Source organism: Amblyraja radiata, chromosome 34 (assembly GCF_010909765.2).
Source record: "Amblyraja radiata isolate CabotCenter1 chromosome 34, sAmbRad1.1.pri, whole genome shotgun sequence".
NCBI classification, from domain to species: Eukaryota; Metazoa; Chordata; class Chondrichthyes; order Rajiformes; family Rajidae; genus Amblyraja; species Amblyraja radiata.
The window spans coordinates 12,851,947-12,961,448 of record NC_045989.1 but is presented as its reverse complement, the minus strand read 5'-3'; the positions used below and the strand labels follow the sequence as shown (position 1 = coordinate 12,961,448).

At 41.2% G+C, this 109,502-nt stretch overlaps 1 protein-coding gene across 5 annotated transcripts; it reads left to right on the top strand.

The window, feature by feature from the left end:
- Nucleotides 1-15,929: 15,929 nt before the first annotated feature.
- Nucleotides 15,930-90,573, top strand: golm2 (golgi membrane protein 2). 5 transcript variants are annotated; one of them, XM_033050355.1, is made up of 12 exons: nt 15,956-16,458; nt 30,815-30,985; nt 46,178-46,232; nt 51,211-51,313; nt 55,457-55,574; nt 56,921-57,092; nt 62,090-62,170; nt 66,304-66,561; nt 67,606-67,789; nt 76,996-77,165; nt 78,818-78,881; nt 88,544-88,677. In XM_033050355.1, the coding sequence occupies exons 1-11, from the start codon at nt 16,309-16,311 to the stop codon at nt 78,850-78,852; spliced, it is 1,497 nt and encodes a 498-aa protein (XP_032906246.1). In that variant the 5' UTR covers nt 15,956-16,308; the 3' UTR covers nt 78,853-78,881; nt 88,544-88,677. The 5 variants fall into 5 exon arrangements, with proteins under 5 accessions (XP_032906247.1, XP_032906246.1, XP_032906245.1 ...); XM_033050354.1 differs by lacking the exon at nt 78,818-78,881 and adding an exon at nt 81,527-81,626 and having other exon boundaries at nt 88,544-88,664; XM_033050353.1 differs by lacking the exon at nt 78,818-78,881 and having other exon boundaries at nt 67,606-67,788; nt 76,998-77,165; nt 88,544-90,573.
- Nucleotides 90,574-109,502: the final 18,929 nt, after the last annotated feature.

Sequence of the window (109,502 nt, the reverse complement as noted above, 5' to 3'; positions counted from 1 at the left end):
ACCAAAGTGGTAAAAAAAATCACATTGCGAGTGCTTGCTTTAGTTCAAACAGAAAATGTTTCTGCTCAAAGGCATAATGTTTTGCTGTGAATCGATTTTGCTCAGATTTTACCTTTGAAAGAGTCAAACCAGTTCCCAGAGAGGCAGCGATCAGTCGCTGCAATTAGAGTTAAAGTGGGAAACGCTGCCCCCTCCTGGAGCCGACAAACACTCCGTCCAATACGTCCTTGAAAGGGAACAAATCCAATGGGAGACTTTGCTCTGGAGTAAATATTAAACACTTTCTATTAACAGGTACTAAAGTTAATAATTGCAAGAAATGTTTTTTCAGAATATTGAAGATGTTGAAACTCCTATTTGCAGAGGTGCGTATAAAACCAGGAAGAAATCGTTAGCCCATTCTGCAAGCCAGTATTTATGTAGAGATTTAGTTTAGAAACACAGCATGGAAACAAACAGGCCCTTCAAACCACCGAGTCCTAGCTCACCATTAATCACCTATATATATAATAATAATAATAATAATAAATTTTATTTTTGGGCGCCTTTCAGAAATCTCAAGGACACCTTACATAGATTAACAGGAATAGAAAACATATAATCAGAATAAAATAAATAATAAAGACATCACAGAAACACAAATTAAAAACAGAATTCAGTCCAAAAACAAAAAATCAAAAACACAATGTGAAGAGAGAGCAGCGGCGGCTAAAGCGCGCCAGCGTCCACTCTCCCTTCCGACAGCCATCTTGGACAAAGACTAACAGGATTACTTACAGACAAAAAAAATCATCCCCCTACAATGGATACCACTGTGGGGGAAGGCACAAAGTCCAGTCCCCAACCCCAAGTTCACCCAAAGTCAGGCCTATTGAGGCCATCGCAATTGCCTCTACGGAGGCCCGATGTTCCTGGCCGTTCTCACCGGGTGGTGTTGCCCCGGCGTCGGGAGAGTCCTCTCAGCGGCTGGGCCACCTGGAACGGCCGCTTCCTAGCTGGAGACCGCGACTTCCGAAGCCGACAAGGCCGCGCCGGGTTGGAGCTCCCAGGCTCCCGATGTTGAAGTCGGCGCCGCCTGCTCCGCTCCGCAGCCCGCAGCCCGGAGGTGTTGAACTCGGCGGTCACAGCTCACCGGAGCTCCAGCGCGTCGACCCAGGCAAGGCATCGCCCGCTCCGCTCTGCGACAGCGCTCCAGCGCTGTGCCGCCACCGAGGCCGAGGTGCTGGGCGGTCCCCGCCAGGAAACGGCGCTCCAAGCCCGCTGGTAGGCCACGAGGACGGGTCGACGGGCAACCCAGAGAAAAAGCTGCCTCACCGACCAGGTAGGGACCTAGAAGTAAAATTGCCCCCTAACCCTCACATTAAAAAGTCAATTTCTCCAACGGACGAAACACAGGACTTACTAAAAACTTTTTAAAAAAGCGAATTAAACGGACTCCCCAAGATGGCTCCTCCTCCTGATTATCTCTATGCGAGGCCACTTTCGTGGCACTTCCTACACATTAGTGATACTTTACAGAAGCTAATTAACCTACAAACCTGCACATCTTTAACGCGTGGGAGGAAACCGGAGCATCCGGAGAAAACCCACGCGGCCGCAGGGAGAACGTACAAAATACTCCGGCCCTGGGACTCTGCCACAGGGGCTCTACCGCTGCGCCATCGTGCCACTCTTATTTATTGTCCACCCCTAATTGTCCTTGACAGGGTGTGGTGTGCTGCCATGAATCGCTGAGGTCCTTCTGCTGCGTGTTCTCGCTGCTGCTGGGGAGTGAGTTCCACTCAGCATCGGTGAAAGAACAACGACGTATTTCCAGGTCAGGTTAATGCAGTGTTTGGAGGGAGCCTTTGGGTGGTGGTGTTCCACTGCACCGCTTGTCCCTTCTATTCCTGGCTCCAGAGGTCCGGGTTTGGAAACATAGAAAATAGGTGCCGGAGTAGGCCATTCGGCCCTTCGAGCCTGCACCGCCATTCAATATGATCATGGCTGACCATCCAACTCAGTATCCCATCCCTGCCTTCTCTCCATACCCCCTGATCCCTTTAGCCACAAGGGCCACATCTAACTCCCTCTTAAATATAGCCAATGAACTGGCCTCAACTACATTCTGTGGCAGAGAATTCCACAGATTCACCACTCTCTGTGTAAAAAATGATTTTCTCATCTCGGTCCTAAAAGACTTCCCTCTTATCCTTAAACTGTGACCCCTAGTTCTGGACTTCCCCAACATCGGGAATAATCTTCCTGCATCTAGCCTGTCCAACCCCTTAAGAATTTTGTAAGTTTCTATAAGATCCCCCCTCAATCTTCTAAATTCTAGCGTGTACAAGCCGAGTCAATCCAGTCTTTCTTCATATGAAAGTCCTGCCATCCCAGGAATCAGTCTGGTGAACCTTCTCTGTACTCCCTCTATGGCAAGAATGTCTTTCCTCAGATTAGGAGACCAAAACTGTACGCAATAGGTGTGGTCTCACCAAGACCCTGTACAACTGCAGTAGAACCTCCCTGCTCTTATACTCAAATCCTTTTGCTATGAATGCTAACATACCATTTGCTTTCTTCACTGCCTGCTGCACCTGCATGCCTACTTTCAATGACAGGTGTACCATGACACCCAGGTCTCGTTGCATCTCCCCTTTTCCTAATCGGCCACCATTCAGATAATAGTCTACCTTCCTGTTTTTGCCACCAAAGTGGATAACCTCACATTTATCCACATTATACTGCACCTGCCATGCATTTGCCCACTCACCCAACCTATCCAAGTCACCTTGCAGCCTCCTAGCATCCTCCTCACAGCTAACACTGCCCCCCAGCTTCGTGTCATCCGCAAACTTGGAGATGTTGCATTCAATTCCCTCATCCAGATCATTAATATATATTGTAAATAGCTGGGGTCCCAGCACTGAGCCTTGCGGTACCCCATTAGTCACTGCCTGCCATTCTGAAAAGGACCCGTTTACTTCTTCTCTTTGCACTGTTGATCACTGTGATCACTGTTGGAAATGGACTGGAGGAGCAAAGGGATCCTGAGCCCAGAGACACAAGTTACTAAAACTACCTGCACATTTTAATATGGGGGTGGAAATATAAGGAGATCAATCTGGATTGTTATTCGGAGGAATAAATTCAAACAGCAGTGAAACTAGTATAGAACTTTGGTTAGATCGCACAATGTAACAGGTACATTTCTGGTCTCTGTAATTGTAAGTCTTATCCAGTAAAATTCAATTTTACCAGTAGGCTGTGGAGTAATGGCTTTGTGATTTGGGCTTACAGAATCCCCCTTGAAATTTCCACGGCCTCAGTGAGCTCCTGAGCATTGAAGGGATATTGCATTGCACTTCCAGGAATCTCTGCAAGTCTAATCGATAAGCATGTGTCAGGTGGTGTTAAAATTCTCCGCTGCCACCACTGCTGGCTGTGGGCAGTCAGAATCACAAGGCACTCTCATTCTGATCTCCTTCACTCAAAGTGCCATCCAGTGGCCGCAAAAGAAAAAGTGGAAGAACAGGGGATTTGGTAGCAGGCAATTCTCAGAAACAGTGAAGGGGAGGGAAAGTCAAACAAAACCTCTCACAGCAGCGAATAGTGGAAACCGATCACTGCATAGGAAATTGATATTCAACCACATCATGTTGAAACATTGGGCAATAGCACAGTATAATGTGCAAATCTCCATGCAAAAAAAATGTATTTCTATATCAACTTTCATATCCTCTCAGCGTGTCCCAGTGTGTTACTGAGATCGAATGCGATATAATCTCTAAGTAACAGTGGATCAAGGATCATGGAAAATGTTCAACATGGAAACACTGGCCCAGCCGGTAATGTCAGTGTTGACATTTCACCCAGTAACCTTAATTCATATGGCATTCTTTAATGTAGCAAGACTGTCCAAGTTGTTTCAAAAGAGATTTAGCAATAAGGGTAAATGTCAAAGCACAGATTGGCTCCTTTGATCAAAAGCTAGGATGAAAAGGTGAGAATAAAGGAGAATGGTAATGCTCATTGAGAGGGGAAAAAAGAGTTTAGAAGGGAATTTAAGAGATCGGAGAACTGGTAAAGGCCATTTCAGCCCTTTTCTTGTATTTTCATCTCTGCCCTTTCTCGCCATCTTAAAATTTCCCTCTCCAATGTTTCCCAATTATGATGAAGGGTTATTGACCTGATATGTAATTCTGTTTTTCTCTCAATTGAAGCTGCCTGATGTGTTTGCAGCATTTTCTGTTTTTTTGCAAAGCAGATAATAATAGCTACAAAACAAGAATTAAATGAAAATGGCAAGAATATCAAAATCAATTCAAACAAGTCCTTCAATAATGCATGGAGAAAGCAGGAGCAGTGGGTCCCTAACCAGATAACTGTGGTTTGTAAAATAGAGCAAGGGTTTGTTAGATTAGTTGAATAACCAACATTGTATTTAAATTGTAGGATGGACTAAAAATTGCGGCTGAGCTGTGGACAACAAGACAGATAAATCTGCAAAAGATTAATATTTACTTTGTTTGATTGTGCTATATGTATTCAGTTCTCGGGGGATGAATTGCTTAAACTGGTTAGTAGGTTAATTGGTCTCTACAAAAATTGCTCCTAGTGTGCAAGGAGTGGATGTGAAATAAGATAAAGCTAGTGTGAATGGGTGATCGATGGTCGGCATGGACTCGGTGGACCGAAGGGCCTGTTTCCATGCTGTTAATTTCTAAACTAAATAAGTTAACTGAACTAAACTAAACTACATAAACATTATGTATACTTTTCAACGGAGTTCTGCCATATTAACAAAGCATGCTTGTGGAATATTTTATTTCTGTTTGGAAGAGAGGTCGGGATTAGTTAGTTCAGTTTATTGTCACATGTACCGAGGTACAGTGAAAAGCTTTTGTTGCACGCAATCCAGTCAGTGGAAAGCCAATACATGATTTTAATTGAGCCATCTACAGTGTATACATACATGATAAGATTCCTGAGCAGGGGTAATTCAGGTCATAGTGAGGACCTGACAGTGAAGATTCACAAGGATGTTACCAGGATGGGAGACTATTAGCTACAGGGAGAGGCTGGGTGGGCTGGTGCGGTTTTCCCTGGTATCATTGTGCTGCTTTACCAAGGTACAGGACAGCAGACTGAAAGACGCCTGCCCCGACATCGTAACCAAGTAAAGCTGAAGAATATTTATCCTGGTTTCAGTTATCCATTATTCCATGACCAGATGGCCTCCTGAAACAAAGTCCTTTATTGACCAATGCTGCTCTGACAGCCAGAATATTTATCCTGATTTCTGTTCTCCATTATTCCTTGACCAGATGGCAAGGAATATTTAATCAGAAACGTCTTTGTTGACGGATTACTGTGCTTTTCCCATACTCTTCTAATCATTCTGTGGGTCACAGAAATAATTGCTTTTGCTGGGGCTCCCCTTTTCTGAAAGGGAAGGAGGAAGTCACTTGTTTCTTGCTTGAAGTGGCAAAATAACCTGGCTTTAACATGACAATAATTGCAAGTACTACTTTGGGAGTGGCAGTCGCATTTCTGGAATGTAACTACAGCAGTATTTAGGTTTAGGTTTAGGTTTATTATTATCACCTGTACAGATGTACAATGAAAAGCTTTGTTTTGTATGCTATCAAATGAAATCAGATGATAATATACATAAAAACAATCAAACCAAACTCAAGTAGAGCAAAGGGAAAGATACAGAGAGCAGAATATAGTTCTCAGCATTAGATTGCAAATGTCCCAGAGACAGTTCAATGTAAGCAGCGAGCTGGAGGAGAAGCGCATTCTGCCCTAGGTTATGGAAGGATTGTTCAGAAGCCTGATAACTGGGGGGAAGAAGCTGTCCCTTAGTCTGGTGATGCATGCTTTCAAGCTTCTGTACCTTCTGCCCGATGGAAGCTGGAAAAAGAAGGAATGACTGGGATGGGAAAGGTCTTTGATTATGAACAAGCAAATATGAGATTAGATGGGCAGTGCTATTGAAGGAAGCTAGAGTTACTCACAACTACAGGTCGACCAATTGTCCAAGAGCCAGTTTCAGTTGCTAGGTCATGACAGGGGGGGTGGAAGAGGCTTGTCGATATACCAAAAGTCACCGTGGACTCTGAATTGATCGATTGTCTTTTAGACAGATAGATATTTATAAATCTCTGATTAAATAGGTGGGACTAGCTCTGTGATACCATGTGCAGAAAGTAGTGATTGTGTAAATCAAGCAACCTTGCCGTGCTTGAGTTGATAGGGATGTAAAGGTGGGAATTGTGTTATGAGCCCCGTAATTTTCTCTGAATCAACCTTTGCGTCATTACCTAAAAGCCAAGCATAATCTTAAATTGTTTTAATTTCTGCAACTTTGTGATTTATATGGCGAATAAGAAACAACTATTTAGTTGGTGTTAAGAATTGGAGATGGTACAATACCGGGTTTACATTTAATAATAATAATAATAATAATAATAATAATAATAATAATAATAATAATAATAATAATAATAATAATAATAATAATATCTTTTACTGTCATTGCACAGAGGTAATTTTACATTGTAAGTACTACTTTGGGAGTGGCAGCCGCATTTCTGGAATGTAACCTTTTTTTTTTTTTTTTTTGTTTATTTTATTAGAAGTTAATACAATACAAAACAATACAGTGGCACCTAATTTTAGGTGCCAACTATGTCATACCGTAATCCATTCTATGTACAACCTCTAGTTTTATGTTATGAGTAGGCAAGACAAGAAAAAGAAAACAATAGAAAGGGGAAAGAGTAGAAAAATAGATGGTAGAGAGTAGAAAAATGTGAAGTGTGGATATAAAAAATAAAAATAAAAAAATAAAATAAAAAAGAAAAGGTGGAAAGTAGAAATAGAAGAAAAGGCCCCTTAAAAGAGAATTTTTCAAATCTATATTCGGAGATGTAGATCTATCCACGTCATGAACTGAAATCAGCAATCCTTATGGTACCGCTGCATCACATGATTCCAAAAAGTCGATGAAAGGAGACCAACTCCTTAAGAATTGGTCATATTTATCTATTAGTCGGAGTCTCATTTCTTCAAGGCGTGCTATGTCCATCATATTCCTAATCCACATTTTAACAGTTGGTATGGTTGTATTTTTCCAAAATTTAAGTATCAATTTCTTTCCAATTATTAACCCATAATTAAAAAAAACATTTTGGTCTTTATTTAAATTGGTATCTTCTCCTATTATTCCAAATATAATCCATTCCATTTTGGGTTCTATTCTTGACTTGAAGAGCTTTGTAAATATATCAAATATATCACTCCACTGGAATGTAATGTAATGTAACCTTTACATCCCTATCAACTCAAGCACGGCAAGGTTGCTTGATTTACACAATCACTACTTTCTGCACATGGTACATTCCCAGCAACATTTCAAATGAGATCCAAGGTGAAGACTTTGGTGCAGATTCTGCTCCTCTCCATTTATCTTGAAGGAGACAGTGATCATTCAACTCAAACCATTATTTCCACGTGGGGTGATGGTTGAATCAATCGACTGCCTCACTAGGCCACCTTGGAGGCCAAGTAGGAATCAGTCATCTCATCTAGACGAGTCACATAGATGACATTGAATTCTCACAATTCTGTTAGCCCTTGCTGTCTCCTCCCTTTCCCAGCTCTCCCTCAGCCCTCGGGCTTCTCCTCCTCCTTTTTCCTTTCTTCTCCCCACCCCCCCCCACCCCCCAAAAAAAAAGCTGAAGAAGGGTTTCTGCCCGAAACGTTGCCTATCTCCTTCGCTCAATAGATGCTGCTGCACCCGCTGAATTTCTCCAGCATTTTTGTGTACCTTAGATGACAATCAAGTTTCCTTCCCAAAAGCACATGAGCCAAATATATTTTGGGATATTAAGATAGTTGAGGGATGTGGTATTAATGCAGGAAATGGGACTGAGGCAAAAGATCGGCCATGTTAGATTTGTGGTCACTTTCAAATACTTTAATTTCACGTTTTTAGGTTTCTACAACCTGATTGAATTCTCAGGCAGCCCCATGGTGGAACTGAAACCAATCATTAGCTCACTCACACAAGCACCAAGTATAGAGAGGTATTGCAGATGCTGTAATCTGCAGCAAAAAAAAAACTGCTGGAGGAACTCAGCGCGTCAACCAAAATATGGAGTTAAGAGAAAGGAATAGTGAAAGTTATGCATCCAGATGCAGGGTCTTGACCTGAAACATTGACAATTCCTATCATTCCACAGATACTGCTTATCTCTCTGAGTTCCTTCTTCTGTTTTTTACACCTAGTACAGTGAAGTGAAGATGTATTTCTATTATCGATAGGCACAGGTGAAGTGCCAGAAGACGGGAGGGTGGCCAACATTGTATCTCTATTTAAAAAAGGCCATAAGGAAAAGTCTGGGATCTACAGACCGGTGAGCTAAACATTAGTGGTGGGTAAGTTACTGGAGGGGATTCTGTATATCAGTACACATGACAATAATAAACCAATACCAAAACTGAAACTAGTGGAAATACTCAGCAGATCTGACAATAACTGTGGACAGAGCAACAATTAACATTTCAGGTCTGGAATCATTTGTCAGAACTGGGAAATAAAGAAACCAAGTTAGTTTTTTAGCAGAAGAGAAAGTGGGAGAGGAATGGGTAGAACAAACAGAATGTCTCTGGTAGGATGAGATCAAATGATAATGTAGCATTTAATAGCAGATGGTCAAATAATTGGGCTTTATTGTGTGTTCGAGAGAGAGAGAGAGAGAGAGAGAGAGAGAGAGGAAATATTTTGAGGAAAGCAGCAATACACAAGAGGACAACATTTGTCAAGCCCACATATGTGGGGAGATGGGGAATTGAAAACGGTGAAAATACACCGACAAGGAAGGAGGAGACCATGGAAGGATATATGCACAAGAGAATATATTAACATTTATAGAAACATTTATTAACATTTATAGAAAGATTGAAAAAAACATGGGGCGTTCAAAGTAGCATCATAGAGTTATACAGCAGGGAATAGGCCCAACTCATCCATGCCAACCAAGTTACTTAACTGAACCAGTCCCACTTGCCTGCATCTGGCCCATGGCCTAAATCTCCCTATCCATGTACCTGCCCGTGCCTTTTAAATGTTGTAGTTGTATCTGCCTTTACCACCTCTCAGCTTGCTTCATATATATTCATATATGCATATGTATATGCGTGTGACAAAATTGCCCCTCAGGTCCTTTTTGAATATTTTTCATTTTACTTTACTCCTATGCCATCTAGTTTCTGACTCCACTACCCCAAGGAAGATATGCAGGTGAAAATGTTGATTCTCCTTCCTTCATCTGCCTCATAAAAATATACCAGAGAACAATAGGTGTGGACACAAGCAATATATTAATATGTAATAAAAAAAACACAAAGTGCTGGAGTAACTCAGCAGGTCACGCAACATCTCTGGAGAACATGGATAGCTGATACGGTGGTCTGAAGAAGGGTCCAGACCCGAAACATCACCTATCCACATTTACCAGAGATGCTGCCTGACCTGCTGAGTTACTCCAGCACTCTCGTTTTGTAAACCGGCATTTGCAATTCCTTGTTCCTATTTTCATATATCATCCTGACATGTAATTCACCCACATAAAATATTATCTGTACAAAGAATGCACAAAATGGAATGAATACAATGGTCAGGGGATAGTGTTCTCCTGATCCCAGTTCCAGATTCTGGATCATCCTTTGGTGCTGGTCCTTGCAGTGAGCAATGCTAGACTTTTATGATCAGGTGCGCTCTGTATGTGGTGCATTATTTTCTGTATCGTCTGTGTTTAAATTAAACGAAGCAACAGGGTATCTTTGATTGGATGTTAGGACTTTTCTCAGTGTTTCTTCAGTCGTAGAGCATCAGATCTGATTATACCCTGGTAAAAAAGGATAATCCCAAATATTCAGACTGCTTTAATGAAGAAAATGGAGGTTAACTGTTTTAATCAAGACTCAGTTGCTTCAATTAGCTCATCGGTCTGCTCATGTCAAATCAATCATTCAGTCTGGTTTTACTTGGTCTCATTAATCTGGCTTTGAAACATGTCAAGGCCAAAGAGGGCTGATATTCATTGCATAAACAACAGCTTTCATTTATACAACGTCTTTAAAAAGCAAAATATGCTAAACCTCTTCACGGGAGCCTCATCAACCTCTGTTGTAGATTGGCTGCATATAATGATACCAGAATGGGTGACTGTGAGTTTGGACAAGGGATTAAGTTCTAGCCAGCATCTTTAAAAATGAAAGAGAGACAGAGGGACAAAGAGATTTATGGATGGAATTCCAGAGCTGAGGTCCCCAGCAGCTGAAGGAATGGCCAGGAAGGATGAAATAGCAGATGAACATTTTGCATCAGTTTTCATCACTGCAAATACAAGAAATAATTCTGAATTAGAAGGAAAATTGCAATCACCAGGGAAGTGACACTGAGCAAATTGTTGGGGCAGATGGCGGACAAGTCACAGGGTCCTGAAGGATTTCATCCAAGGGTCCAAAAAAAAAGACCAGTGAGATAACCGATGCATTTACTTTAGTTTTCTAACTTCCCTAGATTTGCTGAACGTTCCATTCCAAGAGAGCGAGAGATACAAAAAAGGGAATCATGGGTCAATCAGCTTTCTCAGGGAGAATGTTAAGAGCTTTTACTGAAGATGTAATCACAAAACATTTAGGAAAATTCAAAGTGATCAGTTTAAATCAACATGATTTAGGTGAAGGGGAATTATCTTTGACTAATTGATTGAAGCTCTTTGAAGAAGTAATTTGCTCTGTGTATAAAGGAGTACCAGCGACAATGATAAGTGTTGCATCAGAGGTCAAAATGAAAGCTCACGAAGAAATATAACATTGATGTGGACATAGGTTATCTGGAGCGCAGTGCCAATGATACTAAAATAGTAATTATTAAGCTGGCAGAGGAGGCTACAAGGGGTATCAAGTAGTTGAGAATGGAGGAAAATCTGACCAAATGGAGTATAATTGAAGAAAATGTGAAATTATCCACTTCATCTGGGAAAGTAACAGCGAAGTATATTATCTATGGTACACAAAAATGCTGGAGAAACTCAGCGGGTGCAGCAGCATCTATGGAGCGAAGGAAATAGGCAACGTTTCGGGCCGAAACCCTTCTTCAGACTGAAGGAAGTATATTATCTAAATTGACAGACTGCAGAGCCCTGAGATTGAGAAGGAAGGGTATATCCTGTTGCGTGATATAAGGATGGTATACAGATACAAAAGGCAGCTAGTAAAGATAACAGAATGTTATTTGTTAATCCAGGCAAATTAAATACAGAAGTAGAAGGTCATGCTTCAATTATATGCAGCATTGGTGAGACTATATTTGGAACCGGCCCCCTTATTTGAAGGAGGATTTTAATTTGTTAGATGTAGTTCAAAGAATGAATTAGACTGATACCTATTGTTTGAAGAGGTTATATTGGGTAGGTTCAGCTTGTATCCACTGGAATTTAGACGTGATTTAAACATGTAAGAGCCCTGAGTTTCTTGACAGTGTGAATATGAGGGAGATGTTTCCTCTTGTGGGAAAATGTGAACGAGGATTCATTATTCAAAAATAAAGGGTTCCATTATTTAAAACAAAGAGTGAAGATTTTTTGCTCAATGGTCACTTGCCTTTGGGACTCTCTTCCTCAAAAGGCAGAGAAAGACTCTGAATATGTTTAAGAGAAACAGCTGGATCTTTGATAAGGAAATGGGATGATAAGGTGTCCTGGGTGGTCAAGAATGAAGTTAAGCGAGTCACTGTGACATGGAATGGCGGACCAGGCTAGTGGAGCCCGGTGACCTACTTCTTATCCCAATTTTTATGAGATTCATTTCAAGGAAATCAAGATGCCAGAAATAGAAGAACACTGAGATCTCAGAATTTCACAGGGTTGGAGAAGATTACAAAGATGTGAAGGGAGGGCGAGTGAAGAGAAAGATGAGAACTTTGAAATCGATCACATTGCTTAATTGACCACTCGTTTAATAATTAAAAACTGCAAAGCACTTCTTGTGGTGCTCCCCCCTCCACACTCAGAGAGGAAACTAAAGCCTGAGGGAAACTGGAGGCTCTGACCCTGTTACTGGCCCGAAATGGACCAGAATTAATTAAATGTAGAATTGACATTGTTATAATGTGGGAAATGAGCAGTTTACATACAGCAAACTCTGACATAAAGCAGCATATTCATAACCATACCTTTTAATTATGGTGGTGGGACCAATTTTGGACTGACTGGAGCTCCACAGACCTTCTTTAAAATGTGCCATAGAATCAAAAAACTTTCCACTTCCAGTTATCTTTCAATTCAAAACGGACCAGATGGAAACTGGAGTAAAAGTCCAAGGTTATTAGCCCTAGACTTCCACCAGCCACCTTGTCAATTCATTTGGATAGGAAATTAATGCAGCTACTTTAATGTTTTCATATCTTAATTTCCTATCAAGAAATTATTGAATAATTGAGCAGAATTTCCTAAGAAGGGGAGCTTCTCCGTTCTCACCTACGACTAATGCATTAAATCCGGATTTACTTGTAAGTCAACCCCAGACGTCACCTTGCGACCACAAGCTGATCCAACGGGGAAACCACTGTCTGGCAGCAGAATCATGGAGTGAGTGAACCAAAATGAGGCCCGCCAGCTAAGTCATGCGCCATTAACCAGCTGTTAAGGCTTTGAACTACCGAATATTTCTCATATCCGTTCAAAATAATTACAAACCTTCAAATTATTTTTTTTAAATGAAATTATTTAGTTTTACAAAATAAAAGTGCAAACATTTATATTAATTTTAAAAACACATCAATAATCTAAAATACTAACTGAATATGTACATTAACTGAAAGCTTCCTGGGTCAACGCAGCTGTTATTTGCAGAACCACTGTTACTATGGTAGACCTGAATTTGTTTAGATGAGGCCTGAAGCATGATCTGGTGTAATCTTCACACTCTTGCATTTGGCTGCAGGGCTCTAAATTATTATTGAGAAATAACTATTGGCAGCTCAGGGCTTCTGCACTTGCAAGGGTACTCAGAAGTTGCTATCACATGCAACAATTGGCAGTCACATAATTAACGTGATTTCTCCAGACAAAATCAGGGGGTTGTTGCTAAAACATTCATTATTGATCTGGAGATCACGAGGACGCACATTTTATTTCCCCCCAACAATACCTTATCTTCACAATATGTACAGTGAATGCAATTGGGACACAACATTTTAAAAAATTCAAGCAATTCAACACATTTCCTTAAAAAAAATGTCATAATCTCCAATGTTTCACTGTTGAATGATGCATCCTTGAAGCATTTGAGAAGCTGTACCTGGGACTCAGGCCTGCCATGTCCAGTGACGCATGACCCTAGATTGTAGCTTCATCAGGCTTCAGTGCATTCCTCAGCACACACTCCCGCACTATAGAATGTGCAATCAGTTGTGGACATCTCTTTGCTTTGGAGACAAATATGTTACGAGCAGGCCAAAGTTCATCTTTCACTGAGTTGATGATTTTCTTGCAGCATTCAATATTTGTCTCACTATGTTTCTGTGCAAAAGGCAAAACATGTAAAACTGCTCTGAGTACTGCATTACAAAGCTGCTTGGGACAAACCTTGCTAAAGATCATTGCATTCCTTTTCACTCCTTCATGATAAACGTACACAGGGACTTGGACAGAATCTTGTAATCCATACTCAATATTGATATTGATTTATTATTGTCACATGGACCCAAATACAGTGAACCTGCACTCCCTTACACGTTTACTAATTGTGCTTTGCACGAAAATCTTGTTTTTACACAGACCTTTTCTTTACACTTGTAGAACATGTGTAATTTATGTATAATTCACATTTTTGTGTGCTCTCTGAATCTATGTATCTGTCATGTTGCTGCAGAGGCAACATTTTCATTGCACCTGTACCTCATCGTATTTGAGCATATGACAACAAACCCGACTGGACTACATTTATTGAAGTCCTGAAATTCAAAGTTAATGATGCCCAGCTGCTGAGAAAATCTTTAATTTGAACCCATTCTTAAGGCCACTGTTTCATTCAGTGGAAAGGTGAAGATATTTTTACAGAAGAAAGGTGAAGAAATGCTGAACACTGCCCAGTCCATCACGGGTACTGACCTCCCACCATCGAAGGGATCTATGATAGTTGCTGCCTCAAAAAGACAGCCAGCATTGTCAGAGACCCACAGCTCTGAACTACATAGACTTGGGGGCATTACTGGTTTTTTTTTAATGTATTTATACACTGAACGTTTTTTGTTTATTATGATGTATACAGAGTACAATGTTTACAAATCTGTTACACTTGCACTATTACAAGTAAGAATTTAATTGCTCCATTTCGGGACATATGGCAATAATACACTTGGCTCTTGGAGGTACACAAAAATGCTGGAGAAACTCAGCGGGTGCAGCAGCATCTATGGAGCGAAGGAGATAGGCAATGTTTCGGGCCGAAACCCTTCTTGATTTCCTAATGAACTTTAACAAGAATACATACAAGGGTGATTTTTTAATATTAATTAAAATGTGTTCCAAAACAGCTGAAGTTAAATGTATTTAAATTAGTTTTAAAAAGTTAGAATAAAAAACTTCTTATTGTAATGCTGATATTGAAACTAATGAATGTAGTGAAAATACACTTGGTTCATTCACTAATGTGCTTTAGAGAAGGAAATATATGCCTACGTGTTACTCCAGATATGCAGCAGTGTATTAGAATCTGAATTTCTCTCTGAAATGGTATAGCAAGTGCTCAGTCTAGGTAGATCAGGGCCATTATGTAAAAACACAGTAAGAATTAAGTAATGCAGAGCCAATAATGCAGACTGAAGACTCTTCAGGTCTGATGAAATGTCTTTGACCTGGGATGTTAACCAGCATCTGCAGGTCCTTATTTCTCAATTAGCTAAATGGGATAGACTCAGAATACATATCGAAGCATTAGGTTGATCTATTTCTTACTGTACCAGCATTGAAGAGACAAATACATCACCCGATTGATAACATTGGAGTCACACATAGACCAGATTGGGGATGGATGGCAGGTTATTTTCCTGGGGCTCACTGGGTGATGTCACCAGATTCCAAGACACAGATCATCCTGATTTGATAATATATATTTATTAATCATCATAAACCCCGGAATTCCCTCCCCAATTGAACTGTGGGAGCACCTGCGATTCGAGAATGTAGTTCACTCTGGCTTCTCAAGGGCAATTAGAAAAGGGGTAATTAATACAGTCTATACCAGAGACAATCACATTCTGTAAATTAACAGAAACACATCAAGATTAAATAAATAATATCATGGAACTGGAAATAAATGAAATGGGAAGTAGCTAATTGTTCGTCCAAGACTCAACATCTTTTAAAACGGGCAGCCTGAAGAAAGGTCCCGACCCGAGATGCCGCCTGTCCATTCCCTCGGCAGAAGCTACCTGACCCGCCAGCACGCCAGAATTCCTCCAGCACTTTGTGTGTGTTTTCCTAACAATGTAATATTGTTTACAAAGAGAACATTGTAAAATGCAAGTCAAGGGGGAAGCAGGTGGTAGAAATATATTGGTTTACGGAAGGTAAATATCAATGTTGTTGTTGATACTTTATCCTCCATCACACCAATTCATTTCCCCAAGTTCAACGAATGCGGAAGCAGCAACTCATTGTTTGCACGGTCCAACTAACTTGCTGCCGCATAGCGCCCGCCCACCCCGCACTTCCATCAGAGCGGCATGGAACCAATGAAGAGGGAGAATGCGGCTAAGCGGGAATTTGAATGGTCGAATTGGCACCTGAAGCCCGCCTTCTTTCATTATCCTCCAATGAGCGTCCAATAGCGTCACAATGCCGGGAGCCAGCAGGCTAGGTGGCGCTGCATTTATAAAGGGCTGTCAGAAGGGGGGCGGGCAGTCGGTCGGTCAGGAGGTGGGCGTCGTGTTAGCAGCGCAGCTATCATTTGTATGAAGGTCGATTCTCAGTTTAAAAAGTCAGGCGATAAGGATATTGTGAAGGCAGGGGCGCGATGAGCGAGCGGTCTCGGCCTGCGGCCCACCCGTCATGGTTAAACTGGGTGCCGGCGGGATGAGGTAATCGAGCGCCGGGTTGGCGTCGCCCGAGGATAGCCGGTGCCCAGGCTCCGCACCGCTACTCTTCCAGCCTTTCATTCGGTCGCCTTCCGCCCGGAGTTTCGGGCCTTGTCTATTGCCCGGGCCTCGCTTGTACCGCAGGAGTCGCTCCTGCTCCCGGCCCGAGGATGTTCGGCAACAGCCGGCGTGCAGGCCGCCTGCCCTCGCTGCTGCTTCTCGGCCTCCTGGTGCTGGCAGCCGTCGTGGCCTTCAACTACTGGATGGTGTCGACGCGGAACGGCAGGCTGCAGCTCGAAATGGCCGAGCTCCAGGTGCAGGTAGGCCGGTGCTCGGGCAGGGGGTGCGACCGGTTACAGACACTCGCCCAGAGACTTGCTCACGACCGGGGGCTGATGCTTCACCCTCTCCACCGTCCACACATCTAGGTGCTGATTCGGATGCTCTGCACTCCCCCAAAAGCTGGAGCACTTGCACAAACACAAGCTCTGTCACAGCCCAGCCGACACCCAGGAGGAGAGGTGGCGGACACCTACACCCGGAGACCACCCCCTCACATCTGGGGTGCTGACCGCGCGCCTTTACACCTGTAGCCCGTGTGATTCCTATGAGGATCCTGTACATGCACACCATCCTCTTACCGGTGGGTGGGTAGAGTGGGTGAGACACTCAAACTTGATTAGTGAGTCTGGGGTTATGGGGAGAACCAGATAGGGTTAAGAGGGACGGATAGATCAGCCACGATTAAATTGCAGAGTAAACTTGATGGGCTGAATGGCCTAATCCTGCTAGAACCATGAACATGGTGGGTACATTGGTGTGAGACACCCAGACAAGGTGGGTAGAGTGGTGACAGGAAGCATGTACAATCAGAAGGGTTTCGGCCCGAAACGTCGCCTATTTCCTTCGCTCCATAGATGCTGCTGCACCCGCTGAGTTCCTCCAGCAATTTTGTGTACCTACAATCATACACATCGTTTGTCATGCATGCACCTAGTTAGCTTAACCCACAAATACCCTAATATTGGTGTGGACCCATTCATCAAATGCAAGGGGCGGGTGATTGTTAGCCGTGCCCAAATCTATATAGGCTTAGGCATACGGGTACAAACTATAGGTGTACACCCACTTATGAACCCATCTGAGACCAACTGTCTGATGAAGGATCTTGACCCGAAACGTCACCAATTCCTTTTCTCCAGCGATGCTGCCTGACCTGTTGAGTTACTCCAGCATTTTGTGTCCATCTTCTGAGACCAACGGAATTGAACCTGTGAACCCAGGGTTGAAAAAAGGCACGTTGGAACTGGCTTACTGTGTCTCCCACATGAAATGCACTCACCTGTGGCTTTACTTTGTATATTTATGATTCATTTTACTCAAATTATTACAGGAAATGTTTGGTGCTCATACTTTTACATGCACTGAAAGCACAGCAGGTTTTTTGTAAAACATAGAAATGTACAGTAGAAGAACTGGCCCTTCAGACCACAATGTTTGTACAGACCATGATACCAAGATAAACTAATCTTATCAACCTACGTATGATTCATGTCCCTCTGTTCCGAGCATATCCATGTGCTGATCTTTGACCCAAATGTGTCTAATTGGAGGCAATGACATTAATTTAGTTTGTTGGTGTTTGAAGGCATGGGTGGTGACACACATTCAGTTGTAGAATTAATAACTGTGGATAATGTCTCTGCTATTGGTATTTGAAATGGGAAAGGACTCTGAAATTTTGAGTGTGGGAAGGTGGTGATGCCCATAAGAATAGAATGATTGTGTGAATGAAGGGAAATCGTCAGAGACGGCATTATCTTATTATCTGTCCTTGGAAAAACCACTACAAATAGAATGTTACACGGATGGGTTTAAACTAGATTGACGGGGTGGGATCTTGTGCAGGACAGAGGCAAGTGAGAGGCTAGAAGTTTAGAGATACAGCGCAGAAATAGACCCTTCGGCCCACCGAGTCTGCATTGACCAGCAATCCCTGCACATTAACACTATCTACACACACTAGGGCCAATTTACATTTATACCAAGCCAATTAACCTACGAACCTGTGCGTCTTTGGAGTGTGGGAGGAAACAGAAGATCTCAGAGAAAACCTACGTGGTCATGGGGAGAATGTGCAAACGGCTGTGTTCAGAGGTGACATTACGGATGCTTCATCTAGTGAGGCTATATGGGTGGAACTGAGGAACAAGAAAGGGATGATCACCTTGTTGGGGGTGTACTACAGATCCCCGAATAGTCAACGGGAGTTAGAAGAACAAATGCGCCGGGAGATTGCAGACGGCTGCAGGTCAAATAGTGGTTTATAACTTTCCCAATATAGACTGGGAAAATCATAGCACGAGGGGCTCAGATGGAGTGGAATTCCTCAAGTGTTCAGGAGAGTTTTAAGCAGTATATGGAGGCCCCCACATGTGAGGCCAGCGCTGGATCTAGTATTGGGAAATTGGGAAGGGCAAGTTAATGAAGTGTGTGTGGAGGTGCCTTTTGGGACCAGTGGACCACAGTTCAATTAGGTTTAAGATAGTTATGGATAGGGACAGAGGATCCACGTGTTGAAATGCTCAACTGGGCGGGGTAAGGCCAACTTTGAGGGTATGAGAGAAGGTCTCCTCAAGTTGACTGGAGTATGTTATTAGAGGGGAAAGGAACATTGACCAAGTGGAATGTTTTTAAAAGTGTACTGAAGAGAGCTCAAGATGTGTACATCCTCTTTAGAGTGACGGGCAAAACAGGCAAACGTAAGGGAGCTTGACTGACGAGGGAAATTGAGACGTTAGTCAAAAACAAGAAGGATGCATGTGACAGGTATAGGCAGCTGGGATCAAGTGCATCCCTATAGGAGTTTCGGGAAATAAGGAGTAAACTAAAAAAGAAAATCAGAAGGGCAAAAGGGGGCCAGGAGATATCTCTGGCAGGTAGTATTAAGGACAATCCCAAAATATTTTATAAGTACATAAGGGTAACTAGAGAGAGAGTGGGACCTCGTGGGAATCAAAGCGGTCACCTCTGTCTGGAGCCACAAGCGATGGGCAAGGTCCTAAATGTGTATTTATTCTCTGTATTTACCGAGGAGAAAGATCATAGGATAGAGGAAATTGGAGCTGTCACTGGTAGTGTCTTGAGAGCAGTCGGGGTTACTGCCGAAAAAGTACTGAAGCTACTGTCATGTTTGAAGGTAGACAAATCTCCAGGGCCTGTTCTGATATATCCAAGGACATTGTGGGAAACTAGAGAGGAAATTGTGGGAGCCCTGGTTGAAATTTACGAGTCGTCCTTAAGTACAGGAGAGGTGCCGGAAGGCTGAAAGGTGGCAAATGTTGTACCTCTTTTCAATAAGGACTGCAGGGAAAATGTTGGGAACTGTAGGCCAGTGAGCTTAACATCGGTAGTTGGTAAGTTACTGGAGAGTATTCTGAGGGATAGGATTTACAGGCATTTGGATGGGCAAGGGCTGACTAGGGAGAGTCGGCATGGTTTTGTACGTGGGAGGTCGTGTCTCACAAATCTGATTGATTTTTTTTTGAAGACGTGACCAAAAAAGGTTGAGGGCAGAGCTGTAGATGTTGTGCATATGGACTTCAGTAAGGTGTTCGACAAGGTTCTGCATGGTAGGCTGCTCTGGAAGGTTAGATTGCATGGGATCCAAGAAAAGATAACTGATTGAATAGCAAATTGGCTCCATGGAAAGAAGCAGAGGGTAATGGTGGAAGGTTGCTTCGCAGACTGGATGCCTGTGACTAGTGTGCCTCAGGGTTTGGTGCTACGCCCATGACATTACTGTTTGTCATCTACATCAATGATTTGGATGAGAACATACAGGGCAAGATTAGCAAGTTTGCTGATGATACAAAAGTTAGTGGTTTTCCAGATAGTGAAGATGGTTGTGAACAATTGGGGCAGGATCTGGATTGATTGGCCAGGTGGGCAGAGTAATGGTTGATGGAGTTTAATACAGAGAAGTGTGAGGTGTTGCACTTTGGAATGTCGAACAAGGGCATGACCTACACAGTAAATGGTAGGCTTCTGGGTAGTGTTGCAGAGCAGAGGGATCTAGGCACACAGGTGCATGGTTCCTTGAAGGTCGAGTTGCAGGTAGATAAGGTGGTCAAAAAGGCTTATGGCTCTTTGGCCATCATCAGTCATTGAGTATAGAAGTTGGGAGGTCGTGTTGCAGTTGTATAAGACATTGGTGAGACTGTATTTAGAATATTGTGTTCAGTTCTGGGCACCATGTTATAGGAAAGATATTGTCAAGCTTGAAAAGGTTCAGAAAAGATTTATGAGGATGTTGCCAGGACAAGAGGGTGTGAGCTATAGGGAGAGGTTGAATAGGCTGGGTCTCTATTCCATGGAGCGCAGGAGGATGAGGGGAGATCTTATAGAGGTATACAAAATCATGAGAGAAATAGATGAGAAAGCAAAGAAAATATAACTTTAGGATAGGCTTTATGAAAGGTAATCCACCTGTTGGAAAATGTAGTTGCCACATCTAAATACCAAATGACTTGTATATTTCCTTGTTCCACAAACTGAATTTCTTCCTGTGCTCTGCTACCATAAAATGAACAGTCAAAGATTGTAACATGTCAGCACCAGCTGCAGGTGATAGATAGGTTATAAAATAAATGCAAAGAGTACACACCTATTTATACCCAGCAGTGTATAACATTACATCAATAGTTCACTTCTGCCTGATGTCTGATCAATGACAATTTTGATTTGTTGGAGTAGCTTGATAACACAATAAACCTGAACATATCATGAAATGAAGAAATAGGAGCAAGAGTAGGCCATTCATCCTCTCAAACCTGCTCTGCCATTCCACATGATGACAGCTTCTATCTTAACATAATTTTCCTGCCTATTCCCATATTTTACTGTAAACCAATAAATGACCTGACGCTAAATAAGGGTTGTAGGCACGTAATTCTAACTAGTTTCCGCAGAGATGTTGCATTCTAAACAAATCCTCTATGCCAAGAATGTGATTAAAAATTGACATTTTGATTTGTATGTGGAACATTAGCAAAGTTTTATTCTCCTAGAATTGCTTTAACAGCTTGAAAATAGTGTGGGACATGAAGTCAGTGATAAAGAAATTTAATTTTAATAACTTGGTTATATTCAATCGCATAAATGATTCAAAGCAATTAAAGGAAGTTCGGGGAATATTTGATGCATTTCTCTTATCAGTTAAGTGTTTTCATTTATTTAGGAAGTATAGTTCAGGAAGTGGCAATAAGTAGTTGGATCATTTTGTGCTTGTTGGTTGATTATGGAAACAACACCTGTGTATTTTGGGTTTATTCAAATGATCATCAGTTTAGTCTGCTCTTTTGAAATTGTAAATCTAAAAAATACATTTTAAAGTGATGAGAAACATTTTATGTTAAAGGTGAAGATGGTGATTCTGAGCATGAACAAAAAAGGGAATGGCTTTTGTAGTCTGACAAAATGACCCCCTCCATGCTGAGGTTAGGTGTCAGTTCTCGGACACTTCCTCATTACCACCGCTTGACCATGACCTCGCTGACGAACACTGGGTCACCATCTCCAGATCTTATCTCCCCTCACAGCCTCCAACTCTCTGGTTCTCCACCCTTGCGCAGCTTATTTCTATCTCCTTTGCCGGAGTGAGGTCACATGCAAACCAGAGGAACAGCACCTTGCATTCCCCTTGGATGGCTTACAACCCAATGGCATAAGCATTGAATTATCCAATTTCAAAGAATACTCCCCTTACCTCTCCTCTCGTGCACACATTTCTCGCACACCCAAGTCACCTTGCTCTGTTCCACTCTTCCATGCATTCACCTCCTAACCTGAGTCCCATATTTCGCTTTTATCCAATCTCTGTACCCGCCACCCTCTTCCCCTCAACCCTGGTCTTTTCACCTCCAGCCTTTGTAACTATCTTCACCCATCTGCCAATCACCCCCCCCCCCCCCCTCCATCATATGTATTCACATATCACTGGTCAGGATTTGCCCCACCTCGACCTCTTCCAGCTTTATCTACTACAGCTTTTTCTAGTACAAACCCACTGACTCCCATGGCTATCTGGACTACACTTCTTCCCACCCTGCTTCCGGTAAGGACTCTATCCCCTAGTCCCAACTCCTCCGTCTGCACCTGCAATTGCACCCAGGATGAGGTGTTCCAAACCAGGGCAATGGAGATGTCCTCATTCTTTAGGGAACGGGGGTTCCCCTCTTCGACTATAGATGAGACACTCACCAGGGTGTCTTCTACATCCCGTAGCTCCGTTCTCACTCCCCATCTCTCCCCCCCCCCCCCACTCGTAACAAGGACTCGTAAAACATCCCACCCCCCCTTGTCCTCGCCTTCCACCCTACCAGCTGTCACGTACAACAGATAATCCTCTGACATTTTCGCCATCTCCAATGGGATCCCGCCACTGGCCACATCTTCCCATCTCCTCCCCTTTCGGTTTTCCGCAGAGATCGCTCCCTCCATAACTCCCTGGTCAATTCATCCCTTTCCGCCTAAACTACCCCCTCTCCTGGTACTTTCCCTTGCAACCACAGGAAATGCTGCACTTGCTGCTTTACCTCCCCCCCTCGACTCCATCCAAGGATCCAAGCAGTCTTTCCAGGCGAGGCAGAGGTCCACCTGCACCTCATCTATTGCATCCGCTGCTCTAGGTGTCAACTACTCATCGGTGAGACCAAGCGCAGGCTTGGCGATCGCTTCGCCCAACACCTCCGCACAGTTTGCCTTAACCAACCCAATCTCCCAGTGGCTCAGCACTTCTACTCCTCCCATTCTGTATCCAACCTTTCTGTCCTGGGCCTCCTCCATGGCCAGAGTGAGTCCCACTGCAAATTGGAGGAGGAGCACCTCATATTTTGCTTGGTTTACACCCCAGCGGTATGAACATTGACTTCTCCAATTTCAGGTAGTCCTTGCTTTCTCCCTCCTTCCCCTCCCCTTCCCAGCTCTCCTACAACCTACTGTCTCTGCCTCTTCCTTTCTTCTTCCCACCCCCCCCCCCCCCACCCCTTCATCAGTCTGAAGAAGGGTCACGACCCGAAACATCACCTATTCCTTCGCTCTATAGATGCTGCCTCACCCGCTGAGTTTCTCCAGCATTTTTGTCTACCTTCAGCTTTATCACCCCTTCTCCAAGCAGAAGGATCTTGACCCAAAATGTTGTCTGCCCATTCTCTCCACAAATGCTGCCTGACCCACTGAGTTCCTCCAGCTTTTTGTCAATTATAAAAGATGAAATTATAAAATTATAAAAGATGAAATAGTGGCACATTTGGATAGCAGTAAAAGGATCGGGCCGAGTCAGCATGGATTTATGAAGGGTAAATCATGCTTGACTAATCTTCTGGAATTTTTTGAGGATGTAACTAGGAAAATGGACAAGGGAGAGCCGGTGGATGTAGTGTACCTGGACTTTCAGAAAGCATTTGATAAGGTCCCACATAGGAGATTAGTGGGCAAAATTAGGGCACATGGTATTGGGGGTAGAGTGCTGACATGGATAGAAAATTGGTTGGCAGACAGGAAACAAAGAGTAGGGATTAACTGGTCCCTTTCAGAATGGCAGGGAGTGACTAGTGAGGTACCACAAGGCTCGGTGCTGGGACCACAGCTATTTACAATATACATCAATGATTTAGATGAAGGGATTCAAAGAAACATTAGCAAATTTGCAGATGACACAAAGCTGGGTGTCTATTGTTTATTGTTTTTTGACTAACAAAACCTTCCTTGTCTTGACCTAGATTGAACAAAAATTGAAGGGAACATATGCTTGATTTCTGAGAGTGCAATGGAGGGTCACCCACAGTAGTCGCAAACTTTAGGGGATTAAAAACTAATTCCTCATCTCTTGTTGCCTTTTCATTCACTGTATTTGGAGGTCAAGGGACAGACTATTCCCTTGTCATTTATTTGTAATTGACCTGGTAGAAATATTTTTTTCCACATGGAATTTCCTCTTGCTTGAGTTCCTGACTTTAATGAATTACTCATTTGTTTTTTTAATATTTGATTCTAAGTGTGCAAAATAGAAATATAGCACCATTTATATTCTATATTGGACTTTGTATAGATTATAATTTCCGAGAGTTAATCATTCACTGACAATCCCATATCTGGGACTGAGCCAATAATATATCTGCCTGGGATTATTGCTAGATGATATGGGTGTGCATGTTCACACTCCGACTGATATTTGTTTTACGTATAGTTTATCTACTTAAGACTCAGTAATTGAACTGTAGAAACTTTTTATTCCTGAACGCGAGGTCTCAATTTGGTAACTTTTTTTCCTGTTGAATATGATGGACTACGTATTAGCTGCCAGGGCCAATGTGGTTGTTACCCTGGGACTTGAATGGAGCTGGATATTTGCAATATATGAAGGCCAAATATTATTCCATGGGGAAGGCCATGCATTAATCAGTGAAGGAGGGCACTAGTACCTTTAATTTGCTCTTGTGCTAACTGTAACAAAGACAAAACTCTCACCTCTTTTATCAGCTTAATTATTCAGCATTCTAAGGGGGTATTGTTCTTTTGGAGTAACTTTTTTTTTTAAACTCGGAATTTAAAACGTGTTTTATTCTGTACCTTGCTCTTCCAGAATATGTAATGGACTTTTGAGAGGAATGAATGTTGGTAGAATAACCTGCATCATAAATTGGTCTCACTTGAACATTCATAGAAAAGGAGCAAGTCAAACTAATCCCACTGCCCTTCCCCCGCAGCCCTGTATTTTAGTGTAATCCAAAGGTTTGTAATTAATTTTCCCAGGTGATGTAATGCTTTTAAATCAGCTACGTACTGGAATGCCATTGTTTATAACAACTCTTTCCTTATTCTTAGTTCTTTTAAATTGCTGATATATTCACTGGTTATGGGAATGAATAATTCAAATGCTCTCATTATTTTAATAAGCTCCATTAAATTGCCTTATACTCTGTTCCAATGAAAATCACCTCATTGTTTTAATTCTTTACGTAACTATACTTATATTGGCACCATTGTAGTCATTGCCCATTGTAAACTTTTTCTGTCAGAATGACTCTAATAAAAGGTGGGCAGCTCTAGAGGTCCTTCCCATGCCCGCCTTGTGTGCAACCTATGCATACAAGTGAGCATTTTGGAGACCAACAAGATGGATTTTCTACTACCTTCGATTTTCCAGCATCTGCAGTTCCTTCTTAAACATGAAGCTCAACAAGATGACTTTGAAGCTGGTACAACTTGGGTGGGGAGGGATGGAGAGAGGGAATGCAAGGATTACTTGAAGGTAGAGAAATCAATAATCATACCACTGGGGGGTTATAAGCCGCCAATGCGAAATATGAGATGCTGTTCCTCCAATTTGCGTTTAGCCTCACTCTGACAATGGAGGATGCCGAGGACAGAAAGATCAGTGTGGGAAGGGGAAATTAAAGTGTTTGGCATCCGGGAGATCAGGTAGGTCCAGGTGGACTGAGCGAAGGTGTTCAGCAAAATGATCGCCCAGTCTACGTTTGGTCTCACCGATGTATGAGTCCGTACCTTGAACAACAAGGTAGATGAGGTTGAAGGAGGTGCAAGCGAACCTCTGCCTAACCTGAAAGGATTGTCGGGGTCCCTGGACAGTCGAGGGAGGAGGTATAGCGACATGTGTTGCATCTTCTGCGGTTGCAGGGGGAGGTACCTGGGGAGTGGGTGGTTTGGGTGGGAAGGGATGAGTTAACCAGGGAGTTGCGGAGGGGACGATCTCTGCGGAAGGCGGAATGGGATGAATATGAGAAGATGTGACTAGTGGTGGGATCCCATTGGAAGTTGTGAAAATGCCGATTATGTGTTGTATGCGACGGCAGATAGGGTGAAAGGTAGGGACTAGGACCTGTTGTGACGAGTGGGGGGGGGGGGGGGGAGAGAAGCAGGAGCGGAGCTGTGGGGTCTCTCTTAAGATGAGGCACCTAACCGTGTCTCATCGATACCCAGCAGCTCCGCTCTTGCTCTGGAAATTGGACTGCTCTACTTCCACTGGGTGCTGATTACCTAATACTTTTGTTACATTTTAACTGACACAGATTTGTCAAACTATATTTTCCTTTCATTAAATCATTTTGACCTGATTCTCCAAGTATCTTGCTATGGCCTCAGTTTTTCTACATTACTCAATTCATTGTCTACTGCCAACTTAAACCTCCATGTTCAGATCTTGGGGTTAAGGCGTATTACATGTAATATGTGACCACTCTAAGATCAGACTATTCACCCTTAAAACACTATAGACTTGTTATATAATAATAATAACTTTATTTATAAAGCACTTTAAACAACTGCAGTTGCCACAAAGTGCTGTACATGAGAACTCATGAACAAAAAGCTATTACAAACAATTAAAAACCATTAAAAACCGTAAAACGAAGGACTATAAAAAACACACTAAAAATTAAAAGACATTAAAAGCACTAAAAACAGGAGCAATGCCTCAGCCAGTGTCGAAAGCCAAAGAATAAAAATGTGTTTTTAGGGAGGATTTGAAGATGGACAGTGAGGGTTATATAGGTTTTCTGGATGAGTTTGCTAATTTAGTGCCAAATGCTAGACAGTCTTAACGGCATGGGTCCATGCCAACAGGTTATTGGATGAGCTCCATCAGATTATGTCTAGAAATATACTTGAAAACCTGAGCTTTTGTCTTGGTTCCCTGTAGTGAATAAAGAGAGCCTCTTTCTTCTAGAGTTCAGAAGAATGCGACGTAACTCTGTCAAAATGTACAAAATTCTTAGGGGAGCAACAGAGTAGATGTGGGCAGGATGTTTCCCCGGACTTAAAGAATTCCAATTTCAATACTAAAAGGCCTATCCTTTATTATAACACCATGACCCCTAGATTTTGACTCGAGAATTAATTTCATTCAAATCTTTTTTGTAATTTTATCCCCCAGGTTGTGGTAGTTTGGTGATTGATTGCACTCAAAACATAGTTTGAAAGACTTCTGAAAGTTAAAGGCATCAAGGGTTATGAAGAAAGGTGCCAAAGTGTTGCCTGTCCATTTCCTTTCACAGATGCTGCCTGAGTTCCTGAGGCACTGTTTTTGTGCTCAAGATTCTAGTCTCTTGTTTCTCTTGTCTCCAAGTCTGACTTCCAATTACCCTGAACATCTGTGAAGTAGAATGAAGTAATTGATTACAGTAAAGAATGTTTATACCATGCAGTCTTAAATGAATGCACTTCAACAGAATTGTACATTCTGTTTCACACTGAAACACCATTTAAAAAAATAAATAAATAACTCTTCTGCTTGATGGTATGCAGTGACCTAGATTCCTAGAGCAGGAGTTCCCAACCTTTTTCGTCCCATTTACCCCTGACAACTTCAATAGCACATAACAATGTTATTTCACTTATTTCTGAACAACAAATGATGAACAGATACCGGTATACCAGAACCAAACACAGTCAGTCAATGAATGAGAAAAAATATGTACAAACCCAGAATCAACAAATTTACCCCCTGGGTAGGCAAAATCTACCCCTTGGGGGTAAGTTTACCTCAGGTTGGGAACCGTTGTCCAAGAGAATGGTTCGTTTTTACGAACAATTCTGGTTACTAATTTAATAATATGTGATGCAACAATGAAGTTCCAATTAAAAAAAAAAATACAAATTGTATTAATGTTGTACCTAGTACATGGGTCTTGCATACCTTGATTGTTGGTTGGAATCTGATTTTTCTGAACACATCAGTACAGTTATTATATTTTAATAATTAGATCGGTAAATGCAACCTGCACTGCTAAATTCCAGTGTTTTAGATGGTGCTAAAGGAACAATAGTTGAAACCGTAACAAAACTTGAAAAGACAATGAAAATACCAGTTTAATGTGAATATCAAGGTGACCAAAGAATTAATATTGGTTGCAATAACTTCTCTAAACTGATCACTGTTTGAATACGCTGTGAAGTAACAGGATTGGGAATGATAGACAAAGATTGTGATGCTCTCTATGTCAGTGCTGGCCATCTTATGGGCTTGCTTTGACATTGTTATCCCTGGCAAACTATTCATGGTGCACATTTTTGTAATATGCAACCACACTGCTTGAAAATCCACTGCTACAGTGCATGATCTGGGGTTCGGTGTAGATGTTTGAATATTTATTACTTTTTCTTTCGAAATAAATCTGGAAAAGAAGCATTTTTAATTATTTGGAAGTTTGCATGTTGTTGTTGCCAGTGAAGAAAATGGAAGTTACACAAATATATATGAGTCTGAAGGGTCTCAACCCGAAACGTCACCTATTCCTTCCTCCATAAATGCTGCCTCACCCGCTGAGTTTCTCCAACATTTTTGTCTACCTTCGATTTTTCCAGCATCTGCAGTTCTTTGTTCAACAAATATATCATATTGCTTTTCACATTTGAAGCACTTCTTCCTTGGGTGGTAGAAGTGGTTATGAAAGATCATTTGAGTAAGAAAGAAGAATTTTAAACCGATTCTGAAAAAATTGTTGAACCCATGATTTTTGCAGCAGTAGCCATAACATTTCGCAAGCTTTCAAGATTGCACTTGACTTTCTTTCTGAGCCATTTCTGAATAATGATTTTTCGCTTGCAGTTTGAAACTCTTTGAAGTGAATACAGTATCAGGCTACAGTGAAAGTAATGAAATTGTATTGATAACCCAGACACAGTGGGCCAAACAGCCTCTTTGCCTTGAACATGCGATGTTCTGTCAATCTGGACAAAGTATTTCCAGGTACCATTATGGTGTGTGCTTTGCCAAGAACATTCAGTTTCTTTACCAATTTTGTAAATGATCCAAACATTTCAGAAAATAGAAACACTGCTTTTGTACAATCAACAGCTGGACTTGGAGCAGTTTTGAGGATATGCAAGTACAGGGTATAGGCTTTAGATTTTTCTCTATACTGCAGTGAAGTCATTAAAAGTTGTGAGAACATTACATGGTAAACTGAGAGGAGATGATGGAGCAAATAAGCAGGAGTCACTGGGCAGTCTTTGTGACGGTGATGATGACTATTACCTGATTATTGACCATGAATGTGTGACTATTACTTGCAATGAGCAATGCATTTTGCATTATTTTTAATGAGCATAATAGTTTAGGCCCCATGATTATTCTTGCTTCACTTCCTGCACTTTTGCTCTTGTGCCTTCATCCTACTCCCTGAAATAGATAGGATTTCTTTAGCTTTTGCTGTTGAACCCGTCAGTCTCGCTTAATGGGTGGTTGCCGGTGGCAACCATCTGATGTACTTTACTCCCTTTCAGTATTCCAAGGTAACTGCGATTTCTCCAGAAAACGTTGGTGCTCTGGTTCTCTCTACCTCCGTTCAGTGTTCTCTTCTATGCATCTGTGGGAGGTGCAACTCGATGTGATTTATACTTTCAGTTGAAGTACAATGGATTTCCTCATGTGGTACTACATTACAGATTTCTAGCGTTGCCACTGAAATTCAAATTAAGCAGCATTTCCAGTGTTTTTATTTCATGTAGTATTTCTAGCAGATTAACTGTTACCGTGATAATTTCAGACAATTATTTGGCATTTACACCCTGCTACCTTCAGAGTCATTTAACCTCTCCTGACATCTATCCTTTGACACGACATTCCTTTTTGTTTCCCTTCTCTATGTTTCTTAAAACACACTATCTTTATTTTTTATTAGTTCTGATAAAAGATTTTCAACGTGAAATAATAGCATCAGCAATGTTCTCGCCATATTTCCTTCCCCCACCACCACCCCAAATATGCTGCCTTTCGAGCATTTTTATGTTTTATTCCAGACTTCTAGCATCTATTTTATTTCATTTTGTGGTTATTGGGGTTATGAATGCAGCTGAAGCCTCTATTCACTGACTTTGTAATGTCATTCATACTAGGACCAGGAAAGGCTGGGGAAATATATTTTGCACTGAGAGTCTTACTTTGCCCATAACTCTGAAGCTTCAGTTCAATAATTTTTATTTGCTTGGAAACTTGTGGTATTGATCATTTTTTGACACAGACCGTGCCTTATTGCACTGAGGTGGTGTATTGGGTAGTAATGTTGTCTTAATAAACATTGGATTAGACTTGGTGCCAATCCAAAAGTATCTGAACATTAAGAATTTGTACAAACTGAATGTACTTGACTACATTTGATCTAGGTACAAAATGCTAAGAATTCAGGTGGTCTAATTTCTGGGAATGCCAGAATCGCTTGAGCCCATGTCATGATGCCTGATTCATAAAGGGGATGTGGATAAAATGAAAATTGCATCAACTACATTGTGATGTTTACATTAATTTTCTTTGAAGTGTTTACATTAATTTTCTTTGAAGTGTTTACATTGTCCATCTTGTCCAAGGATGTGATTTCTATGAATGTAGTATTTTCAATTAATTCTTCATGGACCGCAGGGAATTGGTTAATTCCCACAAACAACATATTAAACCTTAAGAGGACCTTTAAATCAAGCCAACCCTTTTTATTTCAATCACGCCTTCTCATGCTATCTCCCTGTGGTAGAGTGGTATGTAATTTGTGCATAAAATTATCAAACTTTAATTTCAATCATTCCTCTTAATTCTGAATCTCTTGGGTTCCTGTAAAATGTTCAAGTCATCACTTCATTCATCTGCTTTTTGTTCTTCACCAGGTGAAAAAGACAGATACTGCTAAAAGTCGTCTAGAGAAGAGGAACTCTGAGCTCATGGGCCAAGTGGATACTCATAGGAGACGGCTTGATGAAAAGGAGGATGAATGTCATAATTTGGGTAATCAGCTGCAAAGTAGAGAGACTTTGATGAAAAAATGCATTGAGGAGAAGGTAATAGAGCATGTTCATTATGTTCTGATCATAATGTATAAACCAAAGCCGGCAGTTTAAAAAATATTGCATTATGTTACACTCATAATGCACATTGTCATACCTTTAACTCAATTTCTATATGAAATTTATTAGATTTAACTACCTTGGAACTGAATTCCAGTGCAGCTATCAAATTACTGAGATACATAATTCAAGATTGCCAGGGCAGTACTTTAACCTCTTTGTTGTGTTTTTATTTGGTAGTGGTGCCATGGCCATAGGACATTTTCTTCCATGAGCAAAGCTAATCAAAATCACAGTGCTGCACGATTGCAATAACAAATGTGTCTTTAATCATATTTCAGGGTTCAAAGCCTATTAGCCAGCATTGCCGTGAAGCTTGCACATGAATAATTTTGTTTGCTTACCCAGTGGCTGTTAACACTACCATAACTTAACAGGAAGTTGCATAGAAACAAATTGAGCCTGAGAAACAAAATGAATAATATTAACTTGCCATGAATCTACATTCAAGTCCTTTGTCAAACTATGTAGTGAGCAATCTCTGCATTTATGTTTGTTAACCATGTCAAAACTTTAAGCTATGTCATATGATGTGTTCTGTAAGGGTTAGTGCAGTTTAAAACAAAACTTCCATGTCTAAAATTTTATAAATTGACTATTGCAGACAATAGAGTGAGTTAATCATAGTCAACCATAGTAATAATAATAAACTTTATTACAGACTCATGGTCCAGACGGGGGAGGGGGAGAGGTGGGGAACAGGGAGGGGGAGGGGGGTTTAGGGGAAGGACGGTGGGGGAGGGTATGGCGGTGAGGGGGGAAGAGGAGGGGGGGGGGAGCAGGGAGGGGGTAGGGTGTGTGGAGGGGGGTTTAGGGGCGGGATGGTGGGGGAGGGGATGGAGGGGAGGAGAGAGGGGGGAAAGAGGAGAGGGGGAAGAGGAGAGGGGGGGGAGAGGAGAGGGGGGGGATGGGGAGAGAGGGAAAGGGAGAGAGACGGGGGAGAGAGAAAGAGAGATGGATAGGGAGAGAGAGAGATGTGGGGAGAGAGACGAGGGGATAGGGAGAGAGAGAGTGCCTTTTTACTTCAACCCAAACCCCCAAACAACCATTTGCAGGCAGTGCTTTTTTACTTCAAACTAACCATATTTTCATTTTCAAACCACATTAAGGGTACTTACTCACAGTTGTGTAGACATTTGTTCAGTGTCATTCAGAGCTCAGAGTGCCCTCCAGCTTGCAGAGACTGATTGAGGCACACCACTTCCTGGTTTTATAGTCCCTCCCCCTCCCTCCAGCGGGGGCAGCAGAGAGAATGGTGAATTTAAAAAAAACATTAATTTCTCTCTGATTTTTCATCTATGGGAAAAATACTCTGGTCCAGGAAGGCAGATGTGGGCTCTGATCGAGGTGGCCAAAATTGACGGCCGTAGGTGGCGGCGTTCTCTCGGAAATCGCAGCACAGTGGGCCAAAAGCGGTCAAGATCAGACTTTTAGTAATATAGAAGATAGGCTGGGCTTATTTTTCTTGAAGTGATGGCTGATGTGCCCCAATGGAGATATATAGTGATTGAAGTACAAACCACTTTGAACAGGTGCCAGGGGTGGTGGAAGGAAATACGATAGTGATGTTTAAGAGACTTTTAGATCAACACATGGATATGAAGAGAAATGGATCACAAGCAAGCAGAGGACATTACGTGTTCAGCCCAGATATTGTGATCTGAAGGGCCTACCCCTGTGCTGTACTGTTCTATGCCTATAAAAAATTGAGAGGCATGAATAGGATGCAAAGTTCACTTTTTTCCAAGGTATGAGTATCAGATCGTGAGTGCATCTTTGTGAGAATTAGGAGATTTTTTTAACACAGAATGGTTGATATCTAGAATGTACTACCAGCAGAGGTGGTGGATATGATTACAGTCTACCCTTGTTATTATTTACCTCTTTAACAGATTTTGGTTAGAAGACAAACCTGGGTCTCTGATGCTAGGAGGCAACGCCAGTTGTGACCGCTGTGTCCGTTCGTATTGGGAAGGGAAGGTCTGGCGCTCGGTCTTAGACTGTGATTTTTACAATCTCTTTCAGAAAACATTGGCATTTTATAAGATTACATAAACTCCAGGATTAAAAATAGTTAAACGACCTCATAATATCGAGATTTACTGTGTCTGATGGTTAACTTCCACAAGCAGTGTATCAGAAATTGGCATCTGTCTGTAGATATTTGTCCAATGTGTCAGAGGTGTATGCGAAAGTGGGATAACATAGAATTAATGTGAATGGGTGATCCGTAGTCGGCATGAAGTACTCAGCAGGTTGGACAGTATCTGGTGTGAAAAACGGTTCATGTTATGGAATATTAAAACATTCTCTCACCACAGATGCTGCCTGACTTGAGTACTTTTATTACATTTTATTTAAATCTAAAAGTGGGATATGTTGGGTTGATTTTATGCAAACCAAAATAACAGGATCTTGTTATCTTGAGGCACATGAATAAGAAAAGACGTTCTCTAGTCTTTTCTTGCAATTATTTTGCACTACTGCCACCTTGGGATTGTGATTTACGTCTTACTAATAAAATCCATGGTTTCAAATGTTTACTTTAACACTAAGTTGACTGAATATAATACTCAATTCTGGAAACAAAGTACTGATATTTTTGTCATTTGTCAAGATGTCTGGAATAGAATTTTGGTATAAAATGGAGTCAATATTTTTCCTTTTCCTGATGGAAATATATTCATCTTGCAACCAGATTGCCTAACACACTATTGATCTGCAATGCAATTGATGTTTTAGTTGCACACTTGAAATGAGAGCTGACATTTTGATAAGTACTTCCTTGGGATTTGACTGTAAATCTGTATTTCCTATTGCTTTCTATTCTTTGTCTTTCTTGACCAGATTTATTAGGACGTTAAAGTCGTTATTACTGCAGCAATGCACCAATTTCTTATTGTTTGGTTTCTTTGGGGATGGACTTCACTGACTATAGTCAGTTTTTCTGCTTTAGCTGTTGAAACAATAGTAATGTGTAGGAAAGAACTGCAGATGCTGGTTTAAATCGAAGGTAGACGCAAAATGCTGGAGTAACTCAGACTGAAGAAGGAGCTCGACCCAAAACGTCACCCATTCTTTCTCTCCAGAAACAATAGTAATTCCTGGGCTCCCTGCATACAGCATCAAAGAGCGAAGTGCTGAACTTACTGACTGTTTGGAAAGTCTTATCTGTTTTCTCGAAGTCCAGTAGGGAAGACGAATCGTACTGATTTGTATTGTTACCCTTGAGATTTGCCTGTTGGATCCTTAGTTAGGATTTATGTTCCACTGGAGATTTAGATTAGGAATCAAAAGACAAATTAACAGTTATTTGGGTAGGTCTACCGCTCTGCTGTGTTCTCAGTCATCTGCACAGTTGCATCCACCATTGTCCCAGGCAATAGCTTCCGGGGCAGACCTCTTCCTGCTGACTGCAGTGACAGGAACGGAGTTGACAGTTCGGAGGCATCAGTTTAGGTGTTAAACATCCTGTTTTGGGTTCAGCAGATGAATTACCCATGCTGAAAACTGGGAAATCTTAAAAAACAAAAAACAACTTCATCTGCCCTGTTGGATTCCGCGAGAAGTCCAGTCAGCCAGCACACATCCCACGGTGAGTGATTTTCTGAGCAGAAGCTGTGCAGCCTCTGCTTGGGATGTGCCCAGTCACCAATACATCCTTTGCAGAACCACTCCATTACTTGCATTGTCTTATTAGTATTTACAAATATTTTAGGGTATTCTTCGTAATGTTTCAGTTTTAAATGTTTAATTTGATTATTTTATACTTTATTGTGATGACTCTATCTTAAACTGATTGTTCAAAATCACCTGCAAAGCTGAAGGAGGAGTTTTGCCAGTTGTTGAAGTGGCTGTGTTTTCCCCTTAGATTATACCACTGGACTCTTGGATAGGGTTAGGTTGACCTCTGCACCAGCTTAGCCAAGTACAGGCATCAGGAGGACCAGAGTGGCAATTTCTGTGCAGAAAGACTGACTGCTAATGGTAGCACAGCAGTAAACATAGAATTTCAAATTATATACACATGTGCTTTCCTAATTTCCATAAGAAAGCTTGGAAATCTTTGACATTTAAGTCGTCATTTACTTTACTTGGCCTTTAAGACGAAAATCCACATTTTATAAACGTTGATTTTTCTATTGCAATGTGTGAAAGGAGTCCCCTTAAACATTGCACTGCGCATGTTTACAGGTACTCCTCAACTTACGATGGGGTTACATTCCGATTAACCCGTCGTAAATTGAAAATATTGTAAGTCGAAAATGCATTTAATACGTCTAACCTACCAAACTTTCTTACTTTTCTGATAAGGCTCGAGAATAGTGGGAGAAGGCACTGCGGCATTGACACTTGTTGATTGTTAAGGAGGCAGTGTTCTTCAGGAAGATATCAAGTTTTGACTGTACAGTTTGTTTGTTTCTTCTTTTCATTATATATTTCCCTATAGCAGGCAAGAGCATCCAGTATCTGCCTGTCAGATTTTGCAAATCCTTCGTAATTGATTAATATATGTACACTCCGGCATACGCTTCGAGAACAAGCCCGTTTCATCGACATTGAATATTTGTTCTTGCAAATATTTCTCATCCACAATTATCCTATGCCGCTCTTCCTTAAATGCTTCGGCACCTTCAGTATCGGCACTTACTGCCTCACTGCTGACCTTCACATTATGAAAATTGTGATGCCTTTTGAAGCGTTGCAACCATCCATGACTTGCTATAAACACTTGCATATATGTAGGATCATTGGCACGCTCTTTTAGCGTATCGAAGACTTCTTGCCTTAGCCTGGATCGTCAGTAGACTGAGCGGTATGCGCGTCTGTATCCGGTCTTCCATCCATGTGAGAAGTAATCTCTCCATATCATCAATCGGACCAGCTCTTTTCTTCGTGATGACCGTGGATTTAACTGATGCTGACGATTTCACTACATCACTGATTCGCTTCTTATCCTTTAAGATGGTCGAGATCGACGATTGCGAAAGTCCTAATTCGCCATTACTGGCTTGCCGCCTTCTCGCTGGGCAATTATCTTGAGTTTCATCTCAAGAGTAATTGCCTTCCTCCTCTCACGAGAAGCAGACACAGATGGGTGTTTTGTAGACATGATGGGATGCAAAAACACAAAACACAGTGCACTGTATCTAAAAAGCGATGGCAACACAGTACACTGTATCGGTTGTTTACACTCGTGATCTCGTGGCTGACTGGGAGCTGCGGCTCGTTGCCGTTGCCCAGCATCACAAGATTATCGTACAACATATCGCTAGCCGGGGAAAAGATAAATATTCAAAATTCGAATTATGGTTTCTACTGAATGTGTATCGTTTTTGCACCATCGTAAAGTCAAAATATCGTAAGTCGAAGCATCGTAAGTCGAGGAGCATCTGCATTCATTTGCCATGGGCTGTGGACGTTGTACTTCCTAAAGACTTGAACATCAAACATTGATAGCTACATTAAATTGAACTCCCTTTTGATGGATACATCTATGTAATTGATACAGTTTCAAGCTTTAAGTTGTTCTGCATCATCAGTGTTGATCAATGTGGTTTTATCTAGTGTCCAAACTAACCACAAAGTCATCCATCAAGGTTTGCATGCTGTAATGGGCTGCAAAGTCTGCCAGAATTGCTGGCAACAATATATTGCTCCATGACAAGCTCAATGCATTTGTTGCTCATTTGAACAGAAGGTCAGTGGAATGAGATCATCTACCCCAATGCCCTCGGGTGCACTGATACCACGGTTACCACCACAGCCGTCAAATTGCCCTTCCAGAGTGATTCTGTGGAAAGCGACTGACCGGAGAGTGGAAATCTTTAACCTTTCCCCCCCCACCAATCTGAGGTTCCCACCAGCTTTAAGATGACACTATTATCCAGATGGCAAAAAGAAATAAGGCGGCGTGTCTTAATGACTAGCGAACAACGGCTTTGACATCACGAAGTGCTTTGAGTGGCTAGTCGACAAGCACACGCACCTCCCAGACATCCTTGATCCACTGTGGTTTATCTACTGCCACACAGGTTGATGACATCACCCTGGCGCAACATTCATTCCTGGAGTATCTGGATAATGTTCCACCAGGATGATCCTTAACACAGGTGCTCCACAGGGCTGTGATCTCTGCCCTTTCCTCTACTCTATGATACATAACAAGCTGTAGAGCCAAATTCCGCTCAAACTCCATTTGCAAGTTTTCAGATGATACCACCATAGTGGGTTGGATCTCAAGCAATGACTTGAATTAGTACAGAAAGAAGATAAAGAGCTTGATAGCATGGTGTGAAGCCTCTCCATCAATGTCAATAAAATGAAGGAGCTGGTGATTGACTTCAGGAATATATGCCCCAATCTGTGTCAATGGTGCTGAAGTGGAGATGGTTGAGACCTTAAGGTTTCTAGGTGTTAATATCATCACCAATTTGTCCTGGTCCAACCACATTGATATTATGCCCAAGAATGCTCTTGGACAGCTTTACAACTTAAATGATGCACTTTTTACTATTTTGTTTGTATTTCATGTGTGAGGTGTGTAAATCTTCTTGGAGCAACTGATCCTGATGAAAAATATCGATCACATTTGACAAATAATGTCCCCTTGAAACCAGTTTACTTATTTGTGTGGTATTTTGGGCCTCAAAGGAAGCATGTGACAATGTAACATTTTTGTAGCAGGATGATTTTAAACTGAACGACCAGTGGGCATTGCAGTTGTACAAGGCCTTTAATAAAATGGTGTGTTGCAATATAATGAAAGAAGCCAGAACCATGTGTGTGGGGGAGCTATTTCAGCAATTACAAACAGATGTTTGGATATAAATATTCTGAGGTGTAATTTTCTGTCTGAATGAATATATTGTACTTGCCTTCATGAGTAAAAAAGATAGGATATTGAAAAAGGACAGATTCCGTTGATATATTGGCAGGGAAAAAAATTCAACCAAGTGATGAAATTAAAATTTGTTTGTTTTGGAGTAGATTTAGCAGCTGTAGCAGGTTTTAAAGAGTTTCTCTGTTGATATAATTTTTTTCAGGAATGGAAATGACTGTCAATAACAATTGTGAATGCTCCTGATGTAGAATCAAGTTCTAGTTTAAAGCATATGCCAAGTACAATTCTAGCCATGTTTTACTTGGCCAATTCTTGCTTGGACACTCTGCACCAGCTAATAATCAAGAGCTGTAGTAGCTGAACTGTTTAATCTGAAGATACAAAACTGACGCTGCAGAAAATGCTCTGTAGGCCAGTCAGCATTTGTGGAGATAAATCAAGTGAGTTATACTTTGGGTATCATCCAACACGTTGCAGATGACACAAATTGCTGGAGTCACTGGCTGTGAGGAGGGCTAACAAGGTGTACAGCAGGTTATAGATCAGGTACAGAAATAAACCGAGAAATGGCAGATGGAGTTTAATCTGAGCAAGTGTGAGATGTTGCACTTCGGGAGGTCAAATATAAGAGGAGCATTTACAATGAATGGCATGATCCTTAACAGCATTCCTGTACAGAGGGATATTGGGGTCCAAGTCCATAACTCCCTGAAAGTGGCAACACAAGTGGGTAGAGTGGTAAAGAAAGTGCATGGTATGCTTGCTTTCATAGATTGAGGCATTGAGTATGAGTCAGGAAATCATGATGCAGCTTTATAGGATTTCGGTTGGCTGCATTTCTAATATTGCTTGCAATTCTGGTCGCCCCAATTGAGGAAGGATGAGGAGGCTTTGGAAAGGGTGCTGAGTTGATTTTTACCAGAATGATGCATTAGCTAGAGATTGGACAGACATGGATTCTTTTCCATGGAATGCCAGAGATGCGGGGAAACATGATAGTATATAAAATTATGAGAGGAATAGATAGTCAAAAGGAGACCTTTGGATAGACATATGAATATGCAGGGAATGAAGGGATATGGATAAAGTGCAGGTAGGTAAGAGACGATCTTGGTATCGTGTTTGGCATAGACATTGTCGTCCTAAGTGTCTGTGTAAGTGAGGAATTTATACCTAAAATTTGAATTTTCTGCATGTGTTGATTGCTGTTGAATATATTATTTTTTTTTATGCCACAGTGGAAAATTTAAGTGAATTTGAGTTCAAATCCCAAATTTTAATCTCTGCTTCCACCATGAACTCTATTGATCTCTCAGACAGGTCTGAGGTTTGGAGGACTTATTGTAGACAGTTTTAAATGCCACAGCATTGCACTGAGATGGAGATGGTATGGCTGAGGAAGAGTGTAAAACAGAAGTGCAATTATTTTTTATTTCTAGGACTAAATTGTTAAACAAATTCACAATATGGCCTCCGGGGGGGGAAATCTGAATGGGGTACTGATTTTGGATGATCAGCCATGATCATATTGGATGGTGGCGCTGGCTCGAAGGGCTGAATGGCCTACTCCTTCACCTTTTTTTCTATGTTTCTACGTAAGGACCTCAATATAAATAAACTTAAAGATAATATGCTCTCTTGTTTATGGGTGTACTAGAAGTAATTACAGTAGTTCTGAGTTTTGTTTCCTACTTAACTGATGAGTGATAAAATGTCAGATATTTGTTATAAAGTGAATGGAGTCCTCATTGAACAGTTTTCTTTCGAAGTGGCTTTGCAATTTATCCAGATTGGACTATAGAGTCTACTATATTTTTAATGTCATGTATGTATATTCTCTTAGCAAAAAAAAAAGAAATGTGTGCGAGATCTTAAATCTGAGTTGAGTTATTGTAATATGTTCCTGAATTTGATTTCTGGTAGTAGGTGAGAAGTTCTGGAGAGTCTCAATATCGACAGAACCTCAGAAAATTTTGTAACTGAACCCTTGAGAATGCTTGATCTCAACGTTATTTTATTGCTTTATTACACACATAGCATTCTATGCCATTTCATTTATCCTATTGCTGATTTTGAATATTTTTCCACATTTAGTATTATTAAGATTAGGACAAGGATTGATTAGTTTAACTGACTTAAAAAAAAATTTTTAGGTATTTGTTGTCAAGTAAATGAGTGTAATCAACTCTGCTCTCTGATGGACCTGAGCTTCACATTTCCAGCAGATATGTGGCAGTGACTTGATCTTCTGGTCAGAGTGGCATAGCATAGGTTATTCAGTCCTAGTCTATGCCAACAATCATACCTATCTATATTCATCCTGCATAATTGCACATCCCTCTCTGCCTTGCTCATTCGAGTACCTAGTCGGATACCTCTTAAATATTGTTACTGTACCTGCCACCACCTTCTCACCCTCACAATTTTAAATACCTCTATCATGTCCCCTCCCAACCCCTTTTGAGAACAAATCTTTCCTGTCTCCTTGTAACTCAAGCACTCCAATCGATACAACATCCGTGTGAATCTTTTCTGCGCTCTCTTTAGTTTATCACATCCACCCATGGTGTGCAGACCAGGACAGTACATAGTATTGTAGATGTGGCCCAACCAACGTATTGTACAACTGTAACATGTTACATTCCTGTCTTTTTATTGAAATTCTGGAAATCTAGCTTGATTTTTAGCATTTTCTTTACAAGTTATTGGCTTTGTTCATTTTGCCATGGTTCAGAAGCCGTTTCATTTATAAAACCTGTATAATTTGAAACATTTTCTGGGCTTTGTTATGAGTTATGATTGCAGACATCATTAAGTTTGTCACTTTAATCTGCCACATTTCATAAACCAAGGTATTTGTTACTTCTTAGATTACCTCTTATATTCAAATTGGAGAGTAGCTGGACTCCTCGGCCGTTTAGGCAGACTTGATGGCTTGTGAAGATATGAAATGAATTAAAAGTGGTACTGAATGTCGTGAGTTACTGTAGTGATTGGAACTAATTTTCAATTAGAAGTCATGTGAGCAACGTTGGATAATGGTGCGAATGTAAAAGATAACTCTGATCTTATTGAATAGTTAAGCAGTCATGAGTGACGAAATATCCAACCTGCCTCTATTTCTTTTTTTATGTTCTTGTGGAATTCGGTGGCTATTAGGGCATGCAGCTGTAACATAGAAACATAGAAATTAGGTGCAGGAGTAGGCCATTCGGCCCTTCGAGCCTGCACCGCCATTCAATATGATCATGGCTGATCATCCAACTCAGTATCCCGTACCTGCCTTCTCTCCATACCCTCTGATCCCCTTAGCCACAAGGGCCACATCTAACTCCCTCTTAAATATAGCCAATGAACTGTCCTCGACTACCCTCTGTGGCAGAGAGTTCCAGAGATTCACCACTCTCTGTGTGAAAAAAGTTCTTCTCATCTCGGTTTTAAAGGATTTCCCCCTTATCCTTAAGCTGTGACCCCTTGTCCTGGACTTCCCCAACATCGGGAGCAATCTTCCTGCATCTAGCCTGTCCAACCCCTTAAGAATTTTGTAAGTTTCCATAAGATCCCCTCTCAATCTCCTAAATTCTAGAGAGTATAAACCAAGTCTATCCAGTCTTTCTTCATAAGACAGTCCTGACATCCCAGGAATCAGTCTGGTGAACCTTCTCTGCACTCCCTCTATGGCAATAATGTCCTTCCTCAGATTTGGAGACCATAACTGTACGCAATACTCCAGGTGTGGTCTCACCAAGACCCTGTACAACTGCAGTAGAACCTCCCTGCTCCTATACTCAAATCCTTTTGCTATGAAAGCTAACATACCATTCGCTTTCTTCACTGCCTGCTGCACCTGCATGTCTACTTTCAATGACTGGTGTACCATGACACCCAGGTCTCGCTGCATCTCCCCTTTTCCTAGTCGGCCACCATTTAGATAATAGTCTGCTTTCCTGTTTTTGCCACCAAAATGGATAACCTCACATTTATCCACATTATACTGCATCTGCCAAACATTTGCCCACTCACCCAGCCTATCCAAGTCACCTTGCAGTCTCCTAGCATCCTCCTTACAGCTAACACTGCCCCCCAGCTTAGTGTCATCCGCAAACTTGGAGATATTGCCTTCAATTCCCTCATCCAGATCATTAATATATATTGTAAATAGCTGGGGTCCCAGCACTGAGCCTTGTGGTACCCCACTAGTCACTGCCTGCCATTGTGAAAAGGACCCGTTTACTCCTACTCTTTGCTTCCTGTTTGCCAGCCAGTTCTCTATCCACATCAATACTGAACCCCCAATGCCGTGTGCTTTAAGTTTGTATACTAATCTCTTATGTGGGACCTTGTCGAAAGCCTTCTGGAAGTCCAGATACACCACATCCACTGGTTCTCCCCTATCCACGCTACTAGTTACATCCTCGAAAAATTCTATAAGATTCATCAGACATGATTTACCTTTTGTAAATCCATGCTGACTTTGTCCAATGATTTCACCACTTTCCAAATGTGCTGCTATCCCATCTTTAATAACTGACTCTAGCAGTTTCCCCACTACCGATGTTAGACTAACTGGTCTGTAATTCCCCGTTTTCTCTCTCCCTCCCTTCTTAAAAAGTGGGGTTACGTTTGCTACCCGCCAATCCTCAGGAACTACTCCAGAATCTAAAGAGTTTTGAAAGATTATTACTAATGCATCCACTATTTCTGGAGCTACTTCCTTAAGTACTCTGGGATGCAGCCTATCTGGCCCTGGGGATTTATCGGCCTTTAATCCATTCAATTTACCCAACACCACTTCCCGGCTAACCTGGATTTCACTCAATTCCTCCAACTCCTTTGACCCGCGGTCCCCTGCTATTTCCGGCAGATTATTTATGTCTTTCTTAGTGAAGACGGAACCAAAGTAGTTATTCAATTGGTCCGCCATATCCTTGTTCCCCATGATCAACTCACCTGTTTCTGACTGCAAGGGACCTACATTTGTTTTAACTAATCTCTTTCTTTTCATATATCTATAAAAACTTTTGCAGTCAGTTTTTATGTTCCCTGCCAGTTTTCTTTCATAATCTATTTTTCCTTTCCTAATTAAGCCCTTTGTCCTCCTCTGCTGGTCTCTGAATTTCTCCCAGTCCTCCGGTATGCTGCCTTTTCTGGCTAATTTGTACGCATCATCCTTCACTTTGATACTATCCCTGATTTCCCTTGTTATCCACGGATGCACTACCTTCCCTGATTTATTCTTTTGCCAAACTGGGATGAACAATTTTTGTAGTTCATCCATGCAGTCTTTAAATGTCTTCCATTGCATATCCACCGTCAACCCTTTTAGAATTAATTGCCAGTCAATCTTGGCCAATTCACGTCTCATACCCTCAAAGTTACCTTTCTTTAAGTTCAGAACCATTGTTTCTGAATTAATAATGTCACTCTCCATCCTAATGAGGAACTCAACCATATTATGGTCACTCTTGCCCAAGGGGGCACGTACAACAAGACTGCTAACTAACCCTTCCTCATTACTCAATACCCAGTCTAAAATAGCCTGCTCTCTCGTTGGTTCCTCTACATGTTGATTTAGATAACTATCCCGCATACATTCCAAGAAAACCTCTTCCTCAGCACCCCTGCCAATTTGATTCACCCAATCTATATGTAGATTGATGTCACCCATTATAACGGTTTTGCCTTTGTCGCACGCATTTCTAATTTCCTGTTTGATACCATCTCCAACTTCACTACTACTGTTAGGTGGCCTGTACACAACACCCACCAGCGATTTCTGCCCCTTAGTGTTTCGCAGCTCTACCCATACCGATTCCACATCCTCCAAACTAATGTCCTTCCTTTTCATTGCGTTAATCTCCTCTCTAACCAGCAACGCTACCCCACCTCCTTTTCCTTTCTCTCTATCCCTCCTGAATATTGAATATCCCTGGATGTTCAGCTCCCAGCCTTGGTCACCCTGGAGCCATGTCTCCGTGATCACAACTATATCATAGTCATTAATAGCTATCTGCACATTCAACTCATCCACCTTATTACGAATGCTCCTTGCATTGAGACACAAAGCCTTCAGGCTTGTTTTTACAACACTCTTACCCCTTATACAATTATGTTGAAAAGTGGCCCTTTTTGATTTTTGCCCTGGTTTTGTCTGCCTGCCACTTTTACTTTTCACCTTGCTACCTATTGCTTCTACCCTCATTTTACACCCCTCTGTCTCTACGCTCACACATTTAAGAAACCCTTTCCCTTTAACTCCATCCTCCACTATCCCATTCGACACCCCACCCCCCTTATTCAGTTTAAAACCACCCGTGTAGCAGTGGCAAACCTGCCTGCCAGAATGCTGGTCCCACACCTGTTAAGATGCAATCCGTCCCTTTTGTACAGTTCCCCCTTACCCCAAAACAGATCCCAGTGATCTAAGAATCTAAATCCCTGCCCCGTGCACCAGTTCCTCAGCCACACGTTCAGGTCCCGTATCTCCCTGTTCCTGCTCTCGCCAGCACGAGGAACTGGAAGCAAACCGGAGATAACAACCCTGGAGGTCCTGCTTTTCAGCATTTTTCCGAGCTCTCTAAAGTCACGCTGCAGAATATTCATCCCCTTCTTTCCGACATCGTTTGTGCCGACATGCACTACCACTTCCGGATGTTCACCTTCGCCCTTGAGGATTTTCTGCACTCTGCCCGTGACATCCTGGATCCTGGCACCAGGAAGGCAGCACACCATCCTCGCATCCCGTCTGTTGCCGCAGAAACCCCTGTCCGTACCTCTCACAATGGAGTCTCCCATTACAATGGCGTTGCCTGCCTTGGGCCTTTTTGGTTTTGGCTCAACAGCCCTATTCGCATCGCAAGCCAGTCCGCCGCCCAGTGTAAACACCTCTTCTGTCCCGACAGCTTCTAAGTGGGTGAACCTGTTCACAAGAGGTACAACACCCGGTGAAGTTGGCATTCCATGCTTCCCTCCCGTTCTCACTGTCTCCCACCTTCTCTCTTCCAGTACCTTAGGTGTAACAATCGTACTGTAGGACTTGTCGAGGAACGACTCCGTTTCTCGGACGAACCAGAGGTCATCCACTTGCTTCTCAAGTTCCCCAACACGGCCCCTCAGGAGCTCTACCTGGATGCACTTCTCGCATTTGTAGCAGCCAGAGGCACCAGAGGTGTACTTGACCTCCCACATACTGCAAGCATCGCACTGAATCAGCTTGCCTGACATCTTCTTCTTTCGTCTCTACCTCTCAGGCGTATTGCGTGGTCTCCTCTCCTCAGCGAAGACTCTCGAGCCAAAGACTCACACTTCCCTCACAAGGCCGCTTACTCACTGCCGCTCGCTAAGAGCCGTCTTGCTTAAATTGACTGATAAATTGCCTGATTTACCAATTTACAAACCAAATTCCTCAGTTTTCAACTGTTTTCCCGGCACTGACTCGCTTCTCTCCTCCCACTTGGGCTAGAGCCAATCAGTCGTATCTCTTGCTAAGCTCCTGCTGCTGTTGCTCCCAAAACTACAGCAGTTCAGAGTAACAAAACTTGTAGGTGAGCTGGATGCTGTGGTTATTTAACATGATTTACTGGAAAGCTATGAAGAAGCAAATTTATTTCCCTCAAGTCCAGAAATGGAGAGAACAGTTCAATTGCGATTAGCAGTCACTGATTCCTAATCTCCAAGGACTTGCCATCCTTTCATGGTCTTGCTCTCTCTATGCCCATAACCTTTTTTCTGTCCTACAATCCCAACTCAACAATAAAATGCTGGAATAACTCTTTTGAGCCTCCTTGTGTAAAATCACAAGAAATAAGAGTAATACAGACCATATTGTCTCAAGTTGTTCAGCATGGAAACAAGCACTTCAGCCCACAGCTGATCCTTTTACACAACTCTGGCACTTGATTCTGATCCGCATTTCATCAAGTTATGTGATGCTACTTTTGTCATCTAATTCATCCTTTGACTCTCCATAAATTTGTCTGATCAGTAGATTTGTTTTCTGCATTGGAGAGGTTTTATAAATGCTAGTGGTTGTGCCTCAGTAAAGACAAAGGATTAAATGTTAGTCTGTACATTCTGAGCTACTGGGTAAAAAACAATCAGGAAGTTTTAAGCATGAAATCTGAGTGGGTTAGTATAATTTAAAGTTTGTATTTAGAGTTATCAAAAGATTGTGTTTTTACACTTTGTCATTTTGAAAATAAATGAATCTTGTTTGAATTGTAGATGTTATGTGCCAATCAGCTTTAAGTGCGTTACAGCTTTTTTTTCCTTTTCTCCTCCAGGTTAAATTTCAAAATAATATAACAGATCAGCTGTCTTTCATTCATCGGTTACAAGGTAAGAATTGAACCATTGGAATTGTTTGGCCAATGGTAAAGTATTAGATTTTGGCATGCAATGTAATTTATCACCCACAGTTAATAATATGCTCAAATAATATACAAATGATATATCCAGTGGTATCAGGAAACTACATTTTCTGTCTGTTCTGTCCAAAACATGAATCTTGAGCTTCCAATCGCATGTCATTTTAATTCCCCTCTCCGTTCCCACACCGTCCTCTCTCTCCACTGCCTTCTCCACTACCATGGTGTGGCCAAATGCAAACTAGATGAACATCTTGCTTTCTTTTGCACAGAAAGTAGTAGATGCCTGGAACACGCATCTAGTTATAGCGGTGGAAGCGGATATAATAGTGGCATTTAAGAGACTGAGATGGGTAAATGAATGTGCAAGGTATGGAGGGATATGTGCAGGCAGAAGGGATTAGTTTACTTTGTCATTGTGTTCTGCACAGACACCATGCTGCTGTGCTGTACTATTTTGTTTTCAACTCTCACTTCGTTTACCTATAGTGAGTGATCCTACTCCCCCTGGCCTAACTATAATGCCGTATCTATTTCAACCGTAAAAATATGAATTGCCTCCAGTTCTACTGATCTTTCAGAAAGAGCTTTGCAAAATCTCATCTCACCCTCCCTCCCCCCCCCCCCCCCCCCCCCCCCGCCTGACAGAAATATCTTGCCTTATCTGTCCTTAATTTTTAAATTGTAACCTGTAATTTTAAATTCCTCTACAAGAGGAAACTGGACTAACCTGTCCAAACTTTGAGACAACAAACTGATCCAGGGTAGGCACAAAATGCTGGAGTGACTCGGCAGGAGAGGCAGCATCTGTGGAGAGAAGGAATGGGTGACGTTTCGGGTCGATCTGAAGAATGGTCTCGACCCGAAATGTCACCCATTCCTTCCCTCCACAGATGCTGCCTGTCCTGCTGAGTTACTCCAGCATTTTGTGTCTATCTTTGATTTAAACCAGCATCTGTAGTTCTTCCCTACATTAATCCAGATATCAGTGAAGGGGGTAGGGGGATTTGAGTACAAGGGGGGAACTACGGAGGGTGGGGGGGTGGGGGTTGCTGCCACGTGCGGCCGTGTGCGGCAGTAGATAGGACTGTTGAGTACTTTTAAAAACTTTTTGACACCAACATGTGGCAACACTTGTGTACTGCCTAAGTTGCATGTAAAATAAAGCATTTCATTGTAACTAGATACCCTAGGTACATGTGACTATAAAGTTTCATTCACTCAAGGAAAACTTATTTGATTAGCTTCCAAAGTGAAAACATCTTTAAGTAAATAAGGAGATTAATTCAGTACACAGTAGCCCTACATTGGAAATCTAAATCCCTTCACAATATCTCACCAGTTAATGTGCTCTTTATTGTTTTCTGCCAAAATGGACAAAGTCAAGTTTTCTGCATATTCCGTTTATGAGATCTTTGATTATTTATTCATGCCATCCATATTTCTTTGTCCTTTTCGCAACCTAATTTCCTACTTGCCTTGGTGTCAACAACAAATTTAGCATATGTTCAGACACTTCGTCCAAGTCATTTATATAAAATATTGCGGCTGCGGTACCACTCTGTAATGTACCGTTTGTTACATCTTGCCAACCAGAAAGAAAACGTATTGTTCCTACTATACTTTGTGTCAGCCAGCTGATCCCCTATCCATGCCAGTATGTTACACTTGCATCAAGCTTTTATTTTCCACATTAACAGTGAAGCAGTACGTCATCAAATACCTTCTGGAAATTTAAGTATAATATGTCCTTTATCTGCAGTACACTTGAAAGAGCTCTGCTAAGTTGATCAAATATAATTTTCTCACAAAGCCATATTGACTTTAGCTGATTGCCTTGATTGTTTTTTCCAGAACGTCCTGTTGTAACATCAGTAATATAGTTTCCAATCTTTTCTTTGACAGATGGTAAGCTGACTGACTAGTTGTCTGCCTCTGACGCTCTCTTTATGTTCAAGGATTTATGTTCACTGTTTTCTAATTTAATTGAATCTTCCTCCAAGCTGGGGAATTTTGTTAAATTAAAACTAATGTATCTGCTATTTCACTAGCCTTCAGAATTTAGAATTACGGGTTACAATTTAAACCTTCAAATCGTGCTTTATCGATTCTGTACAATTTATATTTCCTAATTTTAACTTGAGGTTTTGGCAATTCTTAATTAACTCTTTGAATGAAGCTTGGTAAATTTGTGAAAAGAATTCTTCATAGACCACTAATGTATAATTTTTCTATTGGTTGATGCATGCGACAACGTCTATGCTCAATTTCAACAACATGAAAAATGTATTCAGAAAGGGCATGATTTTTTTCTGCCCTCAGCAATGCACTTAGTTAACTCCTCAAAAAATGTAATAAGTTTGTTCAGATAGGATCTGCCTTTGACAAAGCCATGCTGACTATCTCTTAGTCTCTGCCCTACCAGAAAATCTGACATGTACACTCTTAAACTCATTGGTGGTAAATATTTTTCTTGCATTCGTTATTAATATGATGTATCTTTGGAGTGTGGTTTGCTGGTCCTACCACGGTGAGCTTAAATGAGTGAGGCTGATGGGTGTAATGATAGTGCAGCAGATGGAGTCGGAACATTGTAGAAAATAGAACAGTCAAGTCCAGTGGACACACTGGGAAGCATGGGAAGGCTGGTAGACTAAACTGTATTGACATTAATGCAAAGGGCCTTGCAGATAAGACTGAACTGAGAATATGGATCGGCACTTGACTGAACTGAGAATATGGATCGGCACTTGGGATTATGATATTACAATCACAGAAATGTGGTTGAGGGAGGGGCACGACTGACAGCTCAATGTACCAGGAAAGAGTAGTTTCAGGCATGACTGATGGGGTACAAAAGGGATGGGTACTGCTGCTCAGGAACAGCATCGTGACAGTGTTGGGAAGATATCCTGGAGGGATTGTTTAATGAGGCTGTATGGTTAAACAGAAAATGGCAATCACTTTATGATAGTCAGTGGGCAATTCACAAAGGGGTTGTGACAGTGGGTGATTTTAACTTTCCCAACATTTGCTGGCAATGCCTCTAAGGGGCTTATGGGGTTGAATTTGTAAAGTAGTATGTAGGGAAGAGGCTGCACTCAACCTTGGGGAATGAGGTTTAACAGGTGGTGGATTTCTTTGCAAGATTAGATTCAGTAAGATTAATGTTTGTCTTGGAAATGATAAGGTTGGTCTGAAGGTTAAGGTCTTAAATTGGAGGAGGGTTGATGGCAAAGGTATAAAGCAGGACCTTTTCACTCTTGGTTTCTCCTAGGTATAGTCATGGGCACTGGCTAGGGCCCCAGCTATGTCTGCTTTTCTGATGCTTTATATGGAACAATCTTTGTTCCAAACATACATTGGCACCATGCCCCAACTCTTTCTCAGCTACGTTGATGTCTGCATTGGGGCTGCCTCCTGCACCCTTGCGCCTCCTGCACCCTTGCAGAACTCGTTGATTTCATGAACTATACCAATAACTCCGACCCTTGCCTCAAATTCACTTGGGCTATCTCCGATACCTCTCACCTCTCATCTCTTTCTTGATCTCTGTCTCCTTCAGGAGACAGACTACTCACTGACGTTAACTACAAACCCAATAACTCCTACATTTATCTGGAATACACCTCTTTATCTGGAATTCATTTATCTGGAATACACTTCAAAAGAGAATACTCTCAATTGCACTTTCATCTGCTCCCAAGAAGAGGCTTTGCATTCTGGGACATTGAGATGTCCACTTTCTTTACTAAATGTGGTTCTCCCCCCCCCCCCCCCCCCCCCCCCCCCCCCCCCCCCCCCATCCTGCTGTCATTGCTGGATCCCAATGTCTTGTGGTTCTGCTATCTAAAGTGAGATAGTATGAGCTCGGAGTTGCCACAACCCTGTAAGAAGCAAAGATGGTAGGATTGGGGAACTGTGACAGGGGAGATTGTAGGTTTGATCCGAAATAAGAAAAAAGGACATGTATTTGGTTTTAAGTGAGTCCTTTGGAGTTTATATTTGATGTTAGAGAGAACTTAAGAAATAAATTAGGAGGACAAAAATAAGATTATGGGGAATCCTAAAATCTTTCAGAAGTATATTAGAAGCAAGAGGATAGCTAGGGAATGGGTAAGTCCTCGGGGACCAATAGAGAACCTGTATGTCGAGTAAATGGATATGAGTATGTCGAGTATATGGAAATGCATCCTAAATGAATACTAAATTAGGGCAGATGTTGCCTCATATGGGTTGATGCACAGAGGGATCTTTGGATGCAAATTCATACCTCTGAAAATGGTGACACTGGAGGGTAGGGGAGTGCAGAAAGCATTAGGTATCCTTGTCTATGCTGTTACGGCGCAGTATCATAGTTGGGACATGTTGCAGCTGTACAAAACATCGGTCAAATCGGACTTGGAATATTGGTTGCTACGCTGAAGGAAGAATGTGATAGCATTAGAAAGCATGCAGAAGAGATTCACACGATGATGACTGGAATGCAGGGCTATACTTAGAAGGAAATTGGATAGGCTGGGTTTATTCTCACTGGAATGTAGGAAGCTGGGGGTGAATATAGAAAGAATATATAGACTATTAGGAACATGAATAGGTAGACAATTAGTCTGTTCTTTAGTAGGGAAGTATAAAACAAGAAGGCAGGGGTTTAAGATGAGAGGGAAGAAATTAAAAAATATCTGAGGAAGTTTTTCACACAGCTGTGATGGTACAGAACACACTGCCAGAAGAAATGCTAAAGGTAGGTACAGTTAAGTGTATAAAGGGCACTTGGTCAAGTACTTTGAGAAGAATACTGGCCTAATGGGGTCATATGGGATGAATGTAAATAGGCATCATGGACGTATTGGGCCAAATGTCCAGATGCTGTACCATACAGATCTATGACTGGTCATTGCTTTACTGTTAATTTTGATTTGTCTGAAGTGTTTTTCTCTGTTACACAGAGCAACTCACTGAATTACGACAAGAGTTCATAAGGCAGGATGAACAACTTCAGGAGTACAGGCGGAACTCCACATCCTTGGAGAAGAAATTGGAATATGAGAGGTAAAATATTGACGATTCTCTCTTTGTCTTTTGTACTGATAGCAATGGAATTGACAATTGAAATCGAGCTGTCTAATTAGTTATAATTTTACTTTTAATCATGTCAGATGGCATCTGTGAAGAAGAGGAATAGTTAATGTTTTTGGGTTGATGAAATTTCACCTGATGAAAGGTCATTAGCCTGAAACTTTAACCCTGTTTGACTGTGGGTGTTTCTAGCATTTTGTTATTTCAGATTTCCCGCACCTGTAATTTTTTGCCTTTGGATTACCAATTAGCAGGTGTATGTAGGACTGTTGGACACGAGCAAAGGACAGAGGTGATTTCAGGAAAACTATTTAAAATATTGATAATAAAAAATCTTGCTGCTTATGACATAATTGAAAATGATCAATACAGGTTTTCAAAAGAGAATTAAATAGGTATTTGAGGAAAATAATGTGGATGATATGAGGAAAGTGTTGAGTAATGACTAGATGAATTGCTATGCTGAGAGCTGGCATGGGCTTGATGTGCCATAGTGAATTTATGGATTGAACTGAAAGAACTTGAACGCTGTTGTGAATGTTGCAGTAAATATTGCAAGGCAGCTGAAAACTAGTGAAATTTGTTAATCAAATAAGTTTGATTTGGATACAAAATTAAAATTATGTCCCAAAAACAATGTTTTTAGTATAAATGACCAGAATTTGTGAAACAATGTATCACTGAAAACTGGTGTTAATATATTAAATAGTTTAACATGTAACTTGTGCAGATCGACTTGTAAGCTTTGGTACACAAAAATGCTGGAGAAACACAGTGGGTGCAGCAGCATCTAGGAGCGAAGGAAATGGGCAACGTTTCGAGCCGAAACCCTTCTTCAGACTTGTATGCTTTGTTCTTTGACCCTCAAGGCAACTAGTTTTTAACTTGGATTTTAGTTCTTTCTAAGGTAAATGGACGGATGCAGTTGTCTGGATAAACTTGTATGAATTACCTTTCTGTCCTGGGCCTCCTCCATTGTCAGTACCTCATATTTTGCTTGGGTAGCTTATACCCCAGCTGTATGAACATTGATTTCTCTACCTTCACATAGCCCTTGCTTTCCCTCTCTCTCCATCCCCTCCCCTCCCCTCACAGTTCTCCCACCAGTCTTACTGACTCTGACTACATTCTATCTGTCCCGTCCACCCCCGACATCAGTCTGAAGAAGGGACCCGAAACATTAGCCATCACCGAAACAAACTTCTCTCCAGAGATACTGCCTGTCCTGCTGAGTTACTCCAGCATTTTGTGATCTACCTTCGATTTAAAGCAGCATCTGCAGTTCTTTCCCACAAATTGTATGAATGTAACTTGTTTTACAGTATTTCCCATTTTAGCCATCCTGTTTCATTTGGTGTTAGTCTGGAGAGTTGGGGTTGCATTACCATCTAAGTGATTATCTGTCCTGTCTGCACCACAGCAGATTTCTGATTTGAAATGCATTTATCCAGATTTCCTATTATTGTCCAATGTGAATACATTTAGAGCTGCCAGCTGCTGCATCATCTACCATTCTCAACATCTTTAGTCTGCCAGTTCTAATGGTTGCATAGCAACTGATGCTGTAATCTCAGACATTGAAGCAAAGGGTCATTCGTTCAACGCAGTGGAAAACATAAATTATAAATCAATAACATTAATGAGGTAGTTCTCAGTGCAGACCACAACCGTGGAATATTTATAAAATAAAGATGACACCCATTTTCTTTGCACAATTGCAGCCGTTACACCGCATAAAAATGTTGATTTGTGCAAAGACATTTAACGTCTACATTTTTGGACAATTGTAATGCGGTGTCATATTGTAGAATGTCAAATAACAATCTTCGTGCCTTGAGAATTTTTTTGGCGTGCATTCATTTAAATTGTCTAACATACAACAGATTTATTAAACGTTAAATGGTCAAAAATAAAAGGTGCTTTAAAATGAAATGACTGGTTGAAAGAGTAAATCGCTGTTTCATTTTTGCTAAGACAAGTTAGTGTATGTTGTGAGTCTGCTCAGCAACATCAGTGGCTTAAAAAAATAAAACACAATAAAACCAGAAAAGGCTGCAACACTCAGCAAATCAGACGGCATCCGTGGAAAAATAAATTGAGCTAATGTTTTGGGTTGAGGACCCTTTGTCAAAATTGGGGAAAAGTGAAAACAAGTTGGTTAAGTTGGAGAGAGGCTGAGGGAGGGACAAACCCTGAGTTTCCAGTTGGTGTAACTATATTTTTCCATCCCACTTCCATGCTGACCTATTTGCCTATCTCTTGCACTATTATAAGGAAACCTACTCTAAGCTTGAGGAATAGCATCTCTTCTGTCTGCACATGTTGCATATGACTCGACATTGATTTATTTCGGTACCTTGCTTTCTGTCTATATCAGAACTGGCTAGACTGCTATTGGTCATCCATCTGTAAAGTTGGGTCTGTTTTTCCTTTTAACAATAGAATAATTTGAACTGCTGGGCATTTGCTCCACCATCACATTTCACAGCTTTTGCGTTCTTCCCTCCTCCCCCCTCTTTTTAATTGTCTTCATTAATGTAGCAGCCAAATTACTACTTATTACCATGGTAAACCTTGGCTGTACCCTGTCAAAGATATTCCTTTAGTCCCAACCATCCCTCTTCCACCCACTTTCTCCCCCCCCCCCCAACAGATTAATCCTGATTTGCAGCATTTTCTGAAATTATATAGATAATTATATGCCCAAAGAAGTATTACTATTTTTTATGTTAACTCAGCTAATCATTTTTACAAGTATAAACTATTTATAGTACTTCATTTTGACCCCCACTATTTGTCTTGTATTTTGGCTACGGAGTCGTGCATTCAGGATTGCCTGCAGTGCATCAATAAAACGTAGAGCATGTGATTGTTCCATCTAACCCGATAGAGAGATTTGTGTATTACCTGCAGTGTCATTTTGTTACATCGTAGCAAGGGGGTTTCTTGTGTTAGAGTGGAAAGAGCATTTAATTGTGATATGTACTGACAACAGAGCAATGAAATCCTAAAGGCCCTGTCCCATTTTCACGACCTAATTCACGATGTCCTTTTTTACTCATGGACATTTTATCATGCTAGAAAATCGCCCCGACCTACTTGATGCCACGAGTACATACGACTAGCATCATGGCCTGCTACGACCTACCTACGATCTTGTAATGATCATGCTGCGAGTATGAGTCAAGGGCAAACTCGGCAGAGGTCGTGAATTTCGTCGTGAAAGTGGGACAGGCCCTTTACTAGTTGCAACATTACAGGCAAATTATTAAAATAACAATAAATAAATATTCAACAATCAATAATAAAATACATTAATAATCAAATACATTAATAATCAGCAATATTAAATACCCATACCATAACAATACAAAATCAAAGTATGTAATATATAATTGCTGAGGTAGTGGTTAGTGTTGTGCAGTATAACCCGATGGTTGCTTAGAAGAAGCTATTTAACCTGGAGGTCACAGTTTCTTAATTATCCAACAAAACAGGCAAGTCGATGCATTACAATAAATTAACAAAGAGCATTAGGGGATCTGAATTCCTTGTTCCTATTAAACTAAGGCTAATATTGCTATTAAAAGGTAAAAGATGCCTGCAATTAATAATTTACTTGCGTGCAAACCATGCATGCCATCAGGCCAATACATATGTTTATCTTTTGTATGAGCAGTTACTCCCTCATCAGATCTGGCTTAAAACTGGAAAAGCTAGCCTTGCAGGCCAATTTGCCTCCACAGACAATTTATTGGAGGGGGAGTGTGGATCTATACATTCTGTAACACCCATAAAATAAATAGTCCAATATGAAAATGTTCCTTAAAGACATTAAACATTGGAAGGAGATAGTCATACAGCATGTAAACAGACCCCATCAGCCCATCTCTTCTATGCTGTACAACATTCCCCAACTATGTTTGTCACATTTGCCTGTGTTTGGCCCAATTCCCCCTAAATCTAAATCCCCAAAAAATTTGCCATGTTTTAACAGTTTTATTAGTTGAATTTGGGAACAATTTGAATTGTCTTTGCAATCTGTGAAAGATTTTCAAAATCCAAATTAGTGTTTTGTAAGTACTGCTTACATACCGTTGAGAATTTGTTTTGCAGCCTGCAATGTGGACAGCAGATCAGTGCACTTAAGGAGCAATGTGAAGAGAAAATCAAAACTTTAGAGCGAGTGCGTAACCAACCTCCAAAATGGCAAGAAGATCCCAAACAAAATGAAGTAAGCTCGTGCTGAGAAATTTTTAATGGAGCATTATTTTGGTTCTGTTCAAATGGTGTGTGTGCGTGCATATAGATGCAATTATATTCACATAACCATATACCCTGTAATTTTAGTTGTCAAAAACTGGATTGATTATAGTGAATTATACCAACTCATTATGGCCCAATGTCAGAGGTTGTGCAAAATAAAACCCTTCCTTCCCCTGAAGGTGTAAACTGGAGGTGCAATGTTCTTTAAATAGGAACTACATATATTTTGCATTGAAAATTCCTGTCGGCCAAAATTGGTATGGAAAGAGTACTACTTGTCATTTACTTCATGCATGGTTAGCCTTTGGAGTTGGTGCATAAGTTCCTAATATTCATGTCGCCTCTAAAATCACAGTTCTGCTTGGATAATCTGGTATGTTGGGCCGGATTGACAGATTTTCTGGATTATTGGATGAATTTATATTAATACCGTAACACTTTTTTAATTCACTTTAAAAAATATATATGTTCCACAGTATGGTAAATTTGTCTGTGCACCAATTGAACCAATTGAAGCAGCATAATAATTGTGGCCATGGCAGGTAGAAAGGTAGGGCAGGAACTGGGGCCCATTTGGTGGAAATGGAGTTCAGGAATTGGGCCCTGGTGAGTGGAAAATGTACATATCAAATACTATTTAGTGAATCAGATGCAGAATCATTAAAATTCTGAATCATTGTAATGCCGTTTATCACCTCTACTGTAGTATTAGTTTTGGTTATGAAAGCGGGGTATATGTGATTGCACCAGGTGATGGATGAAGCGAGTGTTATTGAGTCTCATTCCTCTTTCCGTATCCTTAATGGTAATTGCTTTCATTGATCAGCGATTACTCTTTACTGATTCTATCCTTATAAATGCCCTATTGTGCTTCTGAATCTCGCGTCTCCTGACTGTCCACTGAGTGAATGCACAACAATGTTACTTGTTAAGATGGGAAGGAAAAATCAACTTGGTCTACTGTAAGTCGGTAATTCTGATTTCCTTATGCGGAATGCAATGAGCCACCATAACATTTAAAACGTCTCCTCTCCAGAATTAATTGCTTTAACGGGTACAAGAAGTCAGAAGAAGGGTCTCGACTCTAAACATCACCCATTCCTTTTTTCTGGAGATGCTGCCTGACCCGCTGAGTTACTCCAGCACTTTGTGTCTATCTTTGGTGTAAACTCACAAGAGTACAAAGTGCACAGAAGAAATTGATCTTGTGGGCAAGGAAAGTTTCTCAACTGAGAAAGTGTTTGTGGTTTATTAATGCTTGCCAATGTTACTTTGCCTCTAATTACACCTGCCGTTTTTGAATTTGCTGCACAGGCCGGGGAGGAGAAGGAGGAAGCACATGATGCTCGGGAATCTGACGTGGATTACAACAAAGCCAAAGTAAATCCTGAGAATTTGCAACAGATTGTTAAGAACAATAAACCTGTCGTTAACCTTGATGGAAGCAAACTGCAATCTCATCAGGACAACGATATGGAATTATTAAGTAAGAAACACATGTAATAAGTCATGTCCTTGCACAATCTAACCAGTATTCTTCTACCTGTCAGGTAAATGTGTTTGAATATTTTTGTGTGTGTCATAATGGAAACCCCAGATTTCATAAATATAATGTAATTTTCTTTCAGGTTCATTTTTCGAGTGTAAAATTAAGCTTCAGATAAATGAATTATTCCATTTGTATTATGTTAATGCAATATGCAAAATATTCCTTTCCAAGGAAATGGGAATGCAATTCTGATACTTGTAATCAAATGTTACAATGAAGTTCCACCTCAAGTTGATGAGAATGTTGTAATAATTAGTTCCCCTTAGAGCTGTAGATGTGCATAGTCACCTTTGCATCAACTTACTGATTGAGGTCAAAGCTTTGAGTGAGAAAATAGTTTGTCACTAAGTGTATTTGACTTAAAATACCTTAATTTGAGCATACTTGTAATCAACTATGTGCACTCTGCAGGACACAAACGGTTTTGATTAAATATAAATCACCTTCAAAACACTATCATCGTTCTAAAGGCTTCTTCAGCCCAACTATCTTTTATTAATGTTGTTTTGAACTTCGTCTTAGCTTCAGTGTGAGTTTGAATTAGCAAAGAAACTATCGTGAACAATAAACCACCTGTTTCTCTGCTTTTTAGTGCTCCTTTAATACTTGCAATGCCAGTTTATTAACAAAATCTATAGTTATTAACTTCTGAATTCAGTTTAAGTAGTGTTTCATTTATCGCCATCTTTAGTCTTGTGTGCAGCCTGCTCTTGAGGGAGTTCCTAAAGCTACCTCCAAAAATAGTTTTTGTTGTCATGTCATTCTGCCAGCTACCCCACCCTCAACAACCTCCAACTCGAGAGCCCAAGACTAGGCCAATCCCATAACTTGGAAAGGGTATTAAAGTATATCTTCTATTGTTTGGCAGGTTGCAAGGAACGTTTCTTCTTTTTGAACTTTTTCTTTCTTTTGCTTCCTAAACTATAAATATTCTTCCATTGGTGTGTTGAAATCTGTTTCCTGTTCTGAGGTACTTTCTCAAGGTATTGTTATTGGTTTATTATTCTCACATGTAACCGAGATGCAGTGAAAAACTTTGTTTGCATGTATTCCAATCACTCTATACACGAGTCCAACCAAGCCATGCATAAGTAGTACAGAGAAAAACATATCAGTGTGCAGAAAATAGTGTTACGGCATTTAAGCATTCCAATTAGAGGAAGTGCAGATATTTGAATAGTGCAAGGTCGGCAATAAAATAGTTGGAAGATTGGGATTACACCCTAGCTTTCGAGAGGTCTGTTCAGTGGTCTGGTAGCTGCAGGGAAGAACCTGTTCCTGAATCTGATGGTATGTGTTTTCCATCAGGTACATGTAATAGAAAATCATGTTGATGATGATGTTGGCTGCTTTCCTGAGGCAGCACGAAGTGTAGGTGTGGAGTCAATGGGTGGAGGCTGGCTTTTGAGATGTACTGAGGAGGGGGTTCTTGAGGTTTGTTGCCAAACCAAGCTGTAATGCATTCTGAAAGGACACTTTCTACAGTGCATCTGTAGAAATTGGAAAGAGTTGTTGAAGTACTGCTGAACCTTAATGTTCTGAATTAGAGACATTGCTTTGTTAATCATAATATCAATGTGGTTGGTCCATGACAAATAGTTGATGATACAAGGCTTTACAATTGTAACTCCTTCCTCAGTGCAGTTATTTCTTTTCAGATTTTATTTTAGCAGGAAAATGTTGGGATCAATTAAATAAATGCAATAGCAAAACACTAAAGAATAATAAAACTATGCAGTTTCAAATTCCATTCATGAAAAGAAAATCATGATTGGCCAATACACTGAATTTCTTTGTTCAAAAGGGAACTGCAGATGCTGGAATATCGAAGGTACACAAAATTGCTGGGGAAACTCAGCGGGTGCAGCAGCATCTATGGAGCGAAGGAAATAGGCGACGTTTCGGGCCGAAACCCTTCTTCAGACTGATGGGGGGTGGGGGGGGGGGGGAAAGAAAGAAGGAAAAGGGGAGGAGGAGGAGCCCGAGGGCGGGCGGATGGGAGGGTGGGAGGAGACAGCTAGAGGGTTAAGGAAGGGGAGGAGAAAGCAAGGGCTAGCCAAATTGGGAGAATTCAATGTTAATGCCATAAGGACGCAAGGTCCCCAGACGGAATATGAGGTGCTGTTCCTCCAATTTCCGCTGTTGCTCACTCTGGCAATGGAGGAGACCCAGGACAGAGAGGTCGGATTGGGAATGGGAGGGGGAGTTGAAGTGCTGAGCCACCGGGAGGTCAGGTAGGTTATTGCGACCTATCTGGACTACACGTCTTCCCACCCTGCCCCCTGTAAAGACTCCATTCCCTACTCCCAATTCCTCCGCCTACGCCGCATCTGTTCCCAGGATGAGACATTTCATACCAGGGCATCGGAAATGTCCTCGTTCTTCAGGGAACGGGGATTCCCCTCCGCCACCATAGATGAGGCTCACACCAGGGTCTCATCCATACCCCGTAACACTGCTCTCTCTCCCCATCCCCGCACACGCAACAAGGGCAGAGTCCCTCTGGTCCTCACCTTTCACCCCACCAGCCGGCAAATACAACACATAATCCTCCGCCATTTCCGCCACCTCCAACGTGACCCCACCACTCGCCACATCTTCCCATCTCCCCCCATGTCTGCCTTCCGCAAAGACCGCTCCCTCCGCAACTCCCTCGTCAATTCTTCCCTTCCCTCCCGCACCACCCCCTCCCTGGGCACTTTCCGTTGCAACCGCAAGAAATGCAACACCTTTCCCTTCACCTCCCCCCTCGACTCCATCCAAGGTCCCAAGCAGTCGTTCCAGGTGCGACAAAGGTTCACCTGTATTTCCTCCAACCTCATCTGCTGCATCCGCTGCTCTAGATGTCAGCTGATTTACATCGGTGAGACCAAGCGTAGGTTGGGCGATCGTTTCGCCGAACACCTCCGCTCAGTCCGCAATAACCTACCTGACCTCCCGGTGGCTCAGCACTTCAACTCCCCCTCCCATTCCCAATCCGACCTCTCTGTCCTGGGTCTCCTCCATTGCCAGAGTGAGCAACAGCGGAAATTGGAGGAACAGCACCTCGTATTCCGTCTGGGGACCTTGCGTCCTTATGGCATTAACATTGAATTCTCCCAATTTGGCTAGCCCTTGCTGTCTCCTCCCCTTCCTTAACCCTCTAGCTGTCTCCTCCCACCCTCCCATCCGCCCGCCCTCGGGCTCCTCCTCCTCCTCCTCCCCTTTTCCTTCTTTCTTTCCCCCACCCCCCATCAGTCTGAAGAAGGGTTTCGGCCCGAAACGTCGCCTATTTCCTTCGCTCCATAGATGCTGCTGCACCCGCTGAGTTTCCCCAGCAATTTTGTGTACCACTGAATTTCTTTGTGACTCATACAATCGATTAGGTGTATTTGGACTTTCAGAAAGCTTTGATGCCCCACTTAATGGGTTTGCCAACAAGGTTGGGGCACATGAAATTGTGGATAATTGTAGAGAATTGGTTAAAAACAATGAGTGGGGATGAAAGTTGACACAATGCTGGAGTAACTCAGTGGGACAGGCAGCATCTCTGGAGAGAAGGAATGGGTGAAGTTTCGGGTCGAGACCCTTCTTCAGACCCGAGTGGGAATGAACACTTCTTTCTCACATTGGCAAACAATGATTGGTGGGATACTACAGGAATTGATACTTGGGCCGCAGCTATTTATGATCTACATTAATAGTTTGACTAAGGGAACTAAATATCAGGTTTATTGGTGAAACAAAACAGGATGGGATTGTGAGTAGTGAAGACACTTCAAGGCTACGTGACATGCTGAGTGAGTGGGCAAAAATACAGTAGATAGTTGTGGGAAAATGTGATCATCCTCTTTGGAGCACGGATAAGAATACTTTGGAAATACACAAATGACTTGTAGATAAATTACCGAAAACCAACATGCAGATGCAACAAATAGTTAGGAAGATAAATAGTATATTAGCTATATACAAGAGCCTTTGAATCCTACTCCAATTGTAGAGGTTCACGGTGAGACTACTCCTATTATGAATAGTTTGGGCCTAAAAAAGAATGTACTTGCTCCAACATCTTGCCATAAAGGTTGTGCAGTGAAGATTAATTCGAACTGTCCCAGGATGGTTAATTTGCCATTTGAATGAGAGGCACTCTCACTGTAAATGAAAACAGTGAGAATCTTCTATCGAGAGTGGCTGTTCCCACTGACTGAAGATTCTAGAATCAGGAGATGTGATCTCAGAACAAAGATGAGCAATTTCTTCCGGCAACAGTGAATCATTGGAATTCTCCTTTCTGGAGGGTTGTGGAGACTACATCATGAAGTTTATTCAGACCAGGGATTGACAGATTTCAAGGTATGAAGAAAATGGACGGATGTAGGAATAGTACAAAAAAAGACACATGTTGGAGGTCTGCCAATGGAAGAGCAGCCTCGACAGGCAAGGTGACCCACGTCTCGTTTTTATTGTTTTCCTTTGGGCCAAACACCAACGTTAGAACCAATGATACAAATGGCTGCAGTATGAATGATGTACCGCAGGGACTCCAGCAGTTTGAAGGATAGCTTTATAGCTCCCTACTGCTCCAACATCTGTCATCTTACAGAGCACTACCATTTCACGGAATTCTGTCTAGGGCACTTTAGCTATTTGGTATTTTGTACATGGAAGTCGATGTTCTGTAATTTCCTCTCTCAACTGAGGGCATGTCATTATCCCAGTCATGGGAGTGAGTGGTGCAGGGAAAGCTCACCCCCCCCCCCCCCCCCCCCCCCCCCCCCCCCATCACTTTTCATCAACTATGGTTCGACCGACGATAAACGTGAACTTGGCTAACCATCCACGTCTCAGAAACCTTGTTGCAAATGAAGTTGTCTTTTGGCTTGATCATGATCTTTTTGCCAAGTTAATTATTTTTGGTAATGTGATTATTTAAAATTCTAATTTTGTTTTTACAGATGTGGGCAAAGCAGATGATGATGCTGGAATGCCTGGGATAGAAGAAAATGAACAGGGAAAGTCCATGGATATGTTGGTTGGTATGTATAAGGGACACATTTTTATGAATACATTCTATCTACATCTCCCGACTACATTCTATCTTTGTCCCGCCTACTCCCCTGACATCGGTCTCGACCTGAAACGTTACCCATTCCTTCCCTCCAGACATGCTGCCTGACCCGCTGAGTTACTCCAGCATTTTGTGTTTAACTTTGATTTAAACCAGCATCTGCAGCTCTCTTTTATACATTTTGTATGAATACACTTGAATGTTGCCATTTCATTGCGACTTGTATCATATCATAAAATTAGTTGGAAATTTCCCAAACTGTTTAGCATTTATGTAAATATTGATAAATGTATTTAGTTTCATTGTGTTCTATTCCGGAGTCCGTAGGAACCTGATGTTGTGATGAGCTGGCAATGTTAATCTGCTTCCATGAACTATTTTTCCTCTGCCCATTTTCTGCAGTAAGAGCCAATGGTTGGGTGCAGGAAATTTAATCTTCCTTCCTACTATAATCTTTATATTAAATTACTCGCTTCCAAGCACCCCCTTTGTGAATTCACGTAAATGCTTGCTTGTCATTTTCCCTTTGACAGTTTACCCCAGCTAAGAGACTGTAAAGTTCCCTAATGTACCATGAAGTGCACACTAGTAGGTTAGTGCCATGCTTCCTTCAGTCGTTGCATCCTGCTGTTTGAAAGTTCAAACTCAGTGGAATGTTCTCTGAATCATCCAAAAAGTGAACGTTCAGGCTAATTCTTTTACTGATAAATTACAGATAACAACCATTATAATGTTCTTCAAAATAGTACATGTTTCTCTTATCCTGAAAACAAATGGAAATATAACAGAGCCCTGCCATTCACTGTGTACTGTAGGTCCTGCTCTTGTTAGACTTCCTAAAATGCAACAGCTCGCATTGAGGCAACACCTTGCCATGAGGCACACCACTAGTCACTGGCCTCCAGTCCAAAAAGCAACTTTCCACCATCACTCTGCTTTCTTCTTAGAAGCCAATTTTCTATCCAATCAGTTATCCCTCCTTGGATCCCATGTGATCTAGCCTTCCAGAGCAGCCTACCATGCGGAGCTTTGTCAACAGAGTGTCTACAGCTTTGCGCTTGAAGTTCTGTACAGGGCAGACTGTATAACAATGGCCTATTTCATTCCCAAAAGGACATTAATGAGGTAGATGGGTTTTTATATTACAGTTCTGCATATTTGTACCCCATAGCTACAGGCATTTTAAGTTACTCACCATGCCCCCAACAAATGAGGCTCACTGAAAGACAGATGTGCTGCATTAAAATGCACTTTTTGTTTCTTTTTCATTGAATGCTAAGGGTTGGGACAGGAAAATGGGAAAAACATTGTAGCAAAACACTGGTTGTAGTGCCATCTTGTGGTAATCTGAGAGTAGGGAAACTTGTACGCAAAATAGCATTTAGAGCAGTTTTTTTAATGTTCGTAGACACGCCCGAGCAAGGCTGTATATTGTAGGAAGGTACTGCAGATGTTGGTTTAAACCAAAGATAGCCACAATGCTGTAGTATTGTGTGGCGCCATGGAGAGTGGCAGCCTCACCAGCAGCTGTCTGTCCTTTCACCCTTTTTGTTATTTTTAGTGTGTCTAAAATGATGTTTTAAAGGCTTCATAGTCTCTTTTATGTGGTGGGGGGGGGGGGGGGGGGGGGGGGGGAGATGGGGGAAACCGTTTCCTAGTCACTTAGCTGGTCGGAGATGTGTCTTTACTCCGATGGTGGATGGTTCAAAGGCCCCTGCCATGGGTGAATAAAGAGGAAGATGACTGAACTTTATTGCCTTCCCTCACAGTGGGGAAACGTTGATTCCACTGTGGGGGATGTTCATGTTAAACTCTATTGTGTATTGTGTTTTTATTTGTATGGCTATATGGTAACTGAAATCTCACTGTACCAATTGGTGCAAGTGACAATAAATGTAACTTGAACTTCACTCAGTGGGACAGGCAGCATCTCTGGATAGAAGGAATGGGTGATGTTTGTTGTTGCCTTCTAGCTACAATGATCTATTCTACATTTTCCTTTCTCCATCCCATGGTCTCGGTTTCACACCGTTCACTTCCTTATCTGTGTACCAACTTCTCCCCTGACTTGGTCTGAAGGGTCTCGACCAGAAATGTCAACCTTCTCCTTTTTTTTCTCTTTTTTTTTTTTTTTTTGTCCAGAGAAGCTGCCTGTCCTGCTTTTACTCCAGCATTTTGTGTCTACTGAGAAAGGCCATTCAGCCCATTTTGATTCAATCTTCCTGAGTTTTCCTTATGACATGGCAGTATTTAAGAGTAGAGACCTGGAAATATGAAGCACTGCAGATGCTGGGATCTGGAGCATCAAGCAATCTGCTGAAGGAACTCACTGGGTCGAGCAGCTTCGGTGAAGAAAAATGCATTGTTGATGTTTTGGATTGAGATCCCTCGCATAGATCAAAAGAATAGAGGGGACATAATAAAGTATAAAGACCTGAAGGGCAGGTGTGGGGCAAGTGCTAGATGTCCACATCTTAGGACCACTGTTTAAATAAATTATATTAATTTAATTAATATTTTTAAATTTTATATCTATCTATAACTCTCATCTTGTTTGTCTGTATGTGCGTGAGATCCCAAAACCCCGCCAAAACTGTATGTGACAGCGCTACAATTTTGTGGCCCACGTTACTCACCTTTGTCCTGGGATGTAAATGAAACCAGTTTCGTTCGGATTCATGTTATATTTTACAAGTAATTGACATTTTTAACTTTATAGAAAAGACTTTTCAAACCACTTTTCCACTTGCCCTGCCCATCAGCCGCGTTTGTCGACGTCGCAATGATGTAACAATGGGATCCTGAATCTCATTTGAATTAAAAAATTGCGATTTTCAAAAACTCTGTTTTAATCAATCTTCCGTTTTCAGTAACAGCTAACATTGTGTTTAGGTTATTTTAAAGAAAAATCACGATATTCATTGTGGTGGTGCGGGGGGGGGGGAATAGTAGGGATGTTTCATTAAAAAAAAACATCGCTATTTTCATTGTGAGGGGGGGGGAGTGGGGAAGCAGGGGATAGAGGGAGAGGAGGGGTAGGGTGGGGGAGGTGAGGAGGGATAGTGTGGGAGGGGGGATAGTGTGGGAGGATGGGGGATAGAGGGAGAGTAGTGGGGATAAAAGAAGAGGGCAGTGGGGGAGGTTGAGGGAGCAGGGAGATGGAGGGAGAGGAGGGGGGTGGGGAGAGGAAAGGGGTTATGGAGGGAGGGAGTGACTGAGGCAGGGGAAAGGAGTGGGAGGAGAAGAGGGGAAAGAAGAGGGAGGGTGAAGAGTGGGTGGGACTGCTGGGGGATGAGTAGGCATGCAGGAGGATAGGCCTATGAAGAGGAATGGCAAGGCGCAGTTGGAGGAGGGTTGCCGTGACTCGCGTCACAACGGGGATCTCTGGCGTAACAACGGGAACCTCTCAGCTGCGCCTGAGCACTTGGGGGCTATGGGTCAGTGGTGAAATATTGCCTTGGTGACTGGGCCAACGGGTCCGTACCTGGTCTAGTCCATAATCTTTGTAGCTTGATAAGTTCACGTTGCATTTGCTTCCTTTCCAGGCTGAAATGCAAAATTCATTTTCTTTACCTAAGTCTTTGTTATGAGAATACTCTGGAATTTAGCTCCATAGCTACTCACCTTACAAGGGTCCTGAAATGTGTCTCCCGTTTCTGTGCCACATTAATACATAATCGATCACAATTAATTGTAAATGGAAGAGTTAAACTTTGATTATAGGTCCAGTAACTTTTGTAACTATTGCTAATTCTGCCCATGGGTGATGAGTAAAGGCAATGCAGAAGATGCCAACTATGAGACCAAGATGTCTATTTCACAATTTTGGCCTGATTATATGATGGAAGCTTTTTCATTTGTCAGTGGACATTAACTCCTTCGTGCGTGCGTGTGTGTTCTCTCTCTCTCCCCTTCCCCTCTTTCTCCCCCCCCCCCCCCCCCCCCCCCCCCCCCCCCCCCAGGTCTTACTTCTGCAGAATTGTGTAGATGCCAAGTGTGGATCATTTTATCTAACTAAAGTTTCATCTAATTAGTTTTTACTATTTTTGTTTAAATGGATAGAGCCTAAATGATTAACGTCGTACTAAATTATTCCTTCAGATCACAAAGACAAGATGAACTTTGAAAGGATCGAGAAACCACCAGCTAACAGCATGGAGAATGACGTAAAGCCTGACCATCGGGGTCCGGCTATGCAGGCTCCACCCAAACTCGCTGTGCAGCATGATAATCAAGCAGAGAAACAAGTCAATGTAAACATGCCAAATCCTGGAGACCTTGACGACCAAGCCAACATGGAAGTTGATGATGTTCATGTCAGAGCAGATGAATTTGGAGAGTCTCAGAATCAGCAGCAAGGTAAATGTCATTTGTGGAGCACTCGGTCTTTAAAACAGTTATTTAGGCATTTCCAGATGTTTAAATCTGTGTGTAACAACCTGAATTGTCTCGGCTCATGGCACTGGCTAAACTACTACTTGTGTTTCAATCAGCATGTCCATCAGTTCCTCATTTTCGTCTATTCCCTCACCCTTTCACCAACCCAGTGCCACAATCACCCCCTCCCAGTATCATTTACTGATTCTCAGCAGGCAGAGCCAGGCCTGTAAAATAATGTAGAATACTGGTGTTAGGAAAGGAAAGAAGAGAGAACCCAACTTCCCATCCTTAACTCATCCCTTCCCATCCAAACCACCCCCTCCCCAGGCAGAGGTTCACTAGTACCTCCTCCAACCTCATCTACTGTATCTGTATTGCTCAAGATGTGGACGGTTATACATTGGCGAGACCAAACGCAGACTGGGCGATCGTTTCGCAGAACACCTTTGCTCAGCACCCGTGAACCAACCTGATTTCCAGGTTGCTGGACACTTTAATTCTCCTTCCCTTTCCTACACAGTCCTTTCTGTCCTAGATTTCCTCCATTATCAGAGTGAGGCTAAACGCAAATTGGAGGAAAAGCGTCTCATATTTCGCTTGGGCAACTGACAGCCCAGTGGCATGAATATTGATTTATCTCACTTCAAGTAACCCCGGCATTCTCTCTATCCCTCCCCCACCTGAGTCGCACTAGCTTCTCATTTCACCCTACAAACAGCTAACAATGGCTAATTTCCTTTATCACTGTTACTTTTTTGCATCTTTCATTCATTGTTCTTTATTTCTCCACATCACCGTCTATCTCTCATTTCCCTTATCCCTAACCAATCTGAAGAAGGGTCTCGACCCGAAACGACACCCATTTATTCTCCCCAGAGATGCTGCCTGTCCTGAGTTACTCCAGGTTTTTGTGACTATCTTCATAATCTGAAATTTGTGTTCTGTTTGCATACATAATGTGATAACTGCATTACGAAAAGATACCTCTGAATTAAAATTTGTTCCTTTGTCTCACAAATATAGTCTTGGATAAGCAGCATCAAGGAAAATTAATGCAATTAACGAAGGAGTCTGTCATGCAGCTGCCATCTAATCAAGCTCCACACTTAATTCCTGGCCAAGCATTGTCAAATCATTTTCATCGGCAGGGTGGGAAAGTCCATGAGAAAGCAAATGAGCTGAGAGAGCACGTTAAAGGTCAACGAGGTGAGTGTTCTTTGTGCGTAATGATTGCATCAACAACTGCTTTTCATGGGGAGCTAATTTGCAACACGTCCCAGTTTCTGCATTACGCCACTCATTTATTGCAGCTTGTTAAATGCCACTGTAAAACCAAAAAAAAACTAAACCTGCTCTTTCAGTACACATTTCTGAGTTAGCACATTTTAAATGAGACATTTGAAACATTGGTTTATCATAATCTTTGCAACAAATCAATTTCAAGGATCTCTTGCAATTTTCTGGTGTCTTTAACAAGATACTTTTTTTTTAACCTATATCTATTCATAAAGAAAATATAACCACCTTGGAGGATTTTATGAAACCACGCATGGTGTGTGAACAGTGTCCTTGTGTTGCAGATAGGAAGCATGGAAATCCCTTATGGCTGGATCAGATTGGAGCGGTGTTATTAAATGACACCCTTCAGCAGTTGCAGGAGCAGACAATTGGATGTCAGTGGGCTACAGGCTCGCTTTAAACAACTCCTAACTGGGTGGGACCATGCATAGCAGTGACCTATCTAGATGGTGTCCACGGCAAATACATAATGTCATTAACTATCTTAACAATTAATTTTGTTCAGTGATAAAATAAAGATATCCAGTGATACTGTACAGAAAGCCAAAACACAGTCTTTAGTTGATTGGTTAAAGGATAATAGATAATTGGACCATGACAATAGGTTATATTACCCTCTTTAAAGACATGGATTCTGTCCCTGGCATTCAATTCTATTTATGAACTTGATGTCCACAATGGAAGATGTCAATATCTGTTTGAGTAAGCTTGTTAAGATTGTGTGATTACAGCAAATGCTGTGGTGCTACACAAAGTGAGAAGCCAAACTGTAAATGTCAGGTGTAGCATGTTGGGAGGCCCAAACTTGGATGATAAGGTGTGATTCGGTTCATAGAAGATAGAGCAATAGGAGCAGTACTTAAGATGCCTCAATCTTTTGTGCTTTTTGATATCATGTTGGATCTTTGGCCTCTGCCCCATGTTCCTCCTAATCCCCATTATTCATGGTTTCCCCATACATCAGAAATTGATCTCAACTTTGAGTATGTTCAAAGATTCCTCCTCCAAAGCTATCCAGTAGAAAATTCTGAAAATGCCTTTCACTCTGAGTAGAAATTCGGATTATACAGCCCAAATTTTGGCCTCTTTGGACCATCTTGGCCATGGTCTCGACCCGAAACGTCACCCATTCCTTCTGTCCAGAGATGCTGCCTGACCCGCTGAGTTAGAAACATAGAAACATAGAAACATAGAAAGTAGGTGCGAGAGCAGACCACCAGGTCCGTCGAGCCCGCACCGCCATTCGCTCATGGCTGAACACTAAACAGACACACTTACCCACAAACAGTAGACACAAGACACAGAACACAAGACACTACCCTCCCCTTTATACCGCTATCACCCCTCTCCACCCCAAGAACCTCGTGATCTCCTGGGGGAGGCAAAAAAACGGATAAAAACCCAGGTCCAATTCGGGAAAAAAATCCGGGAAATTCCTCTCCGACCCCAATCCAGGCGATCGACACTTGTCCAGGAGATCACTCAGGTCTTACTATACTAACCATACCTAGGTCCATATCCCTGCCCTCTCCCCGTAGCCCCTTATCCCCTTGGCAGCTAAAAAACCATCTATTTTAGTCTTAAATATATTTAAAGTTTCTGCTTCCACTGCTCCCTGGGGCAGTGAATTCCATAAATTAACCACCCTCTGGGTGAAGAAGTTCTTCCTCATCTCAGTTTTAAAAGAGCCCCCCCTTATTCTGCAACTATGTCCCCTAGTTCTAGTTTCCCCGATCATTGGGAACATCCTCGGTGCATCCACCCGATCAAGGCCCCTCACGATCTTATATGTTTCAATGAGATCGCCTCTCATTCTTCTAAACTCCAAAGAGTAGAGTTCCAGCCTACTTAACCTTTCCTCATATGTCAATCCCCTCATTGCAGGAATTAATCTTGTAAACCTTCGCTGCACTGCCTCCAGGGCTAGTACATCCTTTCTTAAGTATGGACCCCAGAACTGTACACAGTATTCCAAATGTGGTCTCACTAATACTGTGTACAGCTGCAGCAAGACCTCCGTGTTTTTATACTCAATCCCCCTAGCAATAAAGGCCAAAACTCCATTGGCCTTCCTGATTGCTTGCTGCACCTGCATACTAACTTTTAGTGATTCATGTACTAATACCCCTAGATCCCTTTGCGTTGCATTACAACGCAGCTCCTCCTCATTTAGAAAATAACTTGCCCTATCATTTTTTTTCCCAAAGTGAATGACTTCACATTTATTAGTATTAAATTTCATCTGCCAAGTTGTTGCCCACTCACCTAGCTTATCTATATCCTTTTGCAGACTCTTCCTATCCTCCTCATCCCCTACTTTTCCTCCCATTTTTGTATCGTCCGCAAATTTTGATATATTACACTTGGTTCCCTCCTCCAAATCATTTATATAAATTGTGAACAACTGGGGTCCCAGCACCGACCCTTGCGGAACCCCGCTAGTTACCGGTTGCCATCCCGAGTATGAACCATTTATCCCCACTCTCTGCTTCCTATTTGTTAGCCAATCCTCTACCCATGCTAATATATTACCCCCAATCCCATAATTTTTTATTTTTAGCAATAGTCTCTTATGTGGCACCTTGTCAAAAGCCTTTTGGAAGTCCAAGTATACCACATCCACCGGTTCCCCTTTATCCACCCGGGTTGTTACTTCCTCAAAGAATTCGAGCAGATTCGTTAAACAGGACTTCCCCTTCACAAAACCATGCTGGTTCTGTCCGATGAAGTCATGTTTATCCAAGTGCCCCGTTAGTGTTTCTTTAATAATTGTCTCTAACATTTTACCCACCACCGATGTTAGACTAACCGGTCTATAGTTACCCGCCTTCTGTTTACTTCCTTTTTTAAATATAGGTGTTACATTGGCCATTTTCCAATCCACTGGGACCGTTCCTGCCTCCAGGGAGTTTTGGAAAATTATCACCAATGCATCCACAATCCCCACCGCTATCTCCCTCAAGACCCTTGGATGTAATCCATCAGGCCCAGGGGATTTATCCTCCTTCAGTCTCATTAATTTCCCTAATACCACCTCCTTGGTGATCTTAATAGTATTTAGCTCCTCCATTCCTACCGCCCCCTGTTTATCCAGCGTTGGAATATTTTTTGTGTCTTCTATGGTGAAGACTGATACAAAATACTCGTTTAATGCCTTTGCCATTTCCATGTTCCCCACCAACAACTCTCCAGTCTCACCCTCCAATGGACCAACGTTCACCTTAGCCACCCTTTTTCTTTTTATATAGCTATAAAAACTCTTACTATTAGTTTTTATGTTGTTCGCTAAATTCCTTTCATAGTCTATTTTCCCCGTCTTAATTAATCTCTTAGTTATTTTTTGCTGACCTTTAAATGCTTCCCAATCCTCTACCCTCCCACTATCTCTGGCTACCTTATATGCCCTTGCCTTCAGCCGAATACTATCCTTTATAGTTTTACTGAGCCATGGCTGACTGTTCTTACCCTTACCCCTTTTTTTCTTCATAGGAATAAATTTTTCTTGAAGGTTATACAGTATACCCTTAAACGTACACCACTGCTCATGTACCGTCTTATTCTTGAGTCTGCTATCCCAGTCAACTTTGATCAGCTCAGTCCTCATACCTTCATAATCCCCCTTATTTAGACTAAGCACCCTAGCCTGAGTTTCAACCTGCTCCCCTTCTATTTGAATATGGAATTCGACCATATTGTGGTCACTTGTTCCCAACGAGTCCCTAACTATGACATTTTTAATTAATCCTGCTTCATTACACAGAACCAGATCCAAGATTGCCTCCCCCCTTGTCGGTTCTGTGACATACTGTTCTAGGAACCCGTCTCTAATACATTCTATAAACTCTTCCTCTAGTCTACCCTGCCCAGTTTGGTTTGCCCAATTAATATGAAAATTGAAGTCCCCCATGATTACAGCAGTTCCCTTTTTACATGCGTCAACTATTTGCAGATTTATGTTCTGACTAACAGCGTCACAGCTATTTGGAGGTCTATAAATTACACCCACTAGTGTTTTTTTCCCCTTATTATTCTCTATCTGTACCCAAGCTGTTTCACTATCCTGATCCTTCAACGCAATATCCTTCCTCTCTATTGCCGTTATTCCCTCCCTTATTAAAAGGGCCACCCCTCCTCCCTTTCTTTCCTGTCTATCTTTCCTAATTGTCGAGTACCCCTCTATATTTAACTCCCAGTCCTGATCCCCTTGCAGCCATGTCTCCGTAATGGCCACGATATCATAACTATATATACTTAATTGCACCGTTAATTCATTTATCTTATTACGAATACTCCGTGCGTTTAGATAAAGCACATTCAGATGATTTTTACTACCCTTCCTTTCCATTTTTGCCCCTTTTACATCTAGAGCTTTATCTTCACACATTCTGTCTCCTGTCACATTTTGACTTTCCGCTTCCCCACTGATACCCTGCTCTATTTCCTCTACCCCTGCCGTTATTACCCCCCTTGATACCTCCCCCCCGCTACTTAGTTTAAAGACCTCTCTACTGCCCTAGTTATATGATTTGCCAGGACCCCAGTCCCAGCACCGTTCAGGTGAAGTCCGTCCTTACAGAACAGATCCCCCCTGTCCCAGTACTGGTGCCAGTGGCCCAAGAAACCAAACCCATTATTCCCACACCAGTCTTTGAGCCACGCATTTAGCTTTCTAATTTTACGTACCCTCGCCGATTTGGCCCGTGGCTCAGGTAGCGATCCGGAGATCAGTACCCTCGAGGTTCTGCTTTTTAATTTATTCCCTAACTGCTCAAACTCCTTCAGCAGATCCTCCTTCCTCGTCCTTCCTATGTCATTGGTCCCCACATGGACCACGACCACTGGATCCTCCCCCTCCCACTGCAAATTTCTCTCCAGCATCGCAGAGATATCCTTAACCCTAGCACCGGGTAGGCAACACAGCCTTCGGGACATGTTCTGCTGGCCGCAGAGAACCTTATCTACCCCCCGAATAATACTATCCCCTATCACTACGGCATTTCTTCTAACTCCCCCCTCTTGAATGGCCTCCTGATCCACGGTGCTGCAGCCAGGTTGCTCATCCCTCCCACAGCCCCTGATCCCGTCCTTACATTGAGTAAGAGCCTCGGTCATGCTCGTCAGGGACAAGGGCTGTGGCTCCTGCCGCATCTCCTCCTGGTTCCCCCTACCTGCCTCGCTTATGGCCACACCTTCCTTTCCTTGCTCACTGCCTACTGAATTAGTTAAACTGGTCGGTGTGACCATCCCCTGGCACAAAACATCCAGGTAATACTCCCCCTCCCTGATGTACCGCAGCGTATGAAGTTGGGTCTCCAGCTCATCAATGCGGAGCTGGAGTTCCTCTAGCCTCAAACACTTACTGCAGCTGTAGGGATCTTCTACATCAATGGTGTCGACAAATTCCCACATCTCGCAGTATTGGCACATCTCCTGACCGCCCATCTTATATAAGTAATTAACTGGTCCTATTTAAGAATCCCCTACTGTATTGATACACCCCTTATTTATATAATCCTACCTCCTATAAATGGGAAAGTACTCACCCCAGCCGTAAATTACCTACTGGTTTGGCTGTCTAGTGGTAATTCCTTCCGCTCTTCCTGTCTGGTCCACTGCTCCCTTGCAGTGCGTGGCAAACCTCTTTGCCTCTGTTAGTCTCTGTTAGTCTCTCGAGTCTCTCCTGCATTTTGTGTCCACCAACAGTGATGCTGATCTATGCTAATCCTATTTTGCCTACATTAGGCCTGTATCCCTCTCCTCCTGTACTCTTCCAGTCCATGTCCAAAACCTTTAAACATTGCACTTGTATCTGGTTCCACCACCACCTCTGACAGTGTTTTAGATAAGCCTCTTCAGAATTTTGTATATTTAATTAAGATAACTTTTCGACTTCTAATGGGCTGTATGGGCTCCATCTTTCTTCAGAGGTGCACATCCTGGATCCCGGAATCAGTCTAGTGACACTGAGTTGCAATGCCACTAAGACTGCATATCCTTCCTTGGGCGATGAAAATTGTCTTCACTATACGTCATGTGGAACCAACAAAGCCCCATGCAGTTGCAGCAATAATTGTGTGCTTTTTGTCACTTTCATATTTCCGGTGTAATGGCAAAGTAAGCATCACATTACTTGAACCCATGTTTCAGTAGTAGTGTGTACTGTCTCCACTGGGTGTATATATAATGTGCAAGTCTACCAAATTATTTCCCATTACATTTGTGAATAGAATTTATTTTGCAGTTGACGGTAGTCTTGCATTATTCCCAGTTAATGTTTTGTAAGATTGCCAAGCCTGAGGCTCCAGGAATTGATTCAATTTTAAGCAACCCAGGAGAAGATTAGCAGAATATTACAAAATATATCTAAATTTCATGTTTGTGAATGGTTGATAGGAAGGTGAAGTGAGGGAATGATTTTGTGTAAGACACCTTGTAGGTTAGGAGATTATATGATGGAGACATATAATCCTCCATGCCTACATTGGACCAGTTTAAAGACGGCCCTAGTCAGTTATGCTGTAATTTGTCACATCTCAAGTTAATTGAGTTCCACAGTTTCAATTCTTGTCACCATTGTGGCTGTCATAGAGCCTTAGAAATTAAAGGAATGGAAGTAGGCCATTTACCTCTACGTCTGTGTAAGGCAAAAATAGAGCAGATCAGATTATTTGTTGCTCCTTGTGCTTGTTTAGTGGGGCTGTATGCTGTGGCTCATATGTTGCTTTGTAAATGTGTTGAGGGATTCTCTCTCCTCCCCCCCCCCTTTAAATCAGTTAGTCCATAAGATTAAAGCCATTTGATTACCTTCTTTCCCTCTGCCTATTTGTGCTCTGAGTTTCTCCCACTCTGTTCCTTTTATTAGTTTTAACTTTACATTTTGCTTTGGTTTTGCCATAGTGTTTATGGTCCACGTGATATTTTAAATAAATGTGTCTAGAATGAACTAGGGCATTCATCATCCAGTTTCTATTGAATTGAAGAACAGAAAGATTATAGACCACTGAGTTTATTTGAAGATACTTTGAGAGTTTTCAGTACATCCAAGTTTCAGATTATTTGCAAGGCCATTAGATGAGATTTGTACAAATAAACCTTTTCATCTGGTTACATCGGGACGACAGATGGCACAATGGGCTAAGTGTTCAGCTGGCGATCGGAAGGTAGCCGGTTCGAATCCCGCTTGGAGTGCATACTGTCGTTGTGTCCTTGGGCAAGACACTTCACCCACCTTTGCCTGTGTGAATGTGTGTGAGTGATTGGTGGTGGTCGGAGGGGCCGTAGGCGCAGATTGGCAGCCATGCTTCCGTCAGTCTGCCCCAGGGCAGCTGTGGCTACAGAAGTAGCTCACCACCACCGAGTATGACTGAGGAGTGAATGAATAATGCGATGTAAAGCGCCTTGAGTATTAGAAAGGCGCTATATAAATCCCATCCATTATTATTATTATTACATGAGATCTTTACACTGGATCATTCTGTGATTGGCACCTCTGAAGTTCAGTTTTAGAATGATGTTGATCACTTTTTCTTCCGTACAGTTTATTTCTATAAATTGAGTTAATGCCCCCCCCCCCCCCCCCCCCCCCCCCTCTTCAACGCCCCCACCCCCACTACCCTGAACATCTTGTTCCAAGGAAACAATGCCAGTTTAGCTTATCTCTAGAAACAATGCCAGTTTAGCTTATCTCTACACATAATTAAAATTCTTGGCAACATTGGCAAATTTCCCTGCACTTTTTTTTAGTATTCTGACTTCCTTCCTTTATTATGGTGACCAGGACAAACAAATATTCTGGCTTAGATCTAACTAGTATCTCAGTGTAGTTTAGCATATTCTTCCTGCTTTTATTCTATGCTTCAACCAGTAATTGTAAACAATCCCCTTGCCTACACCGATTCTATCAGGGGTATATAATTTCTCCAACAGTAGGAGGAAACAAGTGAGACATTTTCCACAATTAATATTTAAATGCCATTAAACAAATTAAACAATCTAAAATGAGCTACACACCGAAGTATTAAATAGTTTTGAAATGCAGAACGCATTCAGTTCAAATAAATAGCATCATGGGAATGATTTATTATGGTGGAGCTGCCTTGCAGCTGAAATCCTTGCATTTTCTGGTTGCAAAGTGTGGTGTATATGACACGAAATGGTCAGGACTGTCCAGAGCCTATAAATATCTATTTGATACTTGTCTCATTGTTGTCAGTAATTTCTCAGTTATGAGTTCTAATGGCCTTAAATATAATTGTAAATGCCCCTTAAATTTGTTATCATAATCTGAGCACAAGGTTCAGATTACCCCATTCGACCTGAACATTTTTCGTCTGACTGACATAGCTATTGCTCAATATCAGAATTTAATAGGGACCATGATTAACAAATGTTGTTGTGAATTCTTAATTGAATGTGGGCATGGAATAAAAACAAAATGCTGGAAATACGCAGCAGACGGGTATTATCCTTTCTGATTAATGGTTGTCAACATGAAATATTAACTCTTTATCCCCACAGATGCTGCATGCATGACCTGTTGAATATTTTCAGCATTTTCATTTTTATTTTCAGATTTGCATCATCCTCTGTTTTCTCTGGCTTTTTGAATGCAAGCATGGGTTATTTGGACAAAATAAACTATTTGTTACTTCCATCTGTTTTAATTTTCTCTGATTTCAGTTTTTTTAATTACTGCTGTAAATCCACAATATTGACCAACTGATAATGCTCTGCATCCTGAACAGGCTAAGGAAAGCACTGTGGCAGCATGTCACTGATTTAAAGGGGGAAAGGTGTCAGGGGGCTAAGAAAAAACTATCAACTGGGCCTGGAATTTTTTAATTCAATACTTCCTGCTTTTGGAATTTTTTTGTCCTTTGAAACTATGGAGAATTAAAGAATTCCAGAGGAAAACTTTGAAGATGGTCTGGTTTCTGTTGGCATCCACTTGCTATAATAAAAACAATTCTTTATTCTCCATTTACATTGTAGATTTCTGTCTCTTTTTTTTCTCCCCCTCTGCTTTCTCTCTCTCTCCCTCTCTCTCTCTCGCTCTCTCTCTCTCTCTCTCTCTCTATCTCTCTCTCTCTCTCTCTCTTCTGACTTGGATTCCTCAGGCCAGTTCTTTGATGAAAATGAATCCCCAGCTGATCCGCAGCATGACTCTAAAGTGGCGGATTATAATGGGGATGATGGTAATGTGGGTGAGTACGAGGCAGACAAGCAGGCCGAATTGGCTTACAATGAGGAAGAGGATGGTGATGGTGGGGAAGAAGACGTCCAAGGTGAGCTTGGACCTGATTTCCTTGAAACTGAGAGCTGTGATAAATCTGTGTGTGTTATCTGCTGAATATTTCAGTGTTCCAAGCATTCAGTAATTTTCAGTTAGGCTGTGGGCTTTCTCCACAAGGTATATCAGTTTTATTAGCTTTGTTTATATTGGGAAGAATGCATTTTGTTAATCAACTTAAATACTTAAGTCTGTGGATACACCTGTAAAATAACCATGACATAAGGAGGTTAGTCCATAAGATTAAAGCCATTTGATTACCTTCCTCCCGGTGCCTATTTGTGCTCTGAGTTTCTCCCACTCTGTTCCTTTTATTAGTTTTAACTTTACATTTTGCTTTGGTTTTGCCAGTGTTTATGGTCCATGTGATATTTTAAGGAAATGTGCCTGAAATGAGCTAGGGCATTCATCATCCAGTTTCTATTAAATTAAAGAACAGAAAGATTATAGACCACTGGAAACTAAGTTTATTTGAAGATACTTTGTGAGATTTTTCAGTACACCCAAGTTTCAGATTATTTGCAAGACCATTCGATGAGATTTGTACAAATAAACGTTTTCATCTGGTTAACATGGCATCTCAGAAGTTCAGTTTTAGAATGATGTTGATCACTTTTTTTCTTGCCTATAGTTTATTTCTATTAATTTGAGATTGCAGTGGTGGCAGACTTTGAGGTAAAGTACTTGCCATCTCTTTTTGTAGTTGGGTTGAACACAAAGTCAGTTTAGTTTCTTGGTTTGGTTTGTGATGTAGTTGTTTCTTTAGTTCAACATTTTAGTTTACATTTTCCTGTTTTGGCATTTCTTAAGCTTATTTTGGTGACTCAGTAATCTGAGTGTAGTCAGTGTTATCATGCAGCTGCCTCAGAGGAAGCTAGTATTTTCCTCCTCATTTCCCATCTACCTTAGTTTTTGGGACTCCCTGAATGAAATTGGAAACTGTGCTCATGGCATTTTGAGAGGCTTGTTGGGTGAAGTTTATCAATATTTTATTTCCCTATCCCTCATTTTTAATTAAACCAGGTATCTTATGCAACATCATGAATTGCTGAAACGGATTCTCATCCTTGGCACATGAGCCTTTCCTAGTTTATACTTGTAATTTTTGAAAATGAGTCCGAGCTGATGTACAACTTTGTAACCTAAAGAACATGAAGGCTAACTTTATAAGAGGTGATTAAGCTGGGATAAGAAAAGATTCACCAGGCTTTTCCCATCACTTGTGACTTGAGTTATAAAGAGACTGGAACTGCTTTCCCTGGAGCGAGGGAGGCGAAGGGGTGATCTTATAGAAATACACAAATCATGAGAGGCATAGAAAAGTGATTGGCTGCAGCCTTTTTCAATGGGTAGGGGAGGCCCTACATGGGCTTAAGATGAGAGGGGAAAATCTAAAGGGGATCGGAGAAGTGTGTTTTTCCACAGGGTGGTGGGTAAAGAGCATGAGCTACTAGAGTAAGTGGTAGAGACTGGGACAATTACATATTTAAAAGACTTTTGGACAGGTTCATGCAGTAGGAAAATTTAGAGGAATAGAACATAAAACATTGAGCAGTAGCGCACAGAAACAGGCCTTTGGCCTACAATCTCTGCGCCGAACATGATGCTAAAGTAGACCAATCTCGTCTGTTTGCACCTGATCTGCAGCTCTCCATTTCCTGACTACACATGTGCCGATCTAAAAGCCACTGTTGGATACTGCCGAATACAGGTAAATGAGACCAGCTCAGGAAAGCACCTTGGCCAGCATGGATGAGTTGGGCCGTAGGACCTGTTTCTGTGCTGCATGAACTGACTGACTTGCAGAGCAAAGTTTTTACTTCATTCACTTCAAATGAAAATGAACTTAGATTCACAGAATGAATGTACAAATCAACAGGCTTTTTAAGTGCCGTGAAAAGAAGTGACCTTTTCATCTCACGGTGCAACGGACACGTCTGGTGCCTGCTGAACTGGAAGTATTTTTATCAGGATGACAAGCATAACTAACATCTTCCTAAATGACTATGCCGCAAGGAAGAAAGTAGGATTAGGGGGAGGGGTGGAAACAGCCGTGAATTGGTATAGAATTGTGCATTGTTCTAGTGAAAGTGAAAATGTTTATCCCCTCCAGTGACGGGCCAAACTAACATTTTTATTTTTCTATTATTTTTCTATTATTTGATGATGGCCCAGAGGAATGGTCAGTCACTTGAGATAGACTGAAAAAGAGCTGCATGGGCCTTCTCTCACATTTTCTAATCTCTGTAAGGCCACATTTTCTGCCCTGCATTATTTTGCACATCCACTATCTCAGCCAGATACATTATTTAAAAAGAATTTCAGAAATTTGAGAATATAATAAATTAAGTGCTCTCTCTAATGCCGAAGAACCTAAATACAAACTCATAAACTGATAGTGTTCTAAACCAGTTTGTGAGTCAAGTAAATGGATAAAAGTATTTTTGAAGTAAATCTTCATGCAGATAACACATTTAGATTTGGTTTCAGTTTTTTTTGCATGTTACCATCTGCTTCACTGCGTTGGTCAGTTTGCTTGCTGATAACTGCATGCAAACCCCAACCCCTCAGAAAAATGCATTGGCATAATTTTCTTTTTTTTGCATCAAACCTTTAGATGTGTATCACTAGTTTGTCTAGATTGAATGTGATGTGCACGGTGCTTTCATGTTAGTTCTTATTGTGAATATGGAATATTGTCTTTGTGCTTTGATTGCTTAATTCATTGTTTGTGCAGATTTGTGCATTTATTTTGCCATAAAGTTGTATCAATTGATAATGTTAGAATTTATAGGTGGGAAGAATGAAGGAAGAATCAAAGTTGAGTGCTGACCGCACACAATCTAATTTGGGGTTTGTGCTTAGTCCATTGCAATTAAGTTTACCCGTCTCAGAATAATGCTTTGATCCAATTTTTTTTTAAATCTAGGCAACTTGCATTGCATTAAATTCAGTCGCATTTATCATAAAGCTTTTATATTATTATCGTTGGAATTTGTCTGTAAACAAGATTGCTTTCCTAAACCTTCATACTTTTTTACCGCTGCACTTTAATCTAAATCACAGAGTCTAACTGTAATCTTCTTCACTGCTGCTACAAGAGTGTGATGGTGAACTGACACTAAACTGCATATGAATTAACCTGAGACTGATATAATTGCTCATCTAACATGAGTCTTTTACAAGGGATGCTGCAAATGGGTCTGTTACTATATTGCTCGGATCCCTGGTGCTGAAGTAATTAATCTCTTGCTCAGCTTGATGGACTGCATGGATTTTCTTCATGTTAAAAATAGTATTTCAAATATTCACTTTGTTTTATTTTAAATAGCTGTTCATAGAGCTTGTGAGATGTATAATCACCATATGTTTTGTTAGAGTGATATGATTACTGTCCTGAATGTTACTACACTTTAACTGGATTCCAATGACTTTACCATCCCATTCAAAATAGTTTTAAATGTTAATTAGACAGAGTACTAGATTGACTACACATCCATTGGCTTGGCATAGATTGTCAATTTCCTAATTTTAAAGCCACCTCTCTTTAAAGTTGTCCATTAAAACATTTAACAAACATTATCATTTTTATTCACTTGCATTTTTAATTGCAATATCTAGAATGCTGCAGAAAAATCCAGCAAATCATTTTCATCCCTTAACGGATCAGAATAAATTGTTTAATTTAAAATGGTCCTTAGTGGGTTTTGCATTTATTTCTCAATTTTGTGCATGTTTTGATGCTCGCCTTCAGGCAATCGACAATATCCAACCCTGCATCCACTCACCACTTTATAACATGCAACTGTCGACTTGAATTGTTCTGGAATTCTGCCTCTATTTCATACTAAGAACCCTAGCTTATTAATTTGATGGCATGTCCTGATTTAATTTGAAACTCTTGTAATTCTGCCAATGCTATCAGTCAATGAGTTTAGAGGAGGGATAGTTTGTGACTCGTGGTAAACTGTCTATTTCTAAGTAAACAACGTTTCTCCTGTAAATTGAGGAGAAAAATACAGCATCTTCTCCCTGGAAAAGTGGAGTCATTTCTCTTATCTCAGTCACTCAACAGTGAGTCACTAAGTCTAACAGGAGAATTAGTCAAGTCATACCCACTCACACTTTCCGCAGCACTGCCATCTCAACCAGCCTTCGACAATATACTTCCTGCATGCAGTTTATTAACTGTGGAAACACAATGTTTAGCCAAAAACAGCTGTATGATACAGATGCACCAGAAATATAAATCACCAAAGTTGACTGCAAGGAATACAGACAATGTTTTATTGTTTGAGAAAGTTCCAAACAACATGCTGCATTTGTAATTCCCTGCTTCCTGTTGACATAATAAAGAGCACTTTCCCAACAAGAGATGGAAGTTTCAGCTACCTGAGCACCAGATTTAAGTGGGATCTTGGACATGTACTCACGCAACTGCCGTCTGCTTCGTCAGGTGATGTCTTTCCCTCTGCTTTTTGATCAAATAAACTGCTTCCACTTCCCAGCTTACTTCTAAGTGCTGCCAAATAATGGTTTTAGGAAGGTAGAAAGTGTCTGTTGGCTGACATCTGTGGGTTGGTATTTCTAGTTGATCTTGCAGTTGCTAACTTTACTCGCATAAAGCAACAAATGGGAAGCCTCCAATCTCAGGTGGAACACCCAACCCGATATTGGAGTGATGGACAGTAGAAAGGGGAAGGAAGAGAAACTGACTTGGAAGGAGAGGGATATGGAGAGTAAAATTAGGTGAGATGTTAAACCAGGTTTGCATCCATCTAATTCTATTGCATTCAGTACTCTTGATGTGACCTCTACACTGGTGAGACCAAGCACAGGTCAGGCAACCTCTACACCAAGCACCTGCATACAGACTGCATGACACTCTGGAGTTCATGGTTGCAAGCCATTTTAATTCCACTTCCCATTCTCATAATGACCTGTCTGCATTCGGCCTTGTATAATATTGGGGCATGGTCAAATGCTAACTGGGGGAACAGTCCGGTATTCTTCCCAATGGTCTTCAATTAGACAGCATGAACACTGAATTCTCCAATTTCAGGTAACGAGCTTTCTCTGTCCCTTTCTCTCTTTCTGATCCACCTAGTTATCTCACACAAACTATTTCCACCCCTCCAAGCCCACAATCACCCAGTTTCTTTCCCTTCCCCCACCCTCTCCATCTGTCCATGTCTTGCATTCAATCTACTCTTCAGGATTAGATAAGGTTAATGTTGACTCTGTTTCCCTCAAAATAGATGTTGCCTCTTCTTGGTGTACTACATTCAGCTTTCAGGTCAGATTTCCAACTTACAAAATCATTGTTCCTACTCTATATGATCGTCCCTCATTACTGAATACCCTGAACAGATTATTTTGGGTGAGCCTTCTATGACAGCCACCTGGCCTTTAATATGTTGTGGTAGAATAAGCTTGCCCTGGTTCTATTATCACGCCATAGCAGTGTAGTTTTTAAATATGTTCCTGACTCTTCTCCTTCAATCTGGCATTGATGAACACCTGCTCTTCTGGATTTGCATTTTGATTGCTTTTAATCTGAAGCACTATTTAATTGGAATATGACATGCTTGGATAGTGGTGCTAACAGTGGGGTATTTATCTTCTATCTGATAACAGTACTTTGTAGGGAGGGCAATACAACAGGACATTTAGGGAAAAAGTCACAAAGCTGGAGTAACTCAGCAGGATAGGCAGCATCTCTGGAGAGAAGGAATAGGTGACGTTTCAGGTCAAGAACCTTCAGCCTGAAAGTCATGGGAAGTGGAAATGAGAGATATAGACGATGTAGAGAGAGAGTTATAGAACCATGAATGAAAGATATGCAAAAAAGTAATGATGGTAAAGCAAACATGCCGTTGTTAGCTGTTTGTTTGGTGAAAACGAGAAGCTGGTGCAACTTGGGTGGGTGGGATGGAGAGAGGGAGAATGCCAGGGTTATTTGAAGTTAGAGAAATGAAATATACCTCGGGGTTGTAAGCTGCCCAAGCGAAATACAAGATACTGTTGTTCCAATTTGCGTTTAGGCTCACTTTGACAATGGAGGAGAAAGCAACAAATTTCATTTATTATGGGTGTTCAGTCACTCCACACCTCCATCCTCCACCAGGAAGGACTTAAAACCCTCTGTTTCTTCTTGGGTTTCTTCTTACTCCAGTTTTTTGTGTCTATCTTCGGTTTAAACCAGCATCTGCAGTTCCTTCCTTCACTGTACATTTTGGCATATCTGTCTATTCATTATTTAGCTTGTGCATCATTAAGGAGAAGGAACCTTTTCCTCTCCCCAATTGTTGATGTACTGTTCCAATGCTGAAAGATTGAAAATCCATGAAGTGCATTCAAACTGCATTTTATTTGTAAAGTTACTGTGCAAATCTATATGAATTCTTCTACTTGTTTTGTTGAAGTTCACCATGGTCTACGGTGCCCTCCATAATGCTTGGGACAAAGACCCATCATTTATTTATTTGCCTCTGTGCTCCACAGTTTGAGATTTGTAGCAGAAAATATCTTATGTGGTTAAAGTGCACATTGTCAGATTTTAATAAAGGCCATTTTTATACATTTTGGTTTCACCATGTAGAAATTACAGCTGTGTTTATACATAGTCCCCCATTTCAGGGCACCATAATGTTAGGGACATGTGGCTTCACGGTGGTTTGTAATTGGTCAGGTGTGTTTAATTGCCTCCAATGCAGGTGTAACAGAGCTCTCAGCACCTAGTCTTTACTCCAGTCTTTCCATCACCTTTGGAAACTTTTATTGCTGTTTATCAACATGAGGACCAAAGTTGTGCCAATGAAAGTCAAAGAAGCCATTCTGAGTTTGAGAAACAAGAATAAAACTTAAGTGACATCAGCCAAACATTAGGCTTACAAAAATCATTTGTTTGAACATCATTAAGAAGAAAGAGCACTGGTGAGCTTACTAATTGCAAAGGGACTGGCAGGCCAAGGAAGACCTCCACAGCTGATGACAGAATTATTCTCTCTATAATAAAGAAAAATCCCCAAACACCTGTCCGGCAGATCAGAAACACTCTTCAGGAGTCGGGTATGGATTTGTCAATGACCACTGTCCGCAGAAGACTTCATGAACAGAAATAGAGGCTACACTGCAAGATGCAAACCACTAGTTAACTGCAAAAATAGGATGACCAGGTTACAGTTTGCCAAGAAGTACTTAAAAGAGCAACCACAGTTCTGGAAAAAGGTCTTGTGGACAGATGAGACAAAGATTAACTTATATCAGAGTGATAGCAAGAGCAAAGTATGGAGGAGAGAAAGGACTGCCCAAGATCCAAAGCATACCACCTCATCTGTGAAACACGGTGGTGGGGGTGTTATGGCCTGGGTATGTATGGCTGCTGAAGGTACTGGCCAAACATTATGGTGCCCTAAAATGGGGGGGACTTAGTATAAACACTGCTGAAATTTATCCATGGTGAAACCAAAATGTATAAAAATGGCCTTTATTAAAATCTGACAATGTACACTTTAACCACATGATTTTTTTCTATTACAAATCTCAATTTGTGGAGTACAGAGGCAAATAAATAAATGATGGGTCTTTGTCCCAAACATTATGGAGGGTACTATATTGGTTGATATTTGGGATGGCTATTGAACAGAATTAGCCATGTTAATTTGAAATTACTCTTGATTGGTCTGCGATGCAGAATTCAACTATTTCCTCTGGAAGCCCTGCCATTTGTTTGAAACAATATGGCGACCTTCAATCTCCTGATACATTTGGTCATAATGTTTGCAGGACTAGTTAACTTTCTGCTATTTTTAAGAAAAATCTTAATCCTCTTAAATCCTTCTAAACTAAAAATCAAAATATTTCCTATCCAGCTATCTGTCCAAATGCCTGTTAAATGTTGTTATAGTACCTGTATTAGGAAGTCTGAAATGAGCCATGTAAAATTAAGAACAGGGTGGAAATTGGTAGCAGAAGAATTGAGAGATTAGAGTTCTTAGTGTGGGAAGTGACATCCATGCAGTCATCAATGCAACAGAGAAATGGGTGAGGGAGGGGGCCTGAATAGAGAGCTCTACGTCGTTCTCGGGAGATGAGCAAAGCTTGGTTTCATGTAACTTTCCACTGGCAATTTCTTTTGAAATGAAGAAATTGAAAGGAGTTGAAGGAGAAATTGTTCAATTTAAGAACAAATTTAGGAAGGTTTGTAGTGGTGGCCAGGTCTGGTTAGGCCTCTTCAAGAAAAAAAGTGAAAAGCTTGGACCATGCTAGTGTGGATGGAGGTGTAGAGAGATTGGACATCAATGGTGAAGATGGGTGGTTGAGACCAGTAAACTGAGATATGAAGTGAGAAAAGGGAGAAAGAAGAGAGGAAGGGAATGTGTCCCTCTAATTTTCCAGCTTTAAACCTAGTGAGCAATTCTAGCCTGCACAGCAATTATAAATCTGGGAGCAGCTGCATTCTGATGTAATAATTACTTAACCAACTAAGTAGAATAATTGCAGGTATCGCATTGTATGCATCATCCATACACAGGTGTACTTGCTTTCGTGCAACCCATTTCCTGTTTATTTGCCCATGTCTATTTTTAAATTATTGCCTGTCGTAGCAGAATTCCTGAGTCGAGAAAGCCGTCAACTAAGAATTTGATCTCTTAACACATGAATCTTGAAGGATTGTTCCTTCATGGTTCCATGAGGTTGCAGCTCTTCTGACTCCCCTCCCATGACTTTCCATGATCACTCTTCATAAGGTCCTAAGTGATAGGAGCAGAATTAGGCCATTCGACACATCAAATCTACTCCATCATTCAATCATGGTTGATCTATCTCTCCCTCCTAACCTCATTCTCCTGCCTTCTCCCCATAACCTCTGACACCCGTACTGATCAAGAATCTATCTCTGCATTAAAAATAACCACTGACTTGGCCTCCACAGCCTGCTGTGGTAAAGTCTTAATAATCATCTTAACAATTCCAGTATTTCAGTGACTTCCTGCTTAAACTTCTCCAACACACTAAAGATGAACTGATCTTTATATAACTGAATGGCTCGTGTGCAGTGTTCCTCTACATAATTTGCAAATATCCCGACTATATTATTCCTTCAAGTATTTAAAATACTTGAAGGAATAATAGGTGGGAAGATACATTTCTACCCATTGCTTGATAACTGCAATTGCACAGGAAAGATGTTACATAAAATTGGATGGAAAGGTGGATTTTCCCCACTAGTTCTGATCTAAAATAGCAGATTAGTTTAGTTTAGAGATACAGCGCGGAAACAGGCCCTTCGGCCCACCGGGTCCGCGCTGACCAGTGATCCCCGCACAACACTTTCCCACACCCACTAGGGACAATTTTTACATTTACCAACCCAATTAACCTACAAACCTGTACGTCTCTGGAGTGTGAGAGGAAACCAAAGATCTCTGGAAACCCACGCAGGTCACGGGGGGAACGTACAAACTCAGTACAGACAGCACCCTTGGTCGGGGTTGAACACGGGTCTCCGGTGCTGCATTCACTGTAAGGCAGCAACTCTACCGCTGTGCAATCATGACCGTGTTGTGTTTGGAAGCATTCCTTGAAATAAAGGCATCTAGAATTTCTTGACACCTTTCGAATCCTTTCAGCATCTCTCAATCACTTTATAGCCAATGGTGTATTCAGGCGTGGTCATTGCTGCAATGTGGAAACACTCCTTTTAAAGCAAAGGGATGTACATGTCTGTAACATATGGAGGGAGAGAGCAGTTTGTTTTTTCCCATATCTGCATCAGATATTTTTCTATTTTAGTTTAATTTTGCATGGAAGTAGAATTGAGGCTATTTGGCAGAATTTGAAGGTCAAAAGCTGAATCAAAAATGATCTTTAACGTGAAAAAACAAACAAAAAAAAACAGTGGACCCAGTACCACCACCACCACCCGCAGCACTCAATTGGTCAGACTTCCAAACTGGAAAAACAAACTAACATCCACTCTTTGACTCCTTCCACCAAACCAATTTTGAATCCACTTGGCTAGCTCACCTTGGATTCGATGTGATCTAACCTTTCCAATTAACCTACCATGCAGTGCCTTGTCAAAGGTCTTTCTAAAGTCTATATACACTCTCCTGCCGTCAATCCGCTTGCTGATTTCTTGCTGCCCATGATAAATAACAGTGCAACACCAGTCTTCTGGAACTTCACCTGTGGCTAAAGATGATGCAAATATCTTGCAAGGGCCTCAGCAGTTTTCTCCTTAGCTGCCCACAAGGTTTTTTTAACTTTATACATGCCCCTCATGATCTTTTATGCCTCAAGATCATCCTTCGGCCTCTTATGCTTCAACAGAAAAGGTACCAACCTATACAACCTCTCCCTGTAACTCAAGGACGCGTCAAAAATCATTTACGAGGTCTAATCTACACACATAACCTCACTGGATGATCCTCCTTCCAAAGTGAAAACTCTGCCTTTTCTTGCATCACATTCCATCTGCCAACTTGCAACAAATTTGCCCACCTTTGCAGAATCTGCCTCTTATTTCCAGCTCATTTTTCTATCTTATTTTTATTCTATCAAACTCTGATTATAACCCTATCTTTTAATCTAAGATGTAATTTGGTAAGTCACTGAGAGCCCAAATACTGATTGTTATCGTACTAGTTGCAACCTACTTTGAAAAAAATCTATTAATTCCGACTGTACTTTTTGACTTTTAATCAATCATCTGTAATACAATGAAAACTTCACTTTGTGTCAATGTTTGATACCTCATCAAATATGCATCAACAAATTCCCTTTTAACCCCATCTGTTAAATCCTTAAAAAAAAAACCTCAAGTCAACATTACTCAACTATTGTCCTGCGTGACTTGCACTTTTGGTAGAAAAGTGCCAGTTGAATTGAATTCTTCATTGGTATGGACACTTTAGATCTAATATTCTGTCATAGCAATCAAAAAGACCCCAGAATCCATCTTTTGCACTGACCTAGAGACTGTTGGCAGGGAAGCTTCACATACAGTGTTGTTTGGGGAAAGAGAAACATCTGCAGGATAACCTTCTGCCAATTTATGACCCATAGTCCATCTGGAATACAAGCATTGGGTAAATCCCAAATCTTGCTCTGCTACTCTTTGGTCAACTATCTTTGCAAATACTAGCTCTAAGATCACACAACACCAAATTAGCCAAAATAAAAGAGGATTTAAAAAATCCTAATGATTTAAATTTGTTTTATATTATGTGTTTGTTTAAATTTTTTTTTAATCATTTGAGTTAACATTTTGGATGTTTTTAAATGTATTTTAATCTATTAATTGACTCAACAGTATTTCCAAAGCTGCGTTTCTAATGTTTTTGATTATCTCATTTCCAATGGCAGATGAGGAGGAGCAAGACCTTCCAGAGGCCGTGAACAATCCTGCTGCATATGAAAACCGACGGTTTGTAGTAAATGGTTTGTAACTATTTGATACAAGACTGAGCCTGAGGTTTTAAAGGCTCTGGAAGGAATTCTGATTATAACACAATGCAATAATGCAAAATCATTGTATGGTGTACCCTGGCCTTTACAAGTGCATTACTTGATAAAACTTGAACTTCTTGTATCGATGTTGGGTGAAATAGAAGGAAGAGATGCAGACTAATATTTCTTAAAGTTTAAATGCAACTTGTTTAGATTGATTTTATTATTTCAAATATGTTGGGCAGGGGTGGGGTAAGTTTCGTTTCTCTGTACATTATTTTGTATATTTTGTACTTTTGAAGATTTTATGAACAAAATTTAGTTATTTTGAGTGGTTGAGTTCACTAAATCAATACACAAAATTGGCAATTTATTCAGATCAGCGGTAATCTGCTATTTTCAGGTTAATCAAAATAGCACTTGAGAAGTGATCTGTTTTAAATTTACCATATTAAAAAAAAAACTAACTAAATTAGCTGAATTATTTTGCCTTGTACAGCCAACTGAGATTTTTTTTTTGTTCTGCATTGTACTGTGAAAACAGTGAATATTGTCTCTGTTCTTTGGAAGAAGTGACGAGAATCTATTCTGGTGATTTGAATGCATTCTGACTTTTTAACAAACAAAGTGAATGTATAGATATGTATTAATTTACAATGAGCAAATGAAATTAATCTGAACTGTCTTCAACAGTAGTATAGTTTGGGTATTGATTTGTGTGTGCATTCCTTTTGTTGCTTCCAACAATTTGTGTATTGCAATGTAAATAAACTCCAGGGTGAGCAATGAAACTTGGACAGTCCTACCTGCAGAAAGGTATAATACAGGCTGTTTCTGAATCTGGGAGGGCTGCAATGCAGTGCCAACTCTAAAGCAGTTGTAGAACAATCCACCATCTTAAATTGTGGTACAGAATGACTTGCCCGCCAGTTGATATGTTATTTGATGGGTAGAGAACTATTAATGAGTATTTTAAATGAATTAAATATTGGGCCTCTGTCCAGTGAAAATTAGCTGTCGTGTCTGTAACACTAAATAACATACAAGCCAAACACTACTTGGTGCTTTGGGTATGGCCTTCGTTCTTCCTAGATACAGTTAGCCACTTGTGGAAATGATCCTGCAGCATTGGTTATTATCTACTATGCATAGCAATGGGGCAATACACTGGCTCTTTTTAAAATGATGTCGTTTTTTACATTGTTTAAAAATGTATAACCCTCTAATCTACTGTTGAAATGAGTCAGAAAAAAATAGAAATGTATTTCTGCAATGTTTAAATCTTGTTTAGAGTTAGAATGTTCATTAGGTGTAATGAATATGATTGCAAAGTTCGTACTTGGGGAAGGGGGGAATGATCAGAGCAAAAATTTGGATTTCAGAGAACTAATGCATCTTAGCATAATTTGAGTTTTAAATATTTTAAAAAATAGATAATTTCAGATTTTATGAACCTTCTAACTTTAAATGGGATGAGGTTGTCATCAATAGATAACTTGGATTCAGTGAAATGTGGGATCCCTCAAAATATTGAGTGGACAATGGAACATGATACCTAAAATGATGCATTTTAAATAAATGATTAACAAAAAGCAGAAATGAATTTTACAGCTCATTTTTGATAGAACCTCTGAACAATCATTTGATTCATTTATTTCATAGGTCGTTACCATCACAACTATGTTACAGCATTTCTAATTCAATTCCAGTTATTTAATCTAATTTTAAATTGTATTCATGCAAATGAGAATTGGTGTGGGCTCTGTGCACAGCTTTTCAAGAGCAGGCTGGGGTTGATTCCCTTTCCAAGTTAAATAATTGTATTGGGTTTTGTGCTTCTGAAATGTTACACCGTGTTGTGAAGCTGTAAAATGCTGCATGGTACCATGGTTTCTGTTCCTCTGATTTGTTTACAAAACATCGAATAAACTGTTTCTTTGAGTTGATGTTGAAAATATTTGTGAAATACTTTCGATTTAAATGTATAATTTGGACTAACTGCAGGGTTCACCAGAACATTGGACTATCAGTCTAGCAGGATAACCCAAGCTCTGGTCTCACTAAAATGTGGAATAAAGAACTTGCATCAACTCAGCGACCACTCGGTCGATTGTTGTGAAGGTCTCAACCCAAAACGTCACCTATTCCTTCTCTCCAGATATGCTGCCGTCCTGCTGAGTTGCTCCAGCTTTTTGTGTCTATCTTCGATTGTTGTTAAATTCTTATCTGGTTCATTGATCTTTAGGCAAGTCTGCTGTCCAGGATCCACAGACTTGTGTGAAACTTTGGCCCCTCTGAATCTGGCAGCGTGGTTGACTTTAACATCTCTGAAGTTGATTTGAATGTGGGGAGAATAATGGTCAGCATGGACTCCATGTGTCAAAAGGCCTGTTTTTGTTGTGTATTTCCATGACTATGAAATGGTCGATCAGATCTAGGTATTAAGTTTTCTTTGCTCTCTCGGATCGCCTTCAACATTTCTTCAGTCCAATTTGGGAACAACAATAAAAACCAACCTTGCTGGTGATACTCGCCCCATGAATGAATCATTTCTTGAGCGTGGAAGTTTTCAGTTTATGTAGTTTCAATATTGGGTGTGGAATTAATTGGACAATTAGAAATGCCTACAGCAAAAGTAACGGTAGTCATAAGAGATGTTAACTTGCATGACGATTAGACAAATCTTTTGCTGCGATGAGGAAGATTAATTCAATTAATGCATTCAAGAATGCTTTTCGAGATCATACATTGAGAAACCAGCTTCGGAAAGAGCTATTTTGGGTATCACTGTGCAATGAAAGAATTAGTTAATGATTCTATTAGCAGGGGATCTTTAGGGAAGGGTGAGAAGGGTAAGAGAGAATTTTGCATTGAGCTTGTAAGTGCACGTGGTTCAATACAAAAGTGGAATCGTAAAGCCAAACAAAGGAAGTTATGTAGGTACGAGAGTAGATTATGATTGATTGGGAAAATAAGTACTGTGGACAAGGAATGGTTTGTATTTAAAGAAATTATGCATATTTGCAAAATAAATATTCCCTTTTTAATGCACAAGGCCCAAGGAACATTGATTTGTCTCTTATCTGCAACCGACAAGAGAAGTTAAAGATGGTTTTAAATTTAAAAAGTGGCTTGTCAAGATGCTAGAAATAGTAGTAGACCTAAAAATTGGGAGTATTTTAGAACACAATAGGGCAACATCAAGAAATCAATAAAGAAAGGCATTTTAGAATGAAATTAGACTGGCAAGAAACAGTTCTTTTAGTCCATTTACAAGTAGGTAAAAATGAAAAGACAAGCAAGAGCAAACATGAGGCCCAGAGACAGAATTTAGAATGGCATATAAGGAAATCTTAAAAGAATTAAACTATTAGTTTAGATACAACATGGAAGCAGGCCCTTCCGCCCACCGAGTCCACACTGACCAGTGATCACCCATACACTAGTTCTATCCCACTTTTAATGTACATACAAACCTGCACATCTTTGGAATGTGCAGGAAAACGGAACACCCAAAGAAAACCAACATGGTCACATGGAAAATGTACAAACTCTGTGTCAGGATCAAAGCCAGGCCTCTTGTGCTGCAAGGCAGCAACACTACCCCTGTGTCCATCTTCGTAGAAGACACAAAACCTATCAGATAGATAGAATTGAGGTTCTCTTGAGAGTAAGGAATTACAGGAACTCACTTGAGAGATTTGAGACACAAAGAACTGAAGATGCTGAAGGAATCTTGAGCGAAGTACAAAATGTTTGAGTTACTCAATGGGGCAGCTAGCGTCTGTGCCGGAATGCCAAGACTTTGTCCCCCACACCTCTGTTCCAGCTTTATCCCTCATACTACAATCAGTCAAAAGGTTTCCGACCCACAGATGCTGCTTGTTCTGAGTTACTCCAGCGCTTTTTCTTTTACTAGAGAGTTTTAAAACTTATAAATCCCAAGCACCTGATGATCTACACGTAGTTCATTGAAGATGACTTGCGATGTAGTAGATGCTCTCATTCTGGGGCGGTTACTTTGGTTCCGAGTATCAAATGTGACTCCACTGTGCAAAAAAGAGACAAGACAGAGTTATTGTGTTAGGAGGAACTGCAGATGCTGGTTTACACCAAAACTAGACACAAAATGCTGGAGTAACTCAGCAGGTCAGGCTGAAGAAGGGTCTCGACCCGAAACATCACAGAGATGCTGCCTGACCCGTTGAATTACTCCAGCATTTTGCGTCTAGCTTCAAGACAATTTACTGATCTGTTAGCCTAACATGATTGGGAGGGGAAGTGCACGAATATTTAATAAAAGGTGCAATAACATTGAACAATCCATGATCAATGTTTTCATACTAAACCTGACTAAAACTTCCACAGTACATAGTTTTTAGTCAGATATTTAGTATGAAATATTGGTCATGGATAGCCAAAATATAGATAATTTAGATATTCTTAGGACATGATTGTGCAAAAAAATAATGATTTTGATTACCTTGAGAGTGGATGTTTGTGGATTTTGAACACATGTCTGCACAAAATGGCCCATGCCTGCTGCGGTGTTATAAACCAACAGAGTAAAATTTATGGGAATTAAACATTCAATTCCTTCGATTTGGCATAGAAATTCATGACAATGAGGTTTAAACATGTTATATTGTGAATTCTTGTGTAAATGGGATCAGTTTGTTATTTGGATACTTTGGCTATTTAAAATTGTATTTTTAGCCTTTTCTTAAGAATGGGATAGATGTTCAGATCTAGTAATTGAATTTAGATTAATTTAATTGATTTGATGACACTGGTGAATATAATTTTATTTTTTTTTGGGTTTTACTTTTTTTAACGTTACAATAATAAAGTTACTAATAATAAAGATATCTTGAGAATATCACATTTTTGAATTTTCAAGGCAGTCTGGGTGTTTATTACTATTTCCGTCACAATTTTGAAATTAGCTACTTAATAGTAAGATTAAACGAGAACTTACCAGTTTGAAGTTTGATCTGTATTTTATGAGGAGTTACGATGAGGGATTACGTGAAGAACCCCGCCAGGACGCATGCGTGTCATTCTTCAAAGCAGCGGTGTGAAATCACAGACAACTGTAATGACTAAACATAGTAAGATTAGAGAAGAGATACCAGTTAAGTATATGATCAAGGGTGGGAGCGGAGGGCACGTAATCCCTCATCGTAACTCCTCATAAAATACAGATCAAACTTCAAACTGGTAAGTTCTCGTTTAATACTATTTTACTTCAGAGTCACGTGAGTGACTACGTGAAGATTTTAAAGCTCTGTGATTTCATGCCGTGGAAACGAGTCCATGCATCACGTCTGCCTTGACTGTAGGAGGAATAGTGTTAACATAATTTGGACATGAATTCGACATTGAAATCATAAAATTTATTAACACAAATTATAACCCTTTCATGGGTTTGAATTAATTTACAGAACATTTGCAGAAATTTTTTTCTGCAAATGTTCCAGATTTCATTACTGGTTTATTGTAAAATAATTGGAATGTTCTTTCCCCTGACCATCCTGCTGCTTAGAGGACTTGGTCCATGGGCACATCCAATTGTATTGCTGCCGATGTAGCTGCAGCCCTGGTGGAATGAGATTTTAAAATGTTAGTATCCACCCAAGCCTGTGTAAGCACTTGTTTCAGCCATCTCGAGATGGTCTGGATGTCACTCTTTTGTGAGGTAGCTTGTGGCTGATCAGCAGTCCCTTCTCATTGCCTCTTAGGATTTTTGTTTTCTCTATGTATAATGACAGGTGTCTAACTATACAGAGACGGTCATCTGTAGGGTATGACCTAAATAGTATGTTGAGGCCTGCTGATCCCTGTCTGTTCTGCTTTACTAGCTCGTAGATGTGGAACGTAATATTGTCAGGTGAGGAAATCATTTTGTCCAGTCTAAGTTTATGCAGTGACTGTACCCTCTGTGCCGTGATCAATGCCATTAATATGACTGTTTTTAAAGTCAGACTGTGTAGGGACAGAGCTGATGCTGGAGACCAGTTTCTGAGCGTCTTCAGGACAATGCCTACATCCCAAATTTGGGAGTACCTGGTTTTTGGAGGATTAGTATTAAAAATTCCCCTCATGAGCTTTGTTACCAGTGGGTGAGTCCCTACAGAGTAACGCTCTGCCCCTTGCCATAGGTAAGTCGACAGGGCACTTCTGGCGCTGTTGATGGCACTGTAACTGAGCCCCTCATCATAGTGGAGGCCTGCCAGATATTCCAGAACAGACGAGATGTTCATGTTTCTGTTGGTGATGTCGTTTTTGTGGTAGTATATTTCCCACTTCCTGATGTAGACCAGATACTGTTTTTTTAGTCGATTGTCTTTGGGCCGCCGAGATCATGTTCGCTGTTCGGTCCGTTAGTCCCAGTTGTAGAAGTGGTGTTTTTAAACTCTACAAATTAATAGGTTCAAATATTTATGGCATGGGTGGCTATCCCCCGTTATGGGATGTAGCAATAAGTCTGGTCTATGTGGGATGGTAATACATGGTTCTAACACCATGTTTTGTACCACTGGGAACCATGGTTGTGTAGGCCAATCGGGTACTACCAAAATACCAGACGCAGAGTCTTGTTGTATTTTCCTTAATAATAATAATAATAATGGATGGGATTTATATAGCGCCTTTCATAATACTCAAGGCGCTTTACATCGCATTATTCATTCACTCCTCAGTCACACTCGGTGGTGGTAAGCTACTTCTGTAGCCACAGCTGCCCTGGGGCAAGCTGACGGAAGCGTGGCTGCCAATCTGCGCCTACGGCCCCTCCGACCACCACCAATCACTCACACACATTCACACACAGGCAAAGGTGGGTGAAGTGTCTTGCCCAAGAACACAACGACTGATGAGGCAGAAAGGAGGGAATGCGTAAATAAACAATTTCCCCCAATGCAGCGAAAATGCATCTGTCGCTGCAGCCCCAGGGTCTGGTTCCCATGAAACATAATTGAGTCTGAAGAAGGGTTTCGGCCCGAAACGTCGCCTATTTCCTTCGCTCCATAAATGCTGCTGCACCCGCTGAGTTTCCCCAGCAATTTTGTGTACCTCCCATGAAACATAGTTTGGTATCTGGTTGTTTAGTCTGGATGCGAATAGATCGATATCTGGTGTTCCATATTTTGCTGTAATATCAGCAAATACTATTTTGTTCAACATCCATTCGGTGTTTTCATTAAATTTGCGTGACCTGGTGTCTGCCACTAAATTTAGTCTCCCTGGTAGGTAAGTGGCTGATATCCAAATATCTCTTTGGATGCACCATTACCAAATTGAATTAGCCAGATTGTCACATGATATCGATTTGTTTCCACCCATGTGGTTAATGTATGCTACCACCACCCATGTGGTTAATGTATGCTACCACGGTGGTATTGTCTATTTGTAGTCGAACATGCTGGTGATATGACCCAGTACAATATGACTTTAGGCCATGGAATGCACCCAACATTTCCAAGTAGTTTATGCCCAGTGTGAGTAAGAAAGATGCCTCCTGTGCAGTCCATCTCCCTCCACAGCTGGTGATGGTATTGGTGGCTCCCCACCCAAGTGCACTGGCATCAGTTTGTAGTACCATGGAAGGGTTACTGACAATGATTGGGTTTGAACAAAGCCAGATGTTGTCTATCCACCATATTAGTTCCGTTTTGGCTTGGATTGGTAGTCTCATAGGTCTGTCAAAGTGACCTGCATTAATTTTGAGCGCTTGTATTTTTGCTCTCTGTAAGTTTTGGTAATGTAGAGGTCCAAATTGTGTGGCTGGGAAAGCAGCCACTACTTTACCAATTACTTTTGCTACCAATCTGATGGATGGTTTTCTGATGTCAATGAGGTTATTGCAAGCCTCTATTAAATCTCTAGCCTTTCCATTAGGTAGTGTCACCATCATGTGAACTGAATCAATGGTGAATCCCAAATAGTCCATAGTGGTGGACGGCGTTAGTTTAGATTTAACTGGATGGATGATAAATCCCAGTTTTTCAAATAACTGTTTTCTGGCTGTTACAGTCTGTATGTCCAAAGTTTTGCCCACAATGAATATGTCATCTAAATATGCCATAACCATGTGTTTACGTTTCTGTAGAAATGCTAGGGCTGGTTTTAAAATTTTTGTGAACAGCCTGGGGGCTGATGATAGCCCATTTGGCAGTGCTTTATACTGCCAGAGTTGTCCCATCCAGTTGAATTTTAAGTAACATCTGTGGTCACCTCGTATAGGCACTGTATAGTAAGCATCTTTTAAATCGATGCTGGCCATGAAGTAACCTTTGGAAATTAATTGTTTAGCAGTAACAAAGGTTTCCATTTTAAAGTGAATATATTGTACAAATGTATTCAATTTTGTTAGATCGATGATGATGCGACAACCACCATCTTTTTTGATTTTGGTAAAAATATTGGACACGAATTCTAATGGTTCGTGTTGAGTTATCTCAATTACACCTTTTATGTAGAGCCGCTCCAGTTCAGCTTGTGCTTCTGATTTTTCTTTATCAGAGAGCATGAACACTCGGTTCGGTATATGTTGAACTGGAGGGCTGTACTTGTGTATAAACTCTATTGTATATCCTTGGATACTGCTTAAGATGTAAGTATCGGTTGTTAATATGCTCCATGCATTCAAAAACCAGTGTAGTCTCCCCCCAACCTCCATGCTCTCCATATTTTTTAGGGAACCAGACCCACCTACCTCCATTGTTACCAGTGGCAGGTTTACTTCTTTTTGTAGTTTTTCCGCTGTTGTTGTTGCGCTGGTGTCTGGTTTTTCGGTTTGGTTGGCGTTGGGGTTCCCCGCATCTTCCAAGAAGGCCGGCCTGGGCCATGGCCTAAAAAAGACTCATGTTTGAAATACCGTGCCTTCGAGCTTTCACCAGTTCTGCTGGTGGGTGCGTAGAGATGCTGTATTTGTCTGTAGTGGGTTTTTGTTGGTGTTCCTTTTATTAATCCCAAGGTTTTGGCTTCCTCATCGAGCTCTTTTACCTGCTTCGATAGGTTGCCTCCGAACAAAAGTATCGGTGGTTTTGTGGTCCCAGGTTTGCACAGTCCCGCGAATTTTGGGTTCAATGTGGGTTGAATGGCACTTTTCCTGATGTTATTTATTTCATGCTGGGTGTTGCAGAATAGTGCCAGTGCATCTTGTTGATCCTGGGACATGTCCCTGTCGTCCACTGTAGGGGCAAATGCTGTTATCCCTCCGGTCAGTACTTTCAGTACTTTTTACAATTTTACATCCATGTTCCTGACTCCTGTTCCAATGTGTTTCCATATACAGTTGTTAACTATTGGAACGTTCAGAGATATGCAATTGCCCGGTGCCAGGTGTCTTCCTGTGGTGTCCAGTACAGCCTGCTCTTGTAACTGGTTTAGAGACATGTAGTCTATACTGGCAGCAAGCTTTGGCTCCAGATTTTGTCCAGTCTGTTCCGGCTGTATAAAATTGGCCACCATGTCCAGTAAGTTCTCTTTTTCCTGCACCCCATGCACACTTGTCTTTTCTTCTGCGGACCCCTCTTCCAGCACTGACCCGCAGTGCTCCCCTCCGATGAGGTAGAAGCACTGTGCAGCCCTTGAAAAGGTACTGCTGTGGGTTTACCATAGGGCCCACAGTGACCCGACTCCATCTCCCGGAGTCTGTCACGTTGGAGCAAATGCTCCATACACCGCTCCATTCGGGTCCAGCGCTCTCGGTCGCTGGCCGCCCGCGGTGGTTCAAAGTCGGACTCCTCTGAGTCCACGACCTTGTTAGTTTTGTGTCTAGCCTTGCCGCCCTGCCGCGTGGATTTGGCCGGTGCAGAGGCGACATCGGGCACAGCTAATCCCACTACGGGTGATCCAAGTGCCGTTAGCTGCTGTTGCTGGCTTCCCGCTACTCCGCGGTCCTCCCTCACTAGCTTTGTCGCAGCCCTTGTCTTCTTTGTTTTCTCCATTTTCCTACCTGTGGTTGGAAATGGGAACAAAAAAGACCGCAGAGTAAACGCTTACCTGCAATTAGTGGCTTTTAACCTGCCGCCGCGGGGGAACGTCCTTCCACCGCGTCTGACGTTTCGCAATGCATGTAGCGATATGACACGCATGCGTCCTGGCTGGGTTCTTCACGTAGTCACGTGACTCCAAAGTAAAATTAGGTAATTAACTAATTATATACTTTAATTTCAGGCCATCCAAGTATGATGTATCATATTTGTTTCAGAATGCTTCAATCTAATAACTGAAAATGTCATTCAGTTCTCTTAATTTTTAAGAAAGTTATGGGATTTTATGTCAATTGACAGTCCTCGATCACAGTTTTTGTGTTAAGTTAATGGAAAAGCACAAGACGCTAATTTCCGAGTATGAAAATGCCCATAACTTTTTTAATACTGAAGATATGAAAGTGAATTAGATATCAAATTAAAGTTATTTTTAAGCTTTATCTGATGGTATAAATTACAGGCTTGATTTTTAAAATCTCAATTCCATAACATTCCTAAATAAAACAGGGACAATAATTAAAATGTTGGACAGGCCAAATAATGAAGGGGAAAAAAGCTAATAACCACAGATGTAAATGTAGTGAAAATGCTGAAAACATGTTGGACAGTATCTGCTATAAGAAAAAGAGCCAATGATACAAAGGAATTACAGCTGAACTGGCTAGTTACCTACAGCTGTAAAATTGAGTCCAGAAGGCTCCCATGTACCTAGATGGAAGGTGTTGTTTCTCAAGCTTGCATTGGAATTATAAAAATGCAGAAAGCCAGAGTCAGATAGGACAGAGGTGTTGGAATGGAAAATTAAAGTGGAAGGCTACCAAAGCACAGGGTCGCCCAGCGGACTGAACGCAGGTACTCCACAAAGTGGTGACCATTTGTATTTGGTTCCTACAAAGCAGGGGAATGCTTTGCCAGGTTTGCCTTGAGTTGAAAAACTTTCATTTTCCCAAGAAGTAATATTTTTGGGCTCAATGGGTCATATGGAAGGTGTTACACACAGTAACACCTTCCCTGCACACGTATTTGACCTCACTGACCAGTGCTGGCATTTATGCTACTCATATCTGTCCCCTTCAGTCAGGATATCCCCAATCTTTTCATGTTTATCTAGCTTCTGCTTGACCATGTCCAATCTGTTTGCCTTGATGACCCCTTATGGTACTAACATCAGAATTTATTAATAAGGATTATTAAACATAAAAAACATTTCAATATCATTGGCATACAAAACTAAGGTTCTTTCCATGAACCTTCTGCACATCCATCTTAATCCCAAAAGGGCCTCTCTTTGTGCTGCATCTTATTAGGGATTAGTCACATATAATCAATTCTATTGAAGAACTCGGATGCAGTTCATGGGGAAGTCAGTTGTAAGTTTAATTCCTGGCTTCTCCAGATGATTATATAATAACCGAGTACTCAAACCCAACACAATTGTATTTATTTTGTGGCTTCAGCAAAGCAAAAATGTCCCAATGATTTACACTGGACACTTGGGGCTGAATCATATGGAAGCTCTTAAGCACAGCTTGATCAGAGTTTGTTAAGAATGCCTTAAAGGAGAATAATAGAGTTTAGGATCCTGACAACTGAAGGCACGTGCCAAGCGGTGTGATTAAAGTTGGGAATAAGCAATGGTAGAGAAACAAGTTTACTGGCCTGTGGAGGGCATATGTAGCACACTGATTAAGTTGTGAACGTGTGCCTGTGCAGTCATACTTGGTTGTTTTCTTCAGATTACAATAGGAGTGCAGTGTAGTTTGTCCACCCTTATACCTACTACTGGCCAGAAACGAGAGGTCGAGTCCATGGGGAGTTTGGAAAAAAAGGAAGAATATTTAGCTTAAGCCATTGTTTAGCTGGGAATTAAAGTGGGTCAGAAAGCAGAGGACGCAGCCAACACAGTTTGGATGAGCTCACCCTTATAGAATAGATTGAGGAAGGCTGTCCAGGAGTGTGTTGAAATAGTTGAGACTGGAAGGATCAAAGACAGCAAAGAGGGTGTTAGCCAAGAAGTCCAGACTCAACTCCAGATGGCAGGTAGACATACGGAAATTATTAACTCTGTCAGCTTGAATTTCTTTGTTTTTCACTGATTTTAAACTTTTTTAAAAAACACCAAGACGTAAATGGAAATTTTGTATTTTTAAACTGACAAAAGCCTGTGCCAGGAAAAAAAATGTCAAAGGCACAAAATTTACATTTTTATTCATTTGATTTAAGAATTTTGTGTGCGGCTTTCATGGTTTGCTGATCAATCTCACCCGCTGATGTGCTGGTCAGTGGTGGAATAAAAGTGCAAAAGCATTGGCAGAAATGGGGTCAAAAACGAAAATGAAGATTTTGTCAAATAAATAATGTCAAGTCTGACATCAGTCAGTAAATTATACAGAGCCATCGCGTTTGAGTTGTATTTTAGTAAAACTGCCTTGCAGAGAAATCTCATCTGTAGCAGTATAGATGTAACTAACATAAACTGACTAAAATGAAAGCAAAGATGAAAAAGAAGAGGAATGTGAATTGAGACCAAATCAAATCCCTTGGTACTCCTTCGGAAATGTTCTGGCTGCAGCAAAAACTTTGCCACTTGTATGCCAACTTTATCGCAGGTATTTACCAGGTGTTGAAAATGACTTGAAAGCATTGCCAGTTAGGTAAATATATTTTAAAAAGCAATTAGCCTGAGATACATAGCAACCCAACGTCCAGTACCCTGTTAGTGTTCTGATATGACAAACAAAACTGGAAAGAATTCTGTAATGACATGGTAACCAGCAAATGCAGTTCCTGTTTTCTGGCATTATTAATTGTACTCCAAACTTTTCCAAACAATGTAATGTACTGATATATATATTGATCTTTCAAGCTAGAAGGTGAAGCTATTATGTGATTTGAAATCCCTCTGAATGAACAACTCGATCAAATCTAAAGAAAAAAAGATGTTTCTTTTGCTACGTTAACTTCATAACAAGGATTATCATACTGGTATTTAAAACACAAAATGCTGGAAACAATTAACAGGTTAGACAGCATCTATGGGGAGAGAAACAAAGTTAACATTTCAGGTTGATGATCTTGCATTGAACCTGGTATCAAGTGGTCCTATTTTGACATCTATTAAAACCAGTCATCAGTCTGGAATTCTTTCTCCATTTCCATCATTTTCTGCTTTTCGTTCAACTTTTCGGCACCTGCCGTTCTTTTGCTTTTTGATTACTGTCGTCCTTGTGATTGAATCAATTAAACTCCTATAAAGTGAGGCAGACCATGGTCACCAGTTGTATTAAAACACTCCTCAACTAAAATTCCAAAGGCTTCAACGATTGTGTCCTGTAGTTGCATTATGCTTACCTCCCAACTATTCAAACTATGTGAAATGCTTGTAGCCTCTTTGTCACTTTTTTTCAGTTCAGTGTCTTCATGTGAAAAAGAAAGTTTCACTGACTGTGAAGAATTAGTCATAGAGAGATACAGCATTGGAAATAGGATTTTTGGCCCATTGTGTCCACACCAACCACCAATTTACACAAATCCTACATCCATCCCACTTTTTACTCTCCTCACATTCTCCTCTACTCTGATCAGATTCTACCACTCACCTCCACACTAGGCACAATTTATAGTGGCCAATTAACCTACCATACACGTCTTTGGAGTGTACGAAGAAACTGGAACGCCTGCGGAGAGATGCAGTCACAGGAAGACCATGTAAACTCCATACAGGCAACACATGAAGCGAAACTTAAACACCGTGTTTTGGGTTAATATGAATAATAGAGTAATCTGGCATAGAAACAAACCCAACCACCCACCATGCCCAAATTGAACATCATCCACACATCTTATTTACTAGATTTGGTCTGCAGCCTTGCATGCTTGGCGATTGATTTGCTCATTTAGGGCTTTCATATTTAAACCTATGTGTATATTTTATTTGTGTATCTACGAGACCAAGTGGGACCCGTTGGGCCCCGCTCCCCCTAAAGCAATATTCCACCAAACTGCGCAGTGCGGCTAATGGTTCCCGTTGTGACGCCAGAGATCCCCGTTGTGACGCTAGTCACGGCAACCCTCCCCCAACTGCGCAGCCGGCAGGTGGGAGCGTGAATGCGAAGTTTTTAAAGTTCAAAATGGCAATAACCTGTAAAATATAAGATCAATCTGAACGCATCTCACTCTCCCTCTTCAGTCCCCTATTCTCCTCCTCCATTATCCTCCCTCACCCCACTCTCCACCAACCCTCCTCTGAGAAAAGGGTTAATATGGATGGTTGATTTATACTAGAACTCTGAAAAATATAACTTAGAAAGAAATGAGCTGTCAGCAGAAGCCAGACTGCTGGTAGAATAAAGTAACAATATACAGGACAGAGGGTAATTCTAGATAAAGAAAGTAACAAAGATAAAAACTCCAGCAGAAGCCTTTGACGTCAGGAGATGTTCCGAGACGTTCCTGAACATTCTCGTGAGAATGTGGGCTTTATGTTATGATTGGACGAAGCTCGATGGGGAGACATGAGGTAGTGACCATAGTGAAGAAAGGTATAAAAGATAGATACAATCTCCATTTGTGTGTGTCTCTAGAGGATGATAGAGGAGAGACACCCTTTTCTGCGCAGAGATGTAATAAAGGAAAACTTGTTTCTTTGATTTTGTCTCTGAAGAGTTTGTGATTGATTTTGTATCTCACAAATGGGGGCTCGTCCGGGATGTGTGTTGCGTCCACTGTTGTTTGTCATGTGAATCAATAATATGGATGTTGGTGTGGTAAGATAGATTAAGAAATATGTAGATGATACTAAGATAGGTGGTGTTGTGAATAATGAAGTAGATTTTAAAAGTGTAGAGAGATTTAGGTCATTTGGAAGAGTGGGTTGAAACATGACAGATGGATTTAATGTTGATAAGTGTGATACATCTTGGCAGGACAAATTCAAATTAGACGTACATGGTAAATGATTGTGAATTGAGGAATGAAGTTGAACAGAGGGATCTAGGAATAACTGTGCATCGTTCCCTGAAGGTGGAATCTCATGTAGATAGGATGGTAAAGAAAGATTTTGGTGTGTTGGCCTTTATAAATCAGAGCATTGAGTATAGAAGTTGGGTTGTAATGTTAAATTGTACAAGCTATTGGTGAGGTCAATTGTGGAGTATGGTGTATAATTTTGGTAGGCATAATTATAAGAGAAAGGTTGAACAAGTTAGGTCTTTATTATTTAGGAAAGATAGAAGGAATACCCACCATGGTAGTGATGTTTTCTTAAGGAACTGTTTACTGGCAGTATCTCGTTCTATTACAGAATTAAAAACCAAGGGGCTGCTGGCACAGAGTCCCCATCTCGACTTGCCAATCCATTCTGTGAAAGCAGAGAACTGGGATCTTGTAAAATCATGGAAGGAAGAAAAGCTGCAACCTAAGTGGACTGGACCCTACCTTGTGTTATTAATTACCGAGACAGCAGTGCGAACAAAAGAAAAAGGGTGGACACACGCAAGCTGATTTAAGGGTCCTATGGAGGCCCCACCGGACAATATCAGCCCATGGACTGCGTGAAGGGAAGGAACCATTGACTTTGTGCCTATTCGGATGTTGTATCATTCCCTGCGCACGAGGACTGGCTCAGCGATTGCTAGAGACAGCCCTGACAAAGAACAGCACCGTCATGATGGCCTTCAGAACACAGTATGACTAGCGAGAGGAGGATAGGGAGGCGAAGAATCTGCTGCTAGCACTAGAAAAGGAAGATATAGTATAAATCAAAAGATGCGTAGCAAAAAGAAAAATGGTGGATTGTGAGAAAAGAGTTAATAGGGATGGTTGATTTATACTAGAACTCTGAAAAATATAACTTAGAAAGAAATGAGCTGTCAGCAGAAGCCAGACTGCTGGTAGAATAAAGTAACAATATACAGCACAGAGGGTAATTCTAGATAAAGAAAGTAACAAAGATAAAAACTCCAGCAGAAGCCTTTGACGTCAGGAGATGTTCCGAGACGTTCCTGGACATTCTCGTGGGAATGTGGGCTTTATGGTATGATTGGACGAAGCTCGATGGGGAGACATGAGGTAGTGACCATAGTGAAGAAAGGTATAAAAGATAGATACAATCTCCATTTTTGTGTGTCTCTAGAGGATGATAGAGGAGAGACACCCTTTTCTGCGCAGAGATGTAATAAAGGAAAACTTGTTTCTTTGATTTTGTCTCTGAAGAGTTTGTGATTGATTTTGTATCTCGCACTCCTCTGCTTCCTCCTCTCACCCCCTCGCTCCCCTCCATTACCTCGCAATCCCTCTTCCTACCATTATCCTCCTCCATTCCCCCTCATCACACAGCCTCCCCCTCTTCACCCCCCTTTCCCCTCTCCTCCCCTCCTCTACTCCCTCCCTCACCTCTCCCTCTCCCTCTCTCTCCTTTCCCCTACCCAGTCACCCCCCCCGTCCCTCCATAACACCTCCCTCCTCTCCCTCTATCTTCCTGCTCCACCACTCCTCACCTCCCATATCCCACCCCCACTCTCCCTCCTCGCCTCCTCTCTCTATCCCCCGCTCCCTACCTCCTCCACCATCCCCTCTCCCTCAATCCCCCTGTTCCCCCACTCCTTACCCCCCCCCTATCCCACCCCCCCCCCCCCCCCCCTACAATGAAAATTATGATTTTTCTTTAAAATAACCTAACACAATATTAGCTGTTAATGAAAACAGAAGAATTTGATTAAAACTGAGTTATTTTGAAAATCGCGATTTAAAAAAAAAAAAAATGTAAATGAGATTCGGGATCCCATCGTGATGTCATTGTAACATGGCTGACGGGCAGGGCAAGTGGAAAAGTGGTTTGAGAGTAAAGTTTAAAATGTCAATAACTTGTAAAATATAACATCAATCCGAACGAAACTTGTTTCATTTAGATCCCAGGACAATAGTGAGTAAGGTGGGTCAAAAATTGTAGCGCTATCGTGTACCATTTTGGTGGGGTTTTGGGATATCACATCCACGCACACACGCATACAAACAAATAAGATGAGTTTTAGGAATATATAGATATATCATTTTAGTGGAAGTATTTGGTAAGTCAAAGGCTCAAGCAATGAAAAATTAATTATCATAATTTTATTTTTTAATCTCTGTTATATTGACTAGTTTTGATTTAATTAGCATGAAAATTAGTTGTATCTCACGAATGAAGTGTGTTCATCATTTAAAAAACACATTATCAAGCACAAATAAAAAAGGGAAAGATTTAACTGAACAAAAAATTCAAGTCTTAACCTGCATGGTAAATATTGCTATGATGCAAAAGTCATAGTTGTGTCTGGGCTCAAATAAAATGGTGGAGGACTTCTTAGTAACATTTTAAGATAGAATTACCAGTCAGACCAGTTAACTTTGATTATTGTGGAATCGGAGTAAGAATATCATGGAATACACTGGTTATCAAATTGGGCCTCAATGGTGAGCTCACATTTCCTACATTAATGTTTAGGAAAGGGAGAGGAAAATTAATGGTTTATAAAGGACCATTGCCTGTGAACAGGATGCATACATTAATGTCCTGTATTTGCCTTGAGCCCCAGCATCCACCCCCAGCTATGCTATGGGTATCCTGTGATCATTTCCAATTGACCCGTGCAATGTAAAGTGCTCAAGCCTCACTCAAAAGGAGTGCTTAGGCTGCATTCCCTGTCCCCATGTAAATTATGAGTGAAAAAGGATTGTTATAGTATATCACGGGTAAAGATGCCAACACTGAAGGTGGACTTCAGATGCCAACACTTAAGATGGATATGGTGTGAAACATACTGAGATGAAAATCATTGTGACATTAGTAGTACTTTTTTTTCTTTGAAAACTTCAATCTACTGGTTATGAAAGTATTGTGTATTTAGGGGATCTAGTTTGCTAATGTACTGAGGATGGATATATTGACTAATCGGTGATAAGACAAGGGTACACAGTAGATTGATTGAGGACCCTTAGTGCATTAAAACCTCCAGGGATGCACAGAAGTTGCCAGTCCATTGAGATGTCGGGGAAATTCTGATTAGGTTGTCTCCCCATAGAGATATTTATTGGGCAAAGCAAATATTTGTAGTAAAATCCTTGTATATTCAGCAAAAGGAAATGATGTAAAATTTGCCCTGATATTTCCAGCTTTCCCCAAAGTAGTTGTCAACAGTAGTGTGACATCATTCAGTGACAGATATCTACTCATAATCTGCACAAAATCACCAAGTTGCTTGCAGCAGATGGGGATAACCGCAAAGCTGAGCCATTTTCATTGCTGACTGGAAAAGAATGGGACAAGTTCCCTTCTAGACAATGGTCTCCATATTTAAATCACATGCAGCATAATGACATATCAATCATCACTCTGGAGTTTACCTACCACGGCAATATTTTTTGTAACCGTTTAGTCTCCTTCAGTTTTCTTCAATCACGGGAAAATAATGAACTGCACTTGGTAAGTGTCCTACACGTGCAATGTGTAGATTTTATTTTTAAACAATGTCAAATTCCACAAAACTGCCAAGAGTGATTGTACCCTGCTGTGACTACAACATGTTGATAGTTTCGATAAGCTAATTCCAATCCTTTTGATTCTTTTTTAAAAATAATGAAGATGATTATTGAGTAAACTGCAATTCTTGATATTGCATGGATGGACTTGTATGTGTGGGCAAAACATTGATATAGTGGATGTTAGCATAATTGAAGTACAAAGGATTAAGTTGGAAGGGACAAAGGTATGGCCCTGTAGGCAAGGTATGTACAGACCGTTACGTCAGTGGTGGAGAAATTATGGGGGGAAATTCTAAAGAACAGGATTTGTGTACATTTGGAAAGACAGGTGCTGATATCTGTGGGGGATATCCAGCATCATTGATATGAATTATTTTGTGGAGATAACTAAGAAAATTGATGAAGGCAGGGTGGTGGACATTGCCCATATGGACTGAAGGAAAGCATTAGATACAGTGTCCAGTGATGGGTGGTCCAAAAATTAAGATGCGACTCAGAGATTTGCCGAATTGGATCCAAAATTATGCTTGGGGACGGGAGGAAGTGAATGGTGGTGTACCACTGCGATCGGTGCTGAGTCCTTTGTTCTTTATGATATTTATTAATAACTTGAGTGTTAATATGAGAGGTATGATTAGTAAGTTTGTGGGTGACGAACGGTGGCGATGTGGATAGCATTGAAAGTTTTCTAAGGCTGTGGCAAAATATATATTTATGGTGAATTTATGATACAATATGATAGAACTTTATTTATCCCAGGAGGGAAATTAATCTGCCAACAGTCATAAAAATGCAAAATACATGAATCATGAAATTAAAGTGACGAGTGGAAAGGATTGGGGGTGTGCAAAGATTGGGGAGGGGAGTTTGGAGAGTCAGTCTCAGTCTACCCCATGACAGAAGGGGGAGTTGTACAGTTTGATAGCCACAGGGAAGAAGGATCTCCTGTGGTGTTCTGTTCTGACATCCTGTCAAGTCCAAGACGGTGCATTTTGGCAAGTGAAATGCAGTCAATGGGAGGGTGCTGGGAACACTACCAGACGGGTTAATGAAGAAGGCATATGACATGGTGGCCTTCAAAGGTTGAGGCGTAAAATATATAAGTTGGGTTGTGATGTTACAAGTTTACAAAACATTGATCAGACCCCACATGGAGTACTAGGTGCAGTCCTGGTCAGCACACTTTCAAGATCTGATTACACTGCAGAAAGCAGAGGAGATTCGCAGGATGTTGCCTGGAAAGACTGGATAGACTCGGTTTGTACTCGGTAGAATTTAGAAGATTGAGGGGGGATCTTATAGAAACTTACAAAATTCTTAAGGGGTTGGACAGGCTAGATGCAGGAAGATTGTTCCCGATGTTGGGGAATTCCAGAACAAGGGGTCACAGTTTAAGGATAAGGGGGAAATCTTTTAGGACCGAGATGAGGAAAACTTTTTTCACACAGAGAGTGGTGAATCTCTGGAATTCTCTCCCGCAGAAGGTAGTTGAGGCCAGTTCATTGGCTATATTTAAGAGAGAGTTAGATGTGGCCCTTGTGGCTAAAGGGATCAGTGGGTATGGAGAGAAGGCAGGTACAGGATACTGAGTTGGATGATCAGCCATGATCATATTGAATGGCGGTGCAGGCTCGAAGGGCCGAATGGCCTACTCCTGCACCTATTTTCTATGTTTCTATGAATGGAAGATTTTATGCGAAGAGAAAGGCAGGGTTGTTTTTCCTGGAGTGTGGGAGGTTGTGGGGTTCCTGATATAGGCATATACAATTATTAGTGGCATAGAATGGATAGACAGCCAGAATCTTTTTCCCACAGCAGTGGTATCAAAAACAAGAGGGCACAGGTTCAAGATGAACGTGTAAGGAGTTTTAAAGGGTAGAAACAAATTAACCCCAGATGCTGGTTAATATGCAAAGGGACACAAAGTGCTGGAGTAACTTAGCAGGTCAGGCAGCATCTCTGGAGAACACGCATTGGTGACGCTTTGGGGTCAGACGCTTCTTCAGAGGTTCTTCGGGGAAAATTTCTTTCCGTAGAGATTGGGATATATGTAGAATGAGGTGCTAGAAGGTGGTAGAATCGGATATAATCACACAATGTTTAACAGATATGTAAACAGACATAAGTAAAGTAAGGCACAGGAAGATCCGGTTCCAATACAGAGTGTCCTCCTTAATATTTGGGATAAAGACCCATAATTTATTTATTTGCCTCTGTACTCCACAATTTGAGATTTGCAATATAAAAATTCACATGTGGTTAAAGTGCACGTGGTCAGATTTTAATAAAGGCCATTTTATACATTTTGATTTCACCCTGTAGAAATTACAGCTGTGTTTATACATAGTTTCCTTCTC

What these genes read in the sequence shown, in the direction of transcription:
- golm2 (XM_033050353.1), top strand. Translation starts at nt 16,309, where the DNA reads ATGTTCGGCAACAGCCGGCGTGCAGGCCGCCTGCCCTCGCTGCTGCTT. An exon ending in AAGATCCCAAACAAAATGAA is followed by an intron (nt 55,575 to 56,920) that starts GTAAGCTCGTGC and finishes TTTGCTGCACAG; the next exon opens with GCCGGGGAGGAGAAGGAGGA. An exon ending in GCACGTTAAAGGTCAACGAG is followed by an intron (nt 67,789 to 76,997) that starts GTGAGTGTTCTT and finishes TGGATTCCTCAG; the next exon opens with GCCAGTTCTTTGATGAAAAT.